This window comes from Anoplopoma fimbria, chromosome 18 (assembly GCF_027596085.1).
Source record: "Anoplopoma fimbria isolate UVic2021 breed Golden Eagle Sablefish chromosome 18, Afim_UVic_2022, whole genome shotgun sequence".
Lineage (NCBI taxonomy): Eukaryota > Metazoa > Chordata > Actinopteri > Perciformes > Anoplopomatidae > Anoplopoma > Anoplopoma fimbria.
In genome coordinates, this window is record NC_072466.1 from 4,474,057 (window position 1) to 4,617,106 (window position 143,050).

General features: G+C 41.2%; 8 protein-coding genes across 12 annotated transcripts; 2 read left to right on the plus strand and 6 right to left on the minus strand.

Annotated features, from left to right (window-relative positions):
- The first annotated feature begins 20,843 nt into the window (after positions 1 to 20,843).
- On the plus strand, positions 20,844 to 26,674 carry gzf1 (GDNF-inducible zinc finger protein 1). The gene is made up of 8 exons (XM_054618630.1): positions 20,844 to 20,903; positions 22,003 to 23,000; positions 23,600 to 23,783; positions 23,919 to 24,088; positions 24,440 to 24,534; positions 24,720 to 24,887; positions 25,012 to 25,169; positions 25,321 to 26,674. Exons 2-8 carry the CDS (start codon positions 22,015 to 22,017, stop codon positions 26,041 to 26,043), a joined length of 2,484 nt encoding a protein of 827 aa, XP_054474605.1. The 5' UTR covers positions 20,844 to 20,903; positions 22,003 to 22,014; the 3' UTR covers positions 26,044 to 26,674.
- A 994-nt stretch (positions 26,675 to 27,668) lies between these two features.
- napbb (N-ethylmaleimide-sensitive factor attachment protein, beta b) lies at positions 27,669 to 35,104 on the minus strand. The gene is made up of 11 exons (XM_054618166.1): positions 34,921 to 35,104; positions 33,133 to 33,212; positions 32,777 to 32,893; positions 32,390 to 32,436; positions 31,890 to 31,967; positions 31,704 to 31,759; positions 30,575 to 30,659; positions 30,373 to 30,477; positions 30,220 to 30,288; positions 30,064 to 30,114; positions 27,669 to 28,981 (listed from the first exon to the last, which is right to left on the minus strand). Exons 1-11 carry the CDS (start codon positions 35,019 to 35,021, stop codon positions 28,880 to 28,882), a joined length of 891 nt encoding a protein of 296 aa, XP_054474141.1. The 5' UTR covers positions 35,022 to 35,104; the 3' UTR covers positions 27,669 to 28,879.
- A 2,493-nt stretch (positions 35,105 to 37,597) lies between these two features.
- On the minus strand, positions 37,598 to 51,996 carry gpcpd1 (glycerophosphocholine phosphodiesterase 1). 3 transcript variants are annotated; one of them, XM_054618339.1, is made up of 22 exons: positions 51,924 to 51,996; positions 50,850 to 50,976; positions 50,570 to 50,650; positions 49,961 to 50,051; positions 49,720 to 49,804; positions 48,706 to 48,744; positions 48,503 to 48,578; positions 47,615 to 47,656; positions 47,156 to 47,279; positions 46,625 to 46,865; positions 46,302 to 46,464; positions 45,973 to 46,102; positions 45,750 to 45,804; positions 45,567 to 45,659; positions 45,334 to 45,411; positions 44,792 to 44,831; positions 44,495 to 44,553; positions 44,127 to 44,192; positions 43,260 to 43,396; positions 42,739 to 42,874; positions 41,958 to 42,118; positions 37,598 to 39,068 (listed from the first exon to the last, which is right to left on the minus strand). In XM_054618339.1, exons 3-22 carry the CDS (start codon positions 50,616 to 50,618, stop codon positions 38,888 to 38,890), a joined length of 2,046 nt encoding a protein of 681 aa, XP_054474314.1. In that variant the 5' UTR covers positions 50,619 to 50,650; positions 50,850 to 50,976; positions 51,924 to 51,996; the 3' UTR covers positions 37,598 to 38,887. The 3 variants fall into 3 exon arrangements, with proteins under 3 accessions (XP_054474314.1, XP_054474312.1, XP_054474315.1); XM_054618337.1 differs by lacking the exon at positions 51,924 to 51,996 and having other exon boundaries at positions 50,850 to 51,139; XM_054618340.1 differs by lacking the exons at positions 48,706 to 48,744; positions 51,924 to 51,996 and having other exon boundaries at positions 50,850 to 51,139.
- A 6,558-nt stretch (positions 51,997 to 58,554) lies between these two features.
- LOC129107051 (solute carrier family 23 member 1-like) lies at positions 58,555 to 65,244 on the minus strand. Of its 3 annotated transcripts, XM_054618405.1 has the most exons (13): positions 65,109 to 65,241; positions 64,229 to 64,297; positions 63,965 to 64,099; positions 62,798 to 62,955; positions 61,180 to 61,339; positions 60,804 to 60,985; positions 60,486 to 60,606; positions 60,168 to 60,324; positions 59,827 to 60,080; positions 59,542 to 59,706; positions 59,346 to 59,454; positions 59,110 to 59,205; positions 58,555 to 59,025 (listed from the first exon to the last, which is right to left on the minus strand). In XM_054618405.1, exons 3-13 carry the CDS (start codon positions 64,097 to 64,099, stop codon positions 58,751 to 58,753), a joined length of 1,812 nt encoding a protein of 603 aa, XP_054474380.1. In that variant the 5' UTR covers positions 64,229 to 64,297; positions 65,109 to 65,241; the 3' UTR covers positions 58,555 to 58,750. The 3 variants fall into 3 exon arrangements, with proteins under 3 accessions (XP_054474380.1, XP_054474379.1, XP_054474377.1); XM_054618404.1 differs by lacking the exon at positions 64,229 to 64,297 and having other exon boundaries at positions 58,555 to 59,004; positions 65,109 to 65,244; XM_054618402.1 differs by lacking the exon at positions 64,229 to 64,297 and having other exon boundaries at positions 65,109 to 65,244.
- An 11,978-nt stretch (positions 65,245 to 77,222) lies between these two features.
- chgb (chromogranin B) lies at positions 77,223 to 81,497 on the plus strand. Its single transcript, XM_054619057.1, has 7 exons — positions 77,223 to 77,268; positions 77,423 to 77,469; positions 77,569 to 77,662; positions 78,053 to 79,604; positions 79,766 to 79,865; positions 80,260 to 80,370; positions 81,417 to 81,497. The coding sequence occupies exons 1-7, from the start codon at positions 77,223 to 77,225 to the stop codon at positions 81,495 to 81,497; spliced, it is 2,031 nt and encodes a 676-aa protein (XP_054475032.1).
- Positions 81,498 to 81,869: 372 nt separating this feature from the next.
- On the minus strand, positions 81,870 to 88,518 carry trmt6 (tRNA methyltransferase 6 non-catalytic subunit). The gene is made up of 12 exons (XM_054618580.1): positions 88,255 to 88,518; positions 87,652 to 87,782; positions 86,906 to 87,015; positions 86,168 to 86,259; positions 85,980 to 86,063; positions 85,749 to 85,873; positions 85,164 to 85,334; positions 84,874 to 85,031; positions 84,670 to 84,755; positions 83,892 to 83,994; positions 83,383 to 83,469; positions 81,870 to 82,559 (listed from the first exon to the last, which is right to left on the minus strand). Exons 1-12 carry the CDS (start codon positions 88,359 to 88,361, stop codon positions 82,404 to 82,406), a joined length of 1,410 nt encoding a protein of 469 aa, XP_054474555.1. The 5' UTR covers positions 88,362 to 88,518; the 3' UTR covers positions 81,870 to 82,403.
- Positions 88,519 to 91,656: 3,138 nt separating this feature from the next.
- fermt1 (FERM domain containing kindlin 1) lies at positions 91,657 to 102,048 on the minus strand. The gene is made up of 16 exons (XM_054618595.1): positions 101,997 to 102,048; positions 100,093 to 100,246; positions 99,424 to 99,521; positions 98,699 to 98,834; positions 98,430 to 98,567; positions 97,191 to 97,374; positions 96,999 to 97,101; positions 96,793 to 96,900; positions 95,330 to 95,461; positions 95,083 to 95,132; positions 94,540 to 94,664; positions 93,138 to 93,244; positions 92,770 to 92,994; positions 92,533 to 92,657; positions 92,261 to 92,402; positions 91,657 to 92,151 (listed from the first exon to the last, which is right to left on the minus strand). The coding sequence occupies exons 2-16, from the start codon at positions 100,235 to 100,237 to the stop codon at positions 91,978 to 91,980; spliced, it is 1,992 nt and encodes a 663-aa protein (XP_054474570.1). The 5' UTR covers positions 100,238 to 100,246; positions 101,997 to 102,048; the 3' UTR covers positions 91,657 to 91,977.
- Positions 102,049 to 123,837: 21,789 nt separating this feature from the next.
- Positions 123,838 to 129,825, minus strand: bmp2b (bone morphogenetic protein 2b). Its single transcript, XM_054618195.1, has 3 exons — positions 129,421 to 129,825; positions 128,158 to 128,528; positions 123,838 to 125,107 (listed from the first exon to the last, which is right to left on the minus strand). Exons 2-3 carry the CDS (start codon positions 128,513 to 128,515, stop codon positions 124,194 to 124,196), a joined length of 1,272 nt encoding a protein of 423 aa, XP_054474170.1. The 5' UTR covers positions 128,516 to 128,528; positions 129,421 to 129,825; the 3' UTR covers positions 123,838 to 124,193.
- Between the last annotated feature and the right edge of the window lie 13,225 nt (positions 129,826 to 143,050).

Here is a 143,050-nt window from a genome sequence, read left to right on the forward strand (position 1 = left end):
CTATCTACGGAGACTGGTAAGAGCTGGACAATGCTACGATGCTATTCCTGCAGAACAGAGCCAGACCAGGTGCTTTCCCATGGTTTGAAGTCTTTCTGCTATAATTCAAATTAGCTAGCTGCTGGTGGTAGCTTCATATTCACTGTACAGTCATAGGAGTAGTATTAATCTTGAAATAGAATATGAGTGGCTGAGATGTTGAGGAATCAAGACAAACCAACAAACAGATGATTAGAAACCTGCATGTTGTAATGATCACGTTTACAGGGATATGAATATAATCAGATGGATGTATAAAATCTGGACAAATAAACAATTAATATCTGCTGCTGGGGTTTAGTGAGAAAACACGCCTTTAAGTAGTTTAGGTGAGTTTGCTGCATAATTTTAAAAGTGGGTGAAACCTGATTCTGTGTGAAAATAAGTTACTATTACTCAAAATGTGAGCCTAAAAGGGCAGCAGTGCATGTCTACTTACAGTATGTTATGTGAAAGGTGCTTGGGGTAGAACTCTTTCTGTGTGACGCCGAACTGTACCACACATAATCAATGAGGCCGGTTCGAATCGCCGTGATCGGAGCATGAAAGCTTGGAGCGGCAGAGACATGTGACAGGCCGCCAGCTCCGGAGATGCTCTCAGAATAAAATGGCAGCATCAGCAGTGGCATACAGAGAGGCACCCATCCATCCACACGGATGAAAAACAGCCTCAAAACAGACTGCGAAATCCATCTCGGCTGTCTAGTTTGAAGAGAGGTGGAGAGGGACGGAGGGACAGACAGGAAAGGGGGGGACAGAAGGGGATGAGGGAGCTTTAAAGTGAGAGACAGAGAGAGAGAGAGAGAGAGAGAGACAGTCACCGGTCTCAGCTGGAGTTATTGATGTTCAATTGACTTCGGAACATCTGCCAGCCCATTTGGTCTTGTTAATTATACGGCACTAATTTAACTCACACACTCAGAGCAGAGACGTGGAGGGAGAAGCTTGGTGAACTGTGGAGCACTGTGTCCTGACTTCTACTTTATCTCCTGTTCAACTCGCCTGTCGATGAGGCTCTCAGCTACACGTCTCCATGGTAATTATGCAGCCTTTTTTGCATGGTTTACTGCTCTAATGCCTGGAAATATACAATTCTACCTACTGAGGGGAGAGAGCCGGCACTAATATGTGGCCTTTCAGCTAAGATTATGCAGAGGATTTTTGCAGAAAATAGTGCCTTAAGCTGTGCTTGTGAGATAATGTGCAAGGACCACCAATGGCCACTTCAACACAGACATATATATATTTTTTATTTAAGCCCCAAAATGCATGAACTATTGGCTCATTTAGCTCTAGTATTATGTCCATGCTGGCGCTGCAGTATGTGACTTTGTATTAAACATGAGGTATTACATTAATATTACCAAAATGTATTTTTAATGGAATACCAAAACTACTTTTACATGGTTTAATCAATGAGTATAAGTGTATGCTACCATAGTAACAAGGAGTATCTCAGCAAGATGCATTCGAGTGCACCGCTCAGAGACAAACACATCGACGTCGACTGTACAAACAGCCCCGAAACTGTGTGTCGAGTTGAATGATGAAATCTGAACCCGCATCCATAGAGAAAAAAAAAACGTGTCGGGCGTTCTGATTAGTTATATAAGAAGGGCATACAGGGAGAGCAAGTGCACACACACACACACACACACACACACACATACAGATCCCAGAGGCCTGTGTTTGCCTTTCCTGTAATCTGAGCTTCCGTTCTCTGAAGAATGATGTAACTGAACGCCAGCCCCTAAACCAAGTAGGAGAGCCAGCCAGACAGCCAGACAGCCAGACAGCCAGCCAGACAGACAGACAAACTCAAATGTGTGTCTGCGTGTGCATTCTTTATATCTCACTTTTCATCACTTATATCACTATTTACTACTAATTGGAAAAGGGTTGTTGAGAGAAGTTATTTTTACGGTGCTAACTTCACAGACTTTGCTGCAGTAAACACGGTCTTTCATTGCATCACGTTGCCTTGCAGATACTTTTACAAGGTCACCAAGATGTGGCAGTGGACCAAGGCACACATGACTCCTGTAACATTAAATCTTTGACCGCTTTGTGCACCACAAACGCAAGTCTTTTTGGAGTACGCACTGTCTCGGCATTTGGTCGAAAATCTGAATGAATGTCGAATATTGATCTGCCATGACCTTTTTTTTTCTCTCTTCTCTTATTCCTTATCTCCTCTCCTTTCCCCCTCCTCTCCTAACTTCCTGTGCTTTTCTCTGCAGTGGAGTATTCCCTGCTAACCGGCTATGAGTCACCCTGCTGGACTCTCCTCGAACAGGTGCCTCCCTTAGCCTCTTCCCCACCTTCTGCTTCAGCATCACCACCAGGAAGCTGAAGCCGCCCCAGAGAGGAGAATGTAAATTTAACAAATGCTCTCCTCTGGACGCTCTCCTCCGCATCTGCCTTCCAAATGGCTTTTCCATCTTCCAAACCAACATCCCATCTCCGATATCAATAATATATGACTTAAAAGGAAGGTTTTAAAAGGGAAGTGAAATAAACAGCCCTCTGCAATGATCCAAAAAACTCAACGCAATAATCAAGTGAAACATATGGCCCATGGCTTATCCTTTAACTATAGAGTATGTTGCAACATAAGCATGTTGCGCAAAAAGAAAGGGGCTCATTCTTTTTGCCCGGTGGTGAAATAGGTCAGGGGTTTCTTTACTTTGTAACACTGCACTTGATGCTGAGGGGGTTGCCACACAAGTTTGAAGTATGTGTGTGTGTGTGTGTGTGTGTGTGTGTGTGTGTGTGTGTGTGTGTGTGTGTGTGTGTGTGTGTGTGTGTGTGTGTGTGTGTGTGTGTCTGTGTGTGCGGGTCTCTGCTTGTTTTCCTCTCCATGTGACCCATTTGCCGATCGACCACAGTGTTCCCCGCTCTGCTGGGGTTTCCATGCCAACGCAGCCAGTGGCAAGACAAAAGATGAGGACTCACTGGGTCTTGATCAAAGAGACCGCTGCTTCAGTCTGTTGCTGTTGCTATCTATGTTCTGAAACTGAGATATTGTGCACATAGAGATAAAGAATTTTTGCAGTTGTACCCAATGGTTTTCTGTCAGATTCACCCCCACGGCCCCGTAGCCTCGTGAGGAGCCCTGTTACCCTGTTTAGTGTTATTCAACACTATTAATTATACAAAAGTGGAACCTTATATACTATGTTTTTGATTGACAATGCTTCGGGTCACTTTTGCTTTACTATCACTACCACATTTCAATGTCCAATACATTAAAATAACTATTCGACTCCTCCACCACTAGGACTATCACTCCTCAACTGTTTACTCATTACTTTTAGCTTTTTCATTGTTTATTCAATAGCCACATTAAGCAAAGTCTAACTATTTCAACACTTTGATCTTTACTTTAAGCTAACTAATTCAAAAGTTTACCTTTAGCTAACTATTGCAATGCTTATTCAATAGGTATATTTAGCTAACCATTTTATCAGTTGACTCATTACTTTGAGTTAACTATTTCATTGCTAATTCAACAGTTACATTAAGCTAACTATTTCAACAGTTTACTTTTAATTGCGTTATCCAAGTTTTATTATTTAAGCTTTGTTGCCCCTGGCAACTGCAGGATATAGGCTTCTTGGGAATCAATGTTGTAGATTATTGATATTGCTACTGTGGCTTATTATTGTGAAACTAAAATAGCTCCATTGTAGATGTGAAGTTGCACAAAGAGACATTTTAGAAGTGGAACAGGAAAATGTGCAAAAATGATGCTGATTCAAATTGAGTACCTAAATATCTGCAAGCATCAAGCACAAAGGATCCATTCTTACAGTATTGTGAAAAGACAATCAATATAATAAGTCAAGATCTCATGCAGAGTACAAAATTATGTATTGACAAGATGCCAAACCAAACATCCACAAGATGCTAATTTCTCAGTGTGAAATTAGTACTCATTGTCATTCATAGAGGAAGTGCTTTTTTTATTTACACACCTGATTGTTAGCACTCTTCCAGTTCTCCATTTTAACATAGATGCATAATGATGTCAGTTACAAAATGAGCGCATGGTTCCACTGACATTGTTGCTTGCGAGAAACGAATAGCCTGAGCTACGTCAGTGACACAGCAATATCATTCTTCCCAAATGAAAGCACTTTCCCAAGTTCCTGCATGTCAGCCGGGCAAACAAGCTCATTCACTGTGACGATAAGTAAAGCTGAAGTAATGCATTCACATAAACAGCGGAGGGAGAATAACAGTTGAAAAGCAGAACTGTGTTTAACCGCTCTCGGAATGAATGAGTAAAGAAATGCCACGGCAGCTGCGTTTAGTGATACTGCGGGAGAACTTTCCTCTCCATTCATCAGCAGTGAAAGGAGGAAGAGGGGAGTGAGTGAGAGAAAGGAGGGGAGGGGAAGGAGACAAAGATAAGATGAGAATGAGAAAGAGATACTGATTTGATGAATGTGAAGGGGCAAGCAAAGGGGGAATTAGTAAGAAAAAAAACGAGAAAACATGGGGAGAGAGCTGCAAAAACAGAAAAAGAGGAGGGGTGCTGCAGGGAGAGAACAAAAGAGGGGAGAGCAATGATGTTTGGAGAGACAGTTGGGAGAGTGAGTCGAGTTCAGACTTTCAAAGAGATGCAGCGCCTGACTAATTTGCCAGCGCTGAGACCTCAACCAACCAAAGCCAATTTGTGCGGCTCAAGGTGACCCTTGGGGAGTGTGTGAATCAGTGTGTGTGTGTGTGTGTGTGTGTGTGAGAGAGAGAGAGAGAGACTCAGAGAGACCTTTATTGTTTTTTGATAAGCCCTCATCAGTGCTGCTGTAAACAAACAGGAGATGCTTTCACCTATCAAATAAGCCACACATGGGCATCCTGACACACACACACACACACACACACACACACACACACACACACACACACACACACACACACACCTGCATCCTCATCACGGGGGGAAGATTAATGATCTGGCCGTTGTCTCCTCCAGATAACAGCCTCATCGTCAGCCAAGCTCGCTGATCAATCATCTTAATGTAAAGCGATAGACTCTGACTGCTTGAACCACGGCCGCATTCATCCCATGATCGCTCATTCCGGCTTCTGTGAACACTGTGATGAACATAACACAGCTGAAGGCCTTTATTGACTTCAAATGAGTCTCAGTGAACGGTGCTTGTGAGATCAAAGCATGAAGGTGTTGCTGTTTGTCATGTTGATTCATGTGTGGATTCTCATATTGTCTGTTTATGATGCTTTGTGTTTCTTTTATTTTCCTTTTTTTTTTGCCTTACTTTTGTTATCTTTCTATACAGTTCACATCTATAAAGCACATAAACATACTTAGAAAGCATTACAATCTGCTCATAGCAATGAATAAGTAAAGATATAAGCACTCAGAAATATGCTTTCTTACAATAATCATTACACAATGACTTATATGGTCAAAATATTTCATAATCGTTGGTCACTTGCTGACAATTGTTTTTGTTGCGAGGATCAGCAATGATAAATTGCTTAAAATAAAGAAAACATGATTAAATGTTTGCAAGAAAAACACACAAAATGACTTAATGAAAACTTAATTACATTAACATTTAATTGCATTATAATGCATTGTAAAAACGATATCATAACAGCAATGGCAATTATAATACGCTTGATCCATGCAAAAAAAATGTCAGTGAGTGCAATGATAAGGTATTATGAAACCTAACAGTATAATTCATTATAAAATGCTTTATAATGTGTGTTATGATTATTGCTCAAAAGCATTGTGAATAATTATGAGTGCTTTTAACTGTAATTATACAGTGCTATAAGCAGATTACAACATATTATAAATGTGTTTATAATGCGTAAAGTGTTACCAATATATCTATCTGAGTTCATCGAGAACTCCCCTTTTCATGTGAAGCAGTTTAATAAAAGTTGCAAAGCTGGACGATCAAAATAAATCTCTTAACAAGGCAATACTGGCAGAAAATCTAATCTTATTTTTTCACAGCAGACACAAAAGACTTTTGAATAAAACAGAAACATGTAGATTTGGAGCCACCAGTCTCTAATACATATGATTGAGTCCTCTCTGCTGCAGGGTGTTGCACTCTCCTTTCTTGTCAGCTATAGACATATCTGACAAGAAAATAATGAGATCACTTCAATCACATCTGCGCATAAATGTTGCATTATGCCTCTCATATTGTTTTGGGCGGCTGATAAGAGTGTGAGTTCGGGGGCGTGTTTGGTGTGGAACGAGGGATGCTCCCCTGCGTATTGGATTAATGGAGTCAACAATTCCCCGTGGCGTTTCTCTGATTATGCACACAATGACTCGCCCCACTCTGCAGGAAGATAAACAAAAACAGCTCAAAGCAAGTCATCTACCCATAGGACACACACACACATATATATATATATATATATATATATATATATATATATATACACGCACACACTTGTGCACGCTCTCACACACACACTTTTAATAATAGCATGTTTGCATACGCCCTCATTGAAGCTTGAAATACATACATGCATATATGAATAATTATATACACACCTTGGATGTGTATTGAAACTGTATGTGCATATATAAATATATATATATATATATATATATATATATATATATATATATATATATATAGAACACACACGCACACACACTCACACACACACCCTTTTTTTCATGCAGGGTGAATCACCAACTTGCCAGTCTTCCTTGGGGTCTCCATCCGGATGACTCACCCCTCATCAAACGGTGGCCCTGTAGGAAAATCAACACACTCACATTCACACATCCACTCGCTCTGCCAATAATATAAACACTGTCAAACATAGACGCACACGCACATGCACGCTCTCACACACAAACACACAGGGCTTTCCTTTTTTTTCTGTGTGCCTGTCAGGATTTTTTTTTAATGCATGTAATGAACTGTTGGAGAGGGAAGCCCCTTGCAGATAAATGTGGCTGTACGTGTGTGTGTGTGTGTGTGTGTGTGTGTGTGTGTGTGTTTGGATGTGTGTGTGCATTAAGAGAGCGATCACATGCTCCATGTGATGAGTCATACACGGGCTGGTTTGCCAGGGAGCGGCTGGCTGGTTGGAAGCAGGAAACTCATCAGCAATGCACCGCTGGGCTTCGAGACTCCGGTGAGATTCATCCAAGACTCTCTGACTTTTCTTGTTAACCGATGTTTGATTTGCAGTTGGCTGCAAAAATAGCTCCCTTTACATGTTACATGCTGTTCTGTTATGGAGGCAGGCCCACACACTTTGCAATCAGCGACTTTAACAGCCAGTTTCATACCTCATTAGTCCATTTAATGCATTGGGAGATGGATGCAGATGGTTTTGGGGGGAGGCAGTTGCAGGATGGGAAACATTCTGCATGCGTGCCAGCGTTTCAGCCCTTCTTTGATTAGGTCAATGTCATGGAGCCCGTTTTATTCCACAGTCCTATCATTTTGTTGTTTTATGAACAGTTGCAAAGATACGTTGCCTTGAAGTTAAATGGAAATCACAGCGATGTGTTTAAACTAAATCCCAACAGAGTTGCTGTATTTTAATATTATGATTAACATCAAGCTTTGAACACGGACAAAATAAATAAAGTAAAGTCAGAATTTTCAAGGTCAAAACGACAGGTGCATGCTGGAAATACTCACACGGAGGCGTGAAGCTTGTCAATTACAGGTGTTATGCAGATATATTCAGATAAATAAATTCATAACGGATTGATTTAAGAGAACAGAATATTTACCTTGATGAAATAAGACCATTGCCAAGAAGAATTGGGTCAATTTTTTGCGACTAATCCTTTCCTTCCTGTACAAACGCAGCTTAAGCTTGAAAAAAAAGGCCTCCAAACGATAGATAGTGGACCAAATATAAAGGCAGCTTGAAAAATCGCAGCTAACGTGTTTATCTTTTAGCATGAAACCATGAAGCACAGCCGGGGAGGCAAACCAGCAGCATGTGATTCAGGAGCCAGGATTTACTGGCAATGTGGTTTTCATTTTGAGGAATTTGAACGCTTACGATGCTGCTGGTGCAAGACTGAGGCTTCCAACAAGGGTCTCATTTACAGAGATTACTGTATGCTAAAGTTAATTCTGCAATGGTGCTTCAATGGGCTGTTTTGTATGTCCTAGTCTTCCCCTTTGAATCATCTACATCTCCACCAACCAGTCTCTTCAAAGTCTTACTGTGAGTTGAGCATGTTCATTCTATGAATATACAATATCACACCTATAGAAGATTGAAAAATGCTGCACATAGATGAACCATCGCATATGGATTCTTTGAGAATCATTTACATTGAAATCACATGATCTATAAGCGCGAAGGAGGAAGAGGAGGAGGAGGAGGAGGAGTAACTGATGTAGGATGCAGCAGCAGGGGGATTGTAATGATTAAAGGCTTTCTCTTTGACACAGAATCCACATCAAATGTCTTGATCCTCCGTCCATAGACCCATATGTGGACAGTAGAATGCAGTTAAGCCATATGTAGTTAATGCCCGTCTGAAGGGGGGAGAAACGAAGAGAGAGGGGATCATCCAAGTTAGGGAAAGATTGAAGCGATAAGAAGCCAGATCAAGCTGGCAGGAAAGATAAATTTGCTAAGAAACAAGCATGCATGTGTGCGTGTGTGTGTGTGTGTGTGTGTGTGTGTGTGTGTGTGTGTGTGTGTGTGTGTGTGTGTGTGTGTGTGTGTGTGTGTGTGTGTGTGTGTGTGTGTGTGTGTGTGTGTGTGTGTGTACATGCTTATGTGTGTTAGTGGACCAGGCAGGCACATGAAGAGGTGCCAGAAGAGAGGCTTTGATGAAACAGCTGTAGGCAATGGCAGGAGAACGATGAGACACTGGGTCACTCATCACTTTGTTCTACCTTGTACCTCAGAGTGTGTGTGTGTGTGTGTGTGTGTGTGTGTGTGTGTGTGTGTGTGTGTGTGTGTGTGTGTGTGTGTGTGTGTGTGTGTGTGTGTGTGTGTGTGTGTGTGTGTGGTTGTGTGTGGCTGAGCTCCTCTTTAACTCGAATTGAAAAACACCCGGTGTCCCTGAAACATCTTTGGCAAGTACTTGCATCTTGTCTCTCTCACAACCCCTCCACAGATTCTCTCCCCCCTTTTTCAAAGTTTGTTCAATCTCCCCCCTAAATCTGTCATCTCCTCTCACTGCCCCGGCGCTGAAGGGTGCTCTTTCTGACTTTCTACAAGGCCCCAGATTTTGACATCTGGTGGCCTAGATAAGCAGGAAACTCGCTGAGCACATCAGCCGATCTGTGAGACTAAAGGGCGATTAAAGCGCATAATCTACCTGATGTGTATAATGAGGGGAAACAGCTCGGATAACAAAGGCGGACGACAAACATAACCATTCAGAAATGAGGACTGCATGGTGGTGGTGCACATCTGTCATGTTATGGGAAAAGGCATGAGGGCAAAACCTTTGTTTCCTAAAGTGTTGCTGTGTATGCGCTTTAATAGAGCTAAAACAAAAAATACAGTCTGTGCATATTTGCATATGCCTGAAGTACATTTGCAGTATGCATGTTTACCTGTATGCATCCCATCCACCGTGTGTGCATGTGGATCGTTTTGTTCCCATCCCTTTTGTTCCAGATGCCCAAAAAAAAAAAAAAAAAAAAAAGAAAAGATGCGTATGAGTCATAGCGCCGTGGTGTAGTGTATCAGTGATCTGAGTGTCCCTGACGAAGAGCAAATGTGGAGAGACAGACAGACAAGAAACCCCGCGGTAACAGTCTGCGACAATGCTGCTGGGGTTACCATGACAACCCGGCTCTGCTAGGAAATCGCCGGGGAACATAACGTTTTTCTCTAATGAGGCAAACTGGATCATTTTGTCCATCTACCTGTGTACCTAGTCTCTCTCCCTTCCTCGCCTCTTTTATCACTGGTGCACACAGAGGGAGGGAGGAGGCGAGGTTATGACTGCAGCTTGTGTATTTACTTTGTGCAACGCTGAGAGCGTAAATTGCTTCTCTGTGCTCTGATGTGAGACTCGCTAGACAAATGTGAAAAAGATTGCCCCCCCCTTAACTTACTGATTTGCACTGCAGCGGCAAAGTCAAGGTGACCCCCACACTTCTTCTGCTGCTGCTTGACAAAAACACACACGTGTATTCACAATGTCACGGTGGCACCGCGTCCAACTAATGAAGCCTAATCAAAACTGCCATCTGACATTCATAGTCTCCAACTGTAATGTTCTTTTTGTCTGTCGTGATACGGAGAATAATGCTTGACAACGCGGGACAGGCATGAAGGCAAATCCGACAGGATGCTTAAAATATCTGTAGCAGTGCATCATAGTTCTCATCTCGGTGTTAATCTACGAAGCTCTGAGAGTGTTAGTATCTGTGTTGTTAACATCAGGGACAGACTGTTCTGTGCAGCAGGAACACACAGTGTGCAGATGGCTTCTTATGGGAGGTCAAGCACCTCTTCTAATCTTGTGTCTCTCACAAAGAACATTCGTCACTGCACTCATCATGCATCATGAGCGTGCATCGTCCTTAAGGGTATCATCTGTTGTAACCAAATAATACCAAACTGCACTTACGGTGATTGACAGGTAATTAAACACACCGACTAACCCCCAGGCAACAAATTAATCTAAATTAATTAATGTTTTGTGGCGCTGCTAAAAGTTATTTACATCACGGATTTACGAGGTAGAGTAATAAGACGTAGAAGAATGTGTGAATTTAGCTTAAATTGTGATTATAAATGAAGGATTGGGCTTTTAAAGGTGAATATTATGAGATTGGAAACATTTTGATTGCCTTGCAACAGCTCCATACAATAAATTATTTCATTTACCTCAGCCTTTTACAGACCATTGTGGTTCATTTGCATATTTAAGACCAATCAAGGTACATTAAAGGGTCACACTACTGATTTTACACATGAATATCAGTAAACTCGTCATGAAGAATACAGCTCAATATGTGACAACAGTTGACAGATGATATCGTCTGTGGTTCTAAAGAAGCTTTGTAAAGTCTGAGTGCAAATTTCTAAGAGAAGGCCTCCATTATCACAGATTGGTCAGCTTTGACAATTTAGGTTTCCCTTTAGCGACAGTTTTGAACATGCACAGGGACGTACTGTCCTTAATATATGCTTGTTACATGCAGTGTGTCTTTTCAAAATAAACATCCGTCTTCACAGGAAGTTGAGGTTTAGGCAACAAAACCACTTAGCTAGGTTTCGGAAAAGATTGTCGTTGACGTTAATTTAACTGACTACTAATCACGCAACTAGCGAGTGACAAACGTCAATGTTTACCTTTACTTTCACACAGGACTCGAACAGCAGTTTCCTGGCTGAAAGTCCTGTGTTTGTCTGACCCATCCTTCCAGCTCCCACCTGCCTGGAATGGACTATGTGAACATCACATACAGACACTGAAGGGACCCTCCATGTGTCGTTGTCAGATGCAGAGGAAAAGGTTGGTTGTTGCATGATGGGAATTGTAGGATTTATCATTTTTAGCTTGACACGTACTCCATTCTAGGGACTGCGACTACATTTCAGGATATTTGTGGCACTGATTTTTCACCATTCTTTTCTTAATATTGGCTCTCACAAATGCCCCAACTTTATTGAAGTGCAATGCAAAATTGCAGCTGTACCCCTTTGTCAATGAATCATGCAAGGTTTACATTATTTACGTACGTGTACTGTATATGTTTACATGTTTCAAAGGGTATCATTCGCTGACACCTGCTTGGGATTAGTACTCCTCTAAAATAGTGATGAAAGTTGTTGCAAGGCAGGGGAGATGTCGAGACTTGGTGCAACATTTCTGGACAGAGGTGACTCCTGAAAAGCTTTACTTTTAAAAACTACGACAACTAAGACAAGCAAAGAGAAAACATGAATTGTCCTCATGCAACCTCTCAAATCTCAAGTCCCTGAACGCATCGTCAAGGAAAGTTAAAGTAACACTGACATAAAACATACAAAGACAAAGGAGTAAATGTTGAGTTTGATTGATTACTCTTTCAATGAAGTTTCAAGCTGCTGCCAAATGACTTTCGCACTGTGGTGAAATAAATGGAAACCAATGTCTTCCTGTCATGTGGGATATAAATCTTAACACTTATGGTTTGCCATACCAAACAACCGTAAAGATTAATTTGCACATAAAAAAGATATTCAACTGTTGTTTTGTCATGAATAACCCAAACATGGCAGATTTTTGGGAGCATTCGCACTGCAAATAAAGGTAGGAACCAATGACGTTGTGCAGACAGATATTCTAACATACACAAGTGTAAAACACAAGGGAGGCTCTGTAGTCCAAACCATGACGGCAAACTTCATTATTCCTTTCAACCCTGACAAAAGACCAGATCCACTCCTCCGTTCTTACCTTTCACAATAAAAGCCCTACACTGTGTAACTGTTTAATGGAGGAAAATTCATTCAGAGCATTTAGCTAAAAGGGAACCCAATACATAGCTTACAATAGCTCAGGCTAAACAACAATGTACCTCAGACAGACTGCCAGATGCTACTCTGGATCAATAGGATCCTGGTAGTTGGTCCTCTGCCTGCCTGAATATTGAACCTTTTATGAAAAAGTGTTCCAAAGGTGGCACATTTGAATTGCCGCCTGTATGAGTAGTATTTTGCATTTGTATAGTTTATTCTTAAGGCCTTAAAATGAAGTATTTGCTAATTGTAGCTAATAGGTTAACATATGTGCAACCGCTGACATGGCCCTTTAAATGTCTGTGCACAACGCTGCCCTGTAGTCCAGCTCCAAGGCCTAATGGTTGGAGATGATCTCACCATCATGGCCACGATGAATGCTGGATCATTCAATTATGGAGCAACACAATGAATCATTCTCCTTTTCTCTGACAATCTCCTCCACACTCCACTCATCTGACACCGCCGGACCACAGAAGATGGCCCTGTTATCTTCATAATGTGGATAAACACTGACAGTTTGCCTGGACGGAAGGCCATTTCGATGGCAGCGGATCAAATGAGAGCTCATTATGGAAAAAAGTGACACATTAGTGTCTGTAGAGAGGCCTCCAGTCGGGGTATAAAGAGATGGCGGTCCCGCAGAGAGGCCTGTGCACCCTGCAGAATTCCTCGCCAGCCTGGATGGAATGAAATTAGTGAGCTGGAGCTTCAGTCCTGTGACTTCACTCAGCCGGCAGAAAGAGACACTCTGTGTGTGTGTGTGTGTGTGTGAGGGCGTTAGTGTGTGTGTGTGTGTGTGTGTCAGAGACAGGCATTATTTCTATCTCGCCCTCTCACTCCGTGTCTATCTCCCTCACACACTCTCATAGATGTCTTGTTCCACAGTAAATGTGTCAGTCATGGGTCTCAGCGCTGGAGCAGCCTGTCAGATCTTCACCCCCTCCCCCCTCACCCCCCATGCTCTTTCTCCTCACCCGTCTCCATTTTTGGACATTTTCAAAAGGATGTTGAAGGAGAGCGAGAAAATGGTGGCTTTTACGGCAAAGCTGTGTTTTTTGGGATTATCAGGATTTTGTGGCGACCCAGAGAGTCAAAAGGGAAGATCTTGCCTCGAGAATTGGATTCTCAGAAACATTGCAGCAAACACCTCCCACATTTTCTCACCCAGCACAATAATTGTATTGTATTGTGTTTTTAAAACAACACTACACAAATATTAATTTAAAAAATGTTGTCCAGCCATCTCCCGACAGGCTTTATTACATGGTTGGAGCCAGTTGGCCGTATGGTCATGCTTCACTTCACATAGGTATTTTCATGTCCGTGGTTTCCTTCACATCTGGGAGGCAACCCAAGGAAAATGGACAAATGCAGTATGGGGAACACAGACCTTTGGGAGGCAACCCCAGAGTTAATTTGACACTGTATATTTGAACCGGTTGCGTGTGTGAAAAACGATCTGTCTTGAGCCGTTGTGTCAACAAGCCGAAACCCAGCAGCAGGGTGCAGCGTTTCACGAGAACTATTTGTGGTTTATTTTACTGGGAGAGTCGTCGATCCGAAAGAGCGCGAAGGCAATCCCTGTCAGAACTCCTGTCCATGCAAGTGATTGACTCAGCTCAAGGCCAGATATGTCAGCAGAACGTGTCCGGCATGCCAGGAGGCCCTTGTGTCTGCAAAGTGGTAGTAAAAATGATTAAGGGACATGGATGATAATGCCCACCGCGTGTTCCATATTTACTGCTGTATCAACTCTGCAAAGAGCAAATGTCTGTGGTGCTTTTACACTGATCCAAGGTCAGTATTTAGCTCTCTCTATGTCAGTGTTACGCACATGGAGATCCAATGAAAACACCTTTAATGGGAAGAAAACTGCTTTATAGCAAGATCCAAAGTGTTGGCGTGTTATTTTCTCAACATCTGTATGAACATGATAGAGAGACACTCGAGAGACCCGAGGATCAGAGCTTTAATTAGGCAAGACTTTGCAGTCCTCCATCGACCCGCGGACATGAAAGGATGACTGGTTGAACTGGCGTTCTTTCAGGCCCCCCCGTTATTACACAAGTGCTGGACCTCTGCCAGGTTACACAACTCAGAGAATAGGTGAACCCAGAGGGAACGGGGCTAACATGGCTGCAGTCAGAGGAGTCCCCTCCAGTACTAGAGTCCACTGCGTCTCCATGGGAAGAAGGTTGAGGATCACTTATTTACTGTCACTGAAACATCAGTGACAGTAAACATCTGAATGTAACATGTTGGGATCGGTTCAGATAGACTGTTAACCCCTGGTGTGTGTGTGTGTGTGTGTGTGTGTGTGTGTGTGTGTGTGTGTGTGTGTGTGTGTGTGTGTGTGTGTGTGTGTGTGTGTGTGTGTGTGTGTGTGTGTGTGTGTGTGCAGTTACAAGACATACAGACCCGCCTATGCTGATCCCAGCATGTGTTTCCTGTATGGGAATGCTTAGAGTAGTGCGGTGTGCTTACAGTAAGTGTGTGTGTGTGTGTGTGTGTGTTTGTGTGTGTGTTTGTGTGTGTGTGTGTGTGTGTGTGTGTGTGTGTGTGTGTGTGTGTGTGTGTGTGTGTGTGAGAGCATGAGGGAGGCACAAAAAGGAAGGGAGAGACAGAAAGAGGGAGAGAGCGAAGCCATATCCGAGGGGATCAAACCTAAACCACAGGATATTTCTGACCTTGAGGGCGAGCGGGTAAAGGAGGGGGGAGGAAAGAGAGGAGGAAAGGAAAAAAGAGAGGAAAGGAAGGAACAAAGAGATGGAGGGAAAGAAAGAGGGGAGCCTTTGGAGGGCAGCTGGAAAGCCTCCAGAATCCTCCGCTCAAACCAACCATAAAATTCCAACTGAAGCCACAAAACCAGTACGAGGACGGACGAGGGTGCCTTCTGCCCACAATGAGTGTGTGTGTGTGTGTGTGTGGTGTGCACACATTTACTTGTGTGTGTGTGTGTGTGTGTGGTGTGCACACATTTACTTGTGTGTGTGTGTGTGCACACATTTACTTGTGTGTGTGTGTGTATGTGTGTGTGTGCCACATTTGATTAAAGGGTCCGAGCAAGAGAAGGCCAGGAGGCAGACGAGTGATGCAATCCACGGAAGCGAAGGAGAGGACACGAGGGCGGCAGGAAGGAAGGGAGGGAAGGGAAGAAGGAGGAATTGTTGCTCCTGGGGATCCAGCTCTCCAGGAATGTGCTGACGGCCATGTCCCACACAGTCTGGTACAGTATTACATTCTGGGAAGCTGGGCGGAGGTGAGACCACCTGTTTTTAGTGCGCCACAGATTGCAAAGGGGTGATAAAAATCGCACGTTATAAAGGGATAGACTTTGTGAGTCATCGTTGTTAATTCTTTCAAAGCCACAACAATGCTTTTTTCTCTCTCTCTCTCTCTCACACACTCACTCTTGCAGGCTGGAGGCCCAAATCCACCCTCACGCCGCAACAGTGGAGATCTATTTCGGTGCGAGCTATACACAATGTCCACAAGCACCCACACAGGCTCGGCGGGTAAGGTGATTGGTAAGGCCGGACAAATAGTCTATTTATGAGCATCACAAGAGTGGGCGGTCGTCCTTGAGCTGGTTCGTCTGTGTCTGAAGTGCTAAGTGCTGTATACAGTTACAATAGATAGAACATGCACAAGGACGAATGAAGGTGGGGAGAGTGGGTGAGGGAGGGAGGATGGGGGTGAGAGGGGGGAGAGCACTGGGAATAGAGATGGTGAGTCAGAGGCCATTTGGAAAGTAATTTCATCTCTGAATGCCGTATATCTTTTCATCAATGAAAGGAAAGTATTTTTTTCTGAACCAGAGGAGAAAAAAAAACAAACTCATTTTGGCGAAATGGAGCTTATTTGCTGGGGAGAGGAAAGATACCATCCTCAAGTTATTTCTTTTTTTTTTTTTTTTTTGCACACTATTTATTTCATGGAGGTGGAGTTATTTGTTGAAGTGCAGTGAAGCTTGGGAGTCTTCATCCATTCTGGCTGTGCAAATGTTAGCGTGCTAACGTATTTCCCAGACACAATGCTAACATGCTGAGTGTTTAACCGTTGTCGCCATTTTGTTCAGCATGTTAGCATGGTGACATTTGCTGAGTAGTTTTGCAGGTATTTTATCATAAACCAGAGGGCCAAATTGAAATTTGAACCTGATGGTTGCGCAAGAAGAGAACTCAGGCAATAACCAATGTCTTCAGGATTTATCCTCTTGACAACAACGATTATCTTTACCAATCATGCTAGCGTGGCTACATTTCTTCATACCACATTTGGTCGTATGTGTGGCCGTCTGCAATTACTGTAATTCCTCATCAGCCAAAGAGAAGCACATTTCCACATTATGGCCCTGAGAGGCCAATGCAATTTCTGTGAATCATTGGTTTTCCTCTTGAGTTCTGATGTTACATTGAGGTTTTAGGGGTTCCAGTGATATTCTGGACGGGTTGAATGTGGTGTGGCATCCGGCCAGTTAGAAAAAGGGGAAAGAAGTTAGGTCGAAGTGTTGGGACAGACTTCCAGAGACCGATGCTGTGTGTATCCTGGCAAAGGCAACCTTGGCCTTGACAGGACGGCACAAACACGTACAATATTTGCCCAATTTCTACCTTATATAAACACGGACGGAGATGAATTTCCATTTACCAGAAACACTATAACCCCTCTCAAAGTCTGCATGAAATCAATAAAGTTAATCCTTGTGTCAACGTAGGAACACGGCATTGATAAAAAAAAGAAAAAAAAAGAAAAGCACTGATTCCTTTTCTTAAAAGCATGAAAAAATAAATTCATGAAAGATGTTTTCTGTTAACCAACTTCACTGACTGGAGGGGAAGAGAAAGACACCGCAAAATACTGAGTTGGACTGGTTTTCTGACTGGTCTGGCATCGGCTGTGTGGTTCAATGGGCGAGCACAAAGAGAATGCTGCGGTTTTTCTTGGACCGCCAAAGTCTGCAAGTCCATGTAACCGTAATGTTGCAGTGTTTACCATCACTGGGTCCGTTCATCTGCGGGGATTATGAGTCAGCCCCTCTTAAGAGGTCGTGGAGAGGTCGTGCAAGGACACCGACTGACTGACCTGCACCTCACTGCATCCTAATGTGAGTGTTTGTACGACTCCAGCACATAAGACGAGCCGGAACGCAACCGTCGAATTCTGCTGTGTTTTCTTTACGGCGTGTGTGCGTGTGTGCTCTGCAGCCTCAAATTAAAACCGGCCTTGGCTTTTGAGTTTGATTTTTTTCTTTCCCTCACACAGTGCACATCTTGTCGTGTTTGTTCGCTTTGGAACGTCAGCGAGGATATTTTCGGTCTCGTGGAGGAGTCTACCAAAAAGCACAGCAAACACGGCATAAATGTTATGTTTGCTGAGAGCCGTCACCTTTCAGCGAGCGATTTGCACCTCATCTTCTTCGCTGACAACGTGACGATGTATCCGCGGGGAATTTAATTGGTTACCGGACAACCTGGCAATGCAGCCGGCTATCAAGCATGCAATGTACTGGCAACATCTTGACTGTAGTAGATCCACATTATCTCTCCCCAAATGAACTTTCAAATAGCACAAAATGCCCCGCAGTCATTTGAAAAGTCAACCAACGAGTATCACTGGTGAAAGTAGATTAAAAAAAGGGCATGTTTCTGTAATGACTGTTCAACCTTTTGTTATTTCAGTGATGCAGCATATGTTCATCCCCTTGATTACACGTCAACCCGTGATGACATGTCGCAACCTCATGGCTGTTTCTGTGCCTTATCCTCATTCTGACAAAGCATCCTGTGACAACATCGCTAAAACCACAACTGGGGTATAATATTTGCCATCGACATTACTCAGAGCGAGACCCTGCTGATCTTTTTATATGTCAGAGTACAGTATGTGGCGAGGGAAACATTTAAATGTGACCCAGCTGGTCATAACTGTTATGACTACTTAATATGAATCTATCATTTTATCATTTTAGTATAGCAGTTTCTATGAGCCGACTTTTCTATAACACGTCATTTTTTTTAGAAAGGAAAAAAGCTTTCGCACTTCTGTGTCTAAAGTGAAAAATGTTTTTCCTTCCTCTACTTTCAGTCATGTCAAAAGTTGTTTTAATAGCAATATGCTGAGAATTCATTTGTATGACTTGTCTCATTAATTTGCACATAGTAATTCAGTATTCCATCAAACTCTAGGCTTATTTTCATGGTAATAATTTACATCATATTAATATCTATGCAAAGATTTGATGATTCTTATGAGCATACAAGTTACAGATCATTACATCTGCAGATGTTGTGTCTTTAATATCCAGACCAACCGGGAAAGTTTTATGAAAAGTGTTATCTTTAAAAATGTGGTAGTGGGTGTGTGTGTTTCTGTGTGTGTGTGTGTGTGTGTGTGTGTGTGTGTGTGTGTGTGTGTGTGTGTGTGTGTGTGTGTGTGTGTGTGTGTGTGTGTGTGTGTGTGTGTGGCAGAGGAGCAATGTAATAAAAGCCAGGCGAACACAGTGTTCCAGGTCAAAGCTGAAGTCTGCACAGCTTCGGCCCAGAGTGCAGCATGAGTCACCGGAACAGAGCAGATTGCTAGCTTGCAGAATTCATTAAGACAAATGTAAGGTATATGGATTTCCTCTGGAAGGAAAGAAACCCCCCCCCCAAAAAAAACCTTGGCAGCTGCAGAAAAGCACCCCAGTGAATCCTCAAGTAACTTTCCATACACCTTTGGAATGACAGCATGCTTTTTGCAACTCTGTAGGTGATTGATGCTGGTCTGAATGTAAATGAATTACCTTAAATCCTTCACATTGTTGGCCTAGTTTGTATTTTTTTGGAACCACTCTCATACAACTACAACAGACATTACATTATTATTATTAATCACATTACTATCCCTATTTTCATAACTATAATTCTACTGTAATAATTGCTGCTGTTATTATAAGTCGTCTTATTATATGAATCATTTCTGTCATATACATTGAATGTGTTGTATCTCTGTTATGCTGTTCATTCTGTACACATGACATCTATTGCATTCTGTCCATCCTGGGAGAAGGATCCCTCCTCTGTCGTTCTCCCATAGGTTTCTTCCTGTTAAAGGGGTTTTTTAGGGGAGTTTTTCCTGTGCCGATGTGAGGGAAGGACAGAGGATGTCGCATGTGCACAGATTGTAAAGCCCTCTGAGGCAAATTTGTAATTTGTGATTCTGGGCTATACAAAATAAACTGAATTGAATTGAACATTACAGTCATTTAGCAGACGCTTTTATCCAAAGCGACTTACAATAAGTGTATTCAACATAAGTATTGGCGGCTGTGGCGTAATGGAGAGCAAGGTAGTTCTCCAATCAGAGGGTCGGTGGTTCGATACCCGGCTTCAGCAGTCGATGTGTCCTTGGGCAAGACACTTAACCCCAAGTTGCTCCCGAAGGCTTGCCATCGGTGTGGACTGGATGATGAATGTTAGTTAGAGTCTGATGGTGGCACCTTGATGGTAGCCTGTCATCAGTGTGTGAATGGGTGAATGATATGTAACATACTACTGACTGTAAGTCGCTTTGGATAAAAGCGTCTGCTAAATGACTGTAATGTAATGTATTCAAGAGTTACATAAGTGCATCTCCTTTCTTAGACCTACTACTTACTAAAGCATTACTATTTAAAATGCTTGTTTCATGCAAAATGAGTATCAGCTAGAAAAAGAGTAGCCTGTGTGGAAACATGCTGGAGAAAATGCAATTTTGGGTGTTAAAGTTGCAGGTTAATCTGCTGTTTAAGTTCATCACTAGCTGCTTACAACTCGTTGCAATGGCGCCCCCGTGCGGCCACACGGCGGTACTGCACACACAGAGTTACGGTAACGCCATTACATTTCTAAAACCACTATTTTTAATATAAAAAACACTGCTACAGTTTAACATTTTCACAAAACAACATTAAGGCATTTCTTTTAATTCAACAAAAGAGGTAAAAGTGAGATTTTTCTTAAAATAAACTCCTAATTTCTGCTTTAAGAGCAACATATTATTGCGCAACGGCTTTAAAAACCTAAAACGTTAATGAAACATTTTTTTTTTTTTAAACATTTTTTTAATAGTATAATAACATAAATAAATATCTTGACGTGAATTACTATAAATATTAAAACGTAACTTAATTATTAAAATAGCTCTATTTTTATGCGTTATGCGTTTCCGGTTTTAAAAAAAAGCCCGCGAAACTGACCCAGGAACAGTAACAGTGTTCGGCCATTGGAACGTCGGGCACGCGCATAAACGAAGCGCTGATCCTGAGTCAGTCACCTTGGGACCGGAAGTCGCTAAGTAAAAAAAAAAAAAAAAAGAAACCCGGAAGTAGCTTCCGCTGTGGAGAGCATTTGTGAAGCTGCCATTTTACCAAGCTTACGGTAAGAAATGTCGCTCCGTGGTGTTGCGTGACTGCCTAGTCAGCCGGCTGCCTCCCGTACACGCGTGTCTCGACCGGCTTGTAGACTTGTATCGTTTTATTTTCGTGGGGAAAGTCATGGTTTAGCTCCACTTAGCCTGATGCTAATGTTAGCATTGACACATCCGGGTCACTAGGCTTTATCAATGTTAAAGCACAAACCAGCATAAAGCAGTCAGTCTGAGCACATGGCAGCCAGGCTTTATATGGTTATGTTGTTGAAATGTATTAAACTACAGCTTGTGGAGGACGATATGACATAAGTGTAAATAAATAATTAAATAAATAAATAAATGCTTAAATAAATAAATAAATGCTTAAATAAATACAGGAATAAATAAATGCTTAAATAAATACATAAATAAATGCTTAAATAATTGCATAAATACAGGAATACATAAATAAATGCTTTAATAAATAAAATACAGAAATAAATAAATGCTTAAATAAATACAGAAATAAATAAATGCTTAAATAAATACAGGAATACAGCTTAAATAAATACAGAAATAAATAAATGCTTAAATAAATACAGGAATAAATGCTTAAATAAATACAGAAATAAATAAATGCTTAAATAAATACAGGAATACATAAATGCTTAAATAAATACAGGAATAAATGCTTAAATAAATGCTTGAATACAGAAATAAATAAGTAAAAGAATAATTAAATGCTGAAATATATACAGTAATAAATAAATACTGAAATAAATAAATAAAAGTATAAATAAATAAGTAAATGCTGAAATAAATATAGAAATTAATACATTAATCTATAGATAAATAAATAAAAGTTAATAATCAAACAGGACATAAATTAATTCACATTTCTTTTCACTTACATTTATCTATTCATTTCTGTATTTATACATTTATTTAAGCATTTTTTTTTTTTATTCCTGTATTTATTTATACAATTATTTATTTAGTTATTTATTCATTTATACTTATGTCATTTCTCGTCCTCCATAACAGCTAGTTAGTGCACCATTAAAACAACTTTCCCCACTTTCTTTCTTTCTTTCTTTCTTTCTTTCTTTCTTTCTTTTTCTTTAACAGCACAAATGAGTCATGGGGGTCAAAGTGGTCCAGCTCACCTCCAGGTCCCACCATGAGAACATCCTGGCCTCTCTGCACCAGCTGAGGCTGCAGGGACAGCTGAATGACGTCACTGTGCAGGTGGACTACCAGGGAGACATGCAGGAGTTTCAGGCCCATCAGTTGGTGCTCGCAGCCTCCAGCGGCTACTTCAAGAAGATACTTCTCTCTCAGGATGCTGCAAAAGACAAAGTATTGCTCTCCAACATGCACTGGAGCGACTTCTCCAAGTTTTTGGAATTCGTGTACACGGGTAAAGTTGAGGTGGTCAGAGACAAGGTTGGCGATGTTCAAGCAGTCGCACAGCTTCTGGACTGTGAGGATCTATCTGAGGTTTGTGGCGAGGCCATGAGTGCTGGAATCCTACAAAAACCTACAAAGAAAAAAGCTGCATCAAAAGTTGCGGATAAAGGCGATTTACATGGTGCAAAGAAACTAAAAGGGACTAAAGGGAAGAAGCAGCCCAAAAAAGTATCTCTTAAGCGGCGGCTCTCTCCACAGAGCTCTGAGAAAGAGGTCATTCCTAAAAGATTTAAGGCAAAGAACGCAGTGAATGATGAAAAACGACAAGGGAGAGGCCTAAATCTGAGGCTGGCTGGCCGTAAAGTCATTCAGAGGCGTTTGAATACTAAAAGGGGGCTTAACCATAACAACGAAAACCAAGCAACCAATGAGGACACGGACGAGAATGAGGACAGGACGGACGGCGAGGCTGTGGCAGAGAAAGGAAACAAGGCGTCGGTTGTAATGCCAGTATCTGATGAGGAGGATTGGGAATGCGATCCTGAAGACTCCTTTTTGTTAGCTCTGGAGGAGGACGACGAGGAGGAGGACGAGGAGGACGAGGAGGAGGAGGGAAAGGCCAAGCAGACACTAAAAAGTACCTCCAAGGCCCAGTTCCAGTGTAACAAGTGCCAAAGGACCTTCCACTATGAGAGAAGCTACTTGAAGCACATCAGGTAGGACACACAAGTGCTCGTCCAAGGGTGTAATCTATTGAGTGATACCATAGAGACCCTGAAGTATCTGAGAGAAATATTGGATTCCAAAAATGGTCTAGACTTCCTTGTAATAGGATTATTTCCAGGGCAATTGCAAGCAACTTTTCAGGGGTGAGGTCAGCAACTAGCTCTTTGCAACCTCGTTATCAAACACAGTTGGATATTTTCCTTGTTGGTCTTATGGTGTTATAACAGTGTTACAGGAGGCAGTCACAATACAGCTAGTGTTTTAATACTCTGATCATTTCCAAGCTGTACAAAAAGCTCATGCAGTTTTTTTTATTTATTTCTGGTTTGAACAAAAGCAATAAGTTGCTTAAAAATTGTCCAGTAATGTTTGACTTAAGTTGTTATTTTAAGGATCATTTTGTTCACCAGTTTTCCTAGTGACGACTTGACTGTGCTTCCACAGCTCTGCAATGTAAACCAGAGTAAATCTTTTCTGGCAAATTCTCCTCTAAAAGCTTGAGCTATGAATGCATCCTATCAAAAAACACAAAGAGAGGACCATTCGTCTTCTGATGTCTGATGTAACCTGTCACTGCTTTCTTTAACAGTACGTACCACGGAGTGAAAGCAGACGTCATCTATCGCTGTGAGATCTGCCAGCAGACCTTCGCCAACCGCAGCAACCTGAAGATCCACGAAAAGCACGTCCACAGCAGCGAGAGGCTGTTCTCCTGTGAAATCTGTGCAAAGACCTTCAAACGGAAGAAGGATGTTGTCCGCCATCAAAGACAGGTGAAGATTAAGTTATTCACACAAACTCTCCTATATCTAAAAGTAATTTACAGTCATATTTTTGCGGTTATGATTACCTCCAAACATCACATTTATCTTCATGTTTTTCCCCTGATTTGCTCATTTCTGTCGCAGGTACACGAACGCAACAACATGCGACATGTCTGCCCCAACTGTGGGAAGGCGCTCAGCTCCAAAACTGCCCTGTTGTTGCATGAGAGGACTCACACGGGGGCAAAGCCTTATGAGTGCACCGACTGCGGGGCCCGGTTTACCCAGAACTCTGCCCTCAAGATGCACCGCAGGTACGGAGATAACTGAGGATGGTTTGGTCAGAACTATGAGGAGTTGGAGTGGGAGGTTTGTAGATGCTAAATACGGGCAGGATCGTTACTGAGAGAGGTGAAAGTTTAATCTTTGGTCAGAGAGTTGAGCAAGAATTTCTCACCTACTTTTGACAAATACCTTTGACACTGGCAGAGAAACTCCAGTCAGATTTTTCCTTTAGTTCTTGTCAATTGTGAACATAAACATATCTAGAAAAGTCACGAAACCAGAGATTAATAATCACATAATAACAATAGATGTAAATGTTAATTTGTACTAATAGCATGTATGTATAAAATGGATAACCTTGTCTGTATTACTATGTGTAGGACTCACACAGGAGAGAAGCCATTTGCATGTGACGAGTGTGAAGCCCGCTTCACTCAGAAGCACATGTTGGCCTATCATAAGCGATCACACACAGGTAAGAGTGATATCACTTCAAAACTATTTGGATTTCTTAATCGTCTTAAGTTTTGACTGGAGATTTTAAAGGGTTTTATAAAATGGGCCTTGAAGCCTGCAACTAATGAAGACACAAGTCTTGTCTGCACACACTAGACCAAAACTGAAAAGATAGTTGTTTTCTTTTCTTCTTTCTCCTTCTAGGTGAGAAACCCTTCATGTGTGAGGCCTGCGGGAAAAGCTTTGCATCCAAAGAATACCTGAGACACCACTCCAACATCCACACCGGGTCCAAGCCGTACAAGTGTGAACAGTGTGGCCGAGGCTTCGCTCAGAGGAATTCCCTCCACCAGCACTTAAAGATACACACAGGTAATAGTATTAACTAGTGACATATTTGGTTCTTGTTCATTTGGAGTCATAGTCTACTTCTAAAGCAGAGAGACTGGTTTATTGTTATGTGTTCTAAGATTCTTCCCTCTCTGTTGATTGTTAGGTGAGCGTCCGTACAGCTGTAAAGACTGCGACAAGCAGTTCACGCAGCTCAACGCCCTCCAGAGGCACCAGCGCATTCACACGGGAGAGAAGCCATACATGTGTGGTCTTTGTAGACGCACCTTCACTGACAAGTCCACCCTTCGCAGGCACACTATGGTGAGATCAGACATTTTCATCTGTACGGCTTTACAGTGCTGATAAAGTAACATATTGTTAAGGGCATCACCTGATCTGTTGTGTTGAAAGTACTTTGATCCATCAGACTGCAGTGAAAATAACACAAGCTTCTTTTTTTTTCCACATTCAGATTCATGACTCAGACGCTCCCTGGAAAACCTACCTCGTGGTGCTGGAGGGAAACGTAGAAGACAAGAAACCCAAAACTCCCCCGAAGGGAAAGACAGAAAGAGCAGGAGCAAAGGAGAAGAAGAGCACGGCTAGAAAGAGTACCGCTGGTACCGGTACTGGTACTGCTGACGATCAGGATAGAACCGACACCGACTCCTTCGTGGCGACGTCTGAACCAGTCACCCTCCCGTCTGAATGGACCAGTCAGGGGGCCATCGCTCTGGTCAGCCACGGCGCCCTGGGCGGGATCACCGTCATCCACACCGAGATGCCGGCGGGGACTCAGATCCAGCCCATCATGACCACAGACAGCACTGGGGCCAGCGTCATCTCCCTGGATGGATCCTCCATCCCTTTCACGATACCAGTGTCCATGGCTCACGCTCTCCCCCTGTGCTCCTCCACCTCCTCCTCCACCTCTCTCTCCTTACCCACTCTCTCCATTCCCGTGTCTGGCGGCACGTTGGCGTCCATCACCGACATCCAAACCATTTCCACGTCGTCCGTCCTGGAAGCCGCTGCCTCGCAGACCATTTTGGCTCCCGTTTCGGAGACTAAGGCCGCTTCCGAGGGGGCTATTCTGCAGCCTGATATTCAGACTGTGGTTGTCGGTGACCATGTTTGTGGAACAGAACGAACAGCGACGGTCCCATGTGATGAAGAGCAGAGGACAGCTGATTGACCACTAAGGCGAATCTGAAATGCCGTGTAGAAAATGCATGTGAATAGAGAGAATTTAATCAGGGTTTGGGGGATTTAAAATCCTATCAACCCGGCTTTTCATGTTATATCATGTATATACTTTGGCATTAGCAGCGTGTATGTGAATGTGTGGTCATCATTATGATCTATAGTCCAACACACTTGGATGTGATATTCAGTGTTTGTCACACTCCTTTTGAATATGAAGGTATTCATTAAAAAACCCTTAAATCACATGTTTTATGTGATGAATCAAAAATACGATTACGGTATTGGTCTGATTTAAATAAATAATACTGCACAAATCATATTGAGCATAAATGTTAAATCATTAAAGATGCTGCCAAACATCACATCAGGTTCCACACGTTACCCAATCAATTTAATAGCAGACATATGTTCCCCCTTTAATAAGTGTTGCAGGAGTTTGATGTTCAGTAGGATGAGCTGGGAACCTTGGCGGCTGTACAGCAGCCCCTCTGAGAATCCTCAAGTACCTTTCCGTACACCTTTGGAATAACAGCGTACTCTTTGCAACTCTGCTGATGATTTATGCTGGTCTGAATGTAAATGAAGTTGTGTAAATCCTTCAAGAATTCTGGCACCATCTGTCTTTGGGGAAACATTTCCAAATATGCACAGCTGTGTCTCAAACTGTTCAAGCTCAGCAGATACCTGTAGAAGGTCCCCAAGGATTTATAAGGCTGCTTCCAATAGCAAAGGTTTTTCCTAAACGTTTAAAAAAAGAACCACTGAAGTTTGGAAGTTTTTAACTCAACGTAAAAGGATTAGTTTGTGTCTTCTTCTAAAAACAGGTCCCACGTTTTTAGAAGACACAAACTAATCCTTTTACGTTCCCCCTAATCCAAATTCCCACGAATTTGTTTTATTTATTGCAGCATCGTAATTAGTTATCATGGAAAACATGTTGGACACTTGCCAAGAGTTTCAGTCTGACAGTAGTGGCATGTCAGCGTGAGAGAGGAAACGCACACTAAACATTATGTAGACATGGCACAGTAAAGTCAAAACAAGGTTACATAGAGCACTGAGAGAGATTGATCTGATGGATTGATTTTTCTATTTACCACCCAAACAAGCTCCTCCAATCAGTTCATGTTTTAGTGTCAGGTTGCCGGATCTACAGCAGCGAATGAAATCAGAGGAATGTAATAATCAATTAATTTAGGAACATAAGAATTTGATTATATACCAATCCAAACCTTAGCAATAAATATTTAATTTAATAGTCATATTTTAATATTTAACACATTTAAATGAGGTGACAGCAAACTTTAATAATAATAATTCAACTAGCCTACTTTCTTACTCATCTTATTTTTCACTACTAGAAAAAGACATGTGACATGCTAAATAAATCTAAAGTTCTTTACTACTGTTGACATGCACGTACTGGAAGATTCCATTAACTTGTAAAGTATTCAAATAAAAAGTAATTAGTGCTCAATAATCAATGACAGAATGAGAACACCCCAACTTTCACTGATCAAACTCAAAGTCAAAAGTGACTCATGACATGATGGTGAAGATATAAAAGCTTATTAAATATGACATTGCGATCAAAGGCAGGACAGCAGAGCCGGGAATATAATATCTTTATTATTGTCCATTCGCACTAGCATACAGATCATATCCAAGGTCCGTTGTCATTCCATCTGGAAGAAGCTGGATACGCAGGGCGACTGACCCTTTTAGTAAAAACTTTGGTCTGGCTCACACTAGTGAATGTAACAACGCTAATCTATACACAATGACATGCTTAGCGACTGGCTGTTTGGAAGTAAACCCTTCAATGATACGTTACGCTTCACAACACAGCACGAGATGAGTGACTAATGATGCACATTACCCCAAAGATTACTGCCCCGGAAATAAGGAGCACACGTTTCCATGTCGGTGCTTTTCATTCAAAGAAATCCCCCACAGGCAAACTATGAATCACGGCTTACAGATTCAAACATTCAAAGTATTATTACATCAACGAATCCTAAAGTAAATAGAAAGTATCCCCAAGTAGTGTAAGTATGCATGTGTGTGTGTGTGTGTGTGTGTGGGATCAGTGTAAGTGATTAAATACAAATGTGTAACAGTCTACAGGTGCATATCATTGCCCTTCTTCAAGAAGAGTCTCTCCCCATTGGTGATGAAATGGAAACAAATCCTTTCCGTGTGGCTGCAATGACTTTTAGGATTAATCATGACGTGGATTTGAGCCCTTCTACGCCGACAAATAACAAACAAACAAACAAACATAAAAGGTACATTCTTGAAATCCATACACACCATGATAATCTTATGTAGAACAAACGGAAACATTTAAATAAAGTGTTTAAATATATATTAAACTAGATTTAAAAAAAACAAAAAAAAAAAAAAAAAAAAACAACACTAACTGCATCTGACTAGGAAACGATACTCGTACAAAACATGCAATGCTTGTTGTCAATACTAACATCGGTTTCAATACAACGTACCACTATGAAATCCCCCCCCCCAGGACAGACTTCAGCAGAAGAAGGTATGCAGCAATCCTCTAGAGAGAGGTGAGGGCGAGAGGATTTACATTCTGACTAGATTCAGATATGCTCAGAAGGAAAGCAAAGATAGTACTGTGACAGTATAGCAGTGGAATATTCAGAGTCATCAGCAGACACTCATCTCCGGATGCTATACACAGTGAGGTGAATGGAAGTGTGTGTGTGTGTGTGTGTGTGTGTGTGTGTGTATGCGTGTGTGTGAAAGCATGCGTGATGGGTTTGTCCCTCCGTGCTGTGTTCGTGACCCCTGGGTTTCCTTCATTTCAAATCCCCTTCGTCGCCCTGGATGGTCTTTTTGATGCGCAGCAGGAGGCTCGTGTGCCACTGGTCCAGACGCGAGATCGAGTCGAAATCCTTCACCTGCAGGCGGGAGAAAAAGGACACGGAGATAAGAATTTTGGATAAGAAAGATTGGAGGGTTCTGCTCGCATATCTAAATTTCAAGATTACTTTATTTGTTGCTAGAGAAACTTGGACATGAAGGCTGCCACATAAAGAAAACTGAATTATAGTGCAGGAGCAGAGGTCCAGTGTGATTATAGAGTGCATTCAAATACCTGAGATATGTCCTGTGGTTAGGAGGTTTACCGTTAGAGGGATGACAGAGTTTTTATACCTATATATACACATTTATTCCTGTTTATTTGTCTATTTAAATTAGCAGATTTGCTACCAAACCAAGCTGTGAAACAGGCTCCCTGGTATTGTGTAATGATGTTTTCAGAAAACATCATTACCCTCTGTAATGATTCTATTTAAAAACACCCTGCATCTGTGCAATAACTAAAGTCGCTTTTGGTTCCTGAATTCCCCTCTATAGATAAATATCTTAGTAATCCTGGTTGATGTCAATTCAAACCAGATTTATTTTTAGTTAAGAGGGTATGATTTAAGTTTTGTTTCATAATTATTCTCATTATTAACAACCCAGGAGTGTTTTGGTATATTTTGTAAAAAGAAAGAAACATTTTTTATTGAAATCTTAATTAAAGGGTAAAAATGTAGTATGGTTTACATTTTGAACTACCTTGTTATTTGCAAGTGCCTTCATTGTTTCAAGTGTTTATTGTATAAAAATAAATGTTATTGCAGCACTGAATTAGTAAAAAACGAACACCTGTTCAACTTGTGATGTATTTCTAACCTCTGACATGATAATCGCTCTGTATTTACTATCCTCTATTTAGACTCTCCACTCTCTGACTTTGAGTTAACTTTTAAAACTCTTTTAGGAGCTCAGCTGTATATGGATCAACTCCATCGGTCTGCACCAGTTCCATATAAACACACAGTCCTGGGAGAGTGAACGGATACCTGAGATCCAGCTTTCAACTTTTTTTTGAACACACAAGGGATCCAACAAAACTACAAGAGCTGCAGCCAAGGGATTCCTCTGCTGTTGTAAAAATCTTGAGAACTTTCTCAGGGTATACAAGACTTACTGCCTCTGTGAAAGCTTCGCAGTTCTGTTCCTCATGAGCCTCAAGAAGTTTCTGTTAAGACAAAAACAAAAAGTAGGTTACTCATAGAAACTGAGCAGATTAAGGGGGAGAAAAAGTGAGCCATCAGATTCCTCTGAGTTCTTAGTATTGAGTTACCTTCAACAGTTTGCATTCTCTGGAGTCTGAGAAAGCCGGGAACATCTCCTCGTATTTTTCAACAGCAATCTGTGGAGACACAGTGTGTTAAACTCCTAACATGACTCCCACCACCCAAATCCAGACACCGAACCACAAAAGGTATCAACTCGCCTTAGCGTTGAGCTCGTCGACGATGAAATGACAGAGGGAGGCTTTGAAGAAGTACTCTTTGGCGCTGTATTTCAGCAACGGGTTGTCCATCGTGTTGGCTCCAACCTAGACACATCCACGTCGTTAAAATGGTATTAGAGATGTCAGCATCGCCGTGGTGATTGAGAAAGTGCAAGCATGACAAATACAAAGTAGTGCACACCTGCTCGTAGATCTCAATAGCCCTCTGGTACTGCTCCAGCTGAGCACAGTAAGCCCCCACCTTCAGCAGACACTTGTTGGCAGAGCTGAGGAAAAGTTGCACAACACAGATTATAATATATATATATATATATATATATGAATGTGATGGATCGGAGCTCTGAGAATAGGCCTTTTTTTGGACTTGTCATGGTAGGAATGACAACGATGGCTCTGTGCTGTGACAGAGAACACAGCATACACAATACCAGGGAGCCTGAAACCAGAGCAGCCACTGTAAACTGTAAAACAGCCATCATTAGATTCATTACATACACCTGTGCTTTTCCTTCTGTCACATGTTATGTAGCCTGTAAAAGTGGCCTCCTGTTTACAGTACAACTCTTTAATCATACTAATTTCTTAGCTAAAGCAGTCTTGAAAGCACCAGTCAGAAATAATCTATGCTAAACTAATTTTGAAATTAAAATGTGTATACTGCAGTCTGACTTTTTGTAACATTAAACATTCACTAGCTCTGATAAAGGAAGGTTAACCGCTTTAAAAACATCTGAAATCTGTTTTTAACAAAAATGGGAACTACTTCCTTGCTTTTCATGGCAGCAAACGGGTGTAATACTGCAGACAGGCCCCTTTTTTCACTGCAGATATTATGACACGTCAGAGCAGGGAAAACACAGGTGTAATTAATGACGGTAATGAGTGCGCTCCATACGCTCGTTAATGTTATTAGTGACAGCTGTGTGGTCCCTGCTATGAGGGCTCCTATGAACAGGAGCATCTCTGATTCTGTAGGAGACATGTGGGGATGGAGATGCAAACAGAAGCTATCCAGCACACAACAAGCTCAGATAAACGTGTTTACTTGTTGAAATGTCAATATTAAAAAATATCTATTTAAAAACTAAAACTAAAAGTATTATTCTTTGACAATAACATTCTAGTATTAAATAGTTTCAATTTATCAAGTTGTAGAAAAAGAAAATCACTGTATGACACCTACAGAATATAAACACAAGACTTCCTCATTTTGTGAATTAACTATTTTGGGTGATGAATACTAAAGTGATCCACTAGTTCTAGAGATTTCAGTGCTGGAAAAAGACTGAATATACAGAATTTGACGGTACCTGTTGGATTCTTCCCCTTTGTAGTAGTCTGCTGCTTGTTCATAATGTGCAATAGCCTTTACAAAGGGAAAAAACAACAAAAATAACTATTGTGTGTTCAACAAAATAAATATTCTTTATAGTTGTAGCATTAAAAATGATCAGCAGTATTGACCGACCATGTAACCTCTAATTATGAGACATTACCTTCTCGATATCCACCAGTTCGGACTCGTAGATCTCTGCGATATTGATGTGGTGTTTGGCGGCGATGGTGAATCTTCCCTGGAGGAGGAAGAGGAGGAAGAGGAGGAGGAGAATTCGTTACTAACTTTATCAATCCACAGTCAATGATTTTGGATTACATTCTCTGTGCAGAGAGGCGAGGTCAAGTTGTAGCCTGTGGCTTCACGTCTACAAGGTTTTAGCCTTTTACATCTTGGCTATGGGGAATAACAAGTATGAAATTTGATCAAGGTATCATTTTTAAATAAACAAGCTTTTGTGTGCTATGAATATGTAGATATGAGCCCATAAATGAATAATCTGTCTGCTTCATCAGTGTGTATGAAGATTTTTCAGATTGTTTTCAAATCAGAACTACTAAACACAACTAATCACTTCTCAGCTATAAAAATAAAAATGATATGGCTAAATTTGCTGTTGTGAACCAGAACATAGATGGACACTCTCTACATGCATCTTACCATGTCTGTGTATATATCGATGGCCGCATTTAAACACTTGATTGCCTCTTTTGGCAGCATAAAGGCAAGAGGAGGGGACAGTTAGACATCCTGTTAGTTTCGTTAAAGGCTTACAGGGCGTTGCACAGCACCTCACTATGTATCAGTCCACATGCTGTGTTATTTCAACGGGGTGACATGAGGCAAATGATACAATTAAAGTTTCTTATATATGCTGCATGCAGTCAGGTGTTATATATGACAAGCAAGACCCTCTAATACAAAAACACTCTTCATGATCAGAAAGCAAAAACTGTCATAACTTAAAACAGTACAAAAGGTGAAATAAAAATGTAGGATATGTTTTGAAGTTAGGTTTGAACCTAATGAGTTTCTACTTAATCTCACCATTAGGGTCAGACTTCTTGTAAGCATTTCCTGCATCGATGAAACTGGTGGCGCAGTCATGCTTGTTCTGCAGCTGCATATGGAGGCGTGCAGCTTTGCAGAACGCATTTCCAGCAGCTGAAGACAGAAGACAAAGACAAGGACACATACTCAATTATTTGCATTTAGCTTACACTCTAATTTATGCACATAACTCCACCTTTTATATTTATTATTTTTTTTACTTGGGGCACCTTCACAACTGCTGAGCTTTGCAGTTATATTGCCCAAAATTCAGCACGTAATCTTGCAGCTTATTAAGTGTGTTGAAATTGATAAGGTGGATGATATCTTTAGTAGTAAACAGCGTATCGCACCGCTCCAGTTCTTGGCCATCTTGAACATGTTGGCTGCTCTGCAGTACATCTCGCATGCTTCTTCCACTTTGTGAGGTCCTCTAGACAAAGAAAGGAAACAAAGAGGAAACAGAAGTGTATTGTTATTGTTAGAATATATCATAGGTTGTAAAAATACTTTGTCAACAAGATTACATAGTCATATCTTATGTATATTCATTTTGTGTTGTCTATTATTGCAAATTTCCCCGCTGCGGGACTAATAAAGGATTATCTTATCGCTTATCTTATTATATTGTGAATTTTTTATATTATTTAGATGGAGGCTTCAAATGCCTCGTCCTGCACTGTGTTATTATTTATCTCTGTTATGTTTGTGTATTTTTTAAATTGTGCAAAATAAACTAAACTACACAGTAGAATATAGTACACATTTTCATACAGGCTCCAAAACAATCACAACTCACAACTGACCTACATATTGAAGATATATCTAATAAATTATGCCTAAATGGGCCCAAAGGTCGATGAACTGCTTAACCTACAAAGAGATGCAATGCTCAGATCGGCGGACTGGTTTATACAAATCCCACTAAACGGACCCAGTAGATCTCCCTCCCTCGACCCCTGGGAGCTCCATGGAGTTGTAATAATACTTTGGCCTTTCAAATCATGGCAAATGGATTACATCGCTGCATGGTCAGCCACAGAATGACCAGAAAGCCCTGCCAAGAGTTATCGCACACGAGAGCTGCCAACTTGTAACATCTGGGAGGGTCACCTGGGACAAAAAAGACAGAGTCATGCAAGACAATAGCTGCTGGTTTTGTGGGATTTGGGCCTTCGTAACCAACGTCATCCGTCACGCTCGTCTCTCTGACCTGGTGAAATATTAACATATAAGATGGCATGCATTAATTGGATTAAAACAACGACATAGTAATGATCTACCCAAGGTCACTGGTGGATAAAAACTCATAGATAGGAATTAGAGTCACCATTGTAGTGACACAATAGTTTGAATGTTGGTTCTTTACAATGTTATCTGATTTTACTGTCAGATAAGCATAATCTTGGACGTACAGGGCCTTCTTGGAGAATACTTTGCCTCTGTTTCACTCCTTTTTGTTGCACTCCACACCATGTTTTTTTAAATACCATTTAATAAGCTGACATCTCCAGCATGGATCTGATTACAGCAGCTTCAAGAAACCTTTGGTAGGTGTGTTAATGAGTGCACTAGTGGAAGTAACCATTACAACTTTTAACCTTGCTGTACATACTGTTGGGTTACAAGCAGGGGTTAAAGGTCAGGGGTTTGGGGGGATATTTCCACAAAAAACAGTTTGTGTAGGCCAGTTTTAATATAATGTAATTAATGGGACAAACTGTTAAGACAATAAACAATGTATATTATATAAAGACACCTTCCAGTAAACAGCATTACAGTGAAAGGACCTTTTAACCTTTTAACCTAAAAACAGCCCGTTGCGTAGCACCAGAGCCAACGGCTTTTTGAATTCATACCAACGGCTCGTTTGAATTCGTACCAACGGCTCTCAATTCATACCAACGGCTTTTTGAATTCGTACCAACGGCTTTTTTTTGAATTCGCACCAACGGCTTTTTTTTTGAATTCGCACCAACGGCTCGTTTGAATTCGCACCAACGGCTAACTGACATTCAGGAGCCGTTACACTGCTCGCCACGCGTCACCGCACCGGTTTGAACTGTAACTGTACATAACGGTCGGCCGCGACGGTTGGCGGTCACTAAGCCCGTCCGTTCTTTGGCGCAGTGCTGTCTTACCCTCCAAACATCCCTCCCAAAAACGAGCCAGAGGTCTTGATTTTTTTGTCAGCGTCGGCCATTAGCTGAATCGCTTCCTTCTCTTTCCCACTGTTGTCCATTTCTTTGCTTTATTTGAGACACAGTTATGGTGAGGCACGAAAAAAAAAACACCCGCAGAGGATTCCGCTGTGTACAGTGAGGATTACAGGCGACGGGGTTTATTCAGCGTAGGCGTGTACCGAGCTAGTGGCTTAGCCGAGTTCTGTGGTATCGCGAGAGTTGACAAACACACAAAAACTACAACTCCCAGCAAGTCATGAAACTACATTTACTAATTATCTCTGCTGGTGATTCGCAATTTGTCTTTACATTTTACACACTATTAAATCACCTTTTTCTGTAAAGATAAAATACAATATGGCATTGTAGGAAAATAAATCCTTAAAAAAGCAACTGTGCCTACCAAATAAACCAATAAAATAGCAGTTCTGTGGTATCGCGAGAGTTTGAGTGCTCAACGTGACAAACACACAAAAACTACAACTCCCAGCAAAACGTGAAACTACATTTACTAACTATCTCTGCTGGTGATTCGCAAAAATATATAGGTTTTTTTTGTCTTTACATTTTACACACTATTAAATCACCTTTATTTCCCACTTTTCTGTAAAGATAAAATACAATATGGCATTGTAGGAAAATAAATCCTTAAAAAAGCAACTGTGCCTACCAAATAAACCAATAAAATAGCAGTTCTGTGGTATCGCGAGAGTTGACAAACACACAAAAACTACAACTCCCAGCAAAACATGAAACTACATTTATTTACTATTGGGTTTTTTTCTTTTTTTGTCTTTACATTTTACACACTATTAAATCACCTTTTTTCCCCACTTTTTTGTAAAGATAAAATACAATATGATATTGTAGGAAAATAAATCCTTAAAAAGCAACAGTGTACGTCTTGTTTTTGTTGAACAGAGGGCGCCAAAACCTTGAATTAAACATTTCTACTGACACAGAATTTTCTTTTCCAGTATTAATTTCACAAAATATGAGTTGAGTCATGTTTTTAGGTCGAATGCACATTACATTTCACTTCATACTGTAGTAATGCAAAAGCTATTTGAGCTGCATGTATTTTACAAAGCCTTAAAAGCCTGTTTTTAGTAGGCCTTTTAGTAGTACACATTTACACAGTGCAGAATGAAGGCAATTAAACAATAATACAACAAGTCTGAACATATTCTGAACATAATCTGAATAGAGCACTTGTACTTCTTGTGATGTTATGTACAGTTGGCTGATAATAAAGGAATAATGCTTAATTGTTAATCAACATGCACAGGCAGGCCCACACCCTGGCACTGACGGCACACCTCGTTTCCTGCTCTGGCATGCAATGAAACATATTTATCTCAGTCAACTTTGTTTTTATTTAACATAATAATCCCTTCTCAGACTGGCGAACTGTCCAGGGTGAACCCTGCCTTCACCCATTGACAGCTGAGATCGGCTCCAGCACCCCTGTGACCCTTAACTGGATAAACAGGTTACGGAAAATGGATGGATGGATGGATAAATAATCCCTTATTTATTTGCTTCATATGTGTTGTTTTATGAGCCTCTTGCATGTCTTAATAGTACTCTCTTTTTTTGTTTCTGCATGCTTTCTAAGGGGTAAATATTGCATAACTTTATACTCTTGATCTTAATTACTGTTTTTAGGGTGACTTTGTAACACATGTCTAGGATACTACAGATGAAAAATAGCCTCTTGGCAAAATCTGGCGCATTTACAGAAATGTTTTATTAATGTGCACTGTGCCTACCGAATAAACCAATAAAATAAAATAAACTTCATCCATTTTGTTCTCCAAATGGGCGTAGAAACCTCTTACTTTAACAAAAGAGGTCTAATTGTTATTTAAAACTCAGGTCCAGTGTGACGTTCATGAACTGTAAGTTTAAAGGGTGAGTTGTTGCCTACAAATCCCACCATGCGAAATGTGCTCAAACAAGTATTTTGGCCTACCTAACTACGTGATAAACACCTGTGTATCTAGTTATTCCTAATTCCTATCTTCTTCAACCCTGCACTTGTCAAACAAGGACCTTTTATTCACCCTAGTCCAGCCTTTGTATGGTCAAGGCTGATGATAGGGAAGCAATTGATCAGTGATAAATCAGTTTAAAGTTTCATGCTGATAACTACTGTCGAACAGTCATCATAATATAGGAAAGAAAGTCATTGAGTCATCAGTGGTTCCTACTACTGAAAAGTTTGCATGTGTTATCTTATTTAAACCGCAGTGTCAGCAGCATTACATGGGTGTAGGCCATGTTGAAGCTGTCTTTTCTTACAAACATGCATGGCCAGTAAGAGGAGTGATAACAAGCACAACCTGTTTCAATGTCCATACAGACAGGAACATTATGACTCTCCTTTAAAGCTTCGTTTTGTGAATAATTCAGATGTATTATAATTTTATGCCGGAACTAGTTGAAAGTTCCAACTCAGTGTGTCCTTATAATGGTGATACAGTAGTATTACTGGGAAGCTTTTAAGTAAAAGAAAAGGCAGATCATTTCAGATGGAGAAATAAAACCATCACTCTGTATTACTTAAGGAAGCAAAAGGAATCTGCAGCTAAAAACTTACGGGATGCAAAAGTAAAAAAAGCCAAAGACGAAATAAACAAATATAGGTTTGGATTTTATTTACATTACCTTTAACACTTTTTAGCCCTGAAGTGGCATTTTATATTTCACACTTGACTCATACCGATACAGAGGCCATGCATGGCTCAATCAATTCAGCTTGTAAGAGATTGTGTGATGGAGCAGATACACAGACGGAATAAGATACATTGATTTGTTCTGCTGTGATCAACATTCTGCATTACTCATTGCTTTATACCAATACATCATATCAATATGCAAGTCATGAAATATTTTCAAGCATAATTAAAACATGATCCCTCATGCAATAAAAAAAACATGTGCCTTGAAGTTAAATAGGATTTACAGGAGAGAAGTAAAGAATGTGTTCATTCTATACACACACATCTCAACTCAGGTCTATTCTAATAGATGAGTGAGGTATTGTCGTTTTTTAGAAACAGAAACAAACCTGATTTTCCCACCTTAAGGCTGTGGTATATGTACTGTACGCACACTGTCACAAACATTCTTCAGTGTTCCCCCCAATCAAGTAGATAAAAAGGACATCGCACATTCAGTATGCATCGTGTGATTTACTATTAAAAGTCAATAAGCAGGAGAAATGTGAAGGAGAAGGAAGTGCTTTCAACAGTTCACCCAAAATTAAATATATATCGCTCATGCAGGCTGAGGTGAGCATTTCTTAAGGGCAACCTGCATCTCCCAAAGTATTTCTGTGCTGAACCAGAAATAGCAATCAGTTGCTATTACTCATTGCTGTTTGAGACAATGAGAACAACATTTAAGGTAATGGCTACATGCACAGAAAAGACTATACAGCAAGAACAGGAAAAACAGCATATTGCTACATCCTCATAAACCTTCATATACAATTTACGTGGACACTTGGTGCACCCGTAAAATATCACATGCAATCAATACGAGTACTTAGACTATGAAGTGATGCAACATATTAGTTAAATAAATGCCCACTGTGATTTAGAGTTTCCCAATTTGATCCTGTTCCACAATTATTTAGATCATTGAAGAGACTATTCTGACAAAAAAAAACAAAAACAAAAAAACCTGGCTACCTTAATGTTTTGGCAAAATATCCACATATTTCAATAAAAAAAAAAAGCATAAATAACAAAAATCATTTGTGAAGATGCAGGACTTTAGACTAAAGCTGTAAGTGAGTGGAGTGGTTATGGTTTAACTGCTTTTTCTCTCATTGCTGTGCATGAAAGAGATGAATCTTGTAACAATCTTCAATCAAAACTGGTTTTGTTTGATCATCCGGGGGGGGGGGTCCAGTCATTTACGAAGAGCTGAGGCCGGAATCGGACTCGGCGCTGCCAACGCAGGGAGCCCTGGAGCAGGGAATGGAGTAGCAGGAGCAGCTGGAGCTGTTAAAGGTCTCCTCTGTGATGACCTCCTGCAGGGTGTGCTCCTCCTCTACCTGGAAGATGTTTGGCTGCTCTCCTTGTTCCTCGCAGATACTGAAGGAGACAGTGACGAGACATCTTTCTGTTAGATCGGTGAATGTAGTTTGTGTAAACCGCTGCCTCAAAAGTTTCTATCAGTGCTAGTACAGTTATCCTGAGCTAATAACATTAAGCTAATACACATTTAAAAGACTATAAATCCACACTGGTTAGTAGAGCATGGCGATACGGTTAAAATATATATAAAAATCACATTAGAACGAATACGAATCATCATATCGCACATGTAGGTAAAATCTTATTTAAGATAATAATTTAAACTTTATGAATCACATCAGACAAAACGCTTCACTATTGTAAAACTAAACGCATTATATTTCATTACAATTGGCTTAGAAGCAATTATTTAAGGAACAACATTTTGTAAAACAGTATGGATATGATGTTATGATTATACTATTACAAAAACACACAATCCCTTGAAAGTAGCTTAATGATAATGGTGAATTATCGCCAGGCACTACTGGGGAGTCCAGTCAAACAAAACATACTGTCAGTACTAACTTGGGGAAAATATGTCAGACTTATGGAGTCTTTTTTAAATTTTTGACATTTTATCTGATAAAAAGTGCAAAAATATTGAATATCCATCGAGCAAGATGCAAAAAAAAACAACGAAAAAAGACAACTCCAGTCCAGTTCTACTATCAACTAAACAGCAAAGGGGCAGTATTACCATACACTTCCACACACATGTTTTTCATGCACCCATGTAAACGCTAACAGCACAATCTGCTCCATTCATGTTGTCCAGGGGGGTGATTGCACTGGTTACCAGCAAGTTAATGCTCTGAGCTCAAAAATCACATGTATGGCCAACAACCGCACCATTGAGGTATGCTAGATAATTCCATCACGATATGGACAATGCAACACATTGTTCTAGAAAGCTAAAACCTCTTTTCCATGGAGCTACAATACATTTAGCACAGCTATGCAGGCTTACTGTTAACAGAAAGGCTGGTCTCTTAGTGTGCCGCTGTTCCAAAGGCTGTGCATTCTCTCTCAATCAAATGCTTTACAGTAGGTAGTTAATGTTTCAGCTCAGGCAATGGCCAAAAATAAACCAAAGAAATTAAACTTTTGTTCAGATTGAGAGTACCGTTTGTCTGGGAGGTTGATGTCAGGGTAAAAAAAAGTCTCCATTGTAAAAGCTATCAACCCCATCTCTTAAAGTGAACAGCTCATAGGGGGAAGCTAATGGGCAGCTTTCTGAGCCTACCAATCTAAGAAAGCAAATTGAAGATGTCTGTTAATAGAGATATTCTGATAACGTTCAACTTGTGTCTTGAGACCGGCCCACTGAAGGCTTAATTGCATGAAAGCAGTAGCAGTGCAACTACTCTCCAAACCAACAGAGAGTGTCCAGTGCAATCACCCGTTTTTGTAAAGAAATCAAACTGCAGTACAGGCTGATCGTTTACAAACTTCATAGGTGCAAATAATAGAAAAATGCACTCGTGAAGAAATATGCTCTCACATCTGACAAAGCTGCTCAGAGGTGATTAGCTCTACATATGAGGCTTGCATCATAAGACCGTCCCTTTCATTGTCTTTTGTGACATTTACAAGCTACACATAGTGAGTATGCATCCTTGTCAGAGTGGTTTGGTGCTATGAGACTTGCATACATCAGCCAATTAGATTACAACCAGCAGTTACAAATGTAGAGGTATATACACATATTTCTTTCTGGTCCAAACAGAAGCCCAATATGTCAAATAACACTACCTCATGCATGGAAAGTTCAGTGCCTCTCTTGCTTCATAAATGAAGTTGAATATCACTAAGATCATGCCAAGCAAACGTTGAGGAGGCCTTTCATAACTCAAACAATAAGCATCCATTCAAAAAGTGAAGTGACAGTAGCTTTAAAAAACAAAAAAATGATAAACATGGCGGTTGACCAATCAACCACTATGTTTAGTAAAAACAATCATTGCCGATGAAAGGTCAAGTACTGCGCTATCAAAAACAATCAGCCAAGAGTGAGTAAATAAAAAAAAAATGAAAAAAAACAGCCAGGAACCAGAGAGACATTACTGGAATTTGAAGAACTTGAGTCAAAATATGGCACCAAGCATTCACAAATTCTGTAAGAAAGAGGCACAGTTATAACAACAGCCTGGAGGGTTTCTAACGGTTTGAGATCAAACATGAAGTTACATAAATAATCTGCAGGGACTGTAAGCTAGGGTTCAAAGCCTTTCGGCAGGGGCCTGTGGAAGTCTGGGCCAAAGTACAAACATAAATATAGAGCAAATGTCACTGAGTGATGAAACCTAGAATCCAAACAGCTGCACGAACAGGCCCTGCTGACCACGCAGCTTTTCTAAGAACAGGGTGAACTTGTTCAACCTGCTAGCAGACCAATCTTTATGTAACAGCATTGGCAGAGTTTCGTAGTCATAGACAATGTGATCAATGAATGATCAAAATCATTTTTCCTCAACAGCTATGGCAGATGCCAAGTGATTAACAAGTCTGGCAGAGCTTGATGATATAACCATGAACCGGGCAGAACTTTGCTGATAAGAAAAAGGGCCTTTATATAACAAGGAACAGTGTTGTGAATGCAGTATTCAAATTTACTCAACTGATAGCCCTGATTAATAACTGTTGCTGAAACAGGAACGCAACAGCACGGCACATACTGTGCAGTATGCAGTGCCGGGTGTTGGGTAACAACAAGAGATTGTAGCTTCAAACACAAAATAATGAATGTTAAGCTGAACAGAAATGGTTTGGATAGAAAATAAAATGTTTTGCAAACAAACAAAGTAAAATAATTTCACTTTTGAGATAGTGTAGGTTCTACATTAACACAAATGGTTGCATTTACGCTGCAAGAGTTGAGTTCTACATGTTGTATTTTTAACCTACCTATCATAGATGAGCCCATCGATGCCCATCTCTCTCAGCTTCCTTCTGATCTCGTGCTCGTTGTTGTCGTCTCCCCAGCTGAACACCACCAGGCCTTTGGACTGGGCGTCCTCAATGTAGGAGAGGTTCTTCAGCAGCTCCTCACTGTGGCCACTGATCCCCTAAAAGTTAAAAGGTGAGGAAGACCAGTTAGAAAAAAGGGGTCTTGTTTCATTTTGTTAAGTTTATCTACTCGCATTTTGTTTAAAACACTGGTTAAGTTTGTTTGTATAACATGGTAAGTGAGCTAATTCATCTCCATACGTGCCTTCAACAAAAAAGGGATGTGGTCAGATTATGATATGGAAACTGTCTGGAGTTCCGCACTTTAAGATAACCACTGCGGTTATCTTAAAGACAGACGACACAGCACTATGCTAGCGGACTGGTTTGTTGTTTTGACTGACTTGAGGGCAGTGGACTTGTTTTTCAAGTCTTTTACTCAACTGCACTGCAGCAATGCTCGTTAAGAGAAGGTGAAGAGAAACCATTCTAATACAAGCCAAATATCTGTTCAAAGGTGAAGGTCTAGCTTTTTTTTAGAATTAAGACTTTTAATATATTTAAATTGTGTTTTTGTAACATGCTAAATCCTGTCCTCCCATTGTATTATATTGTTATAAGTGGCATTTTAAAAACTGTTAGTGTTAAACTGCCTTTTTAATAAATGTTTTGTTGAAGTTATACAAAGTCTGGAAAATTCATTAGATACATTGTGATGAGTATTTGACTTTCTGCTCACCAGAATATTCTCACTCTGAGCGAAACTTATGGCGATCTGAGTGGTCTGGCAGCGGATGTCCATCAGGTCAGTGTATTTTTCAGAAATTCCCTGAGTCAGGAAGAGGATGGGGTACTTGTTCTGCTTTCGACGCACCCTGAGGGGAAACACATGAGAAGATGTTGGAGAGCGACTTCTGTGTTTAGAACTATATTAATAAAAAGCAGCATCTTGACTGGCTAATTCCATTCATGAAAACTGAATCATAGTGAATAAGAATTTTTGAATGTCTAAACTGCCTTAAGCAGAATTAACATGCAATCTTTAAAGACAAAGTGTGCTTTTGACAATTTATTCAGAATAATTGTGCCAACAAATGGGATTTGTCTGAAGATTAGGAGAAGCCTTTCTATGGGTCTTTGTCTGAAACCTTGTAATCCATTTATGAGCCAAAAAGTTATTGTGTCTCTGGATAGTATGAAGTGTTTAAAGCCTTAACAAATCTGGGGATTCTTTATCCTCTGTTGTTAACTTGTGCTTACATGGTGCAGATGTCTGGGTCGAAGCAGGAGAAGACGATGCGTCTTTTTCCTCCTTTTTGCAGAATGCAGGACAGGATGGTGTCGAGGAAGGTATTCATGTTGAAGTAGGTTGAGAGGTTTCCATCCCATGACCCGTCCTGTCAGCAAAAATAATTAATCAGTTTATCATGAGAAAATTCAAATTCTACAATCCAATATGAAATGCAAAACGGTGTGTTAGGTTTGAGCAAGTCAAAAACTCATTCTGTATTCTAAGTGGGACCGGCTAAGCCTGATTTATTGAGAAAATGATTATGTCATCGATCCTATTAACAAATGCCAAGTCACACTGCACAACTTTAGCCCTGATTTCCCTTGCTGAGAGTTTTGAAACTGCTGACAGAGGCAAATCGGCATTGGCTCTAGCGGATATCTAGCATGCTAACATCTGAGCCCGTCTGGGAGCTAAAACCAATGACAGCGTAAGAAACGGCTGAGCAGAAGCCCGGGGGAGGGGTCGGCTGCAAAAACAGGAACTTTACTGTGTGAGCTGCTTTTGCAACAAAAAAACTAAGTTGTTTGTTACACCTAGAGGAACGAAGGCTATAAATAATCAAGGCGTTGAACTTGTGTGATAACAACAGCAGGCACGACAACAAGAAAAGCCCCACGGACTGCTTGATCAATAAATCCTGTCTTGCGTATGGCGTTTTTCAATCGGGGTTTTTTTTTTTTTATGATGACGCATAGTTTGGGGACCAGACGTACTCTGAATAAAGATCTTGTACTGTGTAACCACTCTGTCCCCAGTCAGTCATGTAGTGTGAAAACCACAACGGCTTAAAGACAGAACATTGTGTAGTGTGAACGTGGATTAAGTGTACCCACCTTCAGCTGGCAGATCCATTTGAGTTCAATGTTGAAGCCAACATGCTCCGGAATAGCTTGGAAGATCTGTAAAAAAAAAAAAAAAAAAAAAAAAAAAAAGGGTGCTGTTCATTTTACTGGGACTTTGATATGACAATAGTCAGGAGGTGAAAGGTGGGCTACAATGACGATAGTAGATAAAAATGTATAAATAACCAAATTGTTTGCTTAACAGGTAATTCATAGTCATTTGGCAGACAGTACCATCAAACCAGGGAAGTGAGTTCCTTATTTCTCCTGTTTATCTATAGATACTGCAAGGTAAGGGGAACAGCTCATACTGATTAGATAAACTATATAATAACCATCAGCATTATAAAGTCATTCACCTGGGAGAGTGAAGGGAACGGCTGATGCTCATCGATTTCCTCCTCATCATCCAGCAGATCTGAACATGGGAACAAAACAGATGACATCACACAAACGATCTCCTGACTAACCTTTACATACAGCTACACACATCACACTACACACGTTCACAGTTCATGCCAGTCTTTTGATCTACAGTTTGTACAACAGAAATTAAAGCACACTGCTATGCAACATGTCGGCCAATTCACTTCTTTTTATCTTTTTTTTTTCCCCAGGCAGAGGGTGATGACAAAACACAAACAATAGGTTCATACCTTTGTCATGATTTTCTTTTATCGCAGCGGCGTGGGCGAGCTGTGCAGCAACACAAAGCATACGTTATCTACTCTGTAATCAATACATTATTACATTTCAACACAGAAGTTTTAGTTCAATGTTTGTATAGTTTTTGGTATCTTTTCATGATAAATTTGCTTTCCATGCATTTTTTTTTATATTTGTGCCAACTACACAAAATACTATAATGCTTTTTCCACTTAAAAAGGCACTAATCCCTTAAATGCTTCATTGGCTGACGGAAGACACAGTTGCACAACTATTTGTTCAATGTCCAAGTTAATAATTGGGAAGAATACAAATGTCCAATGTGTAGAGAAGGCGCCAGGCAAAGGACATTTTGTAAAGTCCACTGAGGCATATTTGCCTTTTTTTGGCGATACAAAATAAATTGAATTGAAAATTGCAAAATCCCCGGTGTAACTAACATCAACACTGTTCACTTTCATTTAAAGGATAAAAAGGTGCATTTAAACTTGGGTTGTATTTGCATTGATTTTTAATCATTCAAAGTTTTTACCTTCAGAAGCTGCAGCTGGTTAAATGTCAAGTCTTTGACTGGAACCTCAATAAGCTCCAGAGACTTGTTGTCATTTTTCTGTCAAGGAGAAAAAAATAATAATTAATTGATTTGAGTAATGACATACATTTGCTTAACATCTTTCTAAAGGTCGGTTCATCGAGTCATGATTAGTTTTTGAAAAATAGAAATGCCCACAGAGAAGTACAACATGTTCTACGTCATTGTTTTACCTTCTTGGTGGATATGCAGCACGTCAGATCGTGGTATATAATGGGAACAGCATCCTTGGAGAGGTGAACATCAAACTCTACATAGGCTGCACCCTACAAGCACACAATAGACATGTAATGAAGGACAAAGTCATGTTTAAAAGGGAAATATTCACTCATGTTTTAATGCTCTGCATAACTCACATGCTGGGCAGCGCTTTTGAATGAAGCTATGGTGTTCTCCCTGACTCTTTGGTGCCTGCAAAACACAAATTAAAAAAAACTTTTGTTGACAGGCAACAGATATGCAGACGTATTGAGCTTTATTGACACACACGGTAGTTCTATTAACTATTTCTTCGTGGACTGCGTTCATTGGAAGCTGTGTTCTAGCCTGTCCAAGTCAAAGGCTGCTGTGATGACTCACTTGGCTGCATGTGTGCTGCCAGCTCCTCTGTGGCCCACATTCAGAGTACTTCTTTTCTTCCAGTATTTGGTGAAGGAGGAGCTCATTTCACAATCAAACCCATGGATGGGCCTGATCACCAGGTAGTCAACTGAAACAAAACCACAAAGTAATTAAGTATCTTCCTGTAAGTCGCTTTTTGCAATGTCAACAAGTTCGCCCACGCACATTGTTTGAATGAAACAGAAACAAAGACAGACGATCAAAACAAGCCAGGCAGTTGAGCCCTTCCCTTTTGCATAGTCAAATCTTTGTCAGCGAGTATGAAATTTGTTTGTGCAGAATCCTACCTCTGACTTTCCCGATGGTCTGTCTCGAATTTCGACCCATTATGGGAAGTGTGGCTACTCCGTAGTCCTTCCCGCTCTCCGAGAAAGATGAGGAGAGGAGACATGCTGTGCCCACATACCCTGGATGGCCATCCGCCTGGACTACGTGCTCACTCATATCCTCCTGTGAACAAACATATCAAATTAGCACAACTGAAAACAGATCAATCTAATACTGATCACCTGATATGTTCTTCGTTTTTTCCACTTGTGTTTGTTAGTCAAGCATATTCGTTTTATAAATACAATTTTTTACTGGTTTATGAGAGGCAGGTGAGTATTACCTCAAAGAACTCGAAGGTGAGCTCTAGGTTGTACGGGTCCATGCTGTGGATGCTGTACTCGGTCCACAGGGAGGGCTCCAGTGCGTAGCCATTTTCAGGCTGTGAGTGGCGCGACTTGTAGCCGCTGGCACTGATCATACTGATCTCCAGAGTGGTGGTCTCTTTGTGCAAAGATGAAGGAATATGCTCCTCTTCCTCATCATCGTGCTCCTCCTCAAACCCTTCTAATGTCAGCTTGATTCTGCATAGGAAGGTAGAATAAACAATTCATTAAATACACAGAAGTTTGGATAGTCAAATCCATATGTTTCTAAAAAAAAATGTTTATCAAAAATGAATAAAAGGTTAAATTAAATCATGTTTTACCATTAGCTTCTCTCATTTATATTTCATATGCAGGGCTCCTGTTACACTGAGGTAACAGGTAGGCTAACAGTAGCACCGTAATGAGCCACTGACCCGCCTCATGTCACTTTCTAGTTGAACTTTCTCTGGGAGGTGTTAAACTTGACCCCTGGTGTCATTCCTTACCTGAAGCGAGACTTCTTGTATTTCTTCTTAGTGATAGACACCGGAGAGGTCTTTGAATAGTGCAGACGCAGGCGAATCTCTGTCTGGCACGTGAGCCACCCAGAGTCAACACAATTCACCCCATCTAGAAAGAGGAAGGACACAGTATTTCCATCAAAGAACTGGTGGAGGCGACAATAGCAGGGTGGAGACAACTGTTTGTTCTGTTTCAAAGAATGAAATCAAAAGCTTTTGCTGTACAAAACACAGGAAGTGACCTACAATGTGGCCTTCAGGGATTCAAACGTCCCAGACAGATTGTGATCATTAGTGAGCAATTTAGTTTTACAGTGCTTCTATCTAATGGACATTTTACATACTGTAAACCTGCATAATGTTATTAATGTGGAGAGCACCTTAGTTACAGTTTTCGTGTTTAAAAGTGATGTTTAAAAGTTTTTTTTTTTATATCCAACTTACTGTGAATTCCAAATTGTTCATCGTCAATATTTTGGTGTGATTCTGCAATAAAGGAAAAGTGCATTAGAAACAGGATAGATCCATTTAAACAGAACAAAAGTTGAGGTCAAATCAAACAAGAGCATTTTCGGTGCACACAGAGGAAAACCTCAGTTCGATGCTTTCAATGTTCCGGTTTCGCCTCAACTTAAAAGGGCTGACTAGTCAATAAAATACATTTTGATTCCCCAAAAAATCGTTAACTATGACTCTGAGCATGAGCAGGTCAACAAGGCTAATTTAGCAGTTTTGTGATTATGAAACTACTCAGAGCTCAAACAAAATCACCTCTGTGTTGAACATAAATAAATAAACCTTTTATTTGTGACACATTCTTATTCCAGCGTGAAATGTAGGATTTGCTAAAAAAAAAGAGGAGTGCCTGCACATCAGGGTGCAACCATTGTACCATTCAACACAATGGCTTTTAAATGCAAAGATCAATAATATCCGCTTATGACATCTACTGCATTGCGGTCTCAACTGTAATAGATTACGGCAATAGATTATTCCAGCAGGTGTTGTCCTTGCTCTTTCACAAGTCTACAAATAAGTCACAGACAGAGTTCGAGGTGGAAGCGCTGCACTCAAGTATGTTAACGTCGACATGCATGTTGCCCAACACAACATACCAAAACGGTCAGATTTTCCCCATCCCTGACATATGAACCCTCTTCTTCGATATGAGAAAGACAAAATAAACTGCCCCTACATTAGTGTTGATGGGCAACTGTTACATATAGCCCCGGGGAAGGGAATGGGAGATGTAAATGGGGGGTTGAGTATGAAACATTTTCATTTACCCAACCACATTGTGCAGCTTTTTTTTTTTTTTTTTTTGTTATATACCTGTGGGGCTCATCGTGCGGGGCTGTTGATGGGTCTCCCACATATTGACTATCACTTGACAGGGACCACCTGTGCTCTGCAATTCCAATTTTTAGTACAATGTTAGGGATTTCAAATCAGATAAATTGATATACTGTTCAGTCTCATTTCAAAGCCGCTGTTGGACTAGAGTGTCAGAAAGGATTTAGAGCTGGTATAGTCACCAATCCCCATCTGGGGCAGTCAGTCACCATGGTTGAAATCTGAAAAGTGAATTTGTTAGTGAAGAAAAAAGAAATGGCTTCAGTTACTTATTGATCGTCTCTCTTCATCTGAAACAAATTCATTATCACATTATATTTAGTACCAATTATGGTAGTAGCATTACATTTTTAATTATAGCATTATAGATTTGAGGGGAATTTTACACGTAGGAAACAAATACTGCTCAAACCTATAACTATGAAAAACATGGCCCCTGAGTTTTGCTGCTAACATTTTTCCACAGTCAGGAGAATAACTTCAGTTTCTTAAATGTCTAGCTTGACACGGATGCCATGAATAATTCAAAAACCCCGGCAGATGGTAACCTCTTGAGCCTTGCAGCAACTGATGAAAGCCAATGACAAGTCTCAGCTCACAGGAACTTTGAGCCTATTCAAATTTAAAAAGCAGGGCATCTCACAAACCACACAGAACAAATACGTGAGTTAGTCAAGTCAGAACAGGCTTCTGATCTCACGTAATGTGAACCCCGCCCGTGGCATAGAAAACCAAAATTACACCAGCACTAGGAGTCAATACTCAGAGAGAGACACATTCTAAATTCATTTTTTGACACTTTTTCTGTCCCTTTTTTAATGTGTAATGTGGTTCATGTGATTAGCGTTAGCTAGCGGGGGCTGGCTATTCCACAACAATACCCTAAAGGCCTGAACATAGGTACAGAAAGTGATTACATAAATCCTTTTACTGATCCTTGCATTAAACCCGTATCAAGTCTTAAGCTTTCCAACACACTCTCTCAAAAGACATTAGAACAAACAAACTAACAGAACTTGTTTTCCTCGTCCTTGCTGATGAGCTGCAACAGGGAAAAGTGGGAATTTACATGGGGCCTTCAATTTAAACAATATTTATCTATAGCTGCTGCTTTGAAAGGATGATCTTTGACAGCAATTAGCAAAGCAATCATTTATTGTCAGGCTACGTCACTTTAAATACAGGAGACTGCCCACCTTTGACTGCAGAAAGAAGCCTTTGAGATAGCGGTACTTGGACACAACTCCTTTAGGCACAGAGACAGTTGTAGTCCATATGTTCCTGTCAGGGAGTAAACACATAAATTAATATTTTTAGATCGACAGAAGAGCAAGAAAAGCAGGCCACCTTTTGCATGCAACAGTAAAAAAAATATCACATACGGTCATGATTTAAAGCGTGTTTTAACGACTGCGACATTACACATGTTAAACGTACCCATCATTCCCATCAGGGTGTAGGATTACAGCTTTTAGATAGCTCCAGCTGCCCAGAGCTTCACAGGAACCAACAACTGCAATCACCTCCCCTAGAAATGTGAAAAATTGGCCTTTTACATGATGTGACTTCAGCAGAAATGACATTTATACACAACCTTTACAGTTTAAACTATAATATTTATTATTATTACATTACATTACATTACATTACATTCATTTCGCAGACGCTTTTATCCAAAGCGACTTACTATAAGTGTAATATTATTATTATTATTATATTCCTTTATTGATCCCCATGGGGGAAATTTGGGTGTGGCAGCAGCTCTACTACATAGAAACAGATAATAAATAAAACATATTATACAATAAAAAAAAAAAATATATATATATAATAATAATTAAAAAAAATAATAATTTAAAAATAAATAAAAATATATATATATCTTAAACAAGGAAATACTATAATTTTACATTAGGTGTGTATTAAAATGATATAAAACGTGCAGACCTCCATTTTGTCTAAACTGTGATTTCAACATTTTGGGAGAGATGGTATAATATTTGGTGCAATACTACACTATGCAAAAATAAAATAATAATAACATACCTGAGGAAGTTTCGCCTCTGACAGCCAAAGTCACCTGAGAGGTCTCCATGATGTCCACAGACACAGACACAGTGGAACCAGCTGGAAGACATCAACACACTGTGAATGAACACTAAACGCATTTTCATTGGACGAGAGCGGTCACGTGTCAACGCGCTACTTCCGGGTTCTGATCCAATCAGAGAAAGTTAGCGTAATTTAGCACGTTTTTCCAGCTAGCTTTTCTCTAATAGTTACGCAGTGTTTTAGGAAGTTAGATAGCAGTAATTATGGAAGATACCTTGTTGGTTTTGGCAGCCTTTAGATGGGGTTGTAGCCCGTGGCGGTGTTGAAGATGGAGGGATCACAGTGTGCCAGGTTTCGTTTTCCGGCCTCAAGGCATCTGTGCAGCTTTTGACGCTAACTCACTAAATATCCAGACCGCAAAAACAAGGATGCAATAATTAACAACATAGGTGTAAAACTACCGAGCGCATCTAGAGTAAAACACAGGCTGCGACAAAGAGGGTTACATAATGGTTGGCGAACGGAGAACAACATATCAAGCATAGATCCAGCATGAGGGGCGAGAAAAAGAAAGATCACGTGATTTCTGGTGCGTCATTTCAAAATAAAATCGCGTGGTTTATTGAGAGTTTTTTGTGTTTAGAAATGGGTTTTTTTTTTTCGTTTGTGTTGATTTTATGTGAATTGTATTTATAAAATAAAAAATTTGGGGTTAAAAAATAAAAAATACATGGTATGTGTTCTATGTCTTCAATGGAGAAACAGTTGAAAGAGCCGTGATTTTGAGAAATGCATTCGTTTAAATTATTAAATAAATTGAGATAGCGTTTGATTTAAAACAAATTTAAAAAATGCAGTCTTTATGGAGTAAAATACTTATTTTATATAATTGGTTAAATTGCACTCAATGTCTCTTATACTGTACTTAACGCTTTTATTTTGAATGTGTCATTTCCTTATGACGTAATGTGCTCTGGCTTCCGCTGTCTACTTGGCGATGCTGGCTCACACCGCCCTGTTCTGGATCCGTGATGCGTCACGGTGCTGCATTAACGTACCCTCGTAAACTCCAGCTTTAACGACCAACAAAACACTTTTTTTTTTTTAATTACAAAATACATTAAATACCGCATTCGTATATTAAATTGAACGCTACATTTATTACTGCAGTACCGTAAAAACTATATAAATCAATTTTATATAAATAATATAAAATTAATTAAAAAAAAATATATATATAAAAAAACAACAAAAAAACGGTTTAGGAGTTTACGAGATGTATTTAAATGCGGCAGCGCAGGGAACACAATGTACGTAAACAAAGAGATAGGAACACGTGTGCACTCACCTTCAGTAGAAATTGATACAGGCTTTTTTTGTTTGGAAGAGAGTACAGCAGTTGTCCCTTAAGTAGGAGGGGATGTCTTCTTCTGATGTCTTCTTCTGAACGGTTCCTAATACATACACCATAATAACAACTCTAGGAAGACGAGTTCTGCGAAAGCATTCCAGTTACATAACTGTAACTTGATAATGTGCAGCTCTGAGGAGCTCAGACACATGCATATTCACGTGCATGTTCACTATTCACATGCACATTCAATATTCACGTGCATGTTCACATGCATATTCACTATTCACGTGCATATTCACATGCATGTACTATTATATAGTGCCAGTCAAAAGTTTGGACAAACCTTTCTAATTCAACTACTTTGATTAATCTAAAATATAAAACATATTCTGGTTTGTTGAGCATTTGTTTGTTTACCACATAATTACATATGTGTTCCTTCATAGTTTGGATGTCTTCAATATTAATCTACAATGTAGAAAAAAATAAAGAAAAACCATTGAATGCGAAGGTGTGTCCAAACTTTTGACTGGTACTGTATAAAAGAAGACATACATACATTGGGTACAGAAAGTATTCAGACCCCTTTAAATGTTTCACCCTTTGTTTCATTGCAGCCATTTGCTAAAATCGAAAAAGTTCATTTTTTTTCGCATTAATGTACACTCAGCAACCCATCTTAACAGAAAAAAACAGAAATATAGAATTTTTTGCAATTTTATTGAAAAAGAAAAACTGAAATATCACATGGTCATAAGTATTCAGACCCTTTGCTCAGTATTGAGTAGAAGCACCCTTTTGAGCTAGTACAGCCATGAGTCTTCTTGGGAATGATGCAACAAGTTTCTCACACCTGGATTTGGGGATCCTCTGCCATTCTTCCTTGCAGATCCTCTCCAGTTCTGTCAGGTTGGATGGTGAACGTTGGTGGACAGCCATTTTCAGGTCTCTCCAGAGATGCTCAATTGGGTTTAGGGCTCTGGCTGGGCCAGTCAAGAATGGTCACAGACTTGTTCCGAAGCCACTCCTTTGTTATTTTAGCTGTGTGCTTCGGGTCATTGTCTTGTTGGAAGGTGAACCTTCGGCCCAGTCTGAGGTCCTGAGCACTCTGGAGGAGGTTTTCTTCCAGGATATCTCTGTACTTGGCCGCATTCATCTTTCCTTCAATTGCAACCAGTCGTCCTGTCCCTGCAGCTGAAAAACACCCCCATAGCATGATGCTGCCACCACCATGTTTCACTGTTGGGATTGTATTGGGCAGGTGATGAGCAGTGCCTGGTTTTCTCCACACATACCGCTTAGAATTAACACCAAAAAGTTCAATCTTGGTCTCATCAGACCAGAGAATCTTATTTCTCATAGTTTGGGAGTCCTCCATGTGTTTTTTGGCAAACTCTATGCGGGCTTTCATATGTCTTGCACTGAGGAGAGGCTTCCGTCGGGCCAGTCAAAAGTTTGGACAAACCTTTCTAATTCAACTACTTTGATTAATCTAAAATATAAAACATATTCTGGTTTGTTGAGCATTTGTTTGTTTACCACATAATTACATATGTGTTCCTTCATAGTTTGGATGTCTTCAATATTAATCTACAATGTAGAAAAAAATAAATAAAGAAAAACCATTGAACCAGACTGGTACTGTACAGTAAAACTCAGTTGAAAGCATTTTCCAAATTTTCTTGTACATTCTTCGGACAGTGTTGTTGTGTCATTACATTACATTACAGTCATTTAGCAGACGCTTTTATCCAAAGCGACTTACAATAAGTGTATTCAACATAGGTATTCAAGAGAACTACTAGTCACCAGAAGTCATAAGTGCATCTCCTTTGTGTCAGGATGACATCAGGTTTTCTTGACTTATATACAGCCCAGATTTCTAAAACTAAAGCTGCCACAGCAGATCTCTGAGCTCTGCTCCAAGGAACATGTGGGGATCAGGTGCCTTGCTCAAGAGAACTCCAGTAGCTGCTCATCTTTCGGCGCAGGCTGAAAACTCACCTCTTCAAGAAGTACTACCCTGAGCCTTCCACTTAGCACTTATTGTATTCATATTAGTTTGTTGCACTTATTGTATTCATATTAGTTTGTTGCACTTATTGTATTCGTATTAGTTTGTTGCACTTATTGTAATCAGAGGATCGGTGGTTCGATACCCGGCTTCAGCAGTCGATGTGTCCTTGGGCAAGACACTTAACCCCAGGTTGCTCCTGAAGGCTTGCCATCGGTGTGGACTGGATGTTGTGTGAATGTTAGTTAGAGTCTGATGGTGGCACCTTGCATGGTAGCCTGTCATCAGTGTGTGAATGGGTGAATGATATGTAATATACTACTGACTGTAAGTCGCTTTGGATAAAAGCGTCTGCTAAATGACTGTAATGTAATATTAGTTTGTTGCACTTATTGTATTCATATTAGTTTGTTTCTGCACTTATTGTATTCATATTAGTTTGTTGCACTTATTGTATTCATATTTGTTTGTTTCTGCACTTATTGTATTCGTATTAGTTTGTTTCTGCACTTATTTTGTTTCTGCACTTATTATATTATTCATATTAGTTTGTTTCTGCACTTATTGTATTCGTATTAGTTTGTTGCACTTATTGTATTCGTATTAGTTTGTTTCTGTACTTTTGCTCTGGTTTATGCTCTTAGATGCTTGTTTAAGAAAGGAGATGCACTTATGACTTCTGGTGACTAGTAGTTCTCTTGAATACCTATGTTGAATACACTTATTGTAAGTCGCTTTGGATAAAATCATCTGCTAAATGACTGTAATGTAGTGTATTGTAATGTAGAGGGAGAACATTCTCTAGTGGGCTTACTATCATTGCCTTGTCAACCACTGGACCATTATCAATACCACATGGAAAAAGTAACAATACTGTGTTTTGAATTTTGGTTGACAAATAAGGTTTTCTTAGACAAGCTGGAGCGATTTTTGAATTAAGTTGCATAAGAAAGAGCTGTGACCCTTCTTTGCACACAGTCTATGGTTCAGACTAAATACCAGATTTATCCTGTAGCTCCCTCCAGTGTTCAAATGAACAAAATGCAGGCAAGGAGGCGAAAACAATGCAGTATAAATTAAAGTAAATCAATCTTTTCCAGTCAAAAGAAACACAGCCAGGACTCTAGCTTCTCCACAGGGCAGTTACTCATCTCTTGCATGTAATTGGCCTATTAAAAGAATCAAACATGTGAGGAAATAAAGCAGTGTAAAGTCTTTTAATAAATCAGGGATTTCAGGGTCCCTCTTGTTTTGGGTAAGGCCAACATGGTAGAGTACTAATGAGTACAATGAGAATGATAAGAGCTTTCAATGAACTGTTTCTTAAAGTTGGCTGTCTTCACTTCACTGTCTGGCTTTTGTTAATGAAGACCAACGGGACGCGGAAAATGCAGAACATCTTTTCCCTGGATGTTTTTGAAGCATGAAAAGTTTTGGAGAGCTAACCCCGCTGCCAGAGTGCGTAACAGTGTATCAGTGCTGAAAAGTGATTTGAGTCGCCAAGAGAGAAAGGGAGAGAGAGAGAGAGAGAGAGAGAGACTTGATGAAAGAGCAAAAAGGAAACAGAGAGAAATCATGATGAGTGAGGAGAGACTGCAGCATTATGAATATTTCAGGCTGTTTCTCAACACCCTATGGTGCTCTCATCACAGAGCTCATTCATTCACACATGCACTTCTTTTCTGCACACATATCTCTGTCATTGTTGAAGGTTAATTATGCAGCAAAATCACCAGAATTACAGTTGATGCTGCAACGGGTGGCAAATTCATGCTACTTGAATAATTTATAGTAGTATTAAATCATTGCCGTGCTACTGATCAAATACAAAATATCATACATTATTTTGTGCAGCCACAACATTGATCACATGGTTGGAGTCATAGATGTAGCATCTCTTATAGTAGGAAAACACATCACTCACTTTGTCTGGGATGTCACTAGGAAACACCCAATCAATACATCTATAGTGTTGACCAAATACTTAGAATCATCCATAGTTATTTAGTGAATTATAAGAGATTTATTTATAATCTCAATATTGATATAATACAAATAACAACAAGAAAGCACTGGAGAAGAAGGCACACCAAGTAGATAAAATGCTAAATTTGAAGTCCAAACATAAAGAAAAATATACTGTATATGAAAATGAACATAATGTAATATAAAAAAGGGAAGAAGGCCAAAATATTCTACAAAAACTAATAGAAAATGATTTAAGAAGGCAAAAAGTTAGGCTAAAAGGTTTGTAGCAGCATTCAGACAGCAGTTTCAGTCTGGATCAAAGTCTGCCTCAGAATTAGTTGGAAAGTAAAGTTGTATATATAGTGAGTATGACATGATTGGTTGCTCCAAAAAGTATGTAAATAACATTATATGTCTTAAAAAACAGGACAGAATAGTACTCCTTAAGTAGACATTTACAACTACATTGTAAAACTATCTGTAAGTCCTGCAAGAGAAAGAATGACCTAAGACTATTCAAATTTGGGGACTCTGAAATATAGTTTCTGATTAGAATCTGTGAATATTTTATCAGAAATGAACCTTCCTCTGTCATGTGGCGTTAATGAGTTAGATTTAGCTGCGGCTGGGAGTCAATGTCACGACTTTCTTGCTCAAATCGAGGTTAATCGAGATCCAGTTTCAGCTCCGGGCGCTGACTCATCCAGTATTTCCCAGCACTGAAGTAACAGATATACCCACCACGGAGCTCGGCTAATGAACAGACCCGATTCTCACGGCTCACTAAAAGATTCAGAGGCTTAACAATTATAATAATTTACCATTTTTACTGTCACACTATGAGTTTCCTGCAGCATTCCTGGATAGGAACATATCAATAACCCCAGAATGTGTGCACAAAGATGTAAATTAAACAAGTGACTGGTAAACAGTTATGGATAAATCCTTCTTATTGATCTATTTGCATTTAGTTTTGCGTCATAAATCAATTTTAGCAAGAATAGGAAGATAATAGCAGTTAATATTGAAATTCCTGCCCGGATGAAAGGGAAGTAATGAGACGCCACTGCAACGCATCCAGGTTTCACATAAAAATCAGTCATGTGGATGAATGTGGGTGCCGTAAATGAGCTGAAATATATATTAACTTATGGTTTGAGTCATTGAATCAGCAGGACTGTGCAGAGTAGTCTCTCACATTTGCCTGCAGTTTGATCCCCATCTACTGGTAATGAATACACAATTGCTCCCTCATTTCTTCTGTTTGTCTCTCTTCCCGTTTTCCTAACTCTGTTTACGTCCAGAAGATAAACTTGGCGTTTGAAAACTTTCAAGAGCTTACAATAAATCTCATAATGAGCCTGAAAGCTGGGGGATAATGTAGATTTCAGAGAAAAGAGAAAATATAAGCTATTCCTCAAAGCTGAAGTCTCACAGACATAAAAAAAAATTAGATAAAATAAATGTCTTCTATGATGAGAAGAGAATTGCTGAGTTGTCATTATCATTCCCCTTTGAAATTCAGATTACTGGCACAGTGTTATGTAAAACTCTATTGTGAATCACTGCTGAAAAAACCCCATCACCATCTTACCAAGATGTGATGTCCTGTTATGCTCATTAACGCACAAAAAGAGGCATCGAAAGAAAAGGTGAGATTTTCTGCAAATTACACTCTTACTATTGTACCATCCTGAAATAATATTAAAGTGTGCAGCCAACCGTTGAGCAGCGGCCAAAATGGACCTCGGGGGGGAAACTGATGGCTCCACAGATCAAAGCATTATGCGATATCCCACCTGCCTGTCAGAGCCGGTGAAGCTGAGGAAATGAATACAGAGAGAAAGAGATGAAGGCACAGGGGTCACAGAGAAAGATGGAGACGGTGTGTTATCTGTGTTTGCTTTTGCAGAAGGAAACACAATAACAGCCAGAGGGGTTTGCTTCTGTAGCTTTTTAAGCCGCTGCCTACATCAGTGTGAAGATAGGGGCTGTGTGATAATACATTTATCCACAGGCCAAATTTAATTTCCTTTGAAAGAGGAGAATGAAGAACCCATTTTTCTAGTTTTCTGTCTGAGTGTGTGTGACCGGTCGTGAGTTATTGGAAGAATACAGAGTAACGGTGGAACACGGCAACGCTTTGATTGTTAAGTAGTTCTCTTTTAATTGGTTCTGACTGAATGTGAGAGTTCCAGTTCACATGCATTTCTCAAATAGTGAAAAACAAGGTTTACATATCAAATCCACCTTCAGTACTTAAACTCATCAACCAGTGACGGCTAGTGCAAAGATCCTCCAGACAATATTTCTGCAGATTGACCCTTGTTTAATTAGAAACAGCCATGTGACCTAAAAAAGAGAGTCTGATATAACTTTACTTTCACTATTTGATGCACCGTAACAGATAATAGCAATAGCTACACACAATAGCACATCGTCACGAATGTAGGCTTGCCAGATAAAAAGTCATGAGCACCAGAAGGCAGAAATCAAAGTCCTTGAGTACAGAACTTTTTAGGTTGCTTTTGAATGTGCAGAGGGACCTTGCAGTTCTTTTATTCATCAGGCAGGGTTTTTTTCCACTGATTTGTGGCTTTTACAGAAAAGTTGATTGCCCAAAAGTAGTCTGGGGAAATTGTATAATCTCGATAATCGCATATTGGAGGAGGGGCTAAAACGGGCACGAGTCTTATGTAAATAAATAGTATTTAAAATGCGCTGACTTTTTGTCCAGAGTTTTTTAATGTTCATTTGTAAAAGACATATTGAAATAAATCATAGCATGCATAAATATCCTGGCTGTTTCCATTCTATGACACCACATCTACTCCAGACCTCATAGAGCAAGTTCAGCATTGACCACTGTTCCTCTGAGGGGTTGCTCCTGTGGCGTGTTGTTGTCCTCCGACCTGTACTTAGATCTGTTACCCTTCCACGGGCAGAAGGGGACGTAGCGAACCCACGATTGGGACGAGAGGCGAGAGGTTATGCCAAAGGGGAGGTCGTACACCTCTTCAGTCCCAACGGCGTAGATAGAGTCCTCAAGATCCACTTTGTCCCAGGTTAAGAGGCCGCGCTCACGCTTGGTCCCTAAGGCGGTGGCATTAAACACTATTAGACGACACCCACATATAGTTTAGATTCACAAGCACAGAATGCTATTTGATTCAATAACATCCTTCCACTTCAGCTTACCGGGAATTGTGTTGTCCAGGAAGAAGCCAAGAACCCCTCCCACGAACATATTTGTGGTCAATAATATGCGTAACACTTGGTCTACCTCTTTAACACCTGAGTTACACACCAAGGGCAAGAGAGAGAAAAATGTAAATCCATTACAGTCAAAATACTTTCAGATTAATATGCATCACTTCTAATCCATTTAAAAGACTCAAAAGCTGTTAAAGGTAATGTAATTTCCTGTTAGATACCTGTTTGTAATAAATCTGGATTCTTCATTATAAAGTTCGGAATGACGAGTGCAGAAAACATGGAAAAACCAAAAACAAATATATTCCTGGAGGAGTTCATGTCTGTGGACTGTAAAAAAGGGCATGTGTCAGCAAAATTCTGCATAGTGGCAAAGCATAAGAGCATAATTTCACTGCATATCAAGTCATATTCTACCTGCAGGTTAGAAACTCCTGCTGCAGTTATGACTCCAAACATGATCAGGAACATCCCTCCCATCACAGGGGTGGGGATGGTGGTGAAGATGGCTCCAATTTTACCCAGCATGCCCATCAAAATCATTAACACTCCACTCACCAGAATGACCATCCGGCTACCCACCTGTTGTTTGAAACATGAGAGTTCTGCTTGTTCTGTTCTTACAAATCCAAGTTAACTCTGAGGTCATGCAGTATAAATGAAGGTTACATTGTAGGGCTGGACGTCAATATCTCATCTTACCTTCGTGATCCCCAGAGCCGCCACATTCTCACTGAATGAGGTCGTTCCGTTGCCTGTGCCAAAGGCCCCCGCCAACAAACTGCCGAGCCCTTCAACACCAATGCCCCGGCTGATGGCGTGCTTGGGTGGAGGAGGGGCCCCGGACAGCCTGGCACAGGCGTGGTAGTCGCCCACGGACTCGGCCATGGAGCACACTATTCCAGCCATCATGCCAAACACACCGGCCAGGCTCACAGCTGGCATGCCCCACTGACCTATTCAATAATCACAATATAAATAGTTTCCCTTTCCCTTAACTCCCTGACACATGAGGTATCTTGATAGTGTTCTTGTGGACCTACCGGGATACGGTAATGTGAACCAGGAAGCCTGGTTCAGCACATCTCCCTTCACATCGGTGCGGGCCAGGTGGCCATACTGGTCTGGATCAGATGGTAGGACGTCAGTGATGGTGAGGAGGTAGCAGACTAACCATGACACCGCAATGCCCAACAGAATCTAATAAGACATCTTATATTATTATCAGTATTTCCAGGTAACCAAAATATACAACAAAAAATGAGTTTAAATACATATTGTATCATAAAGTATAGTATTATAGTCCAAAACAGTATCTCACAGTGTCTGAGTGTATTGTGAAGACTTTCCAGAGAACCTACAGGCATTATTTGGAAGATATATAACTTTGAAGTGTGGAGTTTCTTGGCTTTGCTGTATGCAGGAACAGGGATTGGTATGCGACGGAGGTACTGGGAGAACAGGATGATCAGCACCGTGGTCCTGTGTGTATGAGGAGAGCTGTCATTATCATGATGATGCTAAAATTAGAGACTGATATCAAGCTGGGAAACAGTCAAGTGATGACGACATCTCCACTGAAGGAAAATCAGCTCAAATACTGCTGGTTCACACAACGAAAACATTTCCCTTTTAACTGGGCAAAGAGACATTCACCGATGCAGCGAGCGCTTACGTACATAGCAGAGATGCCCCAGTGGCTGCCGACCTTGGCTCCGACTGATTCGTACAGTGACAGGCCTATGAGAGAGACTGTGGGGGCAATGGTTAACGGGCCAACGAAGCGCATGAGGAAGCCGATGAGGCCCGAGAAACCGATCAGGATCTGGAGCAGAGACGCCACCATGATAGAGCCCTGCAGCTGTGGACAGGAGCACAATAATCAAGATCATTAGCATCAACGTCACCACTCTCTCTCTTTGTAGATTGACAGACTATGACACCAGAGAAGAAACTACAAGAGCTCACTGAATGAACTATTAGCTCCACAGAGGTGCTGTTTCACGCCAAGCATTTTATCAGTTCGGTGGATGCACGTTGTTGGTGCTGGCTCACTGTTCTCATGCGGGTCTGCCACACTTCTATGAAGAGAGGGGAGGAGGTGTTGACCAGACTGGCGTTCTGGGTCCAAGCTGGGCACTTCCACTCTGGCATGGACAACATGGCCATGGCGGGGGTCAACAAAGCAAAGGTGCCCCCCTGTAGGATGGGAAGCCTCCAGGTGTGACATAGACAGAAACAAATTCACTGTCAGACAAAAATACAAATCCTGTAAAGACACAAAGCAGTTAAAAGACACAACTTCTACTGATGTATAACACAAAAAAAGAATTCAGCTTGCAAGTGGTTTGATCGCATTTGATGGACTTTTTTTCCTTTTTTGTGGTATTGAATACATTTTTGTCACTAAAGTTTGCCAATATTTTAGGTCAATTTACATGCAAAACAATGGGTTATTCTACAAGGTACTAAGGACTAACATCAGGATGCTGACATGTTCACAACATGCTGATGTTTGAAGCTGATGGGAATGTCATCAGTTTTGCAGGTATTTGGTCAAAATGAAGGCAAAGTTACATATCAAACAGTATCAATAATAATCTGACATAATCCTCACACATCTCCATAGTGGTGAAAAAAGTATAAAAACGGCTGTATTTCTTGAGGAAACTTAAGGAGAAAAGATTCCTGTGCCAAGTTCTTGTTAACTTTTACAGAGGAGCTATAGAAATCATCCTGCTTGGAAATATTACAAACTAGAATGGGATGAGTGCACTGCTCAGGACAGGAGGGATCATTAGAACCGGCCAGAACATCATTGGTACCAATCTACCAAGCATCAGTGATATTGGTGATAAGAGGTGTCTGCGAAGAGCCAAAAGGATATTAAAAGATAAAACCCTCCACAGCCACAGCCTGTTCACCCTGCTGCCATCTGGCAAGAGGTACAGAAATATCAGTTGCTGTACCAGAACCGTTCAGAGCAGCTTTTTCTTCAGACTGTTAGACTCTTAAATTCATCCTCCATCCTACACATATATTATAGACCTTTTTGTTCTTCTTATGCAGAAAATGGTCATAATAATCTGCATTTGGTTGTAGAAATCTGTCATTAAAAACAACAAATGAAACCTTATACCTTATCAACCAATCATGTGTTTCTGTCTACCAGACAAATGCAAGCCCATGTATTTAATCTCCTTATCATTTATGCTTTAGGGGTGTGACAAAATTGTTTACAAGATCACAAATCCTTAATAGATCAAGCCTCCTAATTTTGCTCTCAAAGTGCACCTATTTTCTGCCACAACTCCTAAGAACAGAATCTCTCTATTTCTTCACCATCTAACTTCATGTCTGCTAACTTAACTTAACTGCCTGTCAGTCCAGCATTTGGTGCTGGGGAGGAAGCATACAACAGGGTTTACCAGAGATTTCTGCTGCTTGAAAATGTTTTTTATAAGAGCAATGAGACAGAACCATCAAGTAAATGTGGCAAAAAAACAAAACAGATCCGAGCTCTGTTTGTCAGACTTTTGTAAACATCAATATTTCAATTCGAGGGACTTTAAGATTGTGTCAAAAAAGTGAAGGAAAAGTAAAATGTTCAACTTTTCAAGGGTCTCAAGTTCGCACGGTGAGCGGTGGAATGAACTAGCGGCATCGTTCTGACCTGATACCAAAGGTGACCTGCAGCATGGTGATCAGGCCAGAGGAGAAGAAAATTGTGTTAATGAGCTGACTCTGGGTCAGGCTGTCGTGCTGCAGACACAGCCCCTCCGAGAGAATGAGGGGGATGGAGGTCATGGCACCGAATGATGTCAGGTAATGCTGCACAGGAGAGGAACAATAATGAGAATGATGAATTGACGGTATTGATGACATCCCTAACAACACCGAACACATTAAGAATGCTGGTCTATACCACAAACAACTTCGCTCTCTGGGTTGTTAAAAACAATGAACAATCTGCATTTGGAGTAATATACAGCTACAATATGCAGTTTAAGGGAAAGGCCAAAACAGACCAGCATAACATCTCACAACTGATTTCACAACTATGCTACTGTTAATTATATGTTATTTATCAAAGTTAAAGACGAACCAGATCACCATTTCATTTGAGGGGCCACAAACATGATGGAAGTCACAAAAAGTAATGCTTATTTAATCTTGATTACAGCACTAAAACAGAAAACACTTGCATTGCTGACTGGTCAGTGTTTTGGGCCAGTCTCTTTAATTGCTGTCCTACCTATTAAGAAGACATGAACGTCCTTATCTCCGCCAGGAGGATTATGAAATAAGTACTAACTTTTTGTAGTGTTGTAGCTGCTCTATAGCCAGACACAGTGGGGGAAAACAGTTTTCACACTTTTATTGTTTTGGGAGGTGTGTTTAGCTTAAAGCCACCGGAACTAACAGTACATACATTGCTGAGTACCTCTTGGTTGGTGCTCTGCAGTCAGAGACACAGTGGGGAAAAACAGTGTGAACACTTTTATTTTTTTGGATGAACAGTTAACGGAACCACCAATACACACACTGCTGAGTACATCGCTGCAAATCATATGCTGTTACTTGATCAGAGAGCTTGATGAGTTTATGGCAAAGTTGTTATATTTTTCTTATACGACAACTTCGGGACAATTGCCTGCATACATCGCCGCTTGTTATTGTGTTTAGATTACGTGTTTTAGGATGCCTTATAGCCTATTAGTGTCAGTATTAATTGAACGGAGTGCACCTTTCTAGTTACTCAATTGTAACGTGGGTTCAACGACAACAAAGAAACTCACAAGACTTTCAAATAGAACTTGGAAATCCTTGTCACACCCACCTGAATGGCCAGAAAAATACAAAGGTACCACGGGGGAACGTCAGTCACACAGTATGTTGGTTTATTTCGATCTTCCTCTGTTTCACAGCTGCTCCCATGTTTCTTCTTTCCTCTTTGTTGATCATTGACATCCATCTGAAGCAATATATTCAAACGTCAAAACATTTAGGATTGTGTAGTGAATCAGATGGACATATCAGGTAGATAAACAAATGTGTAAAGTTATAGATAATATATTTGAATAAATAATGCAATTTCGTGTACTCTGATTGGTCAGAACCTGGAGCTCCCGCCCTCACTCCATTGCAGCTAGTCTGCTTCTTTTGCCTCAGCCTGTAAACAAAAAATAGCTGCGTTTCAAATGACATACTTTTTCTTTTAACTTTAAGTACATACTGTGGCTGCTCCTACAAAGTACGTACTGTTGGACCCTAACCTACACTTCGACTGTAGCGTCGGTGACATCACAAATCTGTCCACCATTGTCTATTATTAACTTGTTGTCACTATCACATAGCAATGTGGAATATTTATGGTGGAGCAGTGTCCAGGGTTAGCATTTTGCAAAACCTCCATCACACACCTATACCTGTGGCCCAAACATCCTTAACAAATGATTGACCAGTATTACTTTTACTCTGGAATCCTACTTCCTCTTACCACACAACTCTTCAAAATAAAAGAGAATAAAGCTAAAGCCTACATCTGTATCTTCTGTATTTATTACACTGTAACTTTCTTTCATGAATACTTAAATCTTAATAATTTCTACTGAAACACTTCAACTATGTCAGATATATCAATTGTCTTAAAATCATTATCATTACAATCTATGGAATGTTTTAAACCTGGTTATAAACCTCTATGAATCTAATATCATATCAAAACTAAAGTAGCATTGTGTGCTTCATGGACTCTGGGCAAGGGCTGTGTGAGCTTTGTAAGAATTTCAAAAGAAGTTGCACAACTTTCAAGACTTCCAATTTTAAATACCCACTGTGACTCAGGATCAACAGAACTCAGTGAAGTTCAATCCTCACTCTTAAACAAGATGCAAAATGAAAAGCAGTATTTCTCTGTTTGAAGAGAATACTTAAAATGCCAACACAAGGCATATTAAACATGAATAAGTTATTGTACTTACCTCAAATTCAAGACTGTCGCGTCCATTAATTCCCTTCCCTGAAGCCATTGCAACTTTAGTATAACTTAAGTGTTTGGCTTCTTGAGGTGTAGTTCTTCTATAAAGGGGGGAATTGGAAAATAAAGACAACTGCAGAGAAAACAACCAGAGACCAGTGTGTGTTTAACTAAGGACAAAGTTCAGCTCTCCCATCAGTTACATATTTACTTGTTTTGGTTATCTTTGAAACAAAAAGAGTCATGTTACTGATATATACAAGAACGGATTCATGGATTAATAGAAAGATGTAAAAAATGGATAGTTTTCTTATTGGCTCTAGAGTTGGAAATGTCATGACTTCTCTTACACAAGAGGAGGCTGCTTACATAAATCTAATTAATTCATGTTGAGGAAAAAAACTGAAGAAAACACTAAACCAAGAGCTCAGAGAGAACTCTGACGGCTTGCATTTTGCGCTTATACCTCAAACTTTCACAATCAGTTGACAGGACATAATTGGGAAGATGGTTAGATAAAGAGATTTGGGCCTTCAAATAGAGGATGTTTCCCTCTGAGTGGGGAGAGAATGTGGAGAATTGATATCATCTCTCTGTGTGATGCTGATAAATGTGTCAAGGCAGGTGCAGAAAAGCATCTTTGGGAAATTATAATGTGAAAATACCCTCTAGTTTTATAACAGAAAGGATGCAAAAAATGAAAGGGCAGCGACAGGTTAAAGTGTGTTTCCCCCTTCTCACTTGTCTTTGGGTACCAGAGTGTTCAGGTCAAAGTCACCCATATTCTCTGGCTCCTTTAAGGCTCATGTCTCCCATTCTCGCTGAGTTGAATCAATGACACTAGTATAATCAGTTTCACAGGATTGAACCAGGTCGAACTGACATTATCTACCACAGAGTACTGAGGAACTAATTGAAACAAGGCATGAAGGGCAGCAACACAGACAAGCACTTTGAGATATTCTTTCCTTTATAATAATGCTAATATGTGCAGTTGGGCTCTGTATTTAGGAAGTCATTTATCTTTTAAAGGATGCTCTTTGCAGAACACCAAACTTTAATGACATTGGCTGCGATTAGCACATCATTAAGCCCATGAGACATTTTCAAAGATTATGCCGCTTTATAATTTTGTGACATTTTTTCATGTTTTGAGTTTAGAGAAGCAATAAAGCCAATTTATGGGGAGTGTATAGTGGTTTAAGTTCTTCCTCTGCTCATTAGAGCACAGAAGTGTACTCCCCAAATTAGTTATTTGTCTTTGTTCTGTTGGGTAACTGCTCCTAATAATGCAAACTGTATATGGGAAAGAAAAATACTGCCACAAAGTGACCCAGATTTCTGACACATACTGAGTCACGCTGCAAATCTGCACATCATCCTGCACAGTGGTACGGACTAATTATGACACATTCTGACAGGGAGAAGAAGGATGAAGATGTTAGTTTGAAAGCAGAAAAGAACATTCAGTCAGCAGACATCACAGCGGATAAAGTATTTGTTCATTCAGCGACGATCCATCGTGAGTCAGTGGAGGGAAAATGTGGTTAAAGTCAACAGCTGTTATATATTTTAGTGTGGCATGTTTTATAACTTGCCGAAAGCATAGTACGACAACAAATAAACTACATCCGGTAAAGAGTTAGCTCAAACAATAAAATGCATATGCGTAAACTTTTAAAAATAAATAATATTACATGTTTCTCAAAAAGGTTTTAAAGGAGCAGTTTGTATGATTCAGTGACATCTAGTGGTGGGGTTGCAGATTGCATCCAACTGAATACCCTGACAAGCGTGTTGGAGAACTACAGTGGCCTTAAGGTAATGTAAAAACCATAGACTGTATATAAGAAGTGTACGTAGTCATCATGACGTCACCCATTGGTTTGTGGTGTGCCGTTTTGAAGCCTCAAGTTCGTCGTTTCAGCCCGCCATCTTGTTTTTTTGCAACCAGTTAGCGGAAGTGACCATATTTGGAATGCGGAGGAGTGATGTAGAGACGGCGTAAACGGCTCTGGTATGTTAGCAACCTGTCAATAACAAGATAACCCCACCCTAAATCATACCCCGCTTTATCTTCTATTTGACTCTAAAAGGACCATCATTTACTAAATGAACATCATGCTGTATTGAAGAAGACTTGAAACTAGAGATTGAGACCATAAACTCATGTTTACAATGTTGACTGAGGTAATAAATCAAGAGAGAAGTAGGGTCATTTTCTCATAGACTTCTATACAATCTCACTTCTTTTTGCAACCAGAGGAGTCGCCCCCTGCTGGTCAGTAGAGAGAATGCAAGTTTAAGACACTTCCGCATTGACTTGACTCTTCAGAAACGGAGGTTGCCACCTGGTAAGAAGACTCTCTCTAGAGCCAATGTTTAGGTTGTCCATTCTGGGTTACTCTAGAAACTCTGCAACATGGCAGCCTCCGTGAAGAGGACCTGCTCCCTATGTTGATATGAACGCTCATTCTAAGCTAACGAAAACACAACAATTCTTAGTTTCAGGTGATAACACACTAATAAAAACATATTTATGAATATTATTTTCCATTTTGCAAATAGATCCCCCTAAATCCTCCACAATGGGCCTTTAAGAGAAAGTATCCATGTTTGTGTATACTCACCCAAGGAGGTAACAGTGTCGTTATATCAAAGACTTCATTGTATTTTAGTGCCATGCTATCGCTTCTCATGAATCTCTGCAGGAACAATAGTGAGCAGTGAGACATTCACGTCTCCCCTCAGACAAACCAGCAGAGACTGACTCAGCCTGAGGAGGATGGGATAGTTTTACATCATGCATGAACATGTCTGTTGCCCAAACTCCTTCTGCACTTGTTTACTTCTCAAAGCAAACAAGTGCCAGCATCAATCCATTCAAATGTGAGGTAGAAAAATAAAATTCAACTTCCCAAACTGCCACTGATCTTTACAAGTGTGAGTGTCCTTGCGGAGAGGAAGATTCAGTGCTATTGATTAAAAAAAGATTTATTTTTTCCTATGTTCTTCTATCTCGCCCTTTGTGCCTCAAACCAGCATGCCTCAAACACACACAATCTCTGAATTGTTTGTGCATTGATCCCATTTTGGTGTTTTTGTAAGGGAGCACAAATGGAAATTCAGCAGCAGCTTACGAGGATCACAGATCGAGGCAGAGCCACTCGTGTGCCTTGAATAATTAGCCAAACAATTTGCACAACAAACACAACAAGCATGTTTGCTCCCTTGTTTAATGAGCTGAACAAGTGTGACAGATGTCCACTTAGAATTGATCCAGTTCCTGTGGTCGGACAGAGCAAATTAAGTCCTCAGAGAGTGACGGGATATTCATTTTTTTTTAATTACTGTAACGTTTGGATAAATTATGATATGTGGGTTTAACATGAACAGTTTTTTTTCATTTCTTTACCGTTTTATTTTTAAGTTCCCTGCCTCTTGTGTCCTTCCTCAGTTTGTTTTCCCTCCTCTGTGATTGTTTGCCCCGCCCTCATTAATTTCACCTGTCTCCCAAATGTACGTTTCATGACAAAAGAAAAGAAAAATTTGTCATAAAAAAAATAATATTCAAAACAAAACACACAAAAAAAGGCAACAACGCATTTGACTGCTGCACACAGACCCTGATCTTTTCTAGCACTAAATGTTTGGTTCAGAAATGTCAACATTCAGCGTAATCAGGGTTTTCAGAAACATTTTTCTGGTGAAAGGTTTTATTTAAACCCTTGACAAAGGTTACCTTTCAAACCAGATGGACTCATTGAATGTCACTTAGGCGTTGCCCTTGAGGCTCGGTCTAAGGTCAGTCTGAACTACCAAGTGAAGATCTAGATCTAATTTTGAACCTGAGGAAGAATTAAACAAAGTAATCCACTTTCTCCCCCTGCGCTGTCTCGATCCTGACTCCATAACACTTGATGTTATCGCCCCTGTGAACAGCGTTTAACATCAGTGTCAATTTGACCAAAGAGCTGAAGGTCACAGCAGGGAAGATGCTTCAAGGCAGCATCAATCATCTTTCATATCATGTCATAGTGAGAGACTTTTGACTATTACGATGTGACTTCACTCTGTGTATTGCATGCTTGGGAGCTATAAATCATTTGCAGACAATGCATGTAAATTGTGTGCATGTTTTATTTAAAAAACGACGACGCTTTCATGCATGGAAAAATTGTGTGATTTTTACAACCTCACCAGTCAGCCTTACTTGATAATGTTTCTCCTGCAGGTATTTTGAAAGTACTTAATCCATAATTGCAGTCCTAATTATGCAATGCAAGATATTCCCCAGTGTTTAAACAGAGGGCCAAACAAACCAAGATCACTGAAAAGATTACCAGCAAATTGCAGTCCTCCAGAACACTGTGTCTTAGGTGCTTTTTCTCGGCGGCAATTAGTGGGGGAAAAAAAAATCAATGACATGAAAAGCCTGCGCTAATTTGAGATTTAAGGAGGCTTTTAAAAAACTGTGTTTTGAGGAGGCACAAGCCCATCTGTGCAACCAAAAAGTAGCCTTAGAAACATATCATTTTATATATTATATATTTATTGGAAAACTAGCTTGTTTTTATTAAAAAAAAAAAAGAAGTAATTCCTGTCATTATTTACTGTTCCTATGAAGAACAGTCTACGAAACTGAAGACGTCCTCTCTCTGGTGAGCTCTTTCATGTGACATCTTGAAGTCATAATGCTTCGGAGAGAACTGCAGTAAGCCATTTACAAAAAGTTTACTAACAGACAGTGAAGAAAAAAAAGTAAAAAGTGTTCTGTCTTTGGCTTTGTGGTTTGTGGAGATTTATCTTTGTAGAAATACATGAAACCTGCAATTAATATGCAAAATAGCAAGAACACATATATACAATACAGTTCAATAGAACGATCCAGCCTCACAGGTTAATAAACTGTTTGGTGACCCCTGTGGAACGTTTCTAATGATCATCTCACAATTCACGATAGTGCATTGTGCTCAGCTGACAGTTGTGTAAATAGGGCTAGTTTGCATTAACACGTCAAAATCAATAGTTATGATGAAAACGCAGGAGAGGAAAGCATATGCAGCAAATACTGCCCCATTCAATTTTTCATCCACTGCAGAGGTTCAGTACAAAATGTTTGTCAACACATTGTTGGACAATCTTTTATGTTCAGGTGATGAAATATGAATGATGAACAGCAATAATGTGGGAAAGAGCAGATTAGTGTCTGTAAATAATTCATATGAAAATGAGATTAATGATATGTACTACTATACAAGTTAAATAGGCCTGCTAAAAATGGTTACTATTAACACAAGGCCCTAAAAGATATATTTTTTTCTCGATTTGATTCCCTTTATGACCAATAAAACCCAACATCAAGACATCAAGTTTGAATAATTTCCCTTCTGGGTTTTCTGTATATTTGAGTTTACGTCCTTGTTTTTCTCGCTCATTTGAGAGGGACTCAGCTGGGGGAAGCTGATGTCATGATTTATATCCAATAAAAGTTTAGTGTCATTTGAATCAAAATCTGTCATATGTAGAGTGTGTGAGTGTTGAACTCATAACTCACTAGACCCACTAGTCCTGCACATTCAATCATCTTTAGCTCAATTATAAGCTTGAGGCTACAAACATGCCGGCATCGCAAAACATTTTCTACTTGTATTCACATAAACCTGGAGTGTATCTTCATGGTGTACCACACCACAGGGACTTCAGTGTAGCTTGGCAGGCTTTCAATTATTCATGCAACATTTTTTATAAAATAAGTAGAATACAAAACAAAGCTATTATAACCACGTTGAAAAACTGAAATTGAAGTGAATAATTTCACCCTTCGGTTACAGATTTGAATTGATAATTAAAGAATTTCACGATAACACTTTAATGTACAATAATACAAATCATATACTTTAGTGATGTTTCATTTTCGGATTGAATTGAATTCACACGTAACTGACGATAAATGATATGCTGCGCAGTGTTGACTCTTCATCCATAAACCTGTAGCTTTCATTAGCACATTTCAGTAAACAGCTAACGGCATTAAAAATGAGATGTTCCTTCAGTATTGTAACAAAGAAAGACTGATGCATTGCTTAAATCAAACACGTCACTTTGCTCAAGTTGCACCTAAAAAAACTTACCTTCCATATCCTCTTTTACTGTTAACATTTCATGCATTAAGTGCACTGTGGCCGTACCCCTGAGAGCAACATTTTTTAAGTGGCTAACTGCAAGAAGTACCAAACACACACACACACAGTTAGTGAAACTGGCTTAATAGCCATTATTCTCCGAGAACAATAAACTTGGAGAGCTGTCATAATATTCATAAAGACTGGCCTGCTCTGCCCCATTCATAATTTATTCACATTTACCCTTCCTTAGTTTTACTCATCATCCTTTTCTCCCCAAAGACCTCATTAACATCTTCACCTTTACTCATATTACTGAAAGGAAATAATTTTACTTAAACACAATGTCCATTAATTAAATATATATATATATACTCTGTTAGCAGAAGGACTCAGGTCTGCAGTTCCTCAAGTAATTCCCACACACGGACACCACAAGTACTCAATTCAAACATAAAAAGTGTCTTAAGTAGACGCTTTTATTTTCCAGGGTTCGCTTCAGGTTGTCTCCAGAATAATTAATTATGGAGTTGGATCCTTCTCTAATTTACAACAGAAAGAGGAGAATGGAGCAAAAGGATGTGAGAAGGAGATCTAATAATTAAGGATTGCACATTATAATTCACCATCACCTGCTTGTCTGGTAATGAGGATCATTCATATCCTGTATTACACAATAAATCAGAGCTGAATCCTCTTTATGGGCCATTTGAATCCCGTGCAGGGCCTTCTGGGTCCTATTGAGAGAGCACCCTGCTGCTACAATAGTGATGCTAATAGCCTTACAGTGTAACCCTCCATCGTCCTGTTTGATGAATGCATGAACAACCAAGCAGCTTTATAATGACACCTGCATGGATCATTTAAAACCACACCACCCACTGTTCTCTGCCTCTTTTCCTCACTTGTCCAACATTAGGACTACTTCACCTACAGTGAAGGGTATCGATTCTGTTTGTCAAATAGGCTGTTCAACAACACATTGGTTGGTAGAGTTGGTTTATTGCTGGCTACTGCTGCAGGGATTTTAAAACTCCATGCTCATTATGTGCTATTTGTTTTTTGATATTTTAATTTTAATTTTAATTGTTTGGGAAGATGCTGCACTAAAGAAAATCAACTTGCATGATAAAGATTTTAAGGTCTGTCTTTTGTTACATCATCTTGTCGTCTTGTCTTGAAGAGCGTCCCTGTCAACACGCTAAGAGCCTACAGCCTTACCATTGGCTATATGAGGCTATAATAAAGTACAGCGTTGCTTTGTGCTAAATGCCAACGTCAATATGCTAACATGCTCACAATGACAATGCTAACATGCAGATGTTTTGCAGCCTAGCAGGTTAAGTTTACCATTTTCATTATCTTAGTTAGCTAGTTAGCATGCTTATGTTTGCTAATTAGCATAAAGTACTGCATTATTATGGAAATGTATATAGTTTTGCAGGTATCTAAATGTTGACCTATAATGGCGCTAGATAAAAAGTCAGGATATCGCCAAACTTGTTACATAGACTGCTACAGGGATGACGTATTTTTGAAGGCCAACCCGGAAGTAAGCTTCGCACTGGTTCCCCAAACAAAAAGCCTATTGGTTTTTCCATTGGATTTCATTTTATTGCAGGAAATAAGCTCTGTGGCAAACAAACGTTTCTGACACCGTTTTGTTCAGCAAGATAATTTCTCGAAATATGAATTTAATCTCTAAACAACCTACACAACAAGGCTGAAAAAGGCCGACTAGTCCGCGTTTTGTAGTCTCATTTAGCCACTTGTTAGCAACTGTCATGTAAAAATATTACATTCATATGTATAAATGCACACATACAAATCTCAAACACAGTATATTTTGTCTATGCTTTCACATCACACCACACTGTGCACATTGCGGTAAATGATTATAAGTTCTGTTAGAAGGTCAAATACTCCGGACAGGGCATTCTAGTGCCTGGCCGTGCGATGGAATAGAACAGAGACACTTAAAGAAGGAATGTGCCTTTACGACCAACTGACCACAGATAACAAAGGCTCTTTTTACAACTAATTGACCAAGGCCCTCAGAAAATCTAAAAGTCTAAACCAAGAGCCGCCTCTCTCATTTTTGGACCTATCATATTCAACTCACAAAACCTATATAACATGATGCGCACTCTGTATAAGCGCCTTTTAGTTGCTGAACTTCTCAGTACTGCTAGGCCCGTGCACGTATAACTGCTGGGCGATATACTCCTGTTATCCTAAAATAAATACCAATTTGTTTTAATTTGAATCTGGTGTAGAAGTCTCTCTTGTTTTCCACTCAACACAACCCTCTTAAAAGCACGTAAAAGCTTAAAAATTCGCAATTTGGGAGGTTTACTGATGTGTTTTTATATTGTAGACCAACATTTTAAAGTCTTTCTTAAACCTTATTTCAGGTATATAACCAAAACCCATTAAAAACAAACACATAAATGTTCTTATTTCTGGGTTTTTAGGACTTAATACAAGGGGGAAACGATTGTGAACGTCTGTAAAGTTTCATGGCAAACCATCAAATAGTAGATATTTTCACTCTGTACTAAAAAGGCACGCAGACAGCCATTTTTAAGCAGTTGAAGTATGTGTTCATACTTTTTGATAAGTGTGCAGTCAGACTGTTATGTTACATAATTATTTCAGCAATTATCAAGATGTTAGGGATGAATGGTTTGCTAATTAGTGAGAACTTTCCTTTAGATCTTAAATCATATGGTTATAAAGAATCCAATTATAAGTAGCTCCACAAAAGAAAAAGAAAACTGCCCCCCTTTTATTAACAGAAGGTCAGACAATAATGATTCTTAAACCAGACAGTCATTTACAAAAGGTGAGTGCATTTGGCGACAGATGACCGTACACAGACTCCCCCATTGTTCTTGAACAATCATCAAAGTCCCTCAGTAGTTTCAAGCCAAACCTAAAGCTTGCCCACCACCAAAGATCGAAGCCCAGTCGAGGCTTTCATTGCACTGTGCTCATCATGAGCCACTCGGCCTTTTGTTCTTCCGTGTAAATAGTCGTGATAGGTGTGGTGTTGTTGCAGACAGGGACCAATCTAAGTCGTGCTCACAGAGTCTGTCTGAACGCATCGAGCCTCTAAGCTCCTATCTTCATGGCTCACTAAAATATTAATCAGGCCTGGAGCAATAGCAGTAAGGCCACAAAAAAAACACACTCCCACACAGCGCCACATGTGAGTGCAGAAGCGTTCTCGGACACACACATACATACACAATGTTCAGAGCATTGGGCTTGTATAATTTAGTGCTTCATCGCTTTTGATATCTAGTGGCTGAATGGCTCTCTGTGGAGCGCTGAGGCTCAGTCACAGACATCACTTCCTCCCCAGAGGACAGCAGAGGAAGCTGCAGAGAGCTAATACCCTTCTGCTACGCAAAACACGTGAAATTGATAATCTGTCGTTCACACAAAGGACTGCGTTCACTGGCTGCTTTGGATTAGCGCTTATTGCTTGGATGTACAATACACAGTTTTATGCTCTGACCAGTAATTATTTCAGTTACCACAATGGAGCCTCTCTGCAGTGACAGAGATAGATGTCAGTAAGCAGTCACGTCGGCACGAGAGGCTCAGGCGAGAGAGCAGATTTATGGAGCATGATATTCTCATTTTGCTAGCAGCTGTTTAACTTTTGGTCTTATGGTTTCCAAGACATGATTGAATTTGAATTTACTTTGCCATACATAAAGGTCAGAGCTTGTTGTGTAAACACCCCTTGTATACCATTTCATCATCATCATCATCATCATCATCATCATCATCATCATCATCATCATCATCATCATCATCCCAGAACCAACTGCTTCTGAAGAAAGGGTTTTTCAAGGGTTCTTTGTGAGATTAAGGCTTCTATAGGATCTAAAGGACCCTTTTTGGAAGAGAGAGTTCTTTAAGGATTACTGAAAGCATAAGTATTAAAAGCAAACCCACACATCCCCAAAATCTGTGATTGGCAACCTTGTTTATTGTTGGTTCCGCTGCACCACATCATCTGCGGGGTTGAAGGGTTCTAGATAAAACTCTTGGAAAACAAATGGGTTCTCGTTAGAACCTGCCTACACAGATGAAACCTTTGGTAATAAATGTTATTTTTGGTAGAACCCCAAGGCTGGATTATCAATATAACCCTTCGTATATAAATTGATTCTCAGTACAACCCCTATGTTGGGGGATGAAACTCTTGAAATATACGGTTCTCGGTAGAACTGGGTGGGTTCTTGATAAAACCTTTAGAAGGTGGAGAGTGGTCTATAGAACCTTTTATAGGGGGTTTTGGGTGGAAATTTTCAAGGATGACTCTAGGTATAACCCTTTATGTTGGGTTCTAGGTAAACCCTCTGAAAAGGGTTTTAGTTGGAACCCTTACAAAAGGTTCTACCTGGCAACAAAAAGAGGTTTTCCTATGAGGACAAGCTGAAGAACCCTATATGGTTCTAGATCTTTAGTTCTTAGAGTGTATGAGACTCTGAGTCACTTAGAATTTATGGTAGCCCAGTCTCAAACATCTCAACGGGGTCCCTCTTTGACTTGTGTTGTTCTTGTGTCAGAATGAAAGAACACATGCACCGAGGAAGAACAAGTTGCTGAACGATGAAATAAGAACAAAAGCAGTGCCAAAAAGAAGATGCCAGCAGTTGTCAGTTTGAATGTTCTGAGCCGCGCTGAGCTGAGCATACTATGTTTGAGCTCCGTCGCTGCACATGTCAACTCATCCCAATCCAGGGTTAAGATACTGTTCATGCATTCCCTACTTTCATTGAAAGTTGGGAATCAAAAAAAGTTTGAGATAAGGATCAGATTACCTTCCTACAAATAAACACACACACATATCTATTCACTTGTCAATGCAACGAGTAGATTTTTTATATTTCCCTGCAGCTGTGTTCTTTTTTTTACCTTTTTTAGTCCTAACAGCTATATATCCACAACGAGTATCACCGGATCAATGAATAAACTTGGACACAAACAGCAAAATGATATACACACTCCTTTCCAAGTCACTTGAGTGTTAACCACAAGAACTAGGCTATCGATCCAGGTCTCCATTAACTAGCTGTCCTCTACTGGTGCCGAAGCTCACACGGCCCCTGGGAAACTGGACTGGATGTGCTGAAGGCTGAATGAATTATTGAGGATTCAGGGCTGCATTCTGACAGATCAGACTCCATGGCTGTACATGTACTAAACTTTTTTGTACCATAAGTATATGGCAGATTAGCCTATATTCAATCATTGAAGCAAACACGAAATTTAGGGCAACATTGCAGTTGATAATACGGGGGTATTATATAAGACCAGATACTGGGGTAAACCACGTCTGAAAAACAAATACATCTTTTTTTTAAGTGAATAAATCACAGGGTACAATATCTTGAATATGTCTGACTTAACATTCAAATATAGTGCTTTTCTGCAGGAGAAAAACATAAACATACTGTAGGCTGAACTGAATCAACTTCTAACTGACTGAAAACAACAACACACTTCTTTACAAAGTACTCTTTCAGGGGCTTTAGGATCAGGTTGTAGAAGAGTGCACGAATCTTCGTGATGTCCGTGTCCACCCCCTGTTCCTGCCTGTCCTCAGGCATGTCACGGCATTAAAACACAAACACGCAGCGTGACCCGTCTCGAAAAATCTGTTTAAATTATCACCTGAATGAACAGTGACACTAATCGCTAATTCGCTTTCATGGCAAAATGTCGACACTGTGAATGCATCAAATTTCACTCAGACCACTCTCTTTGCAGGTCTAATGAGTCATGACATTAACACAGCCCAAAGCCCTCCTCCCACGCTCCTCCAGCCCACTCCTCTCTTTATTAGAGGAGCTCCTCTGCTCCAGTCTTCAGAGCAGCAGGCGCCCAGTCAGCGCAGCTCCCTCCAGTCGCTTCGGAGGGACTTGTGCTTTTTTTTCTCACATTTTCTCGGGATATACCTTCATCTCGCCAAGATGAGACTTGTATTCGTTGTTGTTGCGGTGGCGTCTTTGTTGACAGGTAGGTGTGGAAGTAATGTTTTTTGTTCTTGCAGAGTGCTGTAAGTTAGTGAGCACAGTTCAGGACCATGGACAGAGACACTGACTGCTCTTTCACTTTAATACATGCAATCCTGATGCAGTTTGACCATGCTTTTTCTTTCTTCCTAATGCAGAAAATCTAGCGCTTCCTGTAGGACACGAAAGGCAGAGAGAAGATGTGGTATGCTTTTTTTTTTTATGCAATTTGATTATTCAGTTTAAAACAGCAGCTGTGCAGAAATGAAAGCAGCTACATATTTAGTATATTTGTTTGTTGCAGGTAACACGCTGTCTGGTTGAAGTCCTGTCCAAAGCTCTCTCCAAACCGGGCTCCCAGCTGGACCAGGAATGCAAAGGCCTGCTACTCCCAGCAGGTTTGTTTCACGAGCACATTTTTCACTACGCATGAAGATGGTAAACAGGCTTATTTAAAGCATCAATGCACCCTTTTTACTGTCAGGTCGATGAGACATTCAGGAGATCTGAAAATAAAAACTTTAAAAGGCTATTTCTTTGTCACCAGCCTGTGACAAAATAGAGCTATTAATATGGATTACAGCTTTCATGCGAATTCTCCATTTCAAAAAAAGGGACATTAAAAAATATTCAGGAGACTCTTTCCTCAATTAATTGAGCCTAAATATCAAACAAGTGATTGATCAAATCATTGCATACAAAATGGTATTTGACCTAAAGGCTTAAGACTTAGAGCTTCACAAGTCCATGTTTATATCTCTTCTGATTTGTCTTTTTTTCTGTCCTAGGGGTTAAACATGTAACGCTGGACAAGAAGAGCGTGGAGGGGGTCGCAACTCAGGGAGAGGTGGCCAAAGGTCAACCTGAGGTGCCCGAGGCAACAGGAGCAGATGTGAAAGACATCGAGGCTCTCCTGAAATCCATTGAGGAAAAAAGAGAAATCCCAGAAGACGAGCGTAGCCAAGAATCCTGGAGCCTGGGTGACGAGAAGGAGAAGAGACACGAGAACGAGGATGAAGAGGAACGGGAGAAGAGGAGCGGCTGGAGGCCCGGAAGACACCACCAAAAGAAACACAAACGGGGAGATGAAGAGGAAGACTTCGACCGCAGTCAGGAGAGCTGGGGGGTCGAGGAAAAGAGATCGGAAGACGAAGGAGGCGACGAGAGAGAGAAGAGGACCTGGAGGCCCGGGAGATACCACCAGAGAAAACACAAACGAGATGAGGAAACTTTAGGGGAAGAGAGGGAGGAGCCAGAGGAAGAGCGTAGCCAAGAGTATTGGGATGTGGGCAAAAGGCAAGGGGACGAGGAGGAGGACGAGGAGGAGAGACACAAGCGCATATGGAAGCCCACACATCGCTACCACCACAAGAAAACGCTCCACAAGCGTAGCGATGAACCATCAGAAGATGAGGAAGATGGAGAACGCAGTCAGGAATCTTGGGGTCTCGACAAGAGAGACTGGAAAGCCGGGAGATTCCACCAGAGGAGACACAAACGTGATGAAGAACTCTCAGAAGAAGCCAGAGAAGAGCCTGATGAAGAACGCAGCCAGGAATCTTGGGGCCTTGACAAAAGGGACTGGAAGGCCGGGAGATTCCACCAGAGGAGACACAAACGTGATGAAGAACTCTCAGAAGAAGCCAGAGAAGAGCCTGATGAAGAACGCAGCCAGGAATCTTGGGGCCTTGATAAAAGAGACTGGAAGGCCGGGAGATTCCACCAGAGGAGACACAAACGTGATGAAGAACTCTCAGAAGAAGCACGAGAAGAGCCCGATGAAGAACGCAGCCAGGAATCTTGGGGTCTTGACAAGAGAGACTGGAAGGCCGGGAGATTCCACCAGAGGAGACACAAACGTGATGAAGAACTCTCAGAAGAAGCACGAGAAGAGCCCGATGAAGAACGCAGCCAGGAATCTTGGGGCCTCGACAAAAGAGACTGGAAGGCCGGGAGATTCCACCAGAGGAGACACAAACGTGATGAAGAGCTCTCAGAAGAAGCCAGAGAAGAGCCCGATGAAGAACGCAGCCAGGAATCTTGGGGTCTCGATAAGAGAGCCTGGAAGGCCGGGAGATTCCACCAGAGGAGACACAAACGTGATGAAGAGCTCTCGGAGGAGGAGAGAGAAGAGCCTGAAGGGGAACGCAGCCAGGAGGACTGGGGCTTGGACAAACGACATGGAAAAGAAGAGGCGGGAATAGAAAAGCGCATATGGAAACCAACGCATCGGTACCACCATAAAAAGAAACTTCACAAGCGTGGCGGAGGCTCATCAGAAGATGACGAAGAACAGAAGGATGATTCAGAGGAAAGTGAGGACAAGGACGAAGCAATGAGGTACTGTTTGTATTCTGCGCCCCGGAGCACAAAACACTTTAGAGTTCAGTAAAAGCAGTCTCCAGTCAGTTGGGATCAAAACAACACCCTTTAGCAGTGTTCATGTTCTGACATAAAACAGCTGTTAGTAGAACAGAAAGTAATTGGGGCTGTTTTTTCAGGTCTCTTGCCGAGAAGCGTAATCCCTGGATTTATAGAGGTTTCTACCATCCTGCCTGGTACAAAAGGGATTCAGATGAGCACTCTGCAACCTCAAACAAGGTAGGCACTATGTGTTAGATATGCCTGCATATATGAAATAATCATTTTGTTGCAAATTGCTTAAGATCAGAGACAAAAAACATGCAGGTTGAGGAAATCTGACCACGCTTTCCTATTCTTTTCTTTGTTTAATTCTATACATTTTCATAGCCTTTTAAACCTTTAAAACATGTGTATGTTATATGATTTAGTATTGACCCAACATCCATTCATTTTCTAAATAATTGCAAATGTTCCCTGCTGTGGGACTAAGGATTATCTAATTCTATCTTTCTTATAATCTTCTTTCTATATCCCTCAATTACCAGTAAAGTTTTTAATTGGCAGATCGTTATTTTGGCCTACTTTGTTCAGTTTATTAGACATAATCTGATTCTGCCTTGAACGTGTTCAGATGGATGAACTGGCCAAGTTGCTGAGCTATAAGATAAACCAGCTGGCCAACCACTCGACTCAAGAGGAGCCAAAGAGGAGCATGCACCAGAGAGCACTAACCCAGCAGGAGGTAAAAAGAAAACTGCTTCTGCTAACTGCATAAAATGTATGACTGACATGAGGATGCATTTGCTGTCATGTTCACTTTGTGTTCACCAGACTGAGGTAAAAGTACACCGTTATCATCCTTTTATTCATCTGATACTGATGAACAATACTATGTAGCAGCCAGAAAAAACTAACTGGCAATATAGAAATACATGCAAATCTTAGGAGCAATAATCCACCCTAATAAAATAAAGAGAATAGATACATTTGTGTGTTTTAAAAATAGAAAAAACTCTTCCCCTATATATTTAACTGACCCAGTAAAACCACAAAGCACATCAAGTGCCTCCACCACTAGCTGCTTCACTGGGGGGAATAGCGGCCATGCTCATTATGGAAATCTCTCCGGAGATGTCAGGACTTCAGCCTTCAGAGCAACAGAGCATCAGTGAACATGCATCTGTACGAACGCACATCAAGAGCTGTCCCCTACTGAGCATGTCCGAAATACATAAAGGAAAAATGTAACCAGTATACTCATGGGCAGTGGCTCGTTCCTCAACTCTGGAATAGTTAAGATGAGTTTTTATTGCCTTGCTCAAATCGGTTCTTCACCGCTTCGCTCTTCAACACTTGCCCCCCTATCTCTATTTGCATTTTCCACGTTGGCATTTTACGGCTGCTGCAGTAATCACACTAAAGAACCTCATGATTATGGCCTCCCCGAGCAATCAAAGTCATAATACGCCCATTAAAAAGAGAGCGACGGCCCGTGGAGACCTCCCCATCTTGTCACTTACTTTGGAGCAGCAAAACAAATCAGGGAGGTGGGGTGATGTCAGTTTTACAGCATCACAGCTCAGGGGATAATAAGGGAATGTTTATTAACCTAAATGAGTAATTTATGCAGATTACGCCGATTTTTTGAGCAGTCCTCAGTAAACAAGCACAATTTATTTATAATTTAATCCTTATTGCTTTTCCATAAATAGTAAAAAAAAAAAAAAAAAGATGTCATAATATAAAGCGATGGTGTTTAGTTGCTGATGTATTATTCATGTTTTTCAGGAGAAAGAGCTGGAAAACCTGGCAGCGATGGACACGGAGCTGCAGAAAATCGCTGCCAAGTTGCATGACAACAGTGCATAAACCAGGATGGACAGCTTTAAGACTCTACCAGTGGATCAAGGCTGCTGTCTTACTGTATGTCAGCTCATATAGTAATGCTTACATTGTTAAAAAAAAAAAAAAAGAGAAAAATATCTGGAGTCTTGCCAAAAAAGATTTAACAACTTGTCTGTCAGCGTATTTGTGATATTTTGATGTTATCAATTTACTCAGCATGGGAATGGTTTTGATGTTTATATATAAATATATAAAAAGAGAAAATATGAGATTATAATATATACATCTGAGACAAATTATTCAAATCATTGTGTTCTGAAGAGTTTGTTCAGTCTGCACTCAATAAAGAGTTATTCTGGGACCAAACAAATATCTCTCCAATTATTTCTTTATTAAAAAAATGAGTGTTCACACAGCAGGTTCTTTTGGACTGCTTTTTTAATTCTGGGCAGATACAGATGTTACCCACAGTCATACACAGCTGGATCATATAACAAATGGCACTTTCTGCGGGGATAACAAAACAAAAATTAAAAGTGTTAACCAAGAAGCTGGAGAGCATTAACTGGAAAAAAAATAAAGATTTTTACATCTGGTCTGGAGTCATAAGAAACAAATGTGTTACTTACTCTCAACACACACGATTATTTCAGCAGATCCTTACATAATACACACACACACACTGAGCTCATACTTCCTAAACTGGCTTAAAGGTGACTCCTCAGCATTACGCCTTCATCCTCTGCGCTGATCTGACTACACAAGATGGGAGAAAGTGCTCTGATGAATGCAAACCAGACACTCCGTCTCACTTATATTCCAGAGGTGTCAAATCAGTTCAGCAGAAAGAGAAGTCGATGCTGGAGGATAAAACCCCCTTACAGGCCGTTGGTAATGTGCCCTTAAAACACTGGATGCTTCAGTATTTGTTTATCCCTCAGTCACTTTCTGTCTCTTTGGCGCCGGCTCCTCAGTTCGCTGGGAGACCGCGGGTTTGGGGGGGTTCATGGCAACCGTCGTCCCTGAGAGGAGGAAGCCTCCGCCACCGCTCATCAGCAGCACGGGATGCGTCCTGTTAGGCAACACCTAGGGACACGACACGCATTTATTCTACAGAGAGAGGGCTGGGGGAAATAACACTCTGGTCCTGGGGGGGGGATCTCTTTGAGTATGCAAACTTTTCGTCCAGTTGCTGCATAGTACACATTTCTTAAAAAAGCAGCAACAAAACAACAACAGAGTGGGCAGTGAGAGCAAAAGTCTCTGTTATTATGGATGAATCACAGTTCAACCGACAACAAGAGGATGAATATTACTTTCTTCCTCTGCTAGTAAAAGAAGGACTTAGGGCTGAAACAATTATTGGATTGACAGAATATCAATCTGCAACAATTCTGATAATCTATTTAATTGTTAAAAAGGCCAGCAAAAATGTCAAAGGTTACTGTAGTGTGAGAATTAGCTGCTTTCCAATGTTTTATGTGATTGAAAATTGTGAATATATATATATATATATAGTCAAACAATAGACAGCAGACAATTTTTTTGTGCAACCTTAAATGTGACAAATTGTGATATATTTCTTTTATGACTTTTTGACATTTTATAGACCAAAAGATTATACATTTAAAAAAAAATATGAATTACTTATGAAAACTTTTAAAAGCAATTTTGAGCATATGACAAATTATGCAATTATTTCTCTTCCTTACTTTGTAAGAGACCTACATTGATTGACACTGATATACTAGGGAAGGGATAATTCTGTTGAGGTTACGGTTAACCCTAACCCTAACCCTAACCTTCAGACACAGTCATCTGACCAATTGTTAATATAAAACATAATGACTGGAGCAGCTTTAACAATATGACGCAAACAAAAGCCATGATTCAGAGTCGACATGTTTACCTGGTAATGTCTGAGCCAGGTGTCTGTGAGTCTGAGGTTGACCGTACCGCCGTGGTCCTTGAGCTTTGTGTAGCACTCGATCAGAGGCTGCAGAGATGGGAGGAAAAAGGAGCATTAAGAGGAGGACTGCAGAGTCAACAAGTTGACACAGACACACACACACAGACACACACACAGACACACACACAGACACCGATCTTTTTAGCAACATAAGCACAATAGAGACGTGTGTGAATCTCGAGACTGGTCGGCTGCTTCTGGCCTTTTTTTCCCGATCGGCAGCCTATCGATCAGGTGCATCTCTAATTGTAACTCCGTGGCAGTGACAGTAATGTCCCCTACAGTAATGCTATAAGGACATTTTCCCGCTGCAACTCTAAGCAATAAAAAAGAAAAACAGTGCGCAGTGGCAGATGAGGAGAGATCTATCTAACATAACTAATTATCCTCTTGCAGTAGGGCACATCAGACGTGTGTCCAGTAAATACCACCTCTCATCATGCTCTTACCTCTTTGTACTGGGAGTAGACTACAAAAGGCCTGGAGGGGGAGAGGAACTTGAGCAGGCCCATGAGGACGGGACACGGGTGAAACCTGCTGGCTATAACCAACCTGCATGTGGGAAACAAACAGATGATCAGGCAAACCTGTCCAACGTGAAATATACTGTGAACCACACACTTTGTTATTGGAAATGTGTAGGTAGGCAATATCGTAATTTAGCTCATGTGTGCCGTATGACAGTTATGATTGGAAGACTTGGGGATTTATTATCCACCATAGACATTCATTACTTTATGTAGCCGGATAAGAATCAGTAAAAGAGGCTGATGTAGGATCAGACTGGAAACCCTTCATGATATAGCTGCTCTGATGTAGAGAAAGTCAATAGGCTAACCAGATCAATATTTGTACTTCTGACTCGGTTGTCACCCTCAAAATGCTTCAACCATGAATCATAAAAAAAAAAAGTTATTAAGCACGTCCTTCGTTTTTACATGGCAGCAAACTGCAAAGCAATCAATTTGGGTCACCTTGTGAGGACACCGCGTGCTCGTCGTCAAGTGTTTGAGCTCGGGGGAACGACTTTTATGGAGACGCTGAACAATACGTTTAATCGTTAATCACTTTTTAATCCCCGTAGATCTATTTTAACGACTGTTGTTTACTGCACGGTGCCACTCCAGCACTGATGAAGCAGAGGAGGAAAGAAAAGGGAACAGAAGATGCTGATGCAGCAAAAGACGCAGAGAAAGCCAGAAGCTTCAAGCTAAATCTGACACCAACCCGTCCGCATTCCTGCCTTCCAGCAGGGCAGCAGCAGATGCCAGCTTCTTCCGCTTCTCCTCCTGCTTCACCTTTCTTTCCTGAGCCTAAAAAAAAACAAAAAACAAAACATGAAGTAAGGACATTGAACCTCTCTTTCAGATCCAGTTTTTAAAAACATACAGGCGTATTTCTGTTGCCTACAAATAAGCAATCATGACATACTTTGGCTTCTATGCGTTTCTCCCTCTCTGCTTTCTCCGGGTCGTGGCTTTCATCAGCACCACTGTTTGTCTCCATTTTCAGTTCATCCGGACTGTCCGTCTGTTCTGTCTTAATCTGGTTTGGCTCCTCCTTTACAGCCATGTCGGACTGCGTATTATCTGTAATGTTGAGGGAGATAATTGACATCAGATGAATGTCACAACGCATGCAAATTTGTTAAGTTGGAACCAGGAATTATTTAGTGTTTGCATGCATTTCAGCTCTGGTTTGCAGCTACTGAAAGGCCCTACCAGCACTAGGGTCTTTGGAAGCGGTGTCCAGAGTGCCTGCCAGCAGAGCATTGACATGGCAGATGGGAAACTCATGCAGCGTATCGTGAAAATGTGCAGGGAAGCCAAAGCTCTCCACACCCGCCCGCACTGGCCCACCTCCTGGGAACATTTGGATCACTGAGCCATAGCCTGGATGAGGAGGAAAGAGGGGGTAATTATGCAAAGGGCAGAAAAAAAGGGCTTTTTGCTCGGAGAGAAAATGCATTTAGCAGACGCTTTTCTCCAAAGCGACTTACAATCAGTAGTATATTACATATCATTCACCCATTCACACACTGATGACAGGCTACCATGCAAGGTGCCACCATCAGACTCTAACTAACATTCATCATCCAGTCCACACCGATGGCAAGCCTTCAGGAGCAACTTGGGGTTAAGTGTCTTGCCCAAGGACACATCGACTGCTGAAGCCGGGTATCGAACCACCGACCCTCTGATTGGAGAACTACCTTGCTCTCCACTACGCCACAGCCGCCCCTGCATTCTTTGTATGTTAAAAAAAGCAGATAAAACACTCTAGAGAAGTTCACAGGACTGACGTACCCCCCATTCTTTCCATGACGGATCCCAGCACGAGGCCAGCGCAGGTCTCGAACACCAGAACTTTACTGCCTGCGTGGATGTTTGCCAGAGTCAACATCTGGGCAAGTATATCATACCGCAGGTGGCTGCATCACAGGAAAAACACACACACACACACATCATAAATTCATCTCTCTCTGCTTTATTAAAATACAACTTTCACACGTGCTGTTCATGAATGTGCTGACTCACCAGATCTTCCCCGGTTCCCGGCCGTGGTACATCAGAGCCAGGATGCGACAGGACGGTTTTAGAATCGTCACGGTGTTTTCATACCTTGAAAAGCGCAGGAAGGGGAACAACTGATAACATTAATTACAGCTCACCACATTATTTAAAGTATGAAACAAATTGCTGGTGCATCATTGGAAGTTACTCACTTCTTCTTTTTCTTCTTGATGTACTTGTCCTGGGCGTATTTAGTCTTAGCACTGAATGTGGAGCTGTTCTTTATCAGCTCCTGGATGATTTCCTGTGGAGAACACACACACACACACACACACACACACACACACACACACACACACACACACACACACATACTGTCTCTGGTTTTTCTTTTCTGTTACACTTCAACATTTTATCTGATAATTTAAAGATAAGGTTCCCATGACAAGACAAAAAACAACAATGCATTGAACAATCTCTTCCCTATTCTGCACTGTGGCCAATCCCACTGGTTTAAGACGTAAATATTTAACAATGGATCACAAATATTTAACGTAATATAATTATAATATATTTGAAAAGGATGAGTAATCCCCTGAAATAGCTGGGCACTGTAGTGTTTAGCCAACACTACTCAAACAGGACTAATGCTGCATGTTTTGGGGCCTATTTTCAAGATGGATTAAAACACATTTGGTGCACAAGTGAGCATTAATGACACCAAGACCATGTACGTGGATTGACTCGATTTAAACTAAGATGTCCATCAAGGGAACATGCATTCAGCACACAACAGTGTGACTCATCTCACAACAACGGATCTCTATGGAACAAACGAATAAGTTCAATGTTGTTTTTCACAAAATTATGACAATAAAATGTGAATATTGCCCACTTTACCTCCAAATACTTTCCTATTTATGTATGTAGTTGCAAGATCATTTATGTACCTGGTCGTTCAGACCTTGCTCTTTGAGCGTCTCTATGTCATCCCTGGTCAGCTTCTGTGATTTCCCATCGTCCACAATGCTTCTGTTGTCTGTGCCTGCCTCCTTCGCATCTGGAAAGAACATAAATGAGATTATTCAAAGTGAAAATGAAAGCATAACAGCCTTGCATGTTCATGCATACAATCTGGAATTAACTTAAACCATCAAGAAGCACTACCCTGAGCCTTCCGCTTAGCACTTATTGTATTCATATTAGTTTGTTTCTAAACTTATTGTATTCATATTAGTTTGCTGCACTTATTGTATTCATATTAGTTTGTTGCACTTATTGTATTCATATTAGTTTGTTGCACTTATTGTATTCATATTAGTTTGTTGCACTTATTGTATTCGTATTAGTTTGTTGCACTTATTGTATTCATATTAGTTTGTTGCACTTATTGTATTCATATTAGTTTGTTTCTGCACTTATTTTGTATTAGTTTGTTGCACTTATTGTTTCCTATTAGTTTGTTTCTGTATTTTGCTCTGGTTTATGCTCTTAGATGCTTGTTTAAGAAAGGAGATGCACTTATGACTTCTGGTAGTTCTCTTGAATACCTATGTTGAATACACTTATTGTAAGTCGCTTTGGATGAAAGTCGTCTGCTAAATGACTGTAATGTAATATAATGTATTAACTTATAAATACAAAGTGTCAGATACTCAAACATGCATGTGACAGGTGGATGCAACAGGTAACACACCGGTGTTGCTCTCTGTGTCTTTGGGCTTCCTTGGCTGCAGGATCCCTCCAGACACAATGTCAAAGGTGCAGCCGTACAACTGGCCCACAGCATTATCCAGGAAGAACCACTGCTTCTCAAAGATCACCTTCCTGTAAAGTAGACAAACACATATCACAGTTATGGTTAAGTAACCCCAGTTTGTGCCTCTCTTGAAATCAAAGTGATGTTGCACAAACATTATGCTTTTCTTTATTATATTCCTTTATTGATCCCCATGGGGGAAATTCAAGTGTTGCAGCAGCTCAACTACACAGACACAGACAATAAATACACATACTATACAACTACACAGACAATAAATACACATACTATACAACTACACAGACAATAAATACACATACTATACAACTACACAGACAATAAATACACATACTATACAACTACACAGACAATAAATACACATACATACAACTATACAACTATACAACAGACAATAAATACACATACTATACAACTAAATACACAGACAATAAATACACATACTATACAACTACACAGACAATAAATACACATACTTACAGTAAATTACTATACTATCTAGTTACAGTTTTATTTCCTTACTTCCTCGGTAGGATTTGCACAGCTTTGAAGATATCTCCGCGTTTCATCACAATGTAGTCCCCCTCTTTAATTCTGCACAGAGAATCCTCATCCACGTTGTCCGCCATAATAAAGCGGATTAAACCTGCTCTCAGGTCAGTTTAATAATATATAATCAGGCACGGTTTAAAAGAAGGCACTGAAACACCCTGTAAGTAAAAGCAAAATACAGAGAATCACTATTTCCACGTGTTAGTGTTCATTTCCCTAGCTTCCCAGGACGACTAAGCGATAGCAGAGCGCAGGGATCGCAGAGCTTCAACATGCTGCTCTGTGATTGGCTGGGGAACGCGTCACCGAGTTTGTCAGCCAATAGGAGCGGAGTACGAGGACTGGGTCAAAAAGTCGATTTCAGAATCATCGATGAATGTGAATCTCGATTAACTAGGAGAGGGAGGGGGGATGGGGGGGTTTCCTATTGGGAAAGAGCACAAGTGATAATGAAAGGACTATATTAATATGTAAACCAGTCCCAGTGAGGAGATGTGCAATGGTCTATTCCCAGTCTAGTTTTTTTTTTTATCAATTAAAATCTGTTCTCACAATATCTGTGCAATAATAGTTAAAATAGTTTTTTCTGTCTGTAAATATAATATTTCAGTTATTGTTGATTTTCTACTGTTTTTTATTGCTTATTTATAATACTTCTTCTACTATGTCTCTTGTGTGCACTTTACTCTATGCTGCTGTAAGCCTGCAAATTTCCCCGCTGCGGGACTAATAAAGGATTATCTTATCTTATCTTATTTATTATAGTATAATAATAATAATAATAATAATAATAATAATAATAATAATAATAATAATAATAATAATAATAATAACTTTATTTATATAGCACCTTTTAAAAACAAGGTTTACAAAGTGCTTTGACAGACAAGCCAGCAAAACAGTGGAATGGAAGAAACATTAAGAACAATCGTTAGGATAAAACTAAACTAAGAAACAAAATGAAATAAAAAGTGACAATCAAATACATAAATAAAATAAATAAAAAAAAAAATAAATAAAAAATAAATAAACAAAAATAAAATAAAATAAATAAAATAAATAAAATAAATAAAATAAATAAAATAAAGTGAAATAGGTCAAATATAGTAAACAAATATAAGATAAAATACTAAGACCAAATTAAAATGAAACATTAAAACGACGACTGTATGTTTGCATACATAATATCACTGAATAACTTGGTATATATTTGAAGATGTGGGATATATAAATAGGTGCAAATATGGCTTCTTTTTTTTTTTTTTTTTTTCGGCATACCAAATTATCTACCTAATTGGAAAATGGATTATGTGCAATAATTCTGTTAGGTCATGTTGAGAATATTTATGTGGCAGCCGTGTTAGGAGACAAATTGAAAGAGGTCTGTGGTTAATTAATTTTAGATCATTAAGTGAACAGTACCACAAAGCATCTTTGTTTTCCAGTCCCAGTGAGGAGATGTGCAATGGTCTATTCCCAGTCTAGTTATTTTTTATCAATTAAAATCTGTTCTCACAATATTTCAGCATGTTTGCATACATAATATCACAGAATGACATGGTATATATTTGAAGATGTGGAATATAAAATAATCCTTTATTAGTCCCGCAGGAAATTTACAGGATTACAGCAGCAGAGAGGATAGTGCAAACAAGAGACATAGGAAAAATAGGAAAAAAAGCAAATGAGCAATAAAAAAAAAAACAGTAAAGAATCCACGGTTACTGAAATATTATATATACAGACAGAAACTATTATAACTCTTGTATTGCACAGTGTATTTGTATTGCAGAGGTTTTTAGTGTCATGTGGTCTACTGGGAGCAGAGCTGGTTGTGCAACCTGACAGCAGCAGGAAGGAAGGACCTGCGGAATATATAAAATAGTTGCAATGTATGGCAAATATATCTATTGTTGTACCCTTAAATTAATTGTAACAAACTAGTACCACTTCTTTTTTATTTTCCTCATCCCATAATTATCTGACTAATTGGAAAAATGGATAATGTGCAATAATCCTGTTAGGTCATGTTGAGAATATTTACTTTGCTGAACACTATATTGAGTGGATTTTACTGGATTTTATTATGTATAGTTATATTAAAGAATATACTTGATAACCAACCTATCACCATGAGAGCTGATACTGCTTCATTTGCATTTAAACACAGTTTGTAGGGGAAAAAACATGGCAGATGTGTGACCACGTCACCGCCCAGCCATGGGTGGGTGCGTTTGATTTCCCGCCATGGGGCCACAATCTGGTGTTTTATAACTGCCTTTAAACGGTGTGCCGACTCCACCTGCCCACCACTAGTGTACAGCCGTGTAGCAGTGAGGCGGTTGAAAGAGAGCAAAATAAAAGCATCCTACACTGCAGAAGCAATAACACCATTTGGTCAAACTGAAAAGAACTGATGCAACCTGGGAGAGATCTTTAGTCACTTTGAAGTGTCAAGTAATTTTGAAATGATCCATTACATTACATTACATTACAGTCATTTAGCAGACGCTTTTATCCAAAGCGACTTACAGTCAGTAGTATATTACATATCATTCACCCATTCACACACTGATGACAGGCTACCATGCAAGGTGCCACCATCAGACTCTAACTAACATTCAACATCCAGTCCACACCGATGGCAAGCCTTCGGGAGCAACTTGGGGTTAAGTGTCTTGCCCAAGGACACATCGACTGCTGAAGCCGGGTATCAAACCACCGACCCTCTGATTGGAGAACTACCTTGCTCTCCACTACGCCACAGCCTCCCTCCAACTGCATTCAGACAGTAAGTCATAATGACTTCAGTCCAAACCTATGAGTTAGACAGGTTAGTTTATTTATAATAAACTTGGCACTATACTGTAGTATATAGTTGTCTAAGTATGTTCTGAAGCTTGTAGTGTTTTCAGAAAGGTGCTTATACGTCACATAGTTTATGAAGTCCTGCATTAATATAAGATATTTCAAGAGTTCTTTAGCTTATCTTTTCAGGCTGTGTGGCAGAAGTTCACAGTATATGTATGGCTGTATTATGCATTCAATACAGAGGCTATTGTAAAATTAAGTATGACATTTCCTCGTCAAATCAACATGAACATGAGCAGAAAAACACTCATTCCCTGCCTACAATGAATTCTGCTTTCTTTAAGCACTGAATACAATATTTGTGAATTTGCGTTTCATCCTAATAAGCAACAAAGCTCATTACTGTAAATGAATTAAGATTATTTTGCCTCGAATGTTAAAACTCAGTTGTGTTTGTATGGCAGCAAATGAACAAATGCGAAACAAGTTGTGAAACACACAAAAAAAACACCCTTTAATGATTTTTTACAAAAAAAAATTCTGTGTTAAACAAGGGCATCTCTTCACCTTTAAAAAAAGCTTAATTCCTACAAATATCAATGTGTCCAAGCTTTGAGAGAATCTTGACTAAATATTTACATCAACGCCATTATTTTTATAGTGCAGGTCGGACTGCTATAACTGTTCACAGCAGGATATATAATGACAAAAAAGTGTTGTTCTGTGTGTGTGAACATGTTAACATTTACAGTTTAAAGTATGACATTCTCTTTCGCTCAGTGTTTAGGGTTACCATTGCTACAGTAGATGAATGCTGGACTTTCACATTGCAACATAGGTAAATAAACTACAACTAAACGAAGCACAGGCTTATATCTCTCCTCATTCCTGGCCTCCTGTCAGTTTGTGGAACAGTTCTTCGTCTAGCGTCTCGTTCTGGTCTTTGGATCTTGTGGAAAGGAAGATGTAGCCGCCGATAAACTCATGGACCACCTTGCAGTCACAGCTGGAACAGCTGAAGGCCATGGACACATTCTGGTCAAACTCTATGGTCACCTGGAATCATATAGAAAGTATTCATGCCTCTGAAGTATTACCGTATAAAAAAAAAAAATGCATCCCTGGATGAATAGAAATCATAATATATGACAGAGCGATCCATCACCTGTCTTATCTCCCAGTTAACGTTCCACTGCTTCATGTTGGCAAACCTCCACGTGGTGACAGGCAGACAAGACGACATGTCAATACGAATGAGACGGTTGTAAGAGATCCCCAGAATCTCATCCTTCTTACTGCCTCTGAATCTGAAATGCAAATAAAAGAATCACCAAATTATAATCCATAAACAACAATTAGATTTGCAAATATGTCTCCGGTTGTATGTGTAATATACCTCAATATATATATATATATATCTATATAAAAGCACTGTACCTGACAATGTAGTAGTTGATACCAAACTCTGGAAGGGACTGCCAGGCCTGGATGAAGCGCATCTTGGCCTCCATTAGGGACAGCCGTGCTATGTTCTGATGGGCCTCCAGGATGCGTGCTGTTAGCTTGAAACAATCACCAGAGGCAGATTTAGCAAATGTATTTTGTGCTACAAAAATGTGTGATGTAACGCTGATGGCTGCTGTCAAGTATACTGCACGTAGCTCTGACACCCACCTGCTTGGTCTTGTGCTTCTTGGTGTAGCGCGTGGAGAAGAAACACTCAGCGTTCATATCCATAGCCTCAAGGTCAGGAGCTGCCTGACCAGGAGGGGGCGCCAGGCTCTTCATCTGCAGGAAGGACTGGATGTTCCTCACTTCTGACTTGTAGGAGCTGTAGGCCATCGTCTTGCCCTTGGAGGCCAGGATACACGCAGCTTTCCACTTGGCGTACTGCGTTTGCTGCGGCAAGTTAAGAAACAGTTACAACATCAGCCCGCTTTGATAGACGTACACTTTAATATAAGGGGTTTTAAAAGGAGGTAAAATTGCTGGTTATAACAGGAAATTGCTCGAAAGCATGTGGAACAAGAGGAGGGCCTTACATTGTCACATCGGATGTACACCTCATTCATCCCGTCAGCAACTGGGAGCAGGAGTTTGATGCCGAACTTCTTCTCTGTGACGTTGACATCGGGGACGACCTCACAACCTGTCGGGTGAAGAGGAGCAGATAGTAGTTCATTTAAACATGGACCCTATATTCCCATGGTTTTGTGTGTGAGTGACTAATGGGAACTTTTGCAATTGGTCCATTATGGAACGAGAACGCTTCATTACTGTTGATGAATGTCCATTAAAAGTCCTTGTTTGTTGCCGCTGACGGGCTCAGATTGTTATTGTAAGTGTCTGACCACATAATGGAATGGACTCTGCAGATAAATATAACATTCGCTTGATTCGGTCTGTTTATTATTGTGTCGTGTGACATGTTTCCAGAAGACAACGGTGGAAGACTGAGTGAGAGTTTGAGAGAGGATTTCAAGCGTTGTCAGCATTTTGTTGTGTTGGAGTAAAGGAAGCATAGCTTAGTGTTATCTAAAAGATGTTCAATGTCACGGCTGAATATTTAGCTGATTTCCACAATGTGGATGCAACACAAGTTTTCAAAACGATAGAGACAAAGAGTAACAAACAGCCCAGATCAAGCAAAAGGTAAAGAAAAAGTTTTTTACTCTCTGTAGTGTCCTGTCCATAACTTTGTGGGACACTTATAATAACAATCTGAGCCTGTCAGTGGCAAAACAAAGCACTTTAATAGCAACCTGGATCGCAAAAATAGGATCCAGGTTGAAAAAAAATACCGAAGTCACCTTTTTAACTATATAAGAAAAGAAGCAAAATACAACAGATCTGCTAATATTATCACCGAATAAAACTGCAGCTACTATGGCAGCTAAAAGGAGAACACCGCAGAATTTATATAGATGATATTTATCACTTTTCCCATAACTAATACGGGAGAATACAACCTGTACAACATTACATTTATTATTAAGTAATGAGAATATATCTTGGTTCTCAGTTTTATATCCTTTTGTAGGGAATTGCTCCTGCTCACACTCAAAGACATAATTACACATCATGGGAATTCTTACATGTAGGGTTATTAATCATCAACAATACAGAATATATTAAGAAGTGTTTTTTTACTTAAGGATCGTGGTTATTATGGGCAAGGGAGCTCCCAGTCAACTCTGTATTATTATTATTACAAACATGTTATTTTTCATTGTTATTATTAGTTTTCTTTTCTGTATTCACATATTTCTTATCCTCCCTGTCATCATTTTATTTAGAGATCACCTCTGTGCCACTTTATTTCATTTCCTAATGACAGCTAATGCTACATGCATAAGTGTTAAAACAAATAGAAATGAGTAGTGAATGCACTTCTGAATTGTATGTGAAATATAAGTGTTTTTCACATCATTCTTCTTCACTGACCTCGGAGGTGAAGCTGCTCTATGGGTTCTCCGTTGGAGGTCTCCTTGTTCTTGTAGTAGGAGATGGTGGTGTCCTTGAATACAAACCAGTACTCTTTGTATGGCCGCAGCGTTAGTCTTTTGGGCCTGATTCAAGGCGGAAAGAAATGAAAATAAACCATTGCTTTTTGGCTGCAATACATGTTCTGACCTCAATGCCTCCGAGTAAAAATACTGGAAGCAAAACAGCATCAATGTTTTATGAAGGTTATGAGATACATCTTTACTCGTTCAGAGCATCTCAACAGGAGGTTGTTTCCTATAATCAATTATCAAATAACGTTCAAGCCATTATGAGATTAAAGTGAATATCAGAGGCATAAATACACATAATAAATTGTAAAGAGTATATTTTACCCCTGTCCCATAAATCAAACCTTATTTCTGCAAGCCACTAAATTAGGCTGATTTAAATGCACCAGAATGTGCAGGTTTGAGATGGAGGTATTTCACTTTAGTTATTCATAATGACATCTTCATTATATAGGAACAAAGGTGGTTTTACCTAAACAGCCGGAGGGAATCTGCCAGCTCTGGAATGTCTGTAATGTCTTCCTGGGGGCGGGACAAACAACTGTGAATTATCCTGTAACTTCTCCTGACATCACCGTGTTAAGACATGCAATCATCTGAGGCCTACCTATCACTGCTGCTTCAAAAAACAGGTGTTCTACTGTAACAGACCTGGAAACCTTCAAATTACGGTCAACATGCACCCCAGTGCAGCACCGTCTAAAAAAAAATATGTTTACCAGAATTCGGTCCGCAAGTCCGCCTTCAAGTGTCACCTCCAAGTTGGACAGCGCGGCCTCTACTTCATCTATTTCCGGCTCGTTGGGGTTGACCAGTGGTTCGCTTGACATGGTCAGTTTACAGATGTGGTACTGAAAAAGAAATAAAGTGAAAGTTTTTATGACATAAGTTAGTGCTGGAGTACTCAAGATCGGTCTTTTTGAAGGTCTCGGTCTTGTTTCCATCTCCAAAAAAGCCTCTGGCTTTTGTCAAGACCGGTGAAGACCACAACTGTGTGAACTGCTTGTGCATTGTCTGAATTATTTGTTAACATAGTTACTTTTTTTGCTCATAGAAAACAGAGGTCAAGTCCCACACAAAAAAAACTACCTCCGCAATGCCCTTTGATTATTTTATCAAGACATTTCTCATGGCACAATTATACATATACACACTTATGCAGTATAATATATGACAGTAAAAAAAAGTGTGAATTAAGAGTAATCTTTATTTGTTTTCATTGGAATGAGGATTTTTTTGGATCAATTTAGAAGAGTCTCTCTGGTTTGCATGTTCCGCATTTTATCGTTAGTGTGTCCTGCAGTGTGAGACTCGCCCCAGCCTGGTCTTGGTCTTGACTTGGTCCTAACCCCTCAAAGTCTTGGTCTTGTCTCAGTCTTGATACCCTCTGGTCTTGGTCAGGACTTGGTCTCAGTTTAGGTGGTCTTGACTACAACACTGCCATAGGTAAATAACTCTCAGATGGCTTTTCTAACAGCGGTGATCAAATATTCGAACAAACACAAGTCATAATGTCTTTTAAGAAGGTTATGCAAGGATGGCATGAGTCAGAAGGAGCCCTGTGTGCCAGCCATTGCACCAATGTGTAGGTGAGTGCAACATTGATCTCTCTTTGAATCACTGTGATATCTGAATCACTGTTGCCAAATAGCTGAACAGATCAGAGACGGCTTGAAATTTAGACACTTAGAATGTCACATCTGAAATTTTGCCACAGTTATCATGTGGATGAGTATTAGTCCCTGAGTGCAAATGTGTCTGATGGGGAGCTTTAAGTTTTACCATACTACTTTTCCGAGTACTTAATCTCTGTTCCTATATCTCTGCCTCTCCCTCCCTTCCTCCCTCTTCAGTGGGATTTTCCTCATGTCCTGACACGTCTTTGCATGGATTTAGACTCCCCTGGATGGATACTATTCAGAGCTCCAAGACCGCCCCATTACAGTAAATACAGCTTGTTTATGCCAAAATACCACTGTGCAAATCACACCAAGTCAAATCAGGAGGGCCATACGCTAGATAAGGTCTAGGTGTATAAAAAAAATATGCATGCAAGTGTCTTTTAATGTATTATTTATAGATGTGCTATCTGTTTATTTATGCTGAAGAATTGACTCTTCCTCCTGATCTATACATATAGAACCTTATGTCACATTCCTAACTGTGTTGGCATGTTGTTCACCTGTAATGAAGCAAACATCAGCATTTCCTCCTCAGTGCAGTCTATTTCCTCCAACAGGATGGCCCAGCGAGCTTGTTCATACAGCTGGGTTATCCTGACAGCGTCATACTTAAACAAGAAAACATACACTCAACTTTAATTTTAAAACCTTCAAATTGAGTCACAAATGTGTTTTTTTTCCATAGAATATATTTTGTGTCTCTTACTTTGGGATTGAGGTCAAAGAAGACATTGTACTTGAAGCGAAGCAGCAGCTTTTCTTCATCCAGAATGTCTTGCTCCATAAGAGAACGAGACGAGTCCAACCACCTGTCGATCATAGCAACGAACAATCAGTAGAGCTGTGGTAGTTTCATATCTACGAACGAAACATGAAACAAAAAACTCTTTTCACCTACCCTGCATTGTTGTTTGCTTTGTCCACCAGCGAGAGCGGCTGGTACATCTTGGCCAGCTCAGCAGGCGGCAAGTTTGGCTGCGATTCGGCGAGAGGGTTTTCTCCAAACCAAAGGCTCGTGGCGGACACCGGCATCCCGTTCTCTGGGTCGTAGGTGGCTGTCATGGTCTTACTGTACATTGGGCCTTGTTCAAGGAGAATAAGAGATAAGATAAATGATTAAAATCAGGTTTGCCCAAAGGATTCAGAATACGTTCATTGCATATTTAAAGGAATTGTAAAAGGAGATGCACTTAAAGTTGTGTTCAAAACACTGTCAGATTGTATGGGAGGACGGGGAAAAAACTTTAAAAGATAAGGAACCTTTTCAAAGAAGAATCAACAGTTATAATACAAGTTTTAAAGAAAGCTTGAGTCTCTTAAAAGCTAAATAAGGCATGGTGAAAGTGGGAAGGTACCAACATTAAAGGCGGAAGAGATCATAGGTCTTAACAAGAGCAATCTTTAGGTTGGCGTTGAATCCAAAATGAATACGAGCAGAGGGAGTGCGTGTATGGGGAAACCCTGAAGATCAGTGCAGCATACTGACCTATTCTTTCAGATCTCACTGATGGAAAGTGTGGCCTGTCAGATCTCTGCAGCGCTTCTCCTCCTCTAGCAGAAGTAACTCATAGAAATAAAGATACTAGGGCCTGGAATTAATGTGAATGTTTCGGATTACAGATATTTTTAATATCCTTCCCACCTAAATTAAGTCATTGCGGATTTTCAGGAAAAACCCCGGTCAACTAGTAACATCAACGATGGCTCAGTTACAGCAACTAAGTTATTCGTTACACCTGTGTTTGTCTGCAGTGAGAAATATCTATTTAACTTTAGTTTTTTAGGAGCTAAATATAAATAAACCAATACTTTTAACTGAAATAAGACCTTATTATTATTACCTTGTAATAAACAAACTGATATAACTTACCAGGAATTCCACAGTCAGACACAAGTTTATGTTATTGTGGAGGCCTAAATTACACTTTTGCTATGACAAAATAAAATAGGCTAAGACATATTTGTCAGTAAACATTTTCATTTCTTTCCAGCCAATGCACCTTTTTCTTTTCATGAAATGAGTATTAGCTAAGGTATCTTTCAGAGATGTTGCAGTTTGCTTTTGGAACAAGATCAGGTGCTTATTTGTTGGGAATCTTTCGGCTTTGTAAAGAAACAGCAACATGTTCTACATTACCTGTGCCTCCTGGTCCCCCGCTAAATAAATCAATGTCCCAGATGTCTTCTTGCGCCGAGTTCTTGTCTTTCTTCTTCTTCTTCTTTGAGGGATCGTCAGGAGGCTTCAGCAGGGACAGTTCCTCTGATCTTCTGATGTCTGAGACGGAGCGAAGAGAAGACGGTGTGAGGGATGAAGAAGAATATGGAAGGAAGGTGAGTCTTCATTTTCGATCAATCAAGAATGACACAAAACAGAAACACTGCATCTGAAAGGACAGAGAAACTCACTGAGCATTTGACAGATCTCTGCCACCGTCTTGAAGACCACACTGGAGAAGCTGACGGTAATTTTGATGGTTTTCATATTAGGGAGCTGCAGCAACAGGGGTTTGTGCTGAGGTGTGTAGCGCAGGTCAGCATCAGCCTGAGTAGAAAAATGATGATTTTCAACGACAACTGCAAAATCCATAATTATGCTCTGTCTTTTCTTATAAAGCTATAGATGTTTGTCCAATATCTGTGTAATGTATTCACACAAATGGTATATGTATTATAAAGGGTTAACACATGTAATCTAGATACTGGACAGAACACAGTGAGCCTGTTTTTGTGATGGAACTTTGTCACATAAAAGTGCATTGCTCTCTCATATTGTACACGTTTTTTTCTTCACATTAGCTTTTTAGCATGAATTTGGGTCGTTATCGCTCTGTTGACAGCGAAATATTCACTATGATTATACAGTTCTTTGTGCTTGGAGTTGAACAATGCTTGACTGTACAACATGTGTTTGAATTACAGAGCCAAATCACTGATGGCTCTTCCTGCCTTAATGAGCTGCAAACATGTGCTCGTAATTGAATTAGTATGGCTTTGACTCTTCTATACCGCAGGCTTTGGAATAATTTCGGCCATTGCGGAAAAATGCATTTCTAGGGAGAATTTTGAAATGTTTTTGGATTAATTATTATTATTAAAAAGCAGATTAAATCAGTTTGGCATCTACTCGTTACCTGAATCCCATACTTGTCCAGGGTCCAGTGGGTCTTGAGTAGCCAGCATTTCCTCTGCTCCCACCACAGGGCGTGGTCTGACCAGTCTTGAGGAGCCTCTGAAGGCGCACAGATTAAGCAACACACATTACTACAATGCTTCCGTCATATCTCAAGTTTAAAGGGTCTTAAAGGTGGAGCCTGAGCTTTGTAACTACCACCTCTACTACCAACACAAACACCTCCTAGTACCTGTTGTGTAGGTGGCTGAGGGTGATTAAAGTGTGGTTTTATGAGTCTACCTGACATCATGTTATGGTGCTGGGCAGGAATCCACCCGTTGATGACAAGCTACATAGTCATCTATTATGTCTTAGCTGTTTGAACCACCTTACTACTACTACATTAGCTACTCTGAATTTATATAAAGAGATATCAGATCAGATTGTGGCTGAACTTTGGCCCTTGGGGCTACACAAGCCAATGCTTTGTGGCAAAACAATAGCACCGGCAGTGTAGAAAAATGCAGGGCACACAAGGGTGTGGCTTGACTAACAGACCTGTGGTGGCGGCAGCGGGGAGGTTCAAGGCACTCCGCTTAAAACACAGTTGAATGGAGGTGCGCTTTAACCAGGTAAACAAACCAAACTTGAGTGCGACAGATTGCATTCAAACATCTGAGGCACTTACTGATCTTCTCCACCAGTTTAAGCATGAGGCCGCCAATGTGCAAGTCTCCCTTCACCCTCAGCTTGAATTTCATGGACTCATCTCCGACTTTTTGATCCACCTGCACGGACAGCTCCCATGATCTTTCTTCATCGGGTGTGTTCATGGCCCTGTTCTAAAGAGAAAGAGGTGTATATAGATTAAAGACAGGGTGCACCTGGTTTAATCTATCGCACAACACAAGGAGCATTAGAGAAAAAACCCTTCAGCTATCTCTAATTAATCACACACCGGGTGAATTCCAATATGATATGTTGATTCTGTTCTTGTTTTCTTTTGTTTGGAGGATTAGGAAACATCTGGGATAAAAACATGAGTCAGCGGGATAAGTGTTTCTCAACATCCTGTGGGAACATCCAAATTATCTTGGCCAACCGTTAACAAACACAGATCTCTCAGTGTTTCTGTTTCAAGCAGCAATGGAAAAGATTTTTTACCATGCTTCCTCTGCAGTGTTTTCTGCAGTGATACCGCAAAACCCCTGAAGCACTCCTCTCGGCCGATACATTTATAAATAAGATATCAGCCAACACACAGACTGGCAGATGTACAGGCAGATGTGCCAGCAGGAAAAATAGATGAGACCACAGAACACACAGTAAACACAGCAAACATAACACAGCTGTATATACGGCTCTCTGCACAGAAAGGCGTAACTATAGTGGAGGATTGTCTGATTTTAATTGTGAGATAGAGTGAACGGATGAAAGACACCAGGCAGGTATGAAAGGGGAGAAGAGCGGAGGAGGAGGAGGAGCAGGGAGGGTACATCTGTGGAATGTGTGACGAGCAGGGACACGAATCTGGTGCAGGAGAGACCATGCAAAACAACAATCTCCACGCACTGCACCCGATCTCCCCTCGTTTCACATCCGAACTCTTAAAGTGTGGTGAACAAAGAGATGCCAACTCATACACACACACACACATACACGTCTAGACCGGGGCTATCAATAGAAATACCTCTTTCATTTGTCCTGGGTAGCCCAGTGGAAATGTAGAATGCTACTGTGTAAAAACTGTATTGCCGCGAGGCTAGGTTTAATGAACACACTCTGCTTTCTTGTTGCGCTGCTCCCTCCCTATGCAGCTGTAGGATACAAGTTTTGAGCTCGCATAGCTGCTGCGGGAAGGCTTGTTTGGATGTGTTGGAGCGTGATGAATTGACTCCTACAGTATTGCAATAGATGAATAAAGGCCAAAATGTGATGAAATGTGCAATGATTTGGGCCTCGTCAAAATGCAAAGAATAGAAAGTAAAATAAATCACTGTAATTTTTCTCATATAAAATATGCAATGGTTTTAAAGAGCTCTGATAAAGGTAGCCAGTGTGACCGGTGTTTAATCTACTATTTCTAATTTAATTTAATTCCCATTATAAGAGGGGACTTATTATAGGAACAACTACAGGAATGCAGCGTTGGAAAAAAGACATCCACACTCCATGAAAAATACAACAACCCTTTATTTTACAGTAAGCTATAACTACACACATACTACTATCTGAAACAATGTCTAAAAGCACTTTATTAAAGCATCTATTATTATAAAAATCATTCATACTGAAGCAAATGGAAAAATGTTGACATACTTTTAAGACATAAACAACAGTGCTGTTAGGTTTTAGTATTCACAGAATACAGTACAATGTCAGCCCGGCCTTAGTATAGCAACAACAGTACAATAAAGTGCTACAAATTAACCATTAACTTCCTTCCTGCCATGATCAAACGCACAAGTCCCAACTGAACATAATCATGTGTTTTCTTTCCTCGTTTGGGACATGATAAGTCTGCTTTATTCAATCCCAGCTGGATAATGGCCCTTAACATAAACAACTACAAGACTCAGAAACAACTCTTACCTTAATTGAAAAGTTTTCTGCCTGTGAGCTATTCCTAGAAATTTCTTGTGAAGTGGAATGAACCCGGAATGAGGCACCTTTGGGATTTAACAAAACACGCCCCGTCCATCCGGACAGGTAACGTTATCAGGAAGGAGGAGGGACCGTTAGAGGAAGGAGGTTAACTAGGTTTATGATTAGAGCCTCTAAGCAAAGGTGGGTTTGTCCAAAACCCAGGATGTTCACACGGTTTCTAATGTTTGGGATTTAATGAATTAAACCACTGTACGCAGGGCTAAAAAAAACATTATTTAGCATAACAGAAGCAACATATTTCATCAAGGTGCTTTCAGTGTATTAGACATTTTAAATGAACCCATATTTGAAACAAATGGACCAAGCGGAAATGGCCGTTAGCAACAGTTAACCTGAGTAACGTTTTTTTTTGGGCCTTATTTGTGAATGCAGCTCTAGCATACAACATTTAAACTGTTAGTTCGGTCATTTAAAGCTACATATTTCTAAAGGCCACATTAAGGTCAGTTTAACAGTCATAGGTAGTGAGTACTACTAAGCCTGTGGAAATAGTACTGGTTGCCTTATATTGAGCAATACTAAATTATACACCTAGCAAATGACGGCCAAGCACTAGCACAATGTTGCTCTGTGTGTCTAAATCTCTGGTCAAAATACAAAGTTACAATCTTAATGAAAGCTTTTTGAAAAAGTTTAAGTCTTATGTTGACTTCACTAGAAGAAAAAACCCCAAAGAGATTGAATTTGGACACTTTCAATCCCCCAAAGGGGGTATAGTTGTAGTGTAAATACTATATCAGGGCTGTTGCTCAAGTTTAAGTGGATTTTCAGAGACAGACACACAACATGATGAATAATCGGTTACCTCAGATGAATCAGCCCACCTTCTTAAATGCCCACACCCTGCCCAATGAGTAAACCAAGATGAATCACTTGAGTTGGTCTTTTCCACATAATTATATTGCCAGCTTATGAAACTACAATGACACAGTAAAAAGAAAATGTGCCAGTTTGTATATTATATTATGTAGGTGTGATTCTTAAGTAGGTTGTGGACTTTTCTTCTGTTCCAGGCACTTGGTGATGAGGGGAGCCCATGTGTGAAGCCTGCCACCCCCTGGTTTTTATTGGTAAGATCACACAGAATCTTTTGACTCTGCAGGTACTTGAGCAAAATGCATACTATAACTACATGGGGACATCAGACTCATGTATTCACATGTAAGACATAAATGAGTCTTCAGGGGGCAATTAGGCAGCTTGATCACAGAACGAGGTTGAAGATAAAAAATTGTGAAAAGAAAGTAAGGAAATACTGCACACTGTGACCAGTTAGTTTATTTAAAATGCAATGTTTCAATCATAGACTGTAGCCAGGCATACAGTACCTAAATTGCACAAATTGCTTTCTTTCGCATTATTTAATTCGTACTTGCTTAATATTTAATTTTACAGAAAATTATCTGAATTAACTAACTGGTCAAATCTCTATCGTCACAGTTATATTAACAAATACTTTAAGCTTTAGTCTTTTTGTTTTTAAGAGATCCCTCTGCATGCCTGCATTCACCTGGGCAGAGACATTACGTGTCCTGGAAAACATGTAAAACAGTTGACCAATTTTAATAAAAAATACAAAAGAGAGATAAAGTCAAATGTCCAGGAAATTATTATGTTTTCCTTGAAAGTAATTTCAACATCCTTCTATTTTCCTTTAGCTGTGATATAATTACAAGTCCATCTATCAGAGTCCTGTCGCACCAGCTAGATCATCACTGGAATTGTCCTGGAGATTTATGTCTCGATAAGAGAGTAAACCCTGTTTGACATATTGTTCCGTTAAATCAACCAATTCATAAGTAAAGGAAATCCTAGAACTGTTAGTGGAAATTATTACTTCAATAACGTTTCTGCCACACAGTGGCGCCATTAGACCACACCAGAGTTGGCGGAGGGCGTTTTGAGCCAGTATCGAAAAGAAAGATGCTTCATGTCTTTGGTTTAGAAACGGGCCACTGTTTGCACAAACTCTTTTTAATGGCATGGGACCACAGAGGGGCCATAAAGGACAAATTCAAGCCTGTTTTGAAATTAAAAACATCTTTATCATCCCCTTCATCGCATTATATTTTTCTCACAATCGCCACTCAAGGTATCACAAAATGAAAATGACGCGGTACTACAAATGAAAGGCAATATTTTTGAGTCACTCTTTATTTCTGTCACTTTTATTTACTTCCTGCCCTGGTTTTATAGTTAGTGATTAGGAAACCAAGCCAAAACAAACATTGCAGTGGGACCGCAAATGATGTCTGGATGAAATCATACTTTATTGATTAAGTGAGTAACTTGTCTCTTTATTTGTCCCATCCAGGGCGGCGAGATGCCAGTGTGGCAACCCCGTAATGTGAATAGCCAAAGGAAGAAAACGGGAGGACAGCTGCAGAAGAACTTGCCCTAGAATTGGTAAGGACACTTCAGAATGATGGGTGCATGCCAACACAAGGGCTTTAACCTCTGCGCACCAGTTAAAGGACAGTTTTCTTTGACCACTTGATCATTTCCACCACACCCTAAAGATTAACTGTAGCAAACATGTCTGCGAGTCTCTCTAAGCACTCTGTTCCAGCTCAGTCTTTAGTGCTGGCACACAACGTCGCCTTGAGTCCTTGTGTAAGAGAGGAAATGTAAATTCCATGACAAAAACAAACAAATAAACTCTGAGCCTCATAAACTGTGTCATTGGTGGAGAGACAGATGGAAAATAACATCATTTGGACCTGTCAGGCCCTGGACGGCGTACAGACAAAGTAACAACATGTCCATGTCATCGTGACACCTGCGGTCCTAACGGCAACATAGCAGACACAGTCCAAGCTAAAGGAGAGGACAAATATCAACCTAGCTTTACTACAGTGCCTGGGAGATAGAATGTAGTCTTTAGAGTGATGAGGAGCGAGAGCGAGAGAGGGAAAAAATTTGGACTGCGGTTTTGAGCACAATAAATTACATCTACTGCCTGAAGCTGGTCCGAACCTACTTGGAAGCGGGTGGGAAACAACATCTGTAGAAGCCTTCGCCGGCTTTCTGTATTTATGGAAAGAGAAACCTCCTGGTGACCTGGGAACACGCTTACCCAATTAGCAGCCTCGCCGACGGATCAAATGGAAGTGAAAACATTCACTGCCGTGACGGAGACGCATCACAATGCCCTATTCATGCTGCCGAGCCCCATGCTTTTGGGGGTGAGGTGGGGTAGTGGGGTCGTTCTTCTAGGGATGCAGTGGTGAGGCTGGATAGGCGCAGGGGGGGATTATGAATGCAACAAGAAACTAACTTACCCCACCGCCTTCTTTGACGTGTCGACGGAGGCCTCATTCATGACTAGGTACGAGTTTGGAGGTAAACACTGTTCAAAGGTGTTGTTTTCATAAGGTTGCCAACCACTGCTCACCTTGGCGCTCCACATCCCCTTCACCTCAGCCCCTACATCCCCTTGGACGCTCCAACCTCTGCAACCCGAAAAAACCTCGGGTCTTGTGCTGTGGGACCAGGACTGAGGGGGGGGGGGGGGTCAGCAGACCTGAGAAACAGCCCTCGAAAAGAAGCCAATCAAACTGTTTCATTTTCACTCTTCAAAGCTGTCAAAATCCTCTTTCTTTCTTCTGTGTTTTACTTTCTTTTTTAAATGGGAATAGATGTATTTTTAAGCCACTGACATCCAAAGCTACCAAGAAATTCCATACCAACCGCCTTCGAAATAGAAAAATAAAACTCAAGAAAAGACAACCTTCACCTGGCAGGTTATTTGTTTTGCAAATGTCAGTGAAATGTGAAATTCTGTCGTGATGAGAGTCAAGCAACAGGTGTGATGGTCAAGAGAGCATCAATGACTTAGAGCAGAGTGACTGACTGAATACAGGCCGTATGTGTTGACCCGCCTGAATATTGGACCTCTTCTCAGATAGACTGTGTGTAATCCTTGCACTGCAGTGAAGGCTCAGTATAAAGGCTCTTTTATTTCTAAAATTAATTGTTTATTTATATGGGTGGAGCAACGGGTGCTTCAGTAAGTGGCGTCTTACGTCCATGCTTGTGGATATTTCCAATGGAGCTTATAGAAAAGAGAACCTGAAAGAGGTTCAAACATGCAGAAAGGTCATGCATTCTGAATTTTATTTGAACTTTCCATACCACACAGCCAAGACTGATTTCTTGTTCACCTCTCCTTGCATGGAAACATCTGATGGAAATAAAACTTTTCATGGTGTCAGGTCAGATAGCCATAAATACAGGTTTGTCAGCGCAGTGTGACCCTCACGTCTAGAGGAGAGGCTGCTCTGAACTGTGGTTTGGAACAGGATATCACATGTTTAAATATTGCACTTCTTTCTGAAAAGTGGCTACTGTAAAACAACTCCCATTACAGAGTATCGCTTTACCTGTCACCGGCAGTATTTCATCCCTTTGCTGCCCAGAAACATAAAATATATAGATGAGCACAGCCATGTGGAAAGATGGCGATCATTCACCTCAGGCAGAAACTCTTCTAGTCCAGAATTGTAACAAAGAAAGACAGACAGGCAGCCCTTTTTAAGATATTAAGCCTGACAGATTCACTATCCTTATTGTTAGCAGAATTTACGAGGAAATCTAACTGTCTCCATCCTGCTTATCTCGTTTTAGCAGGTGTGTATTAGAATTTGAAGCAGCTGACATTTTTGTTCCTGTGTGAATATCAAATGTGTTGAATAAAGCCATATGCAATATTGTGAGTTTTATTAGATATGTCAGAGCAAACAGAGACACAGTGGGAATACTGCCCATATTCTGTTAAAGATAAAATAACACCTTTTCTTGCAGGTATGCAGAGGATGTTGGGCGATCCGGCCACATATGTACAGAAGCGTTGAGATGCCGTCCAGCCTCGTGACGTGAAAGAAACAACCCTTGACACTGGCCTTGAAGTTGCTGCGACTGATCTCACAGGTAAGGCGTAAGAGGAAGCGGGGCGTCGTGTTCCTTTCCTCCCCCACATCAATTTGCCAACTGTTTGTGAATGGGTGCCATTTTGAAACATGCAAATGTGGGTACCCCTCTGCCTGTATCAGCTGATGCAGGTCAGTGTTTCTTTTGGCCGGGCCTTAAAGGCCTGAGGGGAGAAAGACGTACTGAGAGTTAGTGAAGGTCGCATAAACTCCACCGGGATTACTTTACCAACACTTTCCATGGCTGAGATCCTGTGAATGGATCCATTGTGGGGTGGGTCTGTGCTCGTGGAAAGCAAACCCTGTCAGGATCCAGTTCATTAGCACCTAGTTTACTGTTTGAAGTTAGTTATTTATCCGGTGTCTAAAGGGGAACCCCGTTCAGATGGTGTGTGTGTGTGTGTGTGGGTGCATGCGCTTGTATCCATGCGCAGGCGAGTTATGTGTACCTGTATAAACGTAGAGCACTCATAGGATCTACAGGGGGTTTCCAGAGCAAATTGCTCGAGAGCAAATAAAAATTTCCATGGCGCAATAAAATGTATGGAGAGCGAACAGGAGAGACATTGGTGCTAGTCTGAAGGTGGGAAACAACCTTGAGAAATTTTGTTGGAAAAATATATACATAAGGGTTTGATATAAATATGTTCTGACAGCCACCGACCTTGACTCTGTAAATAAAACATAGTATTTCAAGCACAGGAAGTTAGAAATGTTAAACAAAGAAGATTTATATTACATTGTTATATTTTCCAGGAGGCACGCCTGCTGAAAAATGAACAATACGATTAGATTTTATAATTTTAGCTATTCAATATAAAATAGAATTGTTGTCGGTTTTCTTGCGGAATAACACTGAAGCAGCAGTCTCCTCAGTTATTCTACTGTATTTCAAACTATCAAGTGAGTGTGCCTGTGTTTTCTCTTTTCCTTTGTGACCTGTTTGTTCTTTGGAAGGCGTCCCTGGGCCTCTGGTCAGACAAAAGTGCCGCGTTGAGCAAAACCTCCACTCCAGTTTTATGGTCTGTGTGGGCCGTCCTATTTGTACATGCTTAGAGCAAATTAGACCAGCAGCTGCGCATGGCCGGCCCATTCCATGTTGGCTTTTCATGATAAAAATATGCTTCGGTAAACCTCGCAGCTTGGATCCAGAAATACGCGGCCCCGTTTCTCCTGGCGCTGACACCTCTCCATATTTACTACCAGCACTTCCCTCTTCCGGCATAAGAAGAAAAGCACATAAGGATACAGAATAGAGGGGTGGGAGTAAATGAGGGGGTGGAGAGAGAGAGAGGGGGGGGGGGGCAAAAGGAAACAGAGGGACCACCTATGCAGATGTTTTCCACATGTAGAAGGAAAACAAGCTGCGGCAAGATGAGTATGAGGAGAGGGAAGAGAGAAGGCTGCACCTGTTATGGGGTGATGATCTGGCCACGGGTGACGTCAGTCCTCGTAACCTGTCACGCTGCCTGAGTCATTAGGAGCCAATGAAGCCTCTTTGTACCCATTTCAGATTAATATCTTCTCTGTTCACTTTGATGTCGTCTGGAAATTTAAGGAAAAAAACATTGAACCTTGTATTTTAAACGTTCAAAGGGGATTGTTAGTCTGTAACTTCGCAAGCTGCAAAATAACAGTTGTCTGTAAATGATTAGGTTGTAGCACGATTGTTTATGACTATTGATGTATATATTCAAATGATTATTTCAAGGAAAACAACTCTTGAAATAATTTAAAAACACATGTTTACTTTTGTAATAAATGCAGTAAAAAAATGTAATACTGAATTAATAAAGGGGCTTTTTCAACACCTTTCAAACTAAATTGAAACCTTTCATGAACGTGTCACATTCTGAAATGAGGTGTACTTTTTAATATTTAAATCAATATCTCACACCTGCCCGATTTACATTTATCGGTCAAGTCTTTCTCTATGTCTCGGGACAGTTGGGAAAAGTGTTAGGTAAATATATTTTCTGACAGTGTGACAGGAATAAGGAATAGTCCCCGCTCGGAGTTGAGTTCTTAGGCTAATCATCCATGATTACAGGCTTGGAAGCCAAAACACACTCCATGTGAAAGAGGTTGCTTTCATCTGCATGCTGCAGCAGCACGGCTGGCTGACAGAGTTACCTATTCTCCCGAGGGCTCTAACTCCCCTTCGGCCTCTGTTTGGACTGACCTGCAGCAGGTCTCGTAGCCCCCGGGGACTGTCCTGGGAGACCTGGACAACATTGGCAGCAGGCGGCTTAGCGGTGTCATTTCGCCGTGGTGAGCCGTGGACAAAAGCATCTCTTGTTGTCGCAAGCTGTATGCGGTGCTGCTTTCCCAGCCCTGTGGAAAGGAAAGGACAGCCAATGACCAATGCCAAACAAACCTGCTCCAGCTCACCTGTGCTGTGAATGTGGAACGGAGTGACCCAGATCTGGATGGAAACCATTGCAAATATTTCCCAGCAAGGTCTGTGGAAGAAGCATTTAGCAGGGCCTCTCAGCAGGGAATTTAACTAACTGTAAATGACTCTGACTCCACTCCAGTTTGTGTCATCTGTTCCTAAGAAGTAGTAAACAGTCGGTCTACCATCAAACCATCCAGCACGTAGCTCAGTGCGATGCAAGGTGTGGATTGAAGTGTAATAAAACTTCAATGCCTGGGCGGTTGTGTGTTTACCCTTTTCACTTTCTGAAGAATGTATTACACAAATGGAGCAAGAACTGAGGTTGACAGCGTGATCAGAACCAGAGTTGTTGTTGTTGATGAACAGTGAATCTGTTTATTGTCTTTCCGAGCAGTGCTCCTGGCAGGGCAAACTCTTTTTGCCCAAGCTACAGCTCAGTTTAGAAGCGTAAGCCATGCTGCAAATATTTGGCTTGGCCACAGAAATTGAATTATATTGGCACAGAAAACCTAGAAATAAAAAACAGCAACCTTGGGAACAATTATGCAAAGCGAAACGCGGTTAAACCAAGTGCTACTGGTTTTCCTTTCCAACCAAAAGGGAAAAAAAGGAAAACAATCTGCTTTAGCAAAGTTTATCTCCCTTGATAAATATGTTAACATTTATCCTTGCCATGGAAGATGCAGCCATAGCTCATTTTTGTGGTGTTGTATAGCTTCCTGGTGTGACACACAGCATTTAAAGTGAACCCATCTTCTAGGGAATTCATGCATGTGAACCCACAGCTGTGGTGACTTGATGGACCATTTCAACCACAGATAAAACCCCAAAATAAATAGCATTTAATAAATGTTTCGTCTGTTTCCTCAGAACATGTTGTCCTCTGACAACCAAATAAATTTGGTTTAAGATAAACAGTAATTATGTCAGCCTCTGCAAGGAGATACATAGAGGATTATTTATGCATCTGTTCAATAATTCATTATTTTTCTCTTCTCAGATTTATTGCAGAGCAATAAAGAAAGGCCAGCAGTATGATAGAGGATATGGAACTGGTGGATTACACCGGTCACAGTGCTATATATTCAGTTAACAGGTTACAAAATCACCTGTTATTGCTGTAAAATACTGCAATGTTGGGCTTGGCAACTCTGACATAGCTTCATAAGGTTTACACTGACAGTGTTTTATTGACATTGTTCAAGTTTGATTTATGCGTCATCACCTGTGAAAGCCAACTAGCAAACAAATCACCTCCTTTTTATTTGGCGAAGCTCTGGACAGGATGCAAAGAGTGAGTTGGCAAAATAAACTGCAATAAATGCCAGGAGGATACACAACCATACACATCAAAACAGGGACTGTAATGTTGTCCTGATACTGTATGAAAAAATACTATAAACTCACTGCTGAGTTATTATAAAATACACAGTATGTGACCATGTGATGCATTAAAATATGTTTGGTGCAGTATAAATACAACATTGAGTGACAGATGAATAGCGTGAGTTATTGAGGGAATATTTAGAAATCCTTTAGTGATAATAAAAAAATATGGTCAATGTAACATCTTTAAATCCTGAAAGAAAAATTCTACCAATAAATCCTTGTAGGAATATTATTCAGACTGTTACCGCTGCATTTACCAATAATGCATGTTTGATCCTGCCTTCATTGCAGATAATGCTGTCCAACTAGAGGCCATCATTTTATCTGTGGATAGATTTAGCTGTGGATGACGCCACATTTTAACGGTCATTGGCTAGAGTTAGATATTTTTGGAAGGCTAATAGTATATAATTCCAATAAACGCTAAATTCAATGAATGTTTAGTTTGGATAACATTATGAATCCTCGAGCTCCACTCCACACTAACCATAAAAAAAACAGGGTTATTGGTTTTTATAATGGCCTCATCAGTGAAGCACGGACTGGGTCTTCTCTCATTAGCCATTGAAGCACCATCTGCAGAACACAGGAAACACAAACTCCATGGCTCTTATTGACTCAAACACTAACACGGCTAGCCAGCTAGCTAGCTAACCGTCATGCAAACATTTAACCCAGCTTTGTTTGCTCACAGCTGAGGCTCAAAAGAAAGGCAGGGCCGGTGCAGAAAAAGGGCCAGCTTTGACAATTTTCACACAAAGGGAGCACTGTTGGCTAACAGTGAGCGGCCTGTTTCTGGGAGGTTTGCACTGTTCCTGGGGCCCATTTCATGGAACAGTTAGCAAGGCCAAAGGCAACCCCGTGGACTGGAGTGATAGTTAAGGCCTTCGGGGCCAAACCTGGGTCTGGCCCTCTGGCTCTCCCCTCTGTCCCCCACCCAGTTCAGAGGCTTTCACAAAGCCGACTGGGGACGCTGGGTGCTGCAGGTGTCCTCTCATAAAGACCCACATCACATGGGCTGGTGGATTGACTGACTGAGTTGGCATGTTTGGGTTATTTTTTTCCCTCCTCACGGGTGTTGGAAAAATCAAGACAATATTAAGACAATATTATACAAGTGCCAAATGCTCAGTTTACGGCTAGTTGAATTATTAGTTGCCATATTTTCACTATGTGTAAATAAGCAGTCATTACTTTGTCAGTCAGTAAATTTATAGCTGTTGTGTTGATGGTTTATTGTACCATTACATGTCAGTTATCAGCATGTGGATTAAATAGGAATGTTGTCAGCCTCAGTGGTCTTAAGTGTCAAGGAAGGTGTGGTTGACTTATTCGGGTTAAAGTAAAACAGTCCAGGCAGTTATTAATGGAGAGATGAACATAGAAAAATAACCCAGACCTCAGCCTATGCTGCCGGTGCTATCCATCACTCTGAACTGGGTTAAGGCCAGACCGTTAATTTCTTTTTACCTCCCATCCACAGTGTTAGTGTTTGAGAGGACACTTCCTCCAGCTGCAACTGCAATTGCAACAGCTATCAAAATGAGCAGTCTCCGCCTTCGTTTGATTTAGCCCTAATGGGATGGAGAGCCCAGAAATACGTCTTGCGTGGTGAGAAGGGGGGAAGAGGAAGAAAAGCACGCGAGTAAAGACGAGGGAGAGAGATTAATATCCAGGCTTCTCTCCTCCTGACCACAGAGTGGGCATAAAGAGCCCGGCGCCTCATTGATGTCAACCCTAGCTGTGCCTGTCCTGTAGTTTTCAGTTTGGTTTGGACAGAACAGGCGGCCTGGCCTACAGGGGTTGGGAGGACAGGGCCCAGGGTTTCCCACATCACTCAAGGGCCTCTGATAGGCGGTCACACAGCCTGGTAATGACAGGGGGAGAGATTTAGTATTAAAGTCTCCTCTGCTGCCTCCTCTGCTCCTGTCTGACGTCAGGCTGTTAAATACGGGGATGAGAGCATGGCATGGCCTATGGGGAAGGGAGTAAGACCTGTCTTAAATATACAGCTTTGTGTGAGAGAAGCCTGGCTGGGTTCCCTTGGAGTGTTGCTAAGGACACAAGTTGTACACGGCACAGGGGGAATTTGGGATCACAGTCAATCATTAAAGGGATTTGCATCTGCCATAAATATGAATACAGTCAAGGTAAATGGTGATAAGATTGAAGGAGGAAAGAACTTCCATTTACTAACATAGTGACTCATTCTAAGTGGTTTATAATTCACTGGGTGGACTCTGGGTTAGCAATACAATAAAGCGGGCCAAGACTACCAAGAAAAGTATTCTTCGTAGTCGTTAGTTGTTCGGAAGTCCTGGCTTGCCATCTTTTCTGTTTTTTAACCGCTATCCCACATACACTACCGAGGGGTTTTCCCTGGTTATTTGTAGAGCACTATAACATTTGAGTTCAAGGCTAATGAACTTGGAAAGCCAACTAGATGGCTGGAGACTGGTTTATAAATGTCATATTCTCAAGTAAAAGACCTCATTGTCTTTGCCAGTTTGCAACTCAACCGTACAACCAAAACCCAAAGCAGCTCAGGAACATTAAAGCAGCCGATTGCTGCACCTGCATCCACAGATCATCACACCATTGTGGCATTTAAAGAAAAGGCCTCAGTCAAACACGCCCCCCTGACCTTCCCCAGCTAACATAAACTAATTAGGCTGGCTCTGAAAGGAATGGCCCGCCATTGGCTTAATCAGCCTCCACAGATCTGGACCGTGCAATTCTGCTCCGGCCAGCCCTCCCCACTAGAACCTCATTATCTCACGTTTTCAAAGGAGCGCCGTGGTAAATAGCAGAAGGGGCTACAGGGATGGAGAAACGGAGGAGGTGGTGGTGCAGGAAGGGGCATCCCCAGTTCCTCTCTTCTCACATCGGACTCAGAAAGGAAATGTCAAGCGTGAAGCTCAGAGAGTGGTCAGTACCGCTCAGTCCAGCAGGCAGCACAGAGGGGGCCTTTGTCCACCATCACTTAGCGCCAATTACAGCCCGTCAAAATAGTTTTTCTGCTGTGGGGCAACGTGTTAATGGGCCCGGAGTTGGGTGTGAGGAGCGACCTTGTCCACACACACCAACCAGGGGTTAGGGGTTAATAGGGCCCCTCTGATGTGGCGGATGAGATTTCGGCAACCTTTAGCTGGCAAGGGAAGGCCAGGACAAAGCCTGTAGAATGTGATACAATTAGGCGGACAGCTAGCCGTCCTGAATACTCCATAGAAGTGGGAAGGCTGCATTAGCTGGGAGCAGATGGGCAGCCGGACGCTAGCCAAACAGGTGCCACAGGAGGTCAGAACCCCTCCGCAATGCGAAAGAGGACCCAGGTGAGGACACAAACACCAGCCAAACTCGGGGCATTATTGGGAGTGAGCAGCAATTAAAAATCCTGTTGAACAAATGACTCTTCTGGACACAAAGAAGGTCCTTTTGTACTTGTGAAAAGGTCAGAGATCGTCCAGTCTTCTGTAAAATTTCCCATCCCAATCCTGAATCCGTGGAGATGAAATTTGGCTTCAACAGAGGACTCGCCTGTAGCCCGCCCTCAGCCAAACTTGCAAAGCTGTCTACTCTCCCATATGAGAACGCGAACTTGGCACGATTTCCGTCTGACCTATACAGTGTTTCCTGAGTTTAAGTAATCAGCGATTATCTGATGTAAAATGAAAAAGTCCTGGCAAAATGAAATGTTCATAACATTGAATTGTGCTACGTGTGCCTGGTCTGGGCGTGTGAGCACAAAGCCAGGCCTCCGTTTACACCGTAAGTGTGGGAACAGAACCAATGCCAAACTACCCATGGGCCCTTCGAAAGGCCCACAACTCTCTGCCAGGGAGAGCTGGAGATTTTTGAAAAAATATCCTACACCACACTGAGCAAATCCAACCACATGCAAGCCTGTGGGAACCAGCGGATGACATCTATCCACATATAAATACTCTCAAAATACTTTCTGGACTTACTGGTGTACACATCGCTCCCCCCCCACACAATCCTCTTGGAAATGGTAGCGGTGATCTGGCCCCCAGCTTCATCTACTTAATGTTGAAATAAAGGAGGTGATTGAACTCAGCCTCCAAATTGGATTTGTTTAATCTGCATCAAGTTTGAACATCCTGTGTAAACACAAGCGTGTGCAGATGCCGGAAACGCCACGGCTGGAAGCGTAAATGCCCGTGGTTGGCTTTGGCAGAGAATCAGAAGAGTAGAAAGGGGAATGAGGCCTGAACAGAGGCTGGAGAAGTTCGATTGTTAGTAGAGGGTCAAAGGCTACGTCTTCAATGTATATATGAGTGAAATGAAATGCTATAGATTGATTATGGGTGATGAATTTCTTTAAGTTTGATAGGTTACAGTTAAGAACACCCCACAATGATGTACTTTTTACCAGTACATAAAATATGTCTGAAGTTATAGTAAGTCTTGTTGGACTCACGATCTCTGGGAACAGAATCTGCAACCTCGCCTCTTGACCTTAAAACCAAATTCTTTTTTGGCAAATGAAGTGGAAGCAAAAGTGAATAAACACAAACACCATTAAGGGTTCATGTGTTCCAGTGAAACAGCCCTTTGGTTAGACTCTCATTTCCTTAATGGCTTTGCAGCCATATTTCAACCCCCGTGTTAAGTCACAAATCATTGGCAACCAACATGGTTTCTTATGCCTTGTTTTCCTCAGAGATAAGTGAGAATATGACTTTGGGATTTATTTGCCTTACAGCAAAGGCTGCACTGCTTCAAGCCCAACTCATTAGGGAGTGTGTTTTGGGGAGGGGGGGGAGGAGGAGTGAAGGTCACTAGAGGTTAATTCCAATCGCAGTGCCTCCTTGAAGCAGCATGACAGCATGTCTCCTCTGCTCACAGATTGGATGAGTTCTTGGTGATCAGACCTGCCTGATTACAACGTGTGGACACACACACATTTTCTTCCTCCTCCTCCTCATGGATAAATACATTTATTTTGTTCATTATTTAGGGGATTTACACTGATTGTGCACATTTGTTAAAGTAAAGTTTATTAGGGATAGCTATGATTGTAACTGCTAAAGGATTTGTGGAATATTACACCTGCCACAACAAAGGCAATCCCAATAAACCCAATTCCAAACCTGATTTGGATGTTTTGACAGTTTCACTGCTTGGTGGGATTTATTAAGTCCGATGTGTGATCGTGCTGCCCTTGTTCAAGCTATTGTCTTTTATTGTTTTCATCAGCACAAGCTGCCTTTTTATGACTTATCAAAGTGCTACACCTTGATCTTGAAGGCAGCAAAGAGAGCAAAGGGGGAAGAATGAAAGAAATCAGAAGAGATGAGGGAGACAAAGGATTAACCACAGAGTGGTGAAGCCATAACAGCAAAGAAAGAAAGAAAGTATGTGAAAAAGAGAGAAAGAATGGGAGACCGAATGAAAAATAAGAATGAAAGGAGGAAAAAAATAAAACAAAGGCAGGCGAGAAAGAGTGAGATGTGGGCCATTCATAAGCAGACTTCTCCAAGGGATCTCGGGCCAGCACACCTGGTACTATTCACTTCAGAGGAAATAGACACTCTGTGGAAGAGAGGCTCTTGGCCTCGGGACAAAACCGCTGCAGCGCCAAATTAGAAACAGGAAGGACTGTGGGTAAGGCTCAGATTAAAAACGCGCTCCCCACATGGACTCAATATACTGCAGCCCTGATCCCGCTCTGGAAACCCAAAACCCAACAGCACTATTTTATGTCCCAGTCAACAGAACGCCCGCTGTTTGCACAGTGACAGTACAGATATTCAGTCCAATGTCAACCCCTATGTTGGTAAACTGTCGCCCTCCAAATGATGCCCATCCTAACGAGGAAAGGAGGATTCTAAGTATACTCTATCAATTTCCGTCGTCACAACCTTGGATACTTAATAATAGTGCATCGCAACAGCATTTTCACCAAGACTGCTTTGTGCTACACAGACGACGCTATGCTTTATATCAGTCCAGTCACGAGGAAATCACGCGGATGTCAAAGTCAACCAGAGTATATCTGAGCCTTCCTTGTCTCTCGCACTGGCCTCTTTCTGGTCTACACCATCTATCAGCACCAGGACCAGATGAATGTGACACACACACCAAAAGAGAGAACACAGCGCTGAGTTTCCCACAGACGACCATTAGAGCAGCTAATGTTGTCAACGGGTAGCTAGCAAGAACTAATGGTCCATAACGCACTCTATAAAGGAGTGAAACTAGCACAAGGTCTGTGAATGTACCAGAAAAGGAAATGAATATTGATATATGCCCGCTGCCTTCCTCTTGCGACCCCTGACCTCTAACGGTGTTTCTCCTCTGCTGACGGGAGCTGGAAGGCATTTCCTGCTCGTTCACTTACGTACAAGTTCAATCTGAGGGAGAAAAAAAATGAAAAAAGTTGGTTTAGAAAAAAAAGAAACATCACCTCTAACGGCCCAGGAGGATGAGGGAAAAAAGTATGCACTCATTCTCATACAATATTTCCATTTACTCATGGGCCTGTCCAAGTAGTGTGTTCCCCTCAATCTATCATTTTCACTGCGGTCACCGATGGTAGAGAGGCCTACTGTAATTATTCCTACAGATATTGAGGACATCTAGAGGTTGTTTCTCCTCACTGGAAAAAACTGAACTACTCCTTTCTCATAGAGGTCAAGTTTTCATTAAGTGAAGCTCAGTGAGGATTCAAGGACGGATTGACGGAGGAGTAATTTACTGCGCCGACACAAGGAGGCAACAAATGGACATATTTGTGTCTTAGAGAAGAAGGAAGCCAAGGAGGGAAAAAAAATCACAATAATCCAGCTTTGGGACGGAATCCATGTTCCATCTACTGCTGTCCTCTTACTCCCCGTCTGTTTGATGTGCCTTTCTACGCCGCATAGCCTTTCCCTCACGGAAGAGGTCATCACCGAAGCCATGAAGGGCGGCATTCACCGCAGGTCCGTCGACTGATGTTTGAGCCAGGCACGCTGATGGATGTACACACGCACACACGCATGCATGCTCGCGTCATGCCAGACGGGGGAGTGTGCTAGTGCGACTCCAAGAGGAAAACCTGCCATGACATCACCCAGGGGGGAGTGCAGGTGCAGGGCCGGGACAGGAAGTGAGTCACAGGAAGCTTGGTGAGGCAGACTTTGCCATGCCGCTGACAGGCTGGGGGAGAGCGTGGGTGAAGGAGTGTGAGTTACACCTCGTAGCGGAGGGGGCTGGGGCCCTCTGGTTGTGGACCTGCTCTTTACATAAACAGGCTTCTCTCATCTCCCCCTGCAATCAGGTTGATGGAGACCTCTTTCAAAATAGCAGATGGGTTTGGAAAACGAACCACGGTACAAGCAGTGTACAATACATAATATTTGTTCAGCTCCCTTTTATTAACGATTGTATGATGTTTAGCAGGTCATCAATCAGTTTGGTGCACAGAGTTGGCATTTGTGCAGACAGGATCTCATCAGCAGTATACTAATATATGTTTTATATTATACAATAGGGCTAGAGGTTTTATAAGTACAGGTTGGACAAAGTTCAAAATAGGCGTTTGCCAGCATTTCATCTGAACATTTTCCAACCTGCATAGCTCCATCACAGAGATATACGACTGATGGATGGATGGACGGAGGAGATGGTGCATGCGTCCTTGACAATGTCGGTCCACTGGTTTATACAAAGCTTATTACGCTAATGAGAAAAGTGTGGGGGAATGGATTTGTCCCATACCACCCAGGGAAAGAGAGCCTGTTTCCCCTGGTGCACTGCATCTGGAAGCAGCCTCTTGGTAATCTGCTCTAAGTACAAAAGGTTCAGCACCAGCTTGTTCTCATAGACCACCAAGTGCGGCCCCAAGCTCCATAACAGGTTTCATTTCATAGCTGGGGATCAACCGATGCTTGGTGGACCTGGTTCCAGTCCTGGAGCTCCCCGAGGTGCCGCATCGACACTTTGCAAGTCGTGACAGTGATATCAGTGTTCGCATTCTGTAGTCCGAAATCACACAGACGTGTACCGTGGTCACAAAGAAGTCAAACCTTCCTTATCTTTCTTATCTCCACTGCGACTGGCAGACGGGGAGATGGGAGGCTTTGTGGTATCATCCAGGCAGAGTTGCAGATGGGTTGTTGCCATCTACTGGCTAAGGACAATAAAAGGTCATATATATTCATTGAAATATAACATTATCCAGACTACAACAATACAAATGTTACACTTATATATCAGGTTGCAAAAAACTGTGTACATGTCAATAAGAAAAACATTTATATATAAATAATAGTAAAGTAAATAATGTAGATAGTGGTCTTCATTTTTAAGAGAAATATGTAGTATGCTCTCTTCCACAGGTGACTAAGTAGAGGGATCAAGATCTAGGCTATATAGCCATATGTATAGCCATATTGCCAAAATGTTCAATAGCAATAAAGGTCTTTTCATATCTCAATAACAATATATACCATTATATAGTTTAAAGCTAAATTCAATCAATATTTTTTTTATATGAAATAACCACCTCTTTTTTATACTTTTGTGTGAATTAAGTACTTGACGATGAAAAGTAAATTAAGAATTTAAGTGCAAAATAATCCGATTTTCTGAGAATTACATTTGAGTTAGTGTGTGCTTGTTATTGTGAATTTAGACAACGTAATTGTGTATCTACGAGTGTGTTATGTTTTATAATATAGCTATTTGGCATCGTTCATTTTCGTCGACAATCTGTCATCAGACAAAAAAAAGTTTTTGGAGCTTTCTTTTTATTGCCGGCTCTGAATCAGCAGCATCCCTGATTTGAAGTCGTACGCGTGGTAATGTATGAGATTTACTGTGCTTGAGATTGACATTTATTAAACAGGCATGCTGGGGGATGTCATGTAGCTCCCTTTGATTGATCTCTGCACTTCCTGCTACAAAGATGGAGGTCGCTCCCGTAACCACACAACCCCTTTCAAGATCGGGGTGTAGGAGACGCCCTTCGGCAAGGTTCCAGGATCAGTCGGGTTTACCCTCCCCCCCCCAAAAAAAAAAAAACAAACCCAACTGTAACCATCAGAGGAGTAAACACAACACTGACCTTAGATCAGTATCTAGAGACAAATCCATCCTCCAGCCTGTTTTGGAAGCCCATATGTGGTCCATATGGAACTGCTTCCTGTTTCCTCTGTGGAAAGTGCAAGGTACACATCCTGGAGACCATTCGTTGATCGCAGAATAACAGTTAAAAACAATCTTTATGATAGTTATTGATTGATTGAAAGTATTTTTCTTATTTTACTGCGATCAAAACAGTGTGAATGAGCGGGTTATGGTGTGTATGCACACTGTGTCCAGATATCCCAAGAAATGTGTGAGTTATTAGAAGTCCTTGGGTGAGAGATGACCAGCTCCGATGTTACGAGGTCGTTCCTCCTGCTGCTGCCCCCCATCGCCCCTCGATAAAAAGTGTCTGGCCTAAGGTCTTGTCCATCCTCTAAGGTTTCATTGCCTTGTTCTCGAGAGTATCATTATGGTAGACAGGCTTTTAACTCTGCACTATAGCTTAACTACAAGACTCTTCTGCTGTGAGTATAAGGCTATATAATGGTCTCTTCCATTGAGTCCCAGCCAGGGGTAATGATTTCAGCATGTCACTCCAGGCCAACGGCACCGCGATTGCATGGATGATTAGCGCTTACAGTAATGGTCGTATCCGAGCATATTTCAGGAGCAAGTTAGCAAGTTTTTTGTCATTTCCTTCATTGCTTTTTATAATGCAGATCCACAGACACGTTCAACAGTCAAAACTGGAGCATTTGTGGCACACACACATAGCTTTAATTCATATGTGCTTGTACGTGCAGACATATGCACGTGGAAGAATGAGAGGCCTAACATTGTATATATGTAAAAGTACAATCATCCGTGCAGTCATTCTGGAAAAGTAATTTCCATATTCGCTCTGCTCCTGAATCTGCGGACGCCCGTCTGTTTGATGTGTTCAGAGCTGCAGCACAGATGCCACAGTCTCAGCTATGCTGGACGTCATCTCACTGGCTGTTCTCAGAATACAGAAGAAAAGAAAAAACAGCATGTGCACCACCTCTAAAATTAGTGTGTGCAGCACATGAAGGAGAAAAGATCCGAAGTTAGAAAAAGGCTCTAAAGTGGGCACTGTTGCTCTTCACTTCTCTACGTGTTCATGTCTCACCTTGGCACAGAGCCAGTCGAGATCTCCCGTAGTGACTGAGCCCTCTGTCTCATCAAAGATACACGGCACGCCGCATACTTTCCAATTCTGGGCCTGCCAGAAATCTGGAAATCTGATTTTATAGCCCTTATGATTTGGGTTTGTTTGGGTCTGCAGATAGTTTTGGTGTGGTTTGCCACTCACCAAACAAAACGAACGAGCCCTGCCACGCTAGTAGGTCCCAGCTCCCAGTGTTATGCTCATCAGTTGTGCGGCGGCTCTGTTGTGTGTTTTGTGCGTAAACAAGGACAGCGAAGGACACCTTTAACAGATTTACCAGATGTTCGTGGAGAAGGAAAGGGGAAAATCTGTTTTCGGAGAGCGACTTTGCAGAGGTCTGTGTAGCAGGTGAAGAGAATCTTGCCAAGAACGCATATCTCACAGTTGTGCTTTTGTACCAAAATCATGGAATATACAGTTACACACAGACTAAATCTTTAGCTCATCATCGGTTCTCCTATGCCATAAAATAGATGGTGGTTGTGCTGGATAAATAGAAAGGACTCAAACAAACATGTTCTCAGTCTCAACCAGTGGCTGACCACTCTCAAAGTCGCTTGCCCGCGATGACGTGACGAGCCTGGAAGTCAGTCAGTAATGGCAGAGATAATAGGTCCTTATTACTTTGACCCCTTCACCCCTGTTCTTAGTGAGAAGTTTAGGAGTGGTCCCCGAGGAGCTGTCTGATGCTAACGTGGCTCTAAAGAGAGAAGCACTTGAAGTCGAGGAACAGTGGCCGACTCACAGTACAACTGGAACCCAGGTTCAGCAGGGACCGGGTGAAGGAGGGGAGTTACGGGAGTGCTACCCATGTGTCACCCACCCTGGAGCAGTATTTCCACCCAACCCAATGAAAGGTTTATGGACTTGAACTATAAAGGCTAAACCGCTAAATCTTAACACTTTTTTTTTTTTTTTTTGCTCAACAAAAAAAAATTCCAGAAACGTTTTTGGAGGTTTAGGTTTTTAGTGTACATTTGTATCAAATGTTCATTAAGTGTGCCAGCGAAGTGACTTCCTCCTGAAGTCCATTAAAATGGTGCTGCTACTGGCAGAGGTATGTGCAGCCCATGTGTGGGGTTGTGGTGCGGTGGGGGTCCACAGAGGAGAAATGGACACCAGATGGGACCAAAGGGGGGGGGGGGGGGGGGGTGGAGATGCAAGGTAGAATAAAATAACACATGCAGAAGATTGAAACTGAAATGTGGTGGGAGGAGGAGGAGGTGTGTGTACACGTTGGGAGGGTATAAAATAATTGGATAGTTGCATCATCTGGAGTAGACGGGTGCAAACACCCTTGGAGAATAAGAATAGGTAAACAGATATGATCTGAGGCACATGAAAAAAAAAGTGACATTTCAATGTTTTTACTGCCCGTGAATAAAGTCTCACGGCCCTTTTCCCAAATGTTTTGATTTACATTTCCTATATAAGTAACAAGCATATCTTTGTCCGACGCACATTTGTTTTTTGAAGAGAAAAAGCCCACCAGGAAACCCTTGAATAGATGATTGAAAAAACAACCACGTCGGTTTTCCATGCGAGCGTATGCATGTGTCTGAGATTGAAAACCAACATTCCACGGTCCCAATGTGCGCTCACATAAAAAACATTCTATTTAGAGCATTTTGAGCTGCCTTGTGATCCCTCCAAACCCTTTCTAATGCAAACACAGCATAAAAACGCAGTCCGTCAAACTCCGCAAAACTCTCCCTCTCTGCCTCTCTTCTCCCTCTCATTATCTAAACGCTATTGTGGCTACACTTTAAAACTTTCATCTGTGTCTTTCTGGAGCAGTTATAGTCTACTTGGTCTGGATGCTATGTTGTTTCCATCAAAAAACGTTGCAGTATGAGGATATTGACTCAGGTGTTCATGATTCAAACTTCGTCTTACTGCAACAAATGGAACGTTTTGTTTCTGTCTTTGTGAATAAAGCGAGACTCTTAAGCTGTGTTCAGCGTCAGTGTTTGGCATTGTTTGTGTTGCACTTCATGATCTGCTGCAGCTGAGTAGTTGCCCCTGTATTTCTTTCTTTCTATTTTTTTTACTTCAGTGCTGAAACACATCAGAGCCTTATGAGTCAGAGACGACAAAGAAAGGCAGCCAACACTGAAGTGGGGAAGAATCTGTCTGAGCATGTGTATGTGGACAGGTGCAGGTGTGTGTTTGTCTTTATTAATTAAATAAAAAGTGCCAGTAGGAATATTTTCTCGCTGAGAGCCTGTTAGTGTGTCTGACTGGCAGTTTGCAATCTTTCAGCCTCAAATCGTACTATAAATAAAACCCTGCGCCCCTGTCAGACCTTCCTCAGAAGCCCTGCAGATTCACCCCGCCTCCGTTAATACGGTGAGGACCAGAAAAAACATAGGAGCTAGACAAACCTTCCCAGGGATCTTTGCAGTGACATGTAATGCATGAAAACATGCTCTGGTGTTTTTCTAATACTCCCTTGGGAGTCTATCCCATTTAAGGGCTTGTAACTTGTCACTCCCGTCCCGTGACCCTGCACCCCACCGCAGTTCATTACACCAGCCGGCACCCTGACCCCGGCTCGGTCGCTTTCCTCTCCGCGCCTCTATTGTTGTTGGTTTCCAATTACATTAACCAAAAGAGTCCAATGCTTGGTTTGCAATCAGTGCAGTGTGAGCCTCTTGTCATGTGCTATATTTGTGCAGCTAATTTCTGTCAGAATTTGAAACTCTGTTATTCATGTCAGCCACACATGTTAACCCCTGACATGGATACATCAACAGTGATGGTGACTGGTTCACTGTAGCTGCTCATGGAAAATTGGAGTGACCACGTTTTGTTTTTTTTCACGATAAATACACATAATTTATTTACAAATAAAGTGGTTATAATAGAAATAAATACAAAATAAAAATCTGAGCATTATACTTCATGTGGTATTGCACCCATTTCGAAATGTACATCAGAAATACATTTTCAAAACCAGTAAAGGAATATTCCTCTGATTAAAATATTTATTTTTCCCAACTTTACGTAGACATAAATATATTCATATATAGCTTTTTTTTCTTCTTCCACAATAGCTCTGTTTTGTCTTTCATATAAATAAAACGTCTTCATTGGGAAACCGGGTGTCCATAATAACCTCTGATGTCTCTTTCAGTCTTTCGTGCCCGCGCTCTCTTTCTATCCATACCACTGTCCGTTTCTCACCGGCAGCCACATCCCTCCACCACCATGTCCTGGTAGTTTTTCAGGATGACCTTCTCGTATTCATCCAGGTAGAGCAGGGAGATGGGGCTGAGGTCCGTGGGCACGCAACAGGCTCTGGGGATGTTCGAGTTCACTGAATTGACCAGCGTCTGCACAATGGCGTGATTGGTAGAATTGAGATGGTCTGCTAGGGGGAACGGACATTCCCCGTGGCAATAAAAGGCGTGGTAGCCGGGGGGCGCCACTATCCACTCGTTCCACCCCACGTCGCTGAAGTCCACGTACAGGGCATGCCTCTTGCAGCTGGCCTTGTGCTGGTGCTTCCTGCGCTGTTTGCGGAGCGCCGCCTGACGTTTTTCCCGCGTGTGGAGCACCGAGTCCCCGCGGCCGTCATGGCCGTACGTCACCAGCAGAGGCCGAGCCTGAGGCCACGAGTCCTGGTCCTGGTGCAGGGACCGACTCACCCTAAGGTGCTTGCTACGTCTCTGGGCATGCTCCCCGTCCATTTCACCCTCATGTGGGTGAAGCACCTCCACCATGAAGCCGTGGTTGTGACCTTTCCCAGAGGTCCACTGGGACACGGCGGGACTGACATCAAAGCTCTCCCAGCGGCTCAAAGAGTCCTGCACTAGCCGAGTGTCCAGCAGACGTGCCAGGGGTTCCCTCACTTGAGGGGAGGGAACTCCGAATATCTCATAAATGTTGATACGATGGAGGCCTCCAGCAGGAGTGCTATCACTAGTGCTGCTGTTTCTGGAGCTGTTGTTGGGGGGTGCAGCTCCCATGACCTGGTCCCTGTAGACGCGAAGCTCTGCAGAGGTGATGAGCTCCTCATCAGGGATTGTAGTGAGGTTGAAGTAGAACTGCTGGGTTGTTTTACCTTTCAGCCTAGCCAGGGCCTCCATAGACTCTACAAGAGATGGCACAGAGACAAACATAGCGTAAGAGGATATCTGGGAAATTCATGCCAAGGATGAAACAAAGAGTGTACGCATGGTACAAGAACGAGAAACAACATCTATGATTAAAGCCTGGGTGGCTTTATGGATCATCTGTGAGCAGGGAAATATTGGCAAACGATGGTTTCTCTCATGGTTTCTCTCTCTGTCTCTCTCTCTCTGTCTCTCTCTGTCTCTCTCTCTCACACACACACATGCACTCACACACAACTTGCAGCCTTCTTTCTGCGCAGCCGCCCAAGCTGCCACGTTGTTTCGCTGAATGGGTGTGGGCCATTGTCACACAGTCATTAACACACACATGGACACTTTGCATGTATGACTCAGCGTAATACTCTCACGGTGATGTAAGAACGTCATTAGTGTCATACTCATAAATGTATCAGGCTAAACGGCAGAAGATGAAAGCGCTGCGCTTCAATCTGTTGATAAGATCAAACATGCTCGTCAAGCTGCCTTCAAATGGCACAATTGCCGTAAAGATGGCGGCTGCACACATTTCCCACAATCAGTAAAAAAAAAAGATGAGTTTGAACGGAAGAGCAATGTGGAGATCAATATAAAACAGATGACATGAATTATAACATAAATGCCAATTGTTGCAATAACTTTGATAGAACTGGACAGCTCTTAAATATCACTGTTGCAATGTGAAATATAATAATCCCATTAAAGAAGACTTCTTAAAGAAAGAACGCTATTAATATCTCAATTCTGGAGAGAATCTGTAGTCCACAAAAAAAGGAAACAGATGCAATGTTTGTTATTTTATTGTTAACTTTATTGCTAACAGATCTAAGCCTGGAAACGCTCTCCTCCCTCAAAGTGCGAGGTATTCGCCTTCTATGTTGTACCATAAATGACAGAAGTTGAAGCTGCAATTTTCTTTAAGGCTACTCCACTTTGAACTTGTACTTTATGAAGTTCAGAGACGACGTATAGACACACTTTTTAATCTGTTTGGTGTGGTAAAACAAACACAAACTTTGAACTCTGGGTTGTTTCAAAGGAGCCATTTAGGAAATTCCACCATCTCATCCTAAACCTCCCTCGAGAGGCACAAAGACCTCAATTAGGCCTATCACTCCTCATTTGATGTGGGAAAGCCCCCTGTCTCTCGTTCCCTCTCCCCTGTCCCCAATCCCTCTCTTTCTTTCCTTCCTCAGCTCCCAAATCCCCCTCTCCTCTGTTCTCTTAGCCCCAAATCCTCTTTTCTTTCCGCCTCCTTGTCTGTCACTCTTTCTCCGTTTCTTTCTGCGGCAGCCTTCTCACTCTCTCCCGTCTGTCTCTCTCCTCTGTGTGAACAAGTTGGGGCTTGTCGAAAACGTGTGAACCACAGATATGAGTGTATCAACATTCCTAATTTCTTTTTGCGCTGCATGCCAAAACAAAAGATAAAGGCTAATGTTGGGTCATTCATCACGGACCTGTCTCGAGCAGCCACTTCCTGTGCAATAGTGGAAATGTTCTATTTGGCAGGGGAAATGGTTATTTTTGAAAAGCGAGAGGAGTGAAATTAATTATCCGAGTGAATTTAATATCAGATGGCAGATTTGATGAATGATTAGAGCCGTTTGCATCGATGTGCTGCACTTACATCTGCAGATACATGCTTATTATGCGGCGCAGCCATCAATTGCACGTCTCTGGACGCGGGGTAGACTAACAACCCTTGCAGCTCTGGTAGCATAGGATGAAAGAGCCAGCGGAGCATGTGTAAACACTGTCTGAACACAGTGGTAATGGCCGGCGGTGTCAAGGTGTGTGCTGGCCCGGCGCGGAGGTTTCCAGCAGTGGGCAGGGAGCAGTCACTCAGCCTGGCTGACCCGGGCCAAGCTTGTTTGTAGTGTGTCAGTATAGCCACTGGGTGTCATTGCACTGGGCCCTCTGGAGAGCACCCAAGCAACCACTCAACCACCCCTCTGACTCACCCCTGATGGAAACTTCCCCACTCAAACACTTAGGACTCTGTATAAGGACTCTGTGTAGAGCCCCTATGGACTATGTTGTAAAAAAAAAACTGGACTATAGGAACATTTGAAATCGAATGGTAGATACAGAGTTGCTATGTTTGACAGTCAAGGTATTATTTTTTTAATCGTACATAAATCATCTTGATATTACGACCAGGTGCTCCGCTGTGCTGCCCAGCTTTATATATAAATAAAGCATCAGTCATGTTTAAATTTCACCTGTTAGATTATTTTAGGCAGCTTAAAATAACCCTGGTCGCCAGTGGCATTGAGTAAACACAAAGTGTACAGCTGGTGAACTAATGCACTGTATCCACGTCAGGCTTATTCACCCGAGCAGCATGTGTTCAACTTGGATTTAAAAATGGAATTGAAATACTGAATCCAACAATCAGCACGAACGAGCATATAAACTAAGTGAGCAATTATGGTGTTGTTGGAACGTGCGTAATGGCGCACGGCGCGGAGAGAGGGCCGATTTGGAAAGGAGTAAAGACCTCCTCTCCTCCTCTCCACCCCTTTTTTTTCTTCTTTTTTTTTAACCAAGGACTCATTAAAGTCCTGTTAGAAATGACTCAGAATTCAGTCTGACACGATAACTTTGTCATAACGCGTGTTGGAATAATGTCATGTCTTGTGTCATTGACTATCACCTGCCCTTTACCCTGCTCTCCTGGTGCGTGTCTGGAAAAACTGTTTTCAGAGCCCACGCAAACACCATCAATTATTAAGAAACAAATTACCCCAGAGACACCACCCCCTTGATGTTTTTGAAGCCTGTGACAGCTGCTCCAGAGGGTGGAGAGAGAGAGAGGGATGTTTTGGTAAAGCTTGCATCACTACATATATGAAAGTTCAGTTTAATTGAGATGTTTGTTTGTAAAATCATGTTTGAGCAGCTGATTAAAGTGTCACCTGTGAGTGACTAACTCTCCATAACGCAGACTCTGAAGTTCAGCCTTGAGTCATGTTTAAACACAGGTTCTCCGTCTGAGGGAGACAGGTAAAGGTATGTCACTAATACATACCTTCGTGGTGAAAGCTTCTAATCGTGTTGGCCTTGCTGGCGGCTCTCTCTGCGTGCCTCCCCATGCTCTTGGGTCTTTTAGTGCTGTGGTCTCCGTTGGCTGAGTGCATGCGGTAAAGATCCACCATGTACTGCGGCACCACTGCTTGCTTGCTCGGGGTCGGCCTGCGTCTCAGTCCGAACATATTGAGAAGCCGGAGCTCGAACTCGTTGAGGAAGCTCTCCGACTGCTGGGGGGTCTGCTTTGCGCCAGATTCGCTGTATTTCCTCCGGCCGACCTCGGGGATGAGTCCCGTGGCACCTTCCAGCAACACCTGAGCCAGCAGCAGTACCATGAGAGAGCGGACCACGGCGACCATGATCAGTCAGTCCCTGTGTGGAGAAAGTTGGGTTTCCCAGTCAATACACTGGCGCTGAGGTATTGACATGAGGTAGACACACAGCACAGCACAGCACCCCCTCCTCTCCTCTCCACATACAGTAGGAATGATTGAAGGAGAGCAGGTTAAAAAGGGAAGACAGCTCCTCACTTTGAAGTAGAACAAACTGTGAATAACAGCCCCGCAGGCAATATAGTGAAACAGAAGATCTTAACATGAGCAGAAACATGGAAATATCAAGGTGAGGGGAGTTATGAAAGAGACAAAAAAAAAGGTGGAGGGAGGTGGGGATGGGATGGCAAATCAAAGACACCGCAGACATAAAGTCTCCAATTAGAAGAGATAGGAAAAGCAATGTTTAAGGGAAGTGATGTGAAAAAGAAAAGGCAAGTCTGAGAGATCACAGGAGGCATGAAAGCATGTCGGGGAGGCAGAGAGGACCCAGGGCAGCAGGAGAGGCAGTCACAGGGGTATGTGCAGAGGCTTTGACGGTCGTGTGTAATCATAAGGGATAGAGTTACTTCAAGAGGCTCGCAGGTGTTAGATCTGACAGATGTAGCCCGGGACAAGACATCAAAACAGAAAAACAGAAAGAAACTAAAGAACTAAATATCATCTGAGAAACATAATGTTCAAAGAAGCAAGTTTCTTTTTTTTTTTTTAATTCTCTTTTCACTTCTTTACCCCCCCTCCAGGTCCCAAAATGTGGACGCTTTAACTTTTACGCACACACCCAGTCAGCATACGTTGTTGGTTTTCTAGTTTCCTCTTGAAGCATGTTAGTGTGTACTCTATATTCTTTTGTAAAAGTTTAAACAATCTGATAATAATAATAATAATAATGAAAAAAAAAATTATTATTCTTATTCTGGTTCTTATTTTACCTGACGAGGAAGCGCTGTGTCCGGTCGTCGTTCCACCTTTGGGCTCCGATAAATTCCACATTAATTCGTGTTTAATCCACACTGCTTCTCCTCCAGGGACCAGAGACAGCCCATACCCTCCACCGACATATCCTCACCAGCTGCTATGATTTCGGGGTTGTTAGGTTAGGTTAGGTTAGGTTAGGTTAGGTCTTGGTCAGCACGGAAAGAAAAAGGAAGGAGAAAAAAAAAAAAAAAAAAAAAAGGATGTTAAGTCTATGAGGAAGCGGGCTCGAGTAGGCTGGACCGAGCTAAGTATAAAGCATCTTGGTGGAACATCTTTTCACCCCCAAAAAAATAATAAATAAAAGAGAAGAGTGGAGGTAAAAAGAGCTGTAAGAGCACTGGAGAGTCGCTCCTTGGACCTCGCCTCTCCTCTGCGTAGTAGACTTGATTGGTGCCTGCTCCTCCACCAGCGACTCCTTTTGTCGTGCAGTGATGTCACCGAGGGCTGTCAATCATTTGTCCACTGGGAAGCACCTCCTGCAGACCTCCATAACCCGGAGGCTCCAAACGTTTTCACCGTCTAAGGATGGCAAATAAACGCACATTAGGAGCTCCAGGTTGGATAAGGTTTAGCCACAGGGACCCTCACTGGAGGATTGTGTTTTTCTACTGGCTTTTGGGGGGGCAGTAGATTAAAAACTGGAAAAGTATTTTTATACAGTCTCACATTTCATTTAAGTCACATTATAGTGAATTTAAATAATTCCACAAAATGCTGAGCCCCTCCTCAGTGATCCATGTGGCCCCTCATATAGTTTTAAGAACCATATATAAATAAAATATCTGTTTGTTTTTTTTTAAAACCTCTTTTTCCACTCTCATCTATACGTGTCCTGGAAAATTCACGCCATAAAAATAGTCATTAAGTCAACAGTTAAAACCATACTGTTGCTTTTAGTTGTTTGTTTTTTGAGGTTATGTTCCATACTAGCAATCGTCTATTTCTGTTTTTAAATAACATCTTGTTGTAAGTCCCTAGGTGGTGTAATATTCCTGTGAGTTTGACCACAAGGTGAAAAAAGAGGAGAGAAAAAAAGCATGTCACCTCAAGCTGCTTCATAAATAGATAATTAATCAAGGTGTTAATAGCTGGATCAAACGTGTTTAGCTTTTGGATTAAGGTCTAATAGATAAAGCCATCACAATGTGTTGCCTTTGTGGTTTTAAAGGATTAGTCCCAGCAGAGGGACTATCACATCCTCCTGCTGAACTTCACCGTGTGTGTGTGTGTGTGTGTGTGTGTGTGTGTGTGTGTGTGTGTGTGTGGGTGGTTGTGCTTGTACATGTGTGTCTGACACCAGAGCAGATTTATAAATGCTTCCTCCTGGCTCGATCGATTTTTTTTTCCATGTCATTTCACAGCCGTTCATCAATATATGAGCGGCAGGTTTTGGCTGCACATATTGCTGCTATATTAATTTAGGTAACACTCAACAATTTGAAACTCTTCTCACGCAAACTCGTCTCCTTGGACAGGCTGCTTTGGTCTGATATGAAATATGTATCTGTTCTTTTTCTTTTCCTCTGTTATTCTTTTTTTTTTTTTTTCAAGTTTCATTTAGACTTGGGAGAGTACCTGCTTGTGTTTATACAGTGCATTCTCTCTTTGGCGTAGAGGGGGGTGAGAGAGAAACTTTGCTGCTTTGTTTCTCGCCTGTGGGGTGTAGTCAACAGCAGTAATGTTTGGGTCATCTCCATAAGAAAAGCCTCCATTGATTCCCCTCGAGTGACTTCCATTAGGTGATGATGGTCGGGGCAGGCGGCTGTGTTTTGGCCAAAGCGCGCCTGTTTTCTTGGGAGAGATAGCAATAGATTAAATCCCCCACAGATCACAAGATATCTTTCTCTCCTTTCCAGGACAATAACATTTTATGAGGGATAATCCCAGATCATCCACTTAGCAATTAAAATACAGAGAGGCCCGTGGGTGCATGCCGTTACCTGAGTGGCAGTGTGTACAGTTTCTTGGCCTTCCCCTTGCTGGATCCAAGCAATTTTACAGAATCTCTTTGATTTCTTTTGCTTTCCAGATTATTTTTTGCCTTTTATTTCATTAACGGATTCACTAAAAGGTCATTTACTTTCTGTCCATTTGAAGTTATTCCTTTTCACTTCATTCATTCATTTATTCTCCCATTCATTCATAAAATCAAACTATGGGAGAACGTGTTAATTCATACTGCATAGATTTGCTCTATTGTCGTGTTAATCCGTTTGGCAGTGACAGTTGGGTCTTGGCTGTTGCCAAAACACCGCTTGGTGAAGCTAGTGCTCTAAAGCCAAACTCAGGTAAAAGCTGCTCGGCATTTCGATGCTTTAGATTGGAGGATAAGGCCTCACACAGTAAGCTGTGAGTATCTTTAATTACCCGGGTGAGAGGATTAGAGAGAGAGGGCTTTATCTTCGGGCTCTCTCCCTCTTTTTCTTTCTGTATAAATAAGTGTTTTGGTTGAATGACTGGGCATATAAATGTGTGTGTTTTGAGTGCACGTTCATGCACATATTCTAAGTGTGTGTGTGTGTGTGTGCGCCTTGGCACAGCTTGTGTCCAGGGCTGAGGAATGTGTCTAGCCAAGGCTGTTGAGGGACTTGATCAGTGATGCCCAGAGTGGTTTGAGAAGATCATTCGACCTCTGATACTGTATATATCATTGTTTTGAGCCAGATACATCATGCTTATCTAATCGCTGCTGCTGATCCAATTACGTGCTGATTGAAAGTACAACATCGCAGGAGCGAAACCCTGGCAGCCAAGAGAGGGGGCAGGTAGAGATACGCTATCTGAAGCACAAATTAACGACCTACTGAGGAGGGCTCTGAGAGGTTAAACTGTTACTTAGCCAGACGGCGTCACACCCGGCACGACCACCGCCGTCACTGCTGTCGTTTTTTCCCCTCCAACAGGCATTTGTTTGTTCGTGATAGCTGTAAATAGTGTCTGAAAGATAGAGCGTAGAACTTAAGGTCACGACAGAGATACTGACGTGGATCTCAGCTGTTCTGTACGAGCCATCGGCCCATCAGGTCAGTAGTTTACGAACCTTCTTAGGTTTTAGGCATATTTCTAGATATTGTACTCTCTAAAGCAACAGCTTAAAGGAAGCAGAAATATTATTTAAGTGAAAATGCAGTTTTGTCAAAACAAGTGCATATGCTTGGTTTCTCACAGCTCAATTCCATAATTGTCATACAATATATATATATATTTATTTATGGGGTAGCAGTGACTGAGCTTTCACAGATCTTTTTGCAATGAGAATTTCTTATCCATAGATGGGAACTTAAAAATGATTATTCTTTCTTTAACAGTAACATTTAACTTTTTCGGGCTGTAGGAGAGCCTGCAGGAGAATCTTCAGCAAAGTCTCCACAGGTGTGTTGAAAAAAACACAATGGAGCATCTGCACCTCCTCATAACGGTGGTTTAGCTCTAGACTGTTGTTATCAGCTTAAACTGGAGTTTCTTGGAAATCCTCTTGTCCCACAGTGTGGACTAATGCGACCGGTCTCTTATCCGTCCCCCCCCACCCCCCGAGGCCCTCGCTCTATGCTGAAGGAACAACACAACTGAAAGCTCTCAGACAACTGAACACTCTCTGTTTGAATCTATCTGTTTTGTCCCATTTCTAGATGTTTGGCTCTTTTTTCTTTATGTAATGATCTGACCCATGTCTTCATGATATATGAACCCCTTTCTGACAGGTGAAAGATAATTTGAGGCTAAAATTCAGGTGAAGTACAGCACGACCACCGGACTAGGTTTTGTTTTATCAAACCCACATTGCCCCGTCGGCTGAATATTATCTATTGTTCTTATTATTTGAAGGTCATATATCTTCAGCGGTATGTTCCATTCATCCTTCACCTTTTGGGGAAGTCATCTTCAGTAACCAAAATAATAATATGAATCAGACCACCATCATGTACTTTTTCTTCCACTAACAGATGTATCTTTTTCTTGTAAGGAAACCCCCTTAAGGCAGAACAATGTGTTATACATAACACTTATAACAAAAGTAACCTATTCAAGGGGGAATCTTTGTGGTTATTTGAGGGAGATTAGGACAGAATGTGTTCTGTTGTTTTAATACGTGAATCCTGCGGAAGACTAGAAGACATGGTTTATTGTCCTCTGCTCACCAAAGTCCTGTTCATGCTCATTTCTTTGCATGCCACTGTGAGAGTGTGTGTGTGTGTGTGTGTGTGAGTGTGTGTGTGTGTGTGTGTGTGTGTGTGTGTGTGTGTGTGTGTGTGTGTGTGTGTGTGTGTGTGTGTGTGTGTGTGTGTGTGTGTGTGTCGGTGGCGTGTGTGTCCGTGCATGCGTGTTGTGCTGGATGTGGATGGTGCGGCCTTCTCTTGTCATCACGTACATTCCAGGAGTCAGGGGGCAGACGAAGCCCTGAGATGACACTGCAGATCCAACTATTAGCCTTTCACCTGCTGTTAACAGAAACTTGGCTAGACACAGGGCCTGCATTCCTCTGCCTTGAGCCAGATGTAGTCTTAACACACAGTAACATACCTACAAGGAGATAATCTTCAGAGATGTCGCTGGAAAACCAAGGGAGCGATTTGTTGCCGTGACTCGCCTCTAAATCGACGCCCGAGCGGAGCTGTCTTTTTAATTTGGAAAAACCATGAAAAACTTCATCAATCCACATGTGTTTGACAGCAGAAGCACGACCGACGGGCTATGCAGAAGCACGAGCACATGGTGCATGAAAGAGATTGTGGGGGAAATGGGACACATTTCATATAGGTTGCTCCCAAAATGGAAACCCACCAAGGTCAGAGACGGCCAGCTAGAAAGCCAGAGTCAATATTTATGGATACTGAACATGTGGCACACTTCTCTACCCACTAATTTGAGCAACAAGTCCACCCCCAGATTATATGGCCTCGCAGAGATCACAAAACTGGGTCCAAAACCTTGCTTGCATGTTTCAAATATTGAGAAGCACGATGAGGTTGGTCGCTGACGAGAAGCTGTGCACAATTAGGCAATTTGGCACGAAGTTTATTTGTTTGTGTTTTAATTTCCTGTCTAAATAGGGGACAAGGGAGCTTTGATCAAGGCAGTGAGGGTTGCTCCTTAACCCAGATCTGCAGCTTGTAATTATCAGTAACATTGGTAAAGATATCATTTTATCTATCATATTGTGAAATGTTTCGCTTTTATTAAAAACCGAAGATGGAGCTTTTTTATATTTATATTTTAAATCCTCCATCACTTGTCTCATATCAGAGAAATGCTCGTGTTTCCTTTTATTTATGAGACACATGTGTTTTGAAGTCAACGCCATGTCTTTGTTGCTTGTTCTTACACATACTGAACAAAGTGAAGTTTGATGCTCTGACTGTGAAACAGTAATAACACCACACGGCTATAAAATCAGCGTACACGTACGGAACGTTTAGCTCTGTACGGACCTCACACTTAAACAACTTACAATAGGAATTCATATAAACATATGCTTCGTTTAACCAAGTAAATGGGATGAGAGGCAGCTACTTCCATTTTCGAGAGAGAGAGGGAGAGAGAGAGAGACATAAATACAGGGATCTGCCCTTTGAATGCAGCTCCACTCATAAAGACACCATGCGTCACTCAATTATACGTCTGCATGATTAGAAGCTTGGGCTACATAAACAGCCAGCGTCAAGATTTACATTTTACCGCTTAAGCACAAGCAGCTGTTTACGGGCCGAGGAAGGAAAACACTTAGCCAGTATCTATACATGAGACGGGATCGGGAGCTGACACATCTCCAGCAAGGACGGTTTCCATTAATAGTTGTTTATGTAGATCTAATTCAATACATGCAGGAATAGTGGATTGCTTTTTGTCCTCTCAATGGCACTGCTTTTAGGTTTTAAACATGATAATATGTGTATTCAGCTGAGTTAAACTGCAGTGTGAAATGAAGTGCATCTGCAGGTCCTTTAAAGGTTCAGGAAACCAAAAAGACAAATAGAAACATCCTGATAGAAGTGTTGTGACCTTCACAGGCAAATACAAACTGACAGCATTTTCAATCACTCGCTGGATAAGATGAAAGAGCAACAAATATTTCATCTGCCGTGTCAAGCCATGAGTAATAAAACGCACTCTAGCTTCAAATGTTCTTCGCTTTCACAAAAACGTTCCTTACACGCGATGAGATAAGACCGTTGCATGACGTAGGCAATGTCTTCAATCTGTGGGTTTCATCGCTTGTGAAATACTGAGAAGGTTAGACAAAGCTGAGCATCTCGTATCATTCAGGGCAAGGCCAGTTTATCAACCATTTAAAGAATAAATAGTCACTCAGGTGCTAAATACCAAAAGCTATATTGTTGTTTTTTGCTTGTAGATAATATTAACTAAAGAGAAACACATTGTTACTGCTGATGAAGTAAAAATGTCTCAAATACACCCAATATTGGGTAGAAGTATCGCATTTTCTTTAGTTAAATTAATACATGTAATTAATACAAGTATAATGACGAAAAAGATGACCAAAATTTTCCTCAGACATATTATAAAATAAAAATAGAAAATCTATATTTCTGAATTTATAGTTTTGAATATATTATAACTAAGCGTCAACCAAAAAATGTCCACACCTACGAGGTTTTGAATGCCAGAAGAAGGGGGTGTTCATATGGACTCTTCTCTTGAGAAGATTAAACACAACCCCATTTGAAGGAAGCATATGTTTAGCATTTCTCAGCTAAATAAAATGTTATTTCATTGAAGAACTGGAGGAGACCAAAACAGAGCTAAAAGAGAGGGAATTTTGGACTTACATTTGCTAGGTAATGCTAGTGTTGTTCCAAAAAAGCTGGATGTCTAAATTGGCAACGATTTGTTTATGGGATTGCTGTATCAACTTAAAAGGTGGTAATATGTCAGAGCTGTGTTTATCGCTTGTGTCTGCTGCCCCCTAGTGGCCAACAGAATCCTGTGAAGCTAGCTAGTGCTAAGTAGTGCTAGTAGTAACTAGTAGTGCTAGGTTCACTAAGGTTAGCTGCTCTGCTGCTCATGTTTTAGCCCAACCTTTTTATAGTCTTCAGAAGTGTGTTGTATTTGTTGACAAGCTGGGGTGTTCAAAAACATGTCAATAACAATCATTTAATCTCCCTCGATTTGAACACCTACAGAGTTAAAGTAGCATTGCAGCTATAATTAAAAAAAAACAAAAAAAAACTAAGACATCTTTATATGGAACAAAATGCGAAACACTGGCTTTCACATAGTCGAAAGTTAGTCCGGAACAAACCCATTTCATTGTCACATTTCATTACGATGGTGTCGTGCTGAGTCTCAGCCCAGCCGTACAGCCTGGAGGGAGCAGAACAGCAGGGCTGTCTGACAGGGGGAGAGAAGAGGCTAGTAGGCTATAGGGAGGACCTGATTGTACTCTGGCATCCACAGAATGACATTATAGCTGTGTGGTTTCATGATAATAATAATCTTCAGAGCAGCTGTATAAACATTTAACTGACATCCACTCCCTGGGCATGCAGTATGTATCTTTAACTTCTACTAGGGCCAGTCTGATGCAACTATTCATATCTCCGCCCATCTCTCTCTCTCCCTCTCTCCCTCGCTCTGTCTGCTTCGGATACATGATCCATGTTAGTATTTGCTGTAAATGTCAATGGAAAAATGAATGTTCAGATCACATTAAGCCTTCAGCATTTGAAGGAAAAGCACATCATGTAAAGGGAACGAGCTCAGTGGAATGATTTACCGCTGGGGATTCAGCGCAGAGCTGCGACAGTTGTCTTGCTTCATTCACTTGAAGCAGTTTTCAAAAAATTTGGGACTCAACAGAGGCCAATAAATTTAGACAAACCCTCGCTCCGGCCCCTCACAGTGTAGCCTATTTCCTGGTAACATTTGTCTTAATTCGTGGCAGTTTGTGTAAATATTTATGTCACTAAACCAACTGTTCTGTATACAGTAAGCCCCCCAATCTTCCCTGGAATGTGATTTAATTGGCGGTTTCCTCTGTTTATCCCGTTTCATACGGTTATGGGCGAGCTTACTGTAATGAATAATCAGGTAGATAAAATGTAGCCTTAAATTAAATGTCCTCCTTAAAGGAAATCAAATGAAGGTTAATACCCGTTTCATGCCCCCCGTCTGTAATTCACGTTCTCTCATCACATGCCAGATTACCATTATGTGTCATTTGTAATACAATAAACAGACTCCAGATGGCTTGGATTCTCTTGAATATACACAGAGCAACAGAAGCTATGGGGAGAGCTGCTGTATTTTACTGTGCAGTCACTTTGCCTCAGACGGCCAGCTCTCTTTCAGTGGCTTATTATATCCTGAAAACTTCCATAATTTGAGACAAGGAAATGAGAAAAACTATAAAAAAAAAGGTTCAAGGATTGAGGCTTTGTTTGTGTTTCGTCAGTTACAATAAGAGCAGATGACTAAGCATGAAGAAATGCAACTATATTGAGTATTTTTTCTTTTTGTGCACTGTTCTTCCTTGATGTAGACATATAGTAAGCTATATCAAAGTGTTTTCCTTGTTCTTCACACGTCTTTGACATTGTGCAGCCGAGCAGGAAATGTAAACAGAGGCAAGAAATGAAAGTTTCTGATCTCCCAATACATCTTGGCTCTCTCCTTGTCATCGCACGCCGCGCTTTTTTATATCCGTATCGTGGAGTTTTGCCACAGCGCCACAAACGGGACGTGTGTGAAGGCTGGTTCTTGTCCAAAACACACTAAAAACATATGCATGACATATGAGATGTCAGCTGCAGAATGACCTAAACACCTCCGTTGTGGTGGCTCTCTCGCATCCGACAGTGATTTATCTGTGATTATTTGGCCTCTCTGCAGTTTGGGGCAGGGGACAAGGAAAAGACCACTCGTTGGGTTTATGCACGGATCATTGAGGAACACTGGGCCTCTTGTCAGTGCGTCGAATTTTAGCCCAGAATGAAACATTCTATTTTCCTAACCTGGTTAAGTAATCACATTACCTAAGACTCCATAAAGTGGAACAAACAGTAGCATATAACACCGACTTCTTTTTTACGCGCCTTGAGTGACAGATTGGCTTTCATCAAAGAAGCGGGCAAAGAAGTTATATAGTCATTTTGCTATGCTAAGCATACTAAATTGATCCTCATATGTAGAACATCTGGTGAAAAGCAATTTCCACCCAAGTGTTTTAGTATTTCCTCCTAATTAATTTCACATGTACATGACAAGAGTGAGCGGCCTCCCAGAACCAAGGCACAAAAGCCAGCTTTGTTCCACCATCAGAACAGTCATCTGTGGTTCCTGGTTTAAAAAAAAAAAAAAAAAAAGAAAAGAAAAAGAAATCGCTGGCGCTTTGACACTTGAAATCAATGCCGAAAGCAGCATTTTTTGGGGAGAAAAGTCACATCTCTCGCCTCGGTGGCATGGAGGGGGTGGAGGGGGGTGAGGGTTTCACGTTTACATTTGGTCAATCGGTGACTCGTGGAGCAAGCGGAGCATGTCAGGCAGGAGTTGCATGAAACAGGCATGCGAGGTGAGGGAGAGCAGGCGCAGAGCCCGCACAGGAATGAGTGAAAAGTGAGTGCTAGGCCACCTATCCAAGCCATAATGAAGGAGTGTGCGTTTAAAAATGCAGAGTATTAGAGGCAGTTCTGCTGTCTGTCTTGGAAAAAGTACCAATTATGTCAAAGCAGTGGACAGAGGAATCCCCGTTAAAATGTTAACCTCACTTTTCAATGCATCAGACTTTCACGCAGCATTGCCATGTATAATCCGGAAGCGGATTAACCATTAATGTCATGTCGCACCATATATCATATCTGTCTGAGAGACAGGCGTCTCAGGCGCTTGTGAAGGTGATTTTTGAACACCGCCTTAAGACACAACATTTCCTGTTATTACATGTCTAGATGACAAGTCAAAAGAGCGAGAACACTGGTGCCGACACATGAAAAGTTGGCTCCATCAGATTAATCATTAAAGTGAGAGATATGAGCATACCGTCGCATTGTTTTTTTTAACACAATCTTGACGCCGCTCAATCTGAGACCTCTGTGCCTGGGACCACCTGGATGAATCCAACTTTGGTGTGCCAAAACCGCACATTTCTCACCTGAAGGTCTCGTCTTTACTACGGGTTTCCCCCCCAGCCGCCCACCCCCAGAGAGCCTGCTTTTCATCTCCCCAGAGCTCTTCATCTTGAGAGGAGATGTGATGCGTGGCCACAGAAGAAACAACTGTCCAGAGGTAGCTAGCGGAGGTCTTGTCTGTACATAGGGCGAACAAGAACGGGCGGTATTTACCCACACAGATGCAGAAGTGAGATACAAGCAGGTGTTTACAGGAATGTTTGAAGTTGAAGGGGAGATGGTGTGTTCCGATTAGAGCCCCGAGTATGACGGACACTGTAGGTGTTTCTGCTCACACTGGTTGAAGAGTCCTCATCCCTTCTTATCTTTTCATTTCTTCTTCGCATCTGCTCTGCGTTTTGATGCCTAAGCTTGACTTTCAACTTTTTTTGCACCCTGGACGCATGACATATTGCCATTCCAAACATACTCTTGCTTTTGGCTTTTTATTGTTACAAGTGACAACAAAACAGCCGCTGTGTGTCTTCTGGGAAAGAATCCATCGCACTAACCGCCGGGTTTGTGGCCGTGTTTCTGTTGATGGGATAAAGAGTTCAAGGATTTCTATTGTCCCCGAAGACGCCTATTGTCTCCTCTTTTTTGTGAAGTTCGGCCGCTGCACCGGCCGCCGTGAAGAAGCCCTCCTTTCTACTGCAGCTTCAAAGCATTTTTCCCCTGGAGCGGCAGAGTTACAGGTTCTTTGTGGCATGGCTTATTTGTCGGAGGGGTTTGGATTGTGACTTGTTTCACTCTATTCTCTGAAAAAAAGGGCCCGTGCGTGAGTGCTTGAGCGGTTTAAAGTTACAGCCATGAGCCCCCCAGTATTACAACCCGATGACTGACAGGAAAAATGGGGTGAGCTCTTTTTGCCCGGGCTCAAACAAAAACACCAATAAGACGGAGAGGGAAACAACAGATTAGACTACTGATCTCAATCTGCTCTCCTTTGGTTATTGAGAAATAATAGCTCTGAAGAGGAAGTCATTTAAAAAAGAAAAAAGGGCCTTTAATCAATTCTCCTTTGACGAGCAAGCAGCATGAAAGGCTGGAGTGAGAGGAAGAAGGAGAGCGTGCTCCTGTAGCCCGAACATTTTGGTGTGTGTGTGTGTGGGGGGGGGAAGCAAAAGAGAGATAGGCTCTAATTTGTGTTCTCATGGTGTCCAGGCATCTCCAAAGCACTTGATCACCACCACAGCAGGCCTTGATGCCATGTGTGAGTGTTAATGGTTCCAAGGCTCCCTGGTGGTAAAATCACATTGCCAAAATGACCACCAACTCTAAATGAAACACTACCCCCTTTTTTTAAAAGGTCCCATTCAAAACCCTGTGGTTTCTTTTTTTTTTTTAAAAAGGCGCATAAGGTAGCAATTTCCCTCAAATATGGCGTAGCCCAATAACTGTTGAAGTAACTGACACCATGTCAGGGTGAATGAAAGAATTTGTTGCAATAAGCGTGAAACATTAACTAGATCCAAGATAGCAACGCAAACGTGCGCAACCTGTGAAGTTGTACATTCTGGACAACACTGTGATTCTTTTACTCTTTTTGTTTTAAGAGTTACAGCCGGAGTAGAAAGATCTGAGTGCTGAGTGAGTGCTTTGTTCATTCCAAAGCATGCACAAATCTGTTTTAAGTTCAAGGGAGGAGGAACCCTTTAATTTAAAACCCTAAAAATGAAGTCATTCATTCCCTGCTAAACTGCTCTGTGACCCATGAGGTTAGGTAAACAAGTGTCCCTTGCATTACTGTCAAAAAAGACCCTCTCTCTGCCGTGATGTAAACTCCCACTATCCTGTTACAGCTGCCATGAGGAGAAGCAGGAGGGATGGCAAAAAAGAAGAGAAGAAACGTATTCATGTGTGTGTTTTGTTTTTTTGATGGACAGAGGGGAGGGAAAGTCAGTACCTGAGGCTGTTCTCAGGAAGGTGTCCCACAAGGAAAAGAAACGCTGTCTTGTTCCAAAGCAGAAAACTTGAGGCTGGGAGGACAGGCCACAATGCGCTGGGCCCAGCAGGCCTGCTCAGATCTATTACCAGCTCCAGCTCCAGCACGGGCTGGAATGTGAGGAATCCTACTGGGCTGGGGTTCTGGTGCAGGGGTCCAAACCTCACATCGCCTCTTCACTCTTTAGTATTGTATTTGGATGGGGGATTGTAATTCAGCAGGAACTGTTGCTGCAGAGTAATAGCTCTGGTGGACGGCTGCGGATAAAGTTGAGGCTTTTGGTCTTGAAGCGTGAAATAAAAATTGCCCTGATACATCCTGAATATTAGAAAGAAGTGGATTAAGATTTAAAATTAAGGGTTTGAGATGAAGTGCAAAAAAACCTGTTTTTTTATTTAAAAAAAGAAAAAGAAAAACAACGAGCAGCAGCAGCCATGGCATGAATAAGAATTATACCCTGGATATGGCTAATGTGACACTAATTGCCTCTTAGTCTGTCAGAGGACAAGAGAGAGAAGAGACAGAAAGACAGAGGATGAGAAGAAAAGGGGGAGAGAGGGAGAGAGTACCGGGTGCTGACTGAGGCCAGTAATGACTGCCAATGGAATGCCTACACCCATAATCCTCTCTGTCACCGCTGACAGATCCTCTTGACCTCTGAACTCCCGATGTAAGGAAGGAAAAAAGAGGAAGTCACAACTTAATAAAATTACCTGGTGGTTAGCACTTGTGGCGGTTATCTTTGGCTGGTGGACTGTTTGCATTGGGTTGAAACGCGTTAGTGACAGTCGGTCAATATCCAAGTTGAGAAGCTACAAGGTAGAGTTTAACCTCCTGCTGTTCTGGATATGCCCTTTGATTGTTGCTCGGCGACACGCAAGGTCAAAGGGCAAGGATTTCGCAACAACAGCGGTGAGTGCGTGAAGATACGTGGAGGTGCTTTTTCACATCTGCTAGCTCTTTGAAAAAAACAAAAATCCAGATATTTCAGATAGCATTTCTTGTCTGAAATGGGCAGCGTAGTGCTTTACTGTGCTTTACCGAGCTAATCACTCACACATTACACCAAGTATCTGACAGTGTGTGTGTGTGTGTGTGTGTGTGTGTGTGTGTGTGTGTGTGTGTGTGTGTGTGTGTGTGTGTGTGTGTGTTGGAGGCACACTGCGATCTGTATTTCAGCAGGCGGGCCAGAGCTGTCAGAAGTTTGTCATCAATTCTCTCTGCCTTGTCATCAGTCTTATCTGATCGCACTGTGTTTCTCACTCCATGTTCTCCTCCCTCACGGCTAATGCAAACACAGAATCCCTGTGCTCGGGAAAAATTCGAGGGAGGGCCTCCAGAGGGCCTCTTAAACAATTTGTGGCTTTCTGTATAGTAGTTGTTTTTTTTTCTTCCTATGCTCTTCAAGTCATTTCACTATGATATAAGGCTGTCTGTCATGTAATATTTGTCAATTCAAATTTGACTTTTGTTGCAGTTCATTTTTTTTAAAGTGAACTTTGAACAGAAATAAGA

Bases quoted from the DNA above. Each gene is read 5' to 3' on its own strand.
- gzf1 (XM_054618630.1), top strand. From the start codon at position 22,015: ATGGGGGTCAAAGTGGTCCAGCTCACCTCCAGGTCCCACCATGAGAAC. The intron at 24,089-24,439 runs GTACGGAGATAA...TACTATGTGTAG, and splicing joins GCCCTCAAGATGCACCGCAG to GACTCACACAGGAGAGAAGC. The intron at 24,888-25,011 runs GTAATAGTATTA...GTTGATTGTTAG, and splicing joins GCACTTAAAGATACACACAG to GTGAGCGTCCGTACAGCTGT.
- napbb (XM_054618166.1), bottom strand. From the start codon at position 35,021: ATGGACAACAGTGGGAAAGAGAAGGAAGCGATTCAGCTAATGGCCGAC. The intron at 32,894-33,132 runs GTGCGATACGCT...TTCTGTCTTCAG, and splicing joins GATGGCCAAGAACTGGAGCG to CTGCTGGAAATGCGTTCTGC. The intron at 30,115-30,219 runs GTAACTCAATAC...TTGTCTTAACAG, and splicing joins GAGAATGCAAACTGTTGAAG to AAACTTCTTGAGGCTCATGA.
- gpcpd1 (XM_054618339.1), bottom strand. From the start codon at position 50,618: ATGGAGACCTCTCAGGTGACTTTGGCTGTCAGAGGCGAAACTTCCTCA. The intron at 48,745-49,719 runs GTGGGCAGTCTC...TTCACTTTTCAG, and splicing joins GCTTCTTTCTGCAGTCAAAG to ATTTCAACCATGGTGACTGA. The intron at 45,412-45,566 runs GTAAAACAATGA...TCTCCTTGACAG, and splicing joins GCTGCATATCCACCAAGAAG to AAAAATGACAACAAGTCTCT.
- LOC129107051 (XM_054618402.1), bottom strand. From the start codon at position 65,156: ATGGCTTCAGGGAAGGGAATTAATGGACGCGACAGTCTTGAATTTGAG. The intron at 60,986-61,179 runs GTGAGCCAGCAC...TCCTGTCCACAG, and splicing joins GGCAGACCCGCATGAGAACA to CTGCAGGGCTCTATCATGGT. The intron at 59,026-59,109 runs GTAAGCTGAAGT...GTCGTCTAATAG, and splicing joins CCTGGACAACACAATTCCCG to TGTTTAATGCCACCGCCTTA.
- chgb (XM_054619057.1), top strand. From the start codon at position 77,223: ATGAGACTTGTATTCGTTGTTGTTGCGGTGGCGTCTTTGTTGACAG. The intron at 77,663-78,052 runs GTTTGTTTCACG...TTTCTGTCCTAG, and splicing joins AGGCCTGCTACTCCCAGCAG to GGGTTAAACATGTAACGCTG. The intron at 79,605-79,765 runs GTACTGTTTGTA...CTGTTTTTTCAG, and splicing joins GACAAGGACGAAGCAATGAG to GTCTCTTGCCGAGAAGCGTA.
- trmt6 (XM_054618580.1), bottom strand. From the start codon at position 88,361: ATGGCGGACAACGTGGATGAGGATTCTCTGTGCAGAATTAAAGAGGGG. The intron at 86,260-86,905 runs GTACATAAATGA...TGTTCTCCACAG, and splicing joins AGCAAGGTCTGAACGACCAG to GAAATCATCCAGGAGCTGAT. The intron at 83,470-83,891 runs GTAAGAGCATGA...CCATCTCTGCAG, and splicing joins TCTACTCCCAGTACAAAGAG to CCTCTGATCGAGTGCTACAC.
- fermt1 (XM_054618595.1), bottom strand. From the start codon at position 100,237: ATGAACACACCCGATGAAGAAAGATCATGGGAGCTGTCCGTGCAGGTG. The intron at 95,462-96,792 runs GTGAACAACATG...TTTCTTTTTCAG, and splicing joins TGATGTTTGCTTCATTACAG to TACCACATCTGTAAACTGAC. The intron at 92,152-92,260 runs GTGATGGATCGC...ATATGATTCCAG, and splicing joins TTAACTGGGAGATAAGACAG to GTGACCATAGAGTTTGACCA.
- bmp2b (XM_054618195.1), bottom strand. From the start codon at position 128,515: ATGGTCGCCGTGGTCCGCTCTCTCATGGTACTGCTGCTGGCTCAGGTG. The intron at 125,108-128,157 runs GTATGTATTAGT...CATCTCTTGTAG, and splicing joins TAGAAGCTTTCACCACGAAG to AGTCTATGGAGGCCCTGGCT.